General features: G+C 44.1%; 1 protein-coding gene across 1 annotated transcript; it reads right to left on the reverse strand.

The window, feature by feature from the left end:
* Positions 1 to 33734: 33734 nt before the first annotated feature.
* On the reverse strand, positions 33735 to 96045 carry LOC132402433 (uncharacterized). The gene is made up of 8 exons (XM_059985287.1): positions 95934 to 96045; positions 72033 to 72374; positions 59216 to 59563; positions 56691 to 57035; positions 50346 to 50490; positions 40888 to 40931; positions 36849 to 36892; positions 33735 to 34817 (listed from the first exon to the last, which is right to left on the reverse strand). The coding sequence occupies exons 1-8, from the start codon at positions 95980 to 95982 to the stop codon at positions 34701 to 34703; spliced, it is 1434 nt and encodes a 477-aa protein (XP_059841270.1). The 5' UTR covers positions 95983 to 96045; the 3' UTR covers positions 33735 to 34700.
* Positions 96046 to 144179: the final 48134 nt, after the last annotated feature.

Here is a 144179-nt window from a genome sequence, read left to right on the forward strand (position 1 = left end):
GGTAGAAGGGTGGATTTGCAAGTTTGCAGATGATGCAAAGGTTGTTGGTGGTGTAGATAGTGTAGAGGATTGTCGAAGATTGCAGAGAGACATTGATAGGATGCAGAAGTGGGCTGAGAAGTGGCAGATGGAGATGGAGTTCAACCCAGAGAAGTGTGAGGTGGTACACTTTGGAAGGACAAACTCCAAGGCAGAGTACAAAGTAAATGGCAGGATACTTGGTAGTGTGGAGGAGCAGAGGGATCTGGGGGTACATGTCCACAGATCCCTGAAAGTTGCCTCACAGGTAGATGGGGTAGTTAAGAAAGCTTATGGGGTGTTAGCTTTCATAAGTCGAGGGACAGAGTTTAAGAGACGCGATGTAATGATGCAGCTCTATAGAACTCTAGTTAGGCCACACTTGGAGTACTGTGTCCAGTTCTGGTCGCCTCAATTTAGGAAGGACGTGGAAGCATTGGAAAGGGTACAGAGGAGATTTACCAGGATATTGCCTGGTTTAGAGAGTGTGGATTATGATCAGAGATTAAGGGAGCTAGGGCTTTACTCTTTGGAGAGAAGGAGGATGAGAGGAGACATGATAGAGGTGTACAAGATATTAAGAGGAATAGACAGAGTGGACAGCCAGCGCCTCTTCCCCAGGGCACCACTGCTCAGTACAAGAGGACATGGTTTTGCGATAAGGGGAGGGAAGTTCAAGGGGGATATTAAAGGAAGGTTTTTCAATCAGAGAGTGGTTGGTGCGTGGAATGTACTGCCTGAGTCAGTGGTGGAGGCAGGTACACTAGTGAAGTTTAAGAGACTACTAGACAGGTATACAGAGGAGTTTAAGGTGGGTGTTATATGGGAGGCAGGGCCTGACGGTCAGCACAACATTGTGGGCCGAAGCGCCTGTAATGTGCTGTACTATTCTACGAGGCTGCTTAACAAGACGGCATTACAAGAAAGATAGTGGCATGGTTATGAGAATGGCGGGCAGGCAGGAGACAGCAAGTAGGGACTTTGCTGGTTGGCTGCTGGTGACTAGTGGTGTTTCTCAAGGGTCAGTGTTGGAACCGCTATTTTCACATTGTTTGTCAATGACAGATAACAGAATTGATGGCTTTGTGGCAAAGTTTGCAGATGATATGAAGGTAGGTGGAGGGGTAGGTAGTGCTGAGGAAGCAATGCAACTGCAGAAGGACTTAGACAAATTGGAAGAATGGGCAAAAAAGTGGCAGATGGAATACAGTGTTGGAAAATGTATGATAATGCGTTTTGGTAAAAGGAACAATAGTGTGGACTATTATCTGAATGGGGAGAAGGTTCAAACATCAGAGACGCAGAGGGACTTGGGAGTCGTTGTGCAAGACTCCCAGAAGGTTAATTTACAGGTTGAGTCTGTGGTAAAGAAGGCAAATGCAATGTTGGCATTTATTTCAAGGGGAATAGAATATAAAGCAAGGAGATAATGCTGAACCTTTATAAGACACTAGTCAGGCTGCACTTGGAGCATTGTCAACAGTTTTGGGCCCCATATCTCAGAAAGGATGTGTTGTCATTGGGGAGTGTCCAGAGGAGGTTCAGGAATTCCCAATGGCTTAATTCAGTTCTTATGTCTTATGGCCTTTTGGTATTGGAAGGAGGCAGTAAATAAAATCACACAGTTCTGGAAGTAAGTTTTGTTTATAAAAAATGCAATATATACAAAATATTTACATGAGTAAGAACAGTTCAAGGTTCCAACATACTGCTTAGGTTCCAAATCACAGATTATTAAACTAAAACTAAAGGACATTTTCATTTCATTTTAAAATCTTTTTATTAATTATTATTGATGATTGACAAAAAAGATACATTAAGTCAATATGTCATTCTGTGCAATAAGGAATTAAATTAGGAAATAACTGATTAACAAAGCTAAGCAATGTATCAATAATAATAAAGAAGTAAAGTGTTCAGAATATTTTTGAAAGAAAAAGAAGGAAAATAAGAATCCCTACTAACTAAAGAAAACCTCTACTAACTTAAAAAAAAGCAAAAAAAACCCCTGTCGGGAGCAGAACCCTGGAGCTATACATCATACAAGCTTCCATAAAAAAAACATCAATCCACCAACTCAAATCCACTTAAAGAAAAATCGGAAGGAAATCATACTAATTAACTCAAATCAGGTGATAGTAGCCGGCAAATGAATCTTACCTTTTCTCAAAATCAAATCGAGGAAGAAAAGTTCTACTTCTAATCTTCTCCAAACTAAGACATAACATCACTTTGGAAAACCATTGAATCAAAGTAGGAGCAGTGGTATCTTCCCATTTCAACAAAATAGCCCTTCTGGCCAATACTATAATGAATGCAATTACATGTTGGTCTGATGAAGAAATAGCAATAATATATTGAGGGATTATACCGAATAGAACTGTCAATTTATTAGGTTGTAAATTAATTTTTAAAGCTTTAGAAATATTAAAGAAAATAAACTTCCAAAAATGCTTCAATATAGAACACAGCTAAATCATATGTATCAATGTGGCTGTCTTGGTTTTACATCTGTCACACTGACTATCAACATTGGGAAACATTTTAGACAGTCTCTCCTTTGTCAAATAGTAATGATGTACAATTTTAAATTGAATTAAAGAGTGATTGGCACAAATTGAAGAAGAATTTACCAACTTCAAAATCCACAACCAATCTTTTGCTATCAAAGTCATGTTAAGCTCTCTCTCCCAATCTTGCTTAATCTTAAGTGAAGGGTAATTGAGTTGCTGTAACAATAAATTATAAATTTTCCCAATAAAACCCTTCACTAAAGGATTCATTTTAAAAATAATACCTAACAGGTCAGAATCTTGTATATATGGAAAATTGCTTAAGTAGTTTTGTAAGAAGTGTCTGACCTGAAGATATTGCAAGAAATGTGAATTTGAGAGAGACTATTTAGTTACTAATTTCTCCAAAGACATCAGTCGGCCATCTTGGAACAAATCTGTGAATAAACCCCTTTATTCCTCCAAAAAAGAAAAGTAGGAACACTTAATGAAGGTTTAATTAAATAATTTTGATAAATTAAACTAAAAAGTTTAAATTTTTTTAAGATTAAAAAAATTATGAAACTGGAACCAAATTTGTAATGACTGCTTAATCACAGGATATAAATTTAAATTAGTAATTTTGGCCAGTTGTACAGGCAAAGAAGCTCCTAATAATGAGGTTAAATGAAACTGTTTCATAGCATTCAATTCCAAATCAGCCCAAGGTGGTCGTTCATCTCTATCAGCCCAATATAACCAAAAGCACATATAACGTATATTAACAGCCCAATAATACATTCTTAAGTTAGGCAAAACAAGACCTCCATCTTTTTTTCAATTTTTGTAAATGATATTTAGCAATTCTTGGTCTTTCATTATTCCAAACAAAAGATGAAATAATAGAGTCAACCTGATCGTAGAACTTCTTAGTTAAAGAAATAGGGATAATTTGAAATACATATAAAAACATTTGGTAAAATCATCATTTTAACTGCATGATTTTGACCGACTAATGAAAGTGTAAATGGTTTCCATCTACAAAATAATTGCTTCATAAAATCCACTAAAGGAACCAAATTACCTTTATAAAGATCTTTATAATTTTTAGTGATAATAATACCTAAATATTTAAATGAGTCCGTAACTCTAAAAGAAATGTTGTTATATATAGAAGCAGATTCATTTAGTGGAAATAGTTCACTTTTATAAAGGTTTAGTTTATATCCTGAAAACTTTCCAAAATTAATTAATAGTTTCAATAAACTAGGAATGGATTCTTTAGGATTCGAAATATAATGTAAAAGATCATCAGCATAAAGAGAGATCTTATGAACAGTCCCATTTATAGAAATTCCATGTATATCTTTATGAAGTGCAATAGCCAAGGGTTCCAACACCAAATTAAATAACAAAGGAGTTAACGGACATCCTTGTCTTGTATCCTGTAAAAGCCAAAAAAAGGAGATCTGCAATTGTTAGTAAAAACAGTAACAATAGGGCTTTTAAAATGAATGCCTTTTTACAAAAGATTGATTTTCCTCAAACTTCTGCTGAAGATCAACAAACACTTGATGCTCCTATTGCTGAAAGCGAAATTCAGAAAGCTGTTTTTTCAATGCAATCTGAAAAGCTCCTGGACTGGATGGTTATTCTGTAGGATTTTATACAAAAATTGAAAAATTGGTCTCTTCATATCTGCTGGAAATGCTTAAAGATTCTTTTTTGATAGAAGAGTTACCTACATTTTATAAAGCTTCTATTTCTTTAATTCTTAAGAAAGATAAAGATTCTACTGACTGTGCTTCATATTTCATTATTAAATGTTAATATTAAATATCAAAATATTTAATATTAAACTATTTCATTATTAAATGTAGATGCTAAAATTCTCTCAAAAATAATGGCTGGAAAATGTTTTAGTTAAATTATTTCTCAAGATCAAACAGGTTTTGTAAAGGGCTGTTATTCCTTTTCTAATGTTCGGAGATTGTTAAATGTTATATATTCATCCTCCTCTAAGGCTCCCCAATATGTCGTTTCTTTTGATGCTGAAAAGGCATTTGATGGAGTTGAATGGAAATACTTATTTAATGTTTTAGAGAAATTTGTCTTTGGTAATAATTTTAATAAGTGGATTAGAATGATATATAAAAACTAAATTCCTTTTTAGTTAGAATCAGTGAGATCCATTAGAATGACTTTTATTACTCCAATTTTTTTAAACTAATAGATTCTAGAGTGGAGGGTTATGGGCTGAGTGCAGGTAGGTGGGACTAGGTGAGATTAAGAGTTCGGCACGGACTAGGAGGGCCGAGATGGCCTGTTTCCGTGCTGTGATTGTTATATGGTTATATGGTTATAGTGCTATTCCCTATTTGAAGATTTACAGATTGACCTTTCCTTTTTATTTATATCTGGTTAGGAAATTTTTAAGTGTTATGGTTAACTTCAATTTCAGTTCCAGTCAGTATGCCTACAAATTCAAATTCAAAAATTAGATATCTATATAGCTTTACTCCTTTCATGACAATTCTCCAAAATCAGAACATTTAAACAAAGTAAATCTCATTCACTAATTCATCAGATTCTATGCAAAAATAATCAGCTCTTGCAAAAACACAAATTCAGATCCTTCAAATGAAAATAAACACTCATCCAACTATATTAAATCCCCTACATCATTAAACATTTTGTTCCCTGGCTGGTTCTTTGACCTTGGGTGGCTCGTCATCTTGTTTCTTAGATCACTGGATAAATCATCCATGGAAAGTCGATTCACAAACAAATCCTTTGGTATGATTTAACAGAACTAACTCCCAGTTACATGGTAGAGATCTTGGACACGCATCTCTGCCGATATTGCCTTGTTATAGCTGCTGTTTGTTACAGCTGTAGTTTCAATAAATCTTTTATCGCTATTGTCTCTCCCCCAGGCATTTCACCCTGAGGTTTTCAGGTAAGTAGGGTAGAGATACTCACTAGTAATTCCTCTTTTAATAGTTTATATCTTTAGTTTCTAATGGTTTGCTGTGTTTCTCTCACTTGTCCACGCCTGTGTCTGCCGTTCTCACATAGCTTATTTTTCAACAAGTTCTCTTTTTTTAAAAAATAATTGGTAAACCTTGTTTTCATCCCTCCACAGGTAGAGCTTTCTAACATTACATCTTTGTGTTTAATTATCCTGGGTTACTGATTGGTTGAGGAGTCAAGTACATTGTTGGTCTCATCACAAAAGGTTTTAAGTTCAGAAGCAAGGATGTCTTGCAACAACTGTATCTGGCCATTTTTGTTTTCCAACCCACAGATATAATTACTGAAATCCGAGAAGGCAGGGTGAAAAAAATAAACTGCATCTACAGTTTGCAGAACTTTTCTCTGTTATTATCCTGAATTTGAAAGATCCAGTGTTGGTTGATTATGCAAGTCCAAAGGTTTTTTCCAAAGTATTATTTTACATATGCTAAATTCTGTAAGTTATTAAGAACAATAATGGATGTAGACAGGGTGTTGCTTGTGGCTGAATCCAAGACCCGAGGACACAGCCTCAGAACAGAGGGACAACCCATTAGAACTGGGATGTGCAGGAGTTTCTTTAGCCAAGGGTGGTGAATCTGTACAATTCATTGCCACAGATGGCTGTGGAAGCCAAGTCATTGAATATACTTAAACTGGATGTTGATAGATCCTTGATTAGTCAGGCTACGAAAGCTTACGGAGAGAATGCAGGAGAATGGGACTCAGAGGGAAACGAAATCAACCATGATTGAAAGGCAGAGTAGGCTAGATGGGCTGAATGGCCTAATCCTGCTCCTACACTTTATGATCTTATCCAGATTTTTCACCTGTGGTCTGTCATTTCCTGAATACACTTTATAATTTCTACAATTGGCCTTGCTGATCTGTGATGAAAGTTCATCAGCCTGAAAAGCTGCTTCTCTCTCCACACGCTGCTCTGACTTGTTGAGAATTTTCACATTTTGGTTCTTTTCCTTTCTGCCTCTCTAAATACTTTGTCTGAGTTTCTTCACTGTGCCCACATTGCCCCTGACCCATTTTCTTTCTGTAAATTCTTCTGTCATTAGTGTTAGCTCTATTTACACTAATTTTTAAATTTCTTTCACTTCATTTCTATTCTTCCATCCATTGCTTCTGCCTGTCTTAATCAGTAATTTTTGTGCGTTTTTATGAGCCACTTCTTTCAGATTTGTGTTGTGAATGCCCAGGTGCTTCCTATCTTCAGAAAGTTTATCCAATTAAATTGTACAGAATGTCTCAAATCACTTCTGAACCTTGTTCGGCAAAGAGTAAAACTTTGTTTATCATACTGAATAGGAACTCTAGAAGATTATACTTCAGTGTGAACCAAGAAAAGCCCAACATTCCTCAATGTTTAAACTGGAAACTCAGATTCACATGACTCATAAAATCATTCAGCACAGAAACAAGACCTTTGGCTCAACTTGTTCACACAGCAAGCATTTGACCCACAGACCGCTCACCCTCCCCTATCCATGTACTTCTCTAGATGGCTTTTACATGTTGTTAATGTGACACCACACCACTACTTCTGTCAGCACAGTCCAAATACGCAACACCCTTTGTGTGAAGAAGCTGCCCCGATGTCCCATTTCAATCTCTCGACTCTGATCTTTAACCTGTCCTCTTGTTTTTATCACCCCCTTCCTGGGGAATAGACTATGCTTTCACCCTGTCTATGCGCCTCATGATCAAATACCCCTCTATCAGGTCTCTCTCCCCCCAATCTCCTCAATTCCAGGGAATAAAGTCCTAGTGGACACAATCTGTCTTTGTGACACAGACCCCCAGGTCCAGACAACATCCTGGTGGATCGTTTCTGCACTCTTTCTAGTTCAATAACATCCTTCCTTTCACAGGATGAACAAAACTGTACACAGTACCACTGCCCACAACCGGTTAATTAAACTTAAAGGTAGATGAAACCAGTCTCAGACTGGGTGACCCCACTCTGGGAATTTACTCACCCACTGCACAGACGGACAGAGTCAAGGTTGTGATTATTGCTGCAAACATTTCTCCTCGCTTGTTTTTCAAAAACAAAAATTCTGCTCATTCGAATCTGATGGACCCCATTGCTATTTCACAAGTGACTGGTTCCCCTTTGACTTCCCCACATACTTAATTCAACACAAAAGGCACAGGGTGTGAAGAGGAAGTGATGAGGGAAAGTGGGAAGTCCTGTAAAAATTGCTCAAAAAATACCCGCAAACTGCAGAGTATCTGAATATTTTCATCCACATTTACATGTCTGTCACTGAAACTCACTCCTGACGCCCACACACCATTATCAGATTGAAATGTGAGAAACAAGCCAGGTACACTGTTTCCCCTTCCTGTCAGTAGGGCTGCTCGTGGTGAGGCTACAAACACCGGCCCAACACCAGGCAAAACAGACATTCAGCTGTATGACAGTGTGACACTTACTGTACCATTTAAAGTTCAAAGCAAATTTATCATCAAAGTCTATGAATGTCTGGTGCACCTTCCCTCCGCTAGCCTGCAGGTCGCCCTTGGGGAAGGTGTAGCACCTGCTCAGCCCCTGAACAGGGTCGTGTGAAGCCATGGGAGCAGGTGGTGTATGGTTGTTTGAGCAGACAGTGTATATCACAAGTTCTGGTTATGTGACCTCTGGCACCAGGCAGACAATCTCTGAAGAGTATTGATAATGGCTGGGGTCACCCGTCTTGTAAAGACTCTGCCCAGAAGAAGGCAATGGCAAACGACTTCTGTGGAAAACTTTGCCCAGAACAAAAATGGTTAAAAGACCATGATTGTCCATGTCACATGACATGGCACGTAACAATTGGACAGTTGATACATCACCATGAATTGCATTTTCTGCCTTTTTGTAAGTGGAAAGAAATACAATAAAGTCAATAACAGCTGCACATGACAGAGGCATGGAACATAAAGCGGTACAGCACAGGAACAGGCCCTTTGCCCACAATGTTGTGCCAAGTCAGTGAAATTAGTTTCCAAATGAACTGCTAAACTTAGCTCTTTTACCTACACAATGCCCAGAAGCAGCAAAGTTGTATAAGACATCGTGAGGTTTAATTTGGAGTGTTGTGTGGAGTTTTGTTCCCCTACCTACAGGAAAGATGTAAACAAGGTTAAAAGATGGTCTGGTGGACCTGAGTTATAAGGAAAGATTGAATTTTCTAGGGAATAAATGTCCTAACCTATTCAACCTATTCTCATAAGGCATTCTCCCCAATCCAGGCAACATTCTTGTCAATCTCCTCTGCACCCTTTCTATGGCTTCCACATCCTTCCTGTAGTGAGGTGACCAGAACTGAGCACAGTACTCCAAGTGGGGTCTGACCAGGGTCCTATATAACTGCAACATTACCTCTTGGCTTCTAAATTCAATTCCACGATTGATGAAGGCTAATACACCATACACTTTCTTAACCACAGAGTCAACCTGTGCTGCTGCTTTGAGCATCCTATGGACGGACCCCAAAATCCACTCTGCCAAGAGTCTTACCATTAATACTATATTCTGCCATCATACTTGACCTACCAAAATGAACCACTTCACACTTATCTGGGTTGAACTCCATCTGCCACTTCTCAGCCCAGTTTGCATCCTCTCCATGTCCTACTGTAACCTCTGATAGCCCTCCACACTATCCACAACACCTCCAACCTTTGTGTCATCAGTAAGCTTACTAACCCAGCCCTCCACTTCCTCATCCAGGCCATTTATAAAAATCACAAAGAGTAAGAGTCCCAGAACAGATCCCTGAGGCACACCACTGGTCACTGACCTCCATGCAGAATATGACCCATCTACAACCACTCTTTGCCTTCTGTGGGCATGCCAGTTCTGGATCCACAAAGCAATGTCCCCTTGCATCGCATATCTCCTTACTTTCTCAATAAGCCTTGCATGGGGTACCTTATCAAACGCTTTGCTGAAATCCATATACAGTACATCTACTGCTCTTCCTTCATCAACGTGTTTAGTCACATCCTCAAAAAATTCAATCAGGCTCTTAAGGCACGACCTGCCCTTGACAAAGCCACGCTGACTATTCATAATCATATTATACCTCTCCAAATGTTCATAAATCCTGCATCTCAGGATTTTCTGCATCAACTTACCAACCACTGAGGTAAGACTCACTGGTCTATAATTTCCTGGGCTATCTCTACTCCCTTTCTTGAATAAAGGAACAACATCCGCTACCCTCCACTCCTCTGGAACCTCTCGCGATCATTGATGTTGCAAAGATCATCACCAGAGGCTCAGCAATCTCCTTTGTCACCTCCCACAGTAGACTGGGCTAACATCTCATCTGGTCCCAGCGACTTATCCGACTTGGGCTGATCCAATTCTTCCAGTCATCTCCACTCCCCATACTCTTAGATGCCACAGCTAATCAAGAACCTCATCCTTAAATACGCCCGATGTCTTGGCCTCCACAGCTGCTCGTGGCAACAAATTCCACAGATTTACCACCATCTGACTAAAGTAATTTCTCCGCATCTCAAAGTGGACTTTCTTCATCCTGAAGTCGTAGCCTTTTATCCTAGAAGCCCCTACCATGGGAAGTAACTTTGCCATATCTAATCCATTCAGGCCTTTTAACATCTGGAATGTTTCTATGAGATCCCCCCCCTCATTCTCCAGAACACCAGGGAATGCAGCCCAAGAGGTGTCAGATGTTTCTCATACGATCACCCTTTCATTCCTGGAATCATTCTTGTGATTCTTCTCGGAACCCTCTCCAATGTCATTCTATCCTTCTTAAAGTAAGGAAGCCAAAACTGCACACAATACTCCAAATGTGGTCTCACGCGTAAATTATAGAGCCTCAACATCTCATCCCTGCTCTTATATTCTATACCTCTAGAAATGAATGCCAACATTACATTCACTTTCTTCACAACCAACTCAACTTGGAGGTTAACCTTCAGGGTATCTTGCACGAGGACTCCCAAGTCCCTTTGCATCTCTGCATTTTGAATTCTCTCCCCATCTAAATAATTTTCTGCCCATTTATTTCTTCGACCAAAGTGCATGACCATACACTTTCCAACATTGTATTTCATTTGCCGCTATCTAAGTCACCCTGCAGGCTCTCTGTTTCCTCAACACGCCGTTGAGGTTATCCTGACAGGATGCAATGCAGCCTGGATGGAAACCCCGATATCCAAAATGGAAAGTCTACTAAAGGCAGTGGATACAGCCCAGTCCATCATGGAGAAAGCATTCCCTGCCATTGAGCACATCTCCAAGGAGTGCTGCCACCAGAAAGCAGCATTCATCATCATAGACCACCTCCACCCAGCCCATTCTCTCTCCTCACTGACTCCAGAAAGCAGATCCATCGTCACAGACCACCTCCACCCAGCCCATGCTCTCCTCACTGTCTCCAGAAAGCAGATTCATCATCACAGACCACCTCCACCCAGCCCATGCTCTCTCCTCACTGTCTCCAGAAAGCAGATTCATCATCACAGACCACCTCCACCCAGCCCATGCTCTCTCCTCACTGTCTCCAGAAAGCAGATTCATTATCACAGACCACCTCCACCCAGCCCATGCTCTCTCCTCACTCTCCAGAAAGCAGCATTCATCATCACAGACCACCTCCACCCAGCCCATGCTCTCTCCTCACTGTGTCCAGAAAGCAGATTCATCGTCACAGACCACCTCCACCCAGCCCATGCTCTCTCCCCACTGTCTCCAGAAAGCAGATTCATCATCACAGACCACCTCCACCCAGCCCATGCTCTCTCCTCACTGTCTCCAGAAAGCAGATTCATTGTCACAGACCACCTCCACCCAGCCCATGCTCTCTCCCCACTGTCTCCAGAAAGCAGATTCATTGTCACAGACCACCTCCACCCAGCCCATGCTCTCTCCTCACTGTCTCCAGAAAGCAGATTCATCATCACAGACCACCTCCACCCAGCCCATGCTCTCTCCTCACTGTCTCCAGAAAGCAGATACATCATCACAGACCACCTCCACCCAGCCCATGCTCTCTCCTCACTGTCTCCAGAAAGCAGATTCATCGTCACAGACCACCTCCACCCAGCCCATGCTCTCTCCTCACTGTGTCCAGAAAGCAGATTCATCATCACAGACCACCTCCACCCAGCCCATGCTCTCTCCTCACTGTCTCCAGAAAGCAGATTCATCGTCACAGACCACCTCCACCCAGCCCATGCTCTCTCCTCACTGTCTCCAGAAAGCAGCATTCGACATCACAGACCACCTCCACCCAGCCCAAGCTCTCTCCTCACTGTCTCCAGAAAGCAGATTCATCATCACAGACCACCTCCACCCAGCCCATGCTCTCTCCTCACTGTCTCCAGAAAGCAGCATTCATCATCACAGACCACCTCCACCCAGCCCATGCTCTCTCCTCACTGTCTCCAGAAAGCAGCATTCATCATCACAGACCACCTCCACCCAGCCCATGCTCTCTCCTCACTGTCTCCAGAAAGCAGATACATCATCACAGACCACCTCCACCCAGCCCATGCTCTCTCCTCACTGTCTCCAGAAAGCAGATTCATCGTCACAGACCACCTCCACCCAGCCCATGCTCTCTCCTCACTGTGTCCAGAAAGCAGATTCATCATCACAGACCACCTCCACCCAGCCCATGCTCTCTCCTCACTGTCTCCAGAAAGCAGATTCATCGTCACAGACCACCTCCACCCAGCCCATGCTCTCTCCTCACTGTCTCCAGAAAGCAGCATTCGACATCACAGACCACCTCCACCCAGCCCAAGCTCTCTCCTCACTGTCTCCAGAAAGCAGATTCATCATCACAGACCACCTCCACCCAGCCCATGCTCTCTCCTCACTGTCTCCAGAAAGCAGCATTCATCATCACAGACCACCTCCACCCAGCCCATGCTCTCTCCTCACTGTCTCCAGAAAGCAGCATTCATCATCACAGACCACCTCCACCCAGCCCATGCTCTCTCCTCACTGTGTCCAGAAAGCAGCATTCATCATCACAGACCACCTCCACCCAGCCCATGCTCTCTCCTCACTGTGTCCAGAAAGCAGATTCATTGTCACAGACCACTTCCACCCAGCCCATTCTCTCTCCTCACTGACTCCAGAAAGCAGATCCATCATCACAGACCACCTCCACCCAGCCCATGCTCTCTCCTCACTGTCTCCAGAAAGCAGATTCATCATCACAGACCACCTCCACCCAGCCCATGCTCTCTCCTCACTGTCTCCAGAAAGCAGCATTCATCATCACAGACCACCTCCACCCAGCCCATGCTCTCTCCTCACTGTCTCCAGAAAGCAGCATTCATCATCACAGACCACCTCCACCCAGCCCATGCTCTCTCCTCACTGTGTCCAGAAAGCAGATTCATTGTCACAGACCACTTCCACCCAGCCCATTCTCTCTCCTCACTGACTCCAGAAAGCAGATCCATCATCACAGACCACCTCCACCCAGCCCATGCTCTCTCCTCACTGTCTCCAGAAAGCAGATTCATCATCACAGACCACCTCCACCCAGCCCATGCTCTCTCCTCACTGTCTCCAGAAAGCAGATTCATTATCACAGACCACCTCCACCCAGCCCATGCTCTCTCCTCACTGTCTCCAGAAAGCAGATTCATCCTCACAGACCACCTCCACCCAGCCCATGCTCTCTCCTCACTCTCCAGAAAGCAGAATCATCATCACAGACCACCTCCACCCAGCCCATGCTCTCTCCTCACTGTGTCCAGAAAGCAGATTCATTGTCACAGACCACCTCCACCCAGCCCATGCTCTCTCCCCACTGTCTCCAGAAAGCAGATTCATTGTCACAGACCACCTCCACCCAGCCCATGCTCTCTCCTCACTGTCTCCAGAAAGCAGATTCATCATCACAGACCACCTCCACCCAGCCCATGCTCTCTCCTCACTGTCTCCAGAAAGCAGATACATCATCACAGACCACCTCCACCCAGCCCATGCTCTCTCCTCACTGTCTCCAGAAAGCAGATTCATCGTCACAGACCACCTCCACCCAGCCCATGCTCTCTCCTCACTGTGTCCAGAAAGCAGATTCATCATCACAGACCACCTCCACCCAGCCCATGCTCTCTCCTCACTGTCTCCAGAAAGCAGATTCATCGTCACAGACCACCTCCACCCAGCCCATGCTCTCTCCTCACTGTCTCCAGAAAGCAGCATTCGACATCACAGATCACCTCCACCCAGCCCATGCTCTCTCCTCACTGTCTCCAGAAAGCAGATTCATCATCACAGACCACCTCCACCCAGCCCATGCTCTCTCCTCACTGTTGCCAGAATCTATTCATATTGGGAAATCAATATAGAAGCAGAGCAAGTGTAAATCAGCCCCAGATTAAACCACATCTGCTTATTTTGCAGATGCTACTTTTATATGTTGGCTTTGAGACTTTGATGATGTGTATGACAGGTGTACACTTAATGAAATAGCAAGTAACTTCTGCCACCTCCAACGGGATCCCACTACCAAGCACATTTTTCCCTCCCCCCTCTTTCTGCTTTCAGCAGGGATCACTTCCTATGCAGCTCCCTTGTCCACTCGTCCCCCCCATCCCTTCCCACCGATCTCCCTCCTGGCACTTATCCTTGTAAATGGAACAAGTGCTACACCTGCCCTTACACTTCCTCCCTCACCACCATTCAGGGCCCCAGACAGTCCTTCCAGGTGAGGCGACACTTCACCTGTGAGTCGGCTGGTGTGGTATACTGCGTCTGGTGCTCCCGGTGTGGCCTTTTATATATTGGTGAGATCCGACGCAGACTGGGAGTCCGTTTCGCTGAACACCTACGCTCGGTCCACCAGAGAAAGCAGGATTTCCCATTTTAATTCCACGTCCCATTCCCATTCTGATATGTCCTCCATGGCCTCCTCTATTGTCAAAATGAATCCAAACTCAGGTTGGAGGAACAACACCTTATATACTGGCTGGGTAGCCTCCAACCTGATGGCATGAACATTGACTTCTCTAACTTCTGTTAATGCCCTTCCTCCCCTTCTTACCCCATCCCTGACATATTTAGTTGTTTGCCTGTTCTCCATCTCCCTCTGGTGCTTGCCCCGCTTTTTCTTTCTCCCGAGGCCTCCCGTCCCATGATCCTTTCCCTTCTCCAGCTCTGTATCACTTTCGCCAATCACCTTTCCAGCTCTTAGCTTCATCCCACCCCCTCCGGTCTTCTCCTATCATTTCGCATTTCCCCCTCCCCCCATTACTTTCAAATCTCTTACTATCTTTCCTTTCATTTAGTCCTGACGAAGGGTCCCGGCCTGAAACATCGACAGCGCTTCTCCCTGTAGATGCTGCCTGGGCTGCTGTGTTCCACCAGCATTTTGTGTGTGTTGCTTGAATTTCCAGCGTCTGCAGATTTCCTCGTGTTTGCTCATGAAGTAGCAGGTTATTGTTTTCTAACCTCATCCGCACTATGCATGACAAAAATTCAGGAAGTGCCTCCAGCAAGCAATCGTGTCATCAGTCCAGAAACATTTATCAGAAGGTGGAAGTACAATGCAAATATTGCTGAAAGGCTTCCGGTTTTATTCTAAAAAAAGAAGGTACAGGAGTCTTAGGTCCCACACCACCAAGTTCAGGAATGGTTATTACCCCTTAACTATCAGGCATCTGAACTGGTGTGAAAAACCTTACTCACCTCAACACTGAACTGATTCCACAAACCATGGGCTCCCTTTCAAGGAGTCTACAACTCACGGTACATGGTAGAGGAGTGGCTAGCACAACGAGTAACAGTGCAGATGACCCGAGTTCAATTTCCATCCCTATCTGTAAGGAGGTTATAGTTCTCCCCATATCTGAGTGGGTTTCCTTCCATGGTTCAAAGACTTACTAGTTGGTAGGTTAATTGGTCATTGTAAATTGTCCCATGATTAGGCTGGGATTAAATTGGGTACCGCACTGCGTCTCAATCAATATCTAAATGTCATAACAAATGCAGAATCTATTCATATTGGGAAATCAATATAGAAGCAGAGAAAGTGGAAATCAGCCCCAGATCAAACCACATCTGTTTATTTTGCAGATACTATTTTTAAATGTTGGCTTTGAGGTTTTGATGATGTGTGTGATAGGTGTACACTTAATGAAATAGCAGGTTATTTTTTTCTAACCCCAACCGCACTATGAATGAAAAAAATTCAAGAAGTGCCTCCAGTAAGCAATTGTGTCATCAGTCCAGAAATATTTATCAGAAAGTGGAAGTAGAATGCAAATATTGTTGAAAGAGTTCAGGTTTTATTCTAAATGTTATAGCAATTTAACTGAAAAGGAAGTAATGAGTTTATATGTTGGCACACCCATTACTTCAACATTACAAAGATGCTGGTCTCTCCCTCGGCCTGGCTGCTGAACTATTCAGGTGCCTGTCCAGTCAGTCTCCCACCCTCCATCAACTTCAAACAAACTGACCGTCACGACGGGCGCTGGCAATGTTGGAACCCAAGTGTGCAGGAAAGACAGACTCTGATTAGAGACGATAACAACAGTTTATTCATAATAATTCAAAAAGAATATCAGTGGCCGGCCGAGTGACACCATGAGAAGTAACAGTCCCAAAATCAGGACTCTGTGATGAGTGCTAATCGGGCATCTGCTTACAGGAACCCCTGAGCCCATCAGAATGAACTGAGCGAGTTTAAACAGAAAGCATCAGGAGAACACGTTACAGAGAGACCTGTACAAGAGAGACGGGTTACACCTGAACTACAAGGGGACCAATGTACTTGCAGGGAGGTTTGCTAGTGCTATGGGGGGCGGGGGGAGGTTAAATGAGATTTGCAGGGGAATGGGAACCAGAGTGACAGAGCAGATAGTGGAGCGGGGGTGAAAATAAATGATGTTAAAGGTTCATGCAAAGTCACAAATAGAAGGGTTGTGTGTGGTGGTAATAATCTTCTGAGCTGTGCCTATTTCAATGAGAGGAGCATTGTGGGGAAGGCAGACGAGCTGAGGGCGTGGATTGACGTGTGGAATTTAGACATTGTAGCCATTAGTGAAACTTGGGTACAGGAGGGGTAGGACTGGCAGCTCAATGTTCCAGGGTTCCGATGTTTCAGATGTGATACAGGCAGAGAGGATTTATTTACTCTGATTTGCCTCAAGACATCAAGCACCTCCTCCTCTTTAATCTGTATAAATTCATGACCTCCCTACTTGTTTGCCTTGTTTCCATAGACTCCATTCCAGTTTCCTTAGTAAGTACAGACGCAAAAAATCTCATTTAAGATCTCTCCCATTTCTTTTGGTTCCATACATAGCCGACCACTCTGATCTTCAAGAGGACCAATTTTATCCCTTACTATCCTTTTGCTCTTAACTTCCCTGTAGAAGCTCTTAGGATTATCCTTCACCCTGACTGCCAAAGCAACCTCATGTCTTCTTTTAGCCCTCCTGATTTCTGTCTTAAGTATTTTCTTACTCTTTTTACACTTCTCAAGCATCTTATTTCCTCCCTGTTGCCTATACACGTTATACATCTCTCTCTTCTTCTTTATCAGAGTTCCAATATCCCTCGAGAACCAAGATTCCTTATTCTTATTCATTTTGCCTTTAACTCTGACTGGAACATACAAACTCTGCAAGTTTGTTAGTCAGGAAGATTCAGTCGCTAGGAATACATGGTGAGGTAGTTAATGGGATTAGACATTGGCTCAATGGGAGAAGCCAGAGAGTGGTAGTGGAAGATTGCTTCTCTGAGTGGTGGCCTGTGTCTAGTGGTGTGCCACAGGGATCAGTGCTGGGTCCATTGTTATTTGTCATCTAGATCAATGATCTGGATGATAATGTGGTAAATTGGATCAGTAAATTTATTGATGATACAAAGATTGCAGGTGTAGTTTACAGTGAGGAAGGTTTTCAAAGCTTGCAGAGGGATCTGGACCAGCTGGAAAAATGGGCTGAAAAATGGCAGATGGACTTTAATACAGACATGTGTGAGGTATTGCACTTTGGAAGGAAAAACCAAGGTAGAACATACAAGGTAAATGGTAGGGCACTGAGGAGTGCAGTAGAACAGAGGGATCTGGAAGTACAGATACATAATTCCTTAAAAGTGGCATCATAGGTAGATAGGGTAGTAAAGAGAGCTTTTGGTACATTGGTGTTTATAAATCAAAGTATTGAGTGTAAGAGTTGGAATGTTATGGTGAGTTTGTATAAGGCATTGGTAAAGCTGAATTTGGAGTATTGTGTACAGTTTTGGTCACCTAGTTACAGGAAGCATATTAATAAGGTTGAAAGAGTGCAGAGAAGGTTTACAAGGATATTGCTGGGACTTGAGAAACTGAGTTACAGAGAAACGTTATTAGGACGTTATTCCCTGGAGCATAGAAGAATGAGGGGAGATTTGATAAAGGTGTATAAAATTATGATGGGTGTCAATAGAGTGAATGCAAGCAGGCTTTTTCCACTGAGACTAGGGGAGAAAAAAAAACAGAGGACATGGTTTAAGTGTGAAGGGGGAAAAGTTTAAAGGGAACATTTGGAGGGGACTACTTCACACGATGTGTTGGGAGTTTGGAATGAGCTGCCAGATGAATTGGTAAATGAGGGCTCACTTTTCAAACTTAAGAAAAACTTGGACAGGTACCTGGATGAGAGGGGTATGGAGGGATATGGGTCAGGTGCAGGTCAGTGGGACTAGGCAGAAAAATGGTTCAGCACAGTGAAGGACCAGAGGGCCTGTTTCTGTGCTGTAACGTTCTATGTTCTATAGAGTAAGTCGTGGAGAAAATCACAAGGAATTCTAAACAATGACTGTCATTAAACAATAATTAACTATTTCAGGATGTCTAAAAACCTCAGACCCAGTGCTCCAAACAGGCCTGAAGAACTCATTACTGACTTCCCTCCCTATGGCTGGCACCCGATGTCCCAGGGAGACCTGAAAACGCAAGAGTCAGGGATGAATTGAGGGATTTGGGAAACTCGAGACAGAGGCACAGAAAGCTCAGAAAGGAGATCTGGGGAACTTGAGAGGGAACTTAGAACAGTACAGCACAGGAACAACCCTTCGATCTACAATATTGTGCCAAACCAGTTAAGTTGCAAATCAAAAACACCCAAACATCAATCCCTCCTACCTACACAATATCCATATTCCTCCATCTTCCTTACATCTCTGTGCCTATCTAAATCTAAGGGACCAAGAGACCAGGGAACCTCTTTCTTTTTTACGGCACATTACAGGCCCTTCAGCCCACAATGTTGTGCTGACCATGAAACCTACTCCAGAAACTGCCTAAAATTACCCCACCACATAACCCTCCAGTTTTCTAAGCTCTACGTACCTATCTAAGAGGCTCTTGAAGAACCTTATTGTATCTGCTTCCACCGCCACCGCCAGCAGTGCATTCCACGCACCCACCATTCTCTGTGTGACAAACTTACCCCTGACATGCCCTCGGTACCTGTTTCCAAGCACCTTAAAACTTTGCCCCCTCGTGTTAGCCATTTCAACCATGAGGGAAAAGCCTCTGCCTACCCACTGTCACAATGCGGAGGGACAAGGGTGCTGGGGGAGGACCCAGATACATGTTGTAAGATTAACTAAATAGAGTTCATTACTATTTACAAGCAGAAATGTGACGCAAGGATAGAACAGAGAAATCAAGGAGAGTAAAGAGGAAGTGGGAATGGGGGTAATGGATGAGGACTCGGGCCTGGGACTAGGCTGGGACTCAGAGTCTGGGGGCTAGGACTTGGAGCTCGGAACATGGACCTCAGAGCTTGATACTCGATACATGGGACACCGGAGCCAGGACTTGATACGTGGAATGCCAGACACAGAATCAGGACCCCTCCTTGGGTACAGGACATAGGGCCAGGACTCATACACGGAACACAAAACGACAGTCCACTCGAGTAGAGGCAAACGGCCTGCCCACTGAGCAGGATACGAGACCACACAACAATGGAGGGTCCACTCGAGTAGAGGCAAACGGCCTGCCCACTGAGCAGGATACGAGACCACACAACAATGGAGGGTCCACTCGAGTAGAGGCAAACGGCCTGCCCGCTGAGCTGGATACGAGACCACACAACAATGGAGGGTCCACTCGAGTAGAGGCAAACGGCCTGCCCACTGAGCAGGATACGAGACCACACAACAATGGACGGTGCTATAAACTGGGCCCAAGTTTGCTCCAAGCAGCAGGAGCTCTTGACTCACCCTGGCGGGTTAACCTTGCCCGGACCCACTCTGGCAAGGGAAGGCGGCTTGCTGGCACTTGCTTCGGGAGGAGACTTGGCTCGATCCGGCAAGAAACTCAGTTGTCTCCGGCTAGATGAGTTTGGCTCACACTGGCTTTGCTGACTTCGTGAACACCCTAGCGCCAAGCAGCTGAAGCTGGAGACTTATAAACCGCCAGTTCGGTCGAGAGTAAATTGCCTTTAATCACCAAGCCTGAGGAACATGGGAAAACAGGGGATTAAAGGGAAAAAGGAGTCAACGGTCCAGATTGTCACACAAACAAGGTAAATTTAAAGGGAACCCAATCCAGACCGTGACATCCACACAATCGATGCTCCTCTTCATCTTATACATCTCTATAGGGTCAACTCTCATCCTCCATTGCTCCAAGGGAAAAAGGCCAACTTTACTCAACCTATTCTCCTTCAATCCAGGCAACATTCTTGTAAATCTCCTCTGCACCCTCTCTATAGTATCCACATCCTTCCTGTAGTGAGGTGCTTAGAACTGAACACAGTACTGCAAGTGGGGTCTGACCAAGGTCTTTTATAGCTGTAACGTTACCTCATGGCTCTTGAACTCAGTCCCAAGGTTGATGAATGCCGACACACCATGCACCTTCTTAATAACACTGTCAGCCTGCACAGCAGCTTCAAATGCCCTATGGACACAAACCCCAAGATCTCTCAGATCATCCACACTGCTGAGAGTCTTACCATTAATATTATATTCTGTCTTCAAATTTGACCTACCAAAATTAACCACTTCATACTTAAACAACACACACAAAGTGCTGGTGGAACACAGCAGACCAGGCAGCATCTATAAGGAGAATCACTGTCGACGTTTGTCAGGGTCTTGGCCCAAAACATCAACAGTGCTTCTCCTTACAGATGCTGCCTGGCCTGCTGTGCGTTCCACCAGCACTTTGTGTGTGTTGTTTAAATTTCCAGCATCTGTAGATTTCCCTGTGTTTGCACTTCATACTAAAGTCCATCTGCCACTTCTCAACCCGGATCTGCACCCAATTGATGTCTCGCTGTGACCTCTGACAAGCCTCCAGACTATCCATAACACACCCAACATCAGTAAAATACTAACCCATCCTTCGATTTCTTCATCTAGGTCATTTATAAAAATCACAAAGAGGAGGAGTCCCAGATCAGATCCCTGCGGAACACCACTGGTCACTGACCTCCACGTAGAATACAGACCATCTACAACCACCCTTTGCCCTATGTGGGCAAGCCATTTCTGGATCCACAATTCTGGAATCGAAGAGTGAGAGAACTTCACACAGGTCAGGGAGAAGAGTTTATAAAAGATATTATTACGAGTTCATGTTTCAACCATTTTCCAACAGTTTATTTTTCTTTTTATATTGTTTGTTTACTTCCTAAGTAATTTTAGAACAGTTCTTGAGCATGCATGCAAGTGAAAAGGGAGGTGAGAGTTGATACTGGACCTTTAGAAAATGATGTTGGTAAGGTAGTAATGGGTAACAAAAAATAGTAGATGAACTTATTGGGGACCTGCATCTGTCTTCACTGGGAAAGACACTAGCAGTGTGCCAGAGGCCCGCGAGTGTCAGGGAGCAGGAGTCCGTGCCATTGCTATTACAAAGGAAATAGTCCTCGGCAAACTCAATGTTCTTTAGGTGGATAAGTCACCTGGGCCAGATGGACTACATCCCAGAGTCCCGAAAGAGGTTGCTGAAGAGATAACGGATGCATTGGCCATGATCTTTCAAGAATCACTGGATTCTGGCATTACCCCCGAGGGTGGAAGATTGCAAATGTCACCCCACTCTTTAAGAAGTGAGGAAGGCAAAAAATGTAAATTGTAGGCCGGTTAGCCTAACCTCAGTGGTTGGAAACATTTCAGTCTATTACTAAGGATGAGATTTCAAGCTACTTGGAGGCTAATGAGAAAATAAGTCAAAGTTAGCATGGTTTCTGTCAAGGGAAATCTTGCCTGACAAATCCGTTAGAGTTCTTCGGGGAAGTAACAAGCAGGGTGGACAAAGGAGAGGCAGTGGATGTCACTTACTTGGATTTACAGAAGGCATTTGATAAGGTGTCACACAAGAGGCTGCTGAACAAGAAAAAATCCTATGATATTACAGGAAAGATACTGGCATGGATAGTGGAATGGCTGACAGGCAGGAGGCCGGTGACTAGTGGTGTTCCTCGGGGGTCAGTATTGGGACTGCTACTTTTCACATTGTTTGTCAATGATTTGGATAATGGAATTGATGGCTTTGTGGCAAACTTTGTGGATGATACGTAGGCAGGCGGAAGGGTAGGTAGTATGATTGCAAGAGAACTCAAAAAGATTGGAAGAATGGGCAAAAAGATGGCAGTTGGAATACAGTGTTGGGAAATGTATGATAATCCATTTTGGTGAAAGGAATAATAGTGTGGACTGTTATCTAAACAGGGAGAAGGTTCAAACATCAGAGGTGCAGAGAAACTTTGTGCAAGACTCCCAGAAGATTAATTTATGGATTGAGTATATGGTAAGGAAGGCAAATGCAATGTTGACATTCATTTCAAGGGGAATTGAATATAAAAACAGAGGGATATGCCGAGCCTTTATAAGACACTAGTCAGTCCGCACTTAGTATTGTCAACTGTTCCGGGTCTCGTATCTCAGAAAGGATGTATTGCCATTGGAGAGAGTCCAGAGGATGTTCATGAGGATGCCTCTGAGAATGAAGGGGTTAACATAAAAAGAGTGTTTGGCAGCTTTTGGGCCTGTAATCACTGGAATTTAGAAGAACTTGTGGGGGATCTCATTGAAACCTACCGAATGTTAAAAGTACTAGATAGGGTAGATGTTGAGAGGATGTATCCTATGGTGAGGGCACAGCCTCAAAATTGAGGGGCAACCCTTTAGAGCAGAGATAAGGAGGAGTTTTTCTTAGCCAGAGGATAGTGAATCTGTGGAAGGCCCTGCCACAGACTGCAGTAGAAGCCAAGTCAGTGGGTATATTTAAGGTGAAAGTTGATAGTTTCCTGATCAATCAGGGTATCAAATGATATGGAGAGAAGATATGATATGGGGTTGAGTGGGATCCAGGATCAGCCATGATGGAATGGTGGAGCAGACAGATGGGCTGAATGGCCTAATTCTGTTGCTGTGTCTTATGGTCTCTGGTCTTTTGAAGGAAAGCTGCTGCTTGCTGGCCCATAGTTGTTTGGGAGGTATTGTTGGGGCTGTGGAAAGGTTGTGATACCACCCAGATTTTGAGCTGTCTTGATGGAACCTTGATGAAAGTAAAGTCATCCATTAAAGGAGATGGTTTGTAGTCACCGTTTATATGGACAAAGATAGATTCTGCATGCTTGCTACATTGCTTGTCGAACCACTTTGCTGTGAGGTCAAGGCGGGAGAGACAGGAGGCTGGCAGGACTGGCCGATTGTCTCCTTGACATAGATACTGCTGAGGCAGGAGGTCATGCAACTGGGGCATCTGCTCTCGAGAGTGCTAGTTCTGAAGATGTTCACAGGTGAGGGTTTATGTGAAGTCCCTCGGCAGACGTCGCCTACTATAACCCACCCCAGTGAGACCTCTGTGCAAAGGGAGTGTATGGAGGCCGATTACGTTACTTGAGTCCCTTGTGTACCTGTATGATGTCACTTCCCAGCAGGAGCAGGATCTCAGCCTTTCAGTCGAGTGACAGCATCTTACTGGCTAGGGACTTGGGGTGAGGGTGGCGAGTCGCAGCTTCTGGAATGGGGACTTGCTTCCTGTTGTCCGGAAATTCGTCACATTCAATGAGCGTGAGGAGAGCTACGTGAGTCTTTCCACCAACAGAATCAACAATAATGCCTCTTGCTCTTCACCCAACTGTCTGAAACACACCTGCACATGTCTGAAGTGTGTAAGGGGAGGTGCCATTGTTTATGTTAAAGACTTTGAAAAAAAGATGAATTTGCTGAAGTCTTCTAGCTCTGATCATCCAATACAACATACACCCTCATCCTCTTCTCACGATGGTCTTCTGGGCAAACATTGCTGCAGCAGATCTTTGACTTACTGGCAGAGTTTTCCCCACAGACCTCAGTGCACTGGATAATGAGGACTTCCAAGCCAAGTAATTCTCTGGTTTATCATCAATATTGTGATTCCGGCCGTCAGCTAGTCATGACAGGCTAGGAATCTCACAGAATCTGACAGATCATGATTGGGTTGGGGTACGGTCCAGGGAACTGAGCAGCATCACCACCTGTGTTATGCCATAGTACGTAGGAGTATTGTTTCCAGAAATGGAGATGGTGAAATGAAGAATGGATACTCTACATATGGCCTCACTAGAGTTATGTAAAGCTGCAACATAAATTCCTGACATTTGAACTTAATTCCTTGTCTAATAAAGGCAAGAATGGTGGAGAGGATTGGGAAATTAATATCTAAGGTCATCAGGAAATATGGAAGGATAGGCAGGAAGATAAGGGAGATGGGATAGCTCTCTTAATTAAGGATGAGATAGGGCAATAGTGAGAGACGATATAAGATCTAAGGATCAGAATGTTGAATCCGTCTGGGTAGAGATGGGGAATAGTAAAGGGAAAATCACTGGAGGGAGCTGTCACTGAATGATAACATGACATGAGAGTGGCATCGGCAGTAGACAGTGAAATATCTGATGCACGTAAGAGTGGAACAGCAGCAATCTTCAGGAGGACTTCATCGAATGTCCGGAACAAAGTTTAAAAAGGGAAAGCTTCGCAGGAATTCGGTTATAGCTGGCACACCAATCGTGAGTTGGAGAGCTGGGAAGATGCAGACATAAAAGGCAGACACTGCCCAGTGGAGTGGTCACCAAAGGAGCGGTCATCGACGGAGTGGTCGTCGACGGAGTGGTCATCGATGGAGCGGTCATCGACGGAGTGGTCTGTGTCAGGGTGGTCATCGACGGGGTGGTCATCGACGGAGTGGTCATTGACGGAGTGGTCTGTGTCAGGGTGGTCATCGATGGAGTGGTCATCGACGGAGTGGTCATCGACGGAGTGGTCATTGACGGAGTGGTCTGTGTCAGGGTGGTCATCGACGGAGTGGTCTGTGTCAGGGTGGTCATCGACGGAGTGGTCTGTGTCAGGGTGGTGGGGCTTTGGCTCATTCAGGCTTTGGCCAGGTAAGTGGGTAGGTGAACTTTATTTTTTTTCCTTGCATTTTTTTTGAGGAATAGAGAGCATGTCTGTAGGGTTAGAACGTTGCTCTGGGTGTCAGATGTGGGAATCCTGGGAATATTCCAGTCTCCCAGATGCCCACGTCTGTGCCAGGTGCACCGAGATGCAGCTCCTGAGAGACCGCGTTAGGGATCTGGAGCTGTGGCTCGATGAGGGAAAGTGAGCAGGAGATAGGTAGGAGCTACAAGGATAGGAGATACAAGGAGTTAGTCACCCCGTGGCTGCAGGAGTTAGACAAGAGGGTGACTGTCAGGGAAGGGAGGGAAGAGCTCAGATGGTAGAGAGCACCACTGTGGGAACCCCCTCAGTAATCATTATCTCGTTTTGGATCCTGTTGAAGGGGACGAGCTGACAGAGGACGACCACGACGAATGGGTCTCTGACATTCGGCCCCTCGAGTCTGCACCGCCAATCTGAGATCATGGCTGATCATTCACTATCAATACCCAGTCCCTGCCTTGTCCCCATATCCCTTGATTCCCCTATCCATCAGATATCTATCTAGCTCCTTCTTGAAAGCATCCAGAGAATTGGCCTCCACCGTCTTCCGAGGCAGTGCATTCCACACCTCCACAACTCTCTGGGAGAAGAAGTTTTTCCTCAACTCTGTTTTAAATAACTGACCTCTTAATCTCAATCCATGCCCTCTGGTACTGGACTCTCCAACATCTGAAACATATTTCCTGCCTCAATCCTATCAAATCCTTTAATTATCTTAAACATTTCAATCAGATCCCCTCTCAATCTCCTCAATTCCAGCGTGTACAAGCCCAATCTCTCCAATCTCTCTGCGTAAGACAGCCCTGCCATCCCAGGAATCAACCTAGTGAATCTACGCTGCACTTCCTCAATTGCCAGAATGTCCTTCCTTAAACCTGGAGACCAAAACTGTACACAATATTCCAGGTGTGGTCTCACCAGGGCCCTGTACAAATGCAAAAGGACATCCTTGCTTTTGTACTCAATTCCCCTTGTAATAAAGGCCAACATTCCATTTGCCCTCTTCACTGCCTGTTGCACTTGCTCATTCACCTTCATTGACTGATGAACTAGGACTCCTAGGTCTCTTTGCATTTCTCCCTAACTCTACACCGTTCAGACAATACTCTGCCCTCTTGTTCCTGCTTCCAAAGTGGATAACTTCACATTTATTCACATTGAATGACATCTGCCAAGTATCTGCCCACTCACCCAGCCTATCCAAGTCTCCCTGTATTCTCCTAACGTCCCCTTCGCATGTCACACTGCCACCCAGTTTAGTATCATCAGCAAACTTGCTGCTATAGTTTTCAATGCCCTCATCTAAATCGTTGACATAAATCGTAAAGAGCTGTGGTCCCAATACAGAGCCCTGTGGTACCCCACTAGTCACCTCCAGCCAGTCCGAGAAACACCCATTCACTGCTACCCTTTGCTTTCTATCTGCCAACCAGTTTTCTATCCATGTTGAAACCCTGCCCCCAATGCCATGAGCTCTGATTTTACTCACCAATCTCCTATGTGGCACCTTATCGAATGCCTTCTGAAAATCTAGGTACACTACATCCACTGGCTTACCCTCGTCTAACATCCTTGTTACACCTTCAAAAAACTCCAACAGATTAGTCAAGCATGATTTGCCCTTGGTAAACCCATGCTGGCTTGGCCTAATCCTATTACTGCCATTAAGATATGCCACTATTTCGTCCTTAATAATGGACTCAAGCATCTTCCCCACGACTGACATTAGGCTAACAGGGCGATAGTTTTCCGTTTTCTCCTTCCCTCCCTTCCTGAAAAGTGGGATAACATTAGCCACTCTCCAATCATCAGGAACTGATCCTGAATCTAAGGAACATTGGAAAATGATTACCAATGCATCCGCAATTTCCTGAGCCACCTCTTTTAGAACCCTCGGATGCAGACCATCTGGACCCGGGGATTTATTTGTGTAGGATTCACAAATAATTTATTGTGTATGAATGTAGGATTCACTCCTACACGTACAGACTCAGTGGGTGAGCTCTCCATTCTGCCCCCTGGGAGTGTAGCTGTGATTTTGTTACTACTGAGCCAGTAGTACAGGCAGGTCCTGGGCCTCTCTGAAGCAGGCAATCTGACAAGGTAGTTACAATGAATGTTATTCAGAAAAAGAGGCTTAGTTTAAAAATACTGATAGAGATAGTTACCTGCCATATGTTCTTCTGGCCTACAGGGAGCTTCTAGACCCACCACACTCTCAGGATGTCTCCTCTCTGTTGCTCTCTGGCTCAGTAGCAACCCACTCAGGAGCAAGATCCTCTGGTTGCCCCTTGTCCTTAACCCAGGGCCGCATGGTCAAAGTTCAGGGCGGTGGAGTTTTCTAGGGGACCGGAAGGAATCAACTGGTACGACTGTATACACAGGCTTACCAGTGTTCAACTGTGTATTTACACAGTGGGGAATGGAATGCCAGAGATCCTGAATCTTATGGCAGCCTGTGTGTTGCCAATTCCACACTAACACTAACTGTCGTGGGTGCGGCTCTACATCGGTGTGGGCTGACTGGCGCACTGACAACGCAACTCTGCTGCCTTTTCCAGCTGTGGGGCCTCCGTCCAAAGAGCGGAAAATATGGAGAATACCCAGTGCTTTGATGTTCCATGGTGTTATAGGAAAAGGCAACATCAGACACGTACTCCACCCCTTTCTTCTTCTTCTGAGGGGACAGGGTGTGAATGATGTCGTGAGGTGTCTTGTTAAACCCTTTACACCGTTCACATTGCCCATTGTCCTGCGGATGATCTGGAGTTGTTCTCTCCAGACACGAGAGTTTACACAGGGTCTATTCCAGCTCACTTTTGAAACACCTCCCTTGGTCCGACTGTATCTGAGCTGGCTCCCCATGTGGCTGTGTCCAGGGCCTCACCAAGCAGGCGGCTACAGTGGCAGCCGGCTGGTCACATGTTGGCACAGTGACAGGAAACTTGGAGAATGCATCTGTCAAAACCAGCACATTCTCCTGCCCTTCAAGCACTGTGAAGTCCATTGCCACCACGTCCAATGGCCTGGATGCCAATGAACTGCCCATTGCTGTTACTACTTTGGGTTGCAGGGCTTTAGACACAGTGCATCTCTCACAGGACCAGCAGAACTCCTCACCATCACGATTCGTGTCCGACCAGTAACATCTCCCACTAACCCACCACAATGTCCGCTTCACCTCCTGGTGTACATGGTACCCGTGCCTTTGGGTCCTCACTTGTTCCCGTAGGGAGGCTGAAACCATGAGTTGCCTCTGGCTGCACTCTCTTTTGGCCTCTCGTTGACGATACAAAACCCCTTCAGAGTGTATCACCCGATGCCACGGCTTCAGCAGGTCCAGCGTTCACGGCCCCTCCACCAGCCGCTCCTGCTGGCCCAGTGTATCCAGAGATACCGGCCACGTGACCGATGCACTGCCACCTGGCTGGTCGGAGGACACACCACACGCCAATCAACACTTGGTGCACTGCCACCTGGCTGGTCGGAGGACACACCACATGCCAATCAACCCTTGGTGCACTGCCACCTGGCTGGTCGGAGGACACACCACATGCCAATCAACACTTGGTGCACTGCCACCTGGCTGGTCGGAGGACACACCACATGTCAATCAACACTTGGTGCACTGCCACCTGGCTGGTCGGAGGACACACCACACGCCAATCTACACTTGGTGCACTGCCACCTGGCTGGTCGGAGGACACACCACATGCCAATCAACACTTGGTGCACTGCCACCTGGCTGGTCGGAGGACACACCACACGCCAATCAACACGGTGCACTGCCACCTGGCTGGTCGGAGGACACACCACACGCCAATCAACCCTTGCTGCACTGCCACCTGGCGGGTCGGAGGACACACCACACGCCAATCTACACTTGGTGCACTGCCACCTGGCTGGTTGGAGGACACACCACATGCCCATCAACACTTGGTGCACTGCCACCTGGCTGGTCGGAGGACACACCACATGCCAATCAACACTTGGTGCACTGCCACCTGGCTGGTCGGAGGACACACCACATGCCAATCAACATTTGGTCCCTCCCAACTAATCAGTGCACACCTAAATTATTGGTCAGCTGAATTGGATTATCTCGCCCAACCCCATGCTATAACAGGTGAGACTTGTCCCTGGATCAGCCTCTCTTACAGACCATCTCATTGGAGGTAAGTTCATTGACTTATGTTTGGGAAGGTCTATCGCTTGTCCTGGTTAGGGAGCTGCGGCTATCCAAGGTCAAGGGGGATAGCTGTTGTTGTGCTTTTCCCTTGTTCTTTGTATGTGTAACCGTACCCTGTCCCCACAGTCCTTCCTGTGTATTGTAGTTGCTCTTCATTGACTGCTATTCATTAGGTCAGGCAAAGTGAGGAGGGGATGGATAGGAGCTATGCTATGTAGTCACACTGTGGGTGGGGAGACAGAGAAGTGGGTAACAGTCAGAAGAGGGAAGGAAAGGAGTCAGAGGCTAGAGAGCACCACTGTGGTTGTATCCCTTGACAGTAAGTACTCCTGTTTGAGTACTATTTGGGGAGATGGCCTACCCAGGGGAAGCAACAGTGGTCGTGCCTCTGCCACAGAGTCTGGCCCTGTGGCTCAGAAGGGTAGGGAAAGGAAGAGGGTGGCAGCAGTGATAGGGGACTCTATAGTTAGGGGGTCAGACATGCAATTCTGTGAATGCAGAAAAGAAACACAGATAGTAGTTTGACTCCCAGGTGCTAGGGTCTAGGATGTTTCTGATCGTGTACATGATTTCCTGAAGTGGGAGGGAGAACAGCCAGAGGTCGTGGTACATATTGGTCCCAACAACATAGGCAGGAATAGGGAGGGGTCCTGAAAGCAGACTACAGGGTGTTAGGAAGGCAGTTGAGAAGCAGGACCACAAAGGTAGTAATCTCAGGATTATTGCCTGTGTCACGTGATAGTGAGTATAGGAATAGAGTGTGGATAAGGGATTGGAGCAGGGTGCAGGGATTCAGATTTCTGGATCATTGGGACCTCTTTTAGGGCAGGTGTGACCTGTACAAAAAGGACCAATATCCTGGCGGAGAGGTTTGCAAAGGCTACTGGGGAGAGTTTAAACTAGAATTGCTGGGGAGTGGGAACCGAACTGAAGAGACGGATGAAGAAATGGATGGCTCACAAATATTGAAAGCTGGGAGACAGTGTGAGAGGGAGGATAGGCAGGTGATCGAGAAGGGACGTGCTCAGACCGATGGTTTGAAATGTGTTTATTTTAATGCAAGGAGTATTATTAACAAAGTGGATGAGGTTAGAGTGCAGATCAGTACTTGGAGCTTTGATGTTGTGGCCATTTCAGAGACTTGGATGGCTCAGGAGCAGAAATGGTTACTTCGAATGCCAGGCTTTAGATATTTCAGAGGAGGGAGGGAGGCAAAGAAGGTGGGTGTGTGACACTGTTGATCAGAGATAGTGTCACAGCAGCAGAAAAGGAGGAAGACATGGAGGGATTGTCACTGAGTCTCTGTGGGTGGAAGTTAAGACCAGGAAGAGGTCAAGAGCTCTACTGGGTGTTTCTTATAGACCACCCAATAGTAACCGGGACATCGAGGAGCAGATAGTGAGACAGATTCTGGAAAGGTGTCATAATAACAAGGTTGTCATAGTAGGAGATTTTATTTTCCCAAATATTGATTGGCATGTCCCTAGAGAAAGGGGTTTAGATGGGGTGGAGTCTGTTAGGTGTGTTCAGGAAGGTTTCCTGACACAATATGTAGATAAGCCTAGAAGAAGACAGACTGCACTTGATCTGGAATTGGAAAATGAAGCTGGTCTGGTATCAGATCGATCAGTGGGAAAGTGGTTTTGGACAGGATCTATCCTCTGGTGGGGTCGCTAAGACCAGAGGACATGCCTCAGAATAGAGCGGCGTCCTTTTAGAACAGAGGTGAGGAGGAATTTCTCCAGCCAGAGAGAGGTGATTCAGTGGAATTCTTTTCCACAGGCAGCTTTGGAGGCCAAGAAATTGTGTGTATTTAAGGGAGAGGACGATAGATTCTTGATTAGTCAGGGCATGAAGGGATACTGGGTGAAGGCAGGAATTTGAGGATGAGGGAACCCATGGCTCAGCCAATATCCACTGCTGAACTTTGAGTAGGTTGTTACTTGCGCAATCAATGCACTCATTCCCCTCAACACCTCTCTGTGGAGGGACCCATAGGAAACAAACAGATAACCCAATACTTTGTACATGAGATAATGTCTGATGAGTTTCCGATAGTAAATCTGACCTACTGTTGGAATGACCTGTTTTAATTCTTATCAAAACTGAAAAGGATTCTGAACAAATTACAGCTTTACATGCACCAATTTCTCAAGCTACTGTAAGCACAAAATGATGGCAGCCAATCCTGTTGTATATATTCTGATAAATGGTTAGAAGGTCATTCCTTTATCGTTACCTATAATCCAGGCACAAAAACAGCCAAAGCAACATTCCCAGTTAAATTATCTTTTAGTCCATCTGTAAAAATGGTTAACATATCATTATAAGTTTCCTTAATATATTGATGAACCAACAGACGTTCAGGCAAAAACGGAATCCTTCAACTTTATTAAATTGTGTATGTCATGGTGCCGATCATTAATTCTCTATTTTCTCCTCATTTCCTTTGATTGTGCCATGATTCTGACCGTTAATTTCTCATTTGCTCCTAATTCCCTATCGATGACGGCACAACTCGTTTCCATCAAGAATTCCAGCATAAGTACCTCGGCATTACAATCACTAGTTGCCAGATCATTGGTTTTCACTGTGTGGAAATTAACGTTTTCTGGCCACTTAGGATCATGTGTTCTAAGTTTTGCTCCAGTTTCGAGGTTTACCTGTGAAAATCCGCCTCTCCGTGTCAAGCTCTCTCCAGTTTGCTGTTCAACATTGACACCCGCGTAAGCATCCTAACTCGATTTCTTTGTCTGCGTCCTGTGTTTGGGTTCGCTCCATTCCATAGCAACAGCGTAACCTAAAATCAACTAAAGTCATTGTGGAAAAAGCCTTATTGTGAAGCTGCAGGAGGACATAATGTGTAATCCCCACTTTGCTGTCAGTGGATGGCACCAGGGTGAAGCCGCTGATTGGTCACGTCTGCAATGGGCGGGGCTGGCATTTGGGTGTGCGGAGTGGGGCTTCATTTTAAATACCGTCCCGAAGCTTCACACCGATAGTACTGGGTGACTTAGAGGGGGGCAAAATCAATAAGTAGACACAGGTCTGTCAGGGGGCAGGTATGGTAGTCATGGTGTTTCATTGGTCAGAATGGTGCCCTGGGCCCAGTCAGTGATGGTAGGTGAGAGCAAGTGTTTGGCATGGGCTAGAAGGGCCGAGGCGAGGTTCAACCCAGATAAGTGTGAGGTGGTTCATTCTGGTTGGTCAAATATGATGGTAGAATATAGTATTAATGGTAAGACTCTTGGCAGTGTGGATGATCAGAGGGATCTTGGGGTCCGAGTCCATAGGAAACTCAACTCTGCTACACAGGCTGACTCTGTGGTTAAGAAGGCATACTATACATTAGCCTTCATCAATCATGGGATTGAGTTTAAGAGCCGAGGGGGATTTTGCAACTATATAGGATCCTGGTCAGACCCCACTTGAAATATTGTGCTCAATTTTGGTCGCCTCACTACAGGAAGGATGTGGAAACCATAGAGAGGGTACAAAGGAAATTTACAAGGATGTTGCCTGGATTGGGAAGCATGCCTTATGAAAACAGGTTGAGCAAACTTGGCCTTTTTTCCTTGGAGCAACGGAGGGTGAGAGGTGACCTGATAGATGAGTATGAGGTAATGAGAGGCATTGATCGTGTGGAGCCTTTTCCCCAGGGCTGAAATGGTTAGCACCAGAGGGCATAGTTTTAAGGTGCTTGAAGTAGGTATAGAGGAGATGTCAAGGTTAAGTTTTTTATGCAGAGAGTGGTTTGTGTGTGGAATGGGCTGCTGGTGGCGGTGGTGGAGGTGGAAATGATAGGGTCTTTTGAAAGTCTCCTGGATGGATACATGGAGCTTAGAAAAATAGAGGGATAGGGGTAAAGCTCAGGTCGTTCTAAGGTAGGGACATATTTGGCACAGCTTTGTGGAACAAAGAGCCTGTATGTTGCTGTAGGGTTTCTATGTCCTCTGATTATGTTTGATGGCTATCTGGAGAAGATGGATTTCAGGGTTGTATATGGATACATGCTTTGATAATAAGTGAATATCTGAACCTTTGTATTTTTCATTGCTGACCATTCCTTCAGGTAAGAGCTGGCTGTGAAACCTTGTATCGGTATGATCCCTTTACGTTTACTCCTGTATTCAACCCCGGGAGATCTCTGAACCATCAGGATGACTGCAGAAACACAAGAGGTCTAGTCACCACCACCTTTTCACAGACAATTGAACACAGATGAACACAGCACAGGGACAAGCCATGCTGTTCACTGTGATACCAAATTGAACAACTCTCATTCTGCTGAACTGCTTCTCTACCCTTTCCAAACCTCCACCTCCCTCCCGTAACGTGGTCACCAGAAATCCAACTGGCCATCAGCAGGGGAATGGAGGGTCACTGAGCCTGGGCAGAATAACAGTCCATCATGGACTAGATGGGCCAAAGGGCCAGAGTACTCTGTGACTCCCTGGGGTCCTGCGATTGACTGTAAACGGCAGAGTTGCACAACTGAGCATTCCAGTATCAAAATCGCATTGTTTAATTCATAAATACACACAGAATTTTATTTCATTAAGGTAAGACACTTTGACAGTAATATGCATATTTGCAAGCAATTTGTACACAGCTTTTCTTGCCAAAATTAATACGCTGCATTTTTATGGAATATAAATTGGGGGAGTAAACTCGTTATCTAAGAGCAGAATACATGCCTCATATTACAGCTCTAACTGAGCTGATGAAGTCTCACCCACTTTCTTGTAGCATTGACAAGGTTTCACATTAAAGGAAATTGCAATATGTTCTGTCTTCTGTGAATGCAACTTCCCAACTGACCTTACCCCCAAAATATGGGGTTTGTCTGTAATTAATTAACAAAATGTTCTGCAAAATTTGAAAATGATATCCATTTTCCTAGGTTCGTATATGTCGTATATTTCAAATAGCCTTTGATAACCAAGTCCAGCTTCTCATCTTCACCTGTGGCTTAGATACTGAGCTCGGTGAAACCATTTCTACCAATAGGAGAAGGGGAAAGGGCAGTTTACTGCCTCCTTAAAACCAGTTGCTTCAGGAAAATGTCAGCAGTACAGTGTGAAGGAAGACTCTGATCTCAAATCTCTGCTGACTCATGGAGAGGGCATCGGGTGTAACCCTGATGAAAATCCAGAGCTGGGGTCCCTAAGGCCACTACATTGAGCTCAAATCAGGAAGTGAAACTAGGTTAAATGGGAATCTTGGTCAACATGGATTGGAGAGGCCGAATGGCCTGTTTCCTTGCTGTTTGACTGTGAATTTGTGAAGGGGATTAATCTCCTGCAGTTTCAGGGAAAGCCCCTGGGAATGGGAAGAAATGGGTGGGGAGAGATGGACAGACCAGGAAGTTGTAGACCCTGTGGAAAGCAGAAAGGGGTGGGGTGGGGAGGACGTGGTGATTGTAGGATCACGTTGTAGTTGGTGGAAGTAGAGAGGTGTGACATTCCGGAGTCCCGTGTGCTGATCTTTACCAGCAAGAAGCACACACTTATTTAATGACCTGCTGCTGCTGATGAATTATTTTTAGTCACTGGGTGCGTTTGATGACGGCATATTCGGTTGTTTCCTCGGTGACTTGTATTTTTGGAGCTGTCTTCTGCCGTTGGACCTGAATATCAGCGTAAAGTATCACTGATTGCTCGGACTGGAACAGAGAAACACAGACGTTTACAGTACTGAAACAAAACCCCCCCGGTTTATATCTGACCCATCCCACAGGACATTGCTGCATTTGGCTACTAAAGACACGGTCTCTGTTGTAACCTCAGGGATCTTAGACACCAGAGATACTGACGATGCAATTAGTTTGAAGCAACACACAGAAAATGCAGACAAAGTTGAGGATCCCCACCACCATCCCATAATCACTATATCCCACTAGGAGGATCTGTTATTCGTGTATTGTTGATAACATTTGGTTTATGTGCTGTGTGGTGGATGTATTGTGGGTGACAGTGGTCCAGAAGAACAGTGTTTCGTCTGTTTGTATCCAGGTATAGTCAGATGACCATAAACTTGAACTTGAACTGAGTTCTGTTGAACGTTGTGGGCTGGTCAGGTTGGTGCCAAATATGTTGTGACACTTGCAGGCTGCCCCAGCACATCCTTGGGTGTGTTGGTTGTTAATGTATGATTTGATATACATTGATAAATAAATCTGAATGACATTTGCTAAATGTTTCCCTGCAAGGTTATGCCTCAGAATCGTTTGGCTCAGAGCAGTTTACATGTGGAGTTTTTACAAAATTGAAATACAGTACAGAATAGGCCCCTCGACCGTGACACTCAGCAACCCACCTATTTAACTCCAGCCTATCACAGGACAGGGGGAAATCAGAGTAGCCCGAGGAAACCCACACGGTCACAGGCAGAACACTCAGACTCCTGAAGTGGTGGGAATTGAACCCGTGTTTCTTGTACTGTAAGATGTTTTGTTAACCACAGAAAGAGATGGACTCTTGATAAGCAAAGGGAAGAAAAGTTATTGGAGGAGATAGGATCATGGAGTTGCAGTTACAATTGAACCACCGTGACCTTAATAAACAACAGGGCAGGTCTGAGGGTAAATTGTTAAATTGGTTTATCATTGCCAGATGTACTGAGGTCGAGTGAAGAACATACACACTGTTCACACAGATCAAATCATTTCCATAGTGCACTGAGGTCGGACAAAATAAACCAATAACAGAGGGCAGAATAAAGTGTGACGGTCACAGAGAGAGTGCAGTGCAGACAGACAATAGGGTAGAAGGTCATAACGAGGTAAATTGTGAGTCAAGGGTCTTATCCTACAGGGGATCCTTTCAAGATTCAAAATTGTTCAACATCATTTCCATTTCACAAGTGTGAAGCAGAACAAAATAATTGTTACTCTGGATCTGATGCAGCACAAAAGCACAAGGAAATAAAGAACACAACAATAAAAATATACAATAAATATAAACACTTATATTAATAGCTTATATACATAGATTGATCGTATGTCCATAAAGTGACATTTGGCACAGGACTGTCTGTACATAAGGTGACTGACAGGAAATGATAATTAGTGGTGTTTGGGATGTGGAGGGGTGGTTGGTGGGTGGAGGTGTTGATCAGTCTTTCTGCTTGTGTGAAGTATCTATCTTTGGATCTGGTGGTCCTGGTGTGGATGTTACATAGCATGGTCCCTGATGGGTGTGGGACAAACAGTCCATGAGCAGGGTGGGAGGGATCCTTCATGATGTAACTGGCCCTGTTGCAGCACCTCTCTGTACCTGTGTCCTTGATGGAGGGCAGCTGGTGCTGGTGATGTGTTGGACAGTTTGGACTGCCTGTTGTAGATCTTTCCTGTCCACAGCAGTGCAGTTTCTGTACCGTGCAGTGATGCAGTTTGTTAGGATGCCCCCTACTGTACGTCTGTAGAATGACATGAGTATGGATGTGCAAAGTCCAGCTCTCTTCAGCCTCCTCAGAAAGTAGAGGTGAAATAGACGAGTAGAGGAGAGTAGAAATAGTCTTATAACAGTGGGGCAGAAGGGTCTGTTCCTACTGCTGATTCATATTAGTGTCTAAATAAAAGGTTAAAGAGGAAGTAATGGTGTTTATCTAACAGACTTTCAATACTTGATTTATTAGGAAGTAAAAGTGTTCATGGAAAACATTCGTCAGTGTTGTATTGAAGAAGTTTACATACCACAGTAACATTTGTGGCTGCCTGGTTATCCACCTCGGTTTCAGCTGAAATAAAATGAGAGTTTGTTTGAGAACTCACAAGGGAAAATCTTACTTGACAAATCTGTTGAAATTCTTTGAAGAAATAGCAAGTAGGATAGAAAAATATGTGGTAGATGCTGTGTACTTTGATTTTCAGAAGGCCTTTGACATGGTGCCACAAATGAGGGTGCTTAACAAGCTGTGAGCCCAAGGGATTACAGAAAATATTCTTGCATGGATAAAACAATGGCTGATTGGCAGAGGCAAAGAGTGGGAATAAAGGGAGCCTTTTCTGATTGGCTGCTGATAACCCGTGGTGTTCCACAGGGGTCTGTGTTGGGACCGATTTGTTTTCTGTTACATATCAATGATTTGGATGATGGAATTGATGGCTTTCTTGTAACGTTGGCAGGTGAAACAAAGACAGGTGGAAAGGTAGGTCATTTTGAAGAAGTAGAGAGAATACAGTAGGACTTTGACAGATTGGGAAAATGGGCAAAGAAATGGCAGATGGAATAAAGTGCTGGGAGTGTATGGTCACGCACTTTGGTAGAAGGAATTAAAGGGTTGAATATTTTCTAAATGGAGAGAAAATACCAAAATCTGAGCTGTAAAAGGACTTGGGAGTTCTTGTGCAGGATTCCCTAAAGGTTAATTTGCAGGTTGAGTCAGTGGTGAGGAAGGCAAATGCAATGTTAGCATTCATTTCCAGAGGACTGGAATATAAAAGTAAAGCTGCAGAGTTGAAACTTTATAAAACACTTAAGAGTATTGTGAGCAGGTTTGGGCCCGTCATCTTAGAAAGAATGTTCTGAAACTAGAGAAGGTTCAAATGTGGTTCGCAAAAATAATCCAGGATTAAACAGCTTGTTATATGAAGACTGCTTGATGGTTTTGGGCATGTATTCACTGGAATTCAGAAGAGTGAGGGGTAACTTAAGTGAAACCAGTAGAATTGCGAAAGGCCTTGATAGAGCGGATGTAGAGAGGATATTTCCTATGGTAGGAATGTCTAAGACTAGAGGGCACAGCCTCAGAATAACAGAGATGAGGAAGAGTTTCTTCAGCTTGAGAGTTTTGAATCTGTGGAATTCATTGCCACAGGCAGCTGTAGAGGCTAAATCTTTATGTATATTTCAGGCAGAGGATGATAGATTATTGATTGGTCAGGGTGTGAAGGGATACAGGGAGAAGGGAGCAAATTGGGACTGAGAGAAAAAATGAATCAGCCATGATGAAATGGTGGAGCAAACTAAATGGACCAAATGGCCTAATTCTTTTCCGATATCTTAGGGTCTTTTGGTCTTATGGACTCTTATCTTGTTTAGTTTGTGTGCAGCACCTTGCAGGCTAATACTTCAGTGCAAAGCTGCTTTCAGTTGGCTTCTCCATAAGCTTTTCAATTGGGAGTAAAGGATTAATCAAAGAACTAACTGTATGTCCTTTAGTTTGCCATGATCACAGGTGTGAGTTCAACCAAGGTCAAATGGATGAGAATTTGAAAATCTTATTTAACTTTATACAAGACCAAAACATATGAGTTAAGGTAGCCACCTCAGCATTACGTCCATCACAGGTGGGGTTTATATTAGAAAAAATATATGCTAGTTTATCTTTTGACATATGCGCCCTGTGCACTACCTTGAACTGAATCAAGGAGTGACAGGCACAGGTAGATGAATTGTTAACTAAATGATAAATTTTATTCCATTGATCATCTGCAAGTGACTCCCGAACTTCCACATCCCAAGCACGTTTAACCTTATCATTAGACATTGTTCATAAATTCATAAGCTGTTTATATACAATTGCTATCAATCCTTTTTGAAATGTTTCAAACTGAAAAATAACAGCTATCATAATTGGTAAATGAGCAAACGGATAATTCGGTAATAAATCTTGTAGAAAATTCCTAACTTGTAAATATCTAAAAATTGTGCATTAGATATATAATTTTTGGAGAGATGTTTTTAGAATGTTATCCAAAGTCATAGGTTTGGACCTACAACCTAATTCACTTACGGCAATCTTTGGGATCACTCCGAAGGAAGCAGGAAATGTTCCGCTCAACGGATTATAGCTTTTCCAGCTTTATTGGCTAGGAGAGATATTTCGTTGGATCGGGAAGATTCTCATCCACCTAATGTGTTTTTTTGGCTCTCCTCCATTATGTTGTGTTTAAGTTTGGAGAAAATCAGAAGTCAAACGTTTGATACATCTTTTAAATTTCAGCAAACCTGGTGACCTTTCATTCAATATTGTCATAAGATTTAAATTTTCTTTTTTTATTAAAGGTAATCTTTTCTCTTCTTCTCCGTGATGTTTCCGATTTGACCACGAGGTTTTTTTTTTCCTTTTTTATAATTATATCGTCAAATGGACTGCCCAGTCTTCTTTCTTTTTCTTTTTGTTTGTTTTAGGTTAGTTTAGTGGGGTTTTTTTTCTTCTCAACAATAAAAGTTTTGAGTCTTTTTTATGAACTGTTAAGAGGAGTTGTGGTTCCTTTTATATGTTAGCTCAATACTGTACATGATTTTGACAGTCTATATTCCTTTCTTTGTACTTTTATTTAAATATGTATTTGATATAACTTCTCTTCTGTATTCATTATATTTTAAATCAATTAAAAATATTGAAAATGAGAATTTGAAGATCTTCACTCATGGATCCTTTTAGAATGGAGAGAAAGAGATATTTCTTTAGCCAGAGAGTGGTGAATCTGTGGAATTAGTTGCTACAGATGGCTGTGGATGCCGTGTTACATACATTCATAGCAGAGATCGATAGATTCTTGATTATTCATCGTATGCCAAAGAGTGCTGAATGGGTGTAATTTTTTTGCCACATGTTGCTGTGGAGGCCAAGTCAGGACACTGGGGATGAGAGGAAAATTGGATCAGCTATGATGAAGTGGCAGAGCAGACGGGACAGCTGATGGCCAAGTAATCTTGTTGTATGTCCATTGGGAGCCTGAATCACCCCAACCACAAACTGTTCCAGCTGCTACCATCTGGGAAATAGCACTGCAGAGTAAAAGCCAGGACCAACAGGCTCCGGGACAGCTTTTCCTGCCAGGCTATCAGACTGATTAATTCATGCTGATACAACTGTATTTCTATGCTATATTGACTGTCCTGTTGTACCTATTATTTATTACAAATGACTATAAATTACACATTGCACATTGAGATGAAGATGTAGTATAAAGATTTTTACTTCTCATGTATATGAAGGATAGAAAAAATAAAGTCAATTCACTAATCATGCAACTAATCTTGTTTCAGATAATTTTAATCTATATTAATTTTTCACTATCATAGAGGGATGCCCCTTTAGAACAGGGATGAGGAGGTGTTTCTCAAATCAGAGAGTGGTGAATCTGTGAAATTCTTTGCCACAGGCAGCTGTGGAAGCCAAGTCTTTACTACATTTAAGGAAAAGGTTAATAGATCCTTGATTAGTCAGGACATGTCTGCTCCTGTATCTTATGATCTTATGTTGTTAGTCTTGGTAAAATTCTGCTATTAATTTTGCATTAATGTTAACAAACTTTAGAGAATGTGCATGAATTGAGATTTTTTTAAAGTTTGCTCAAGACTGGTGATGTGTCAGTTAGTGTCAGTGCCCTGTAGCAAGCTGTCCTCTGATTTGATGCAGATGCTGAGTGCTTAATTTGGATTGTGTGGATACAGGATTTGATTGGAATTGAGACCCTAATAGAGTAGAGATCTTCGCTCCTTTTCTATCTCTTGGTATGGTCTGACTGTCATTAATTTAGGACAAAGTTCTGATGAATTTCCTTTCATCTGGCTTGTGAATCTTTATCCTTCTCTATCTCAGAGGATGAGGAATGTTTATTTGTCTGCATACATTAAAGAGAAGTGAAAAGGCAGGACTGGAGTTGCTGTTGAGGATGATGAAACAATTGATGACTCCCTTGTCCTGCATTGGGAATCATTGTTGAACATAACTATCATGTGAAGTAATTCCCTGTATGAGCACTGAAATGAACTTTTTACCTGTAACTGTGGCATACACTGTGTTCTGATCTTCAGTAGAGCACCTGGGGAAATGGTGAAGAAGATAATGTTAGTGAATTAGTTATATGATAGATGTTAATGTCTAAAAACAACTTAACAAATTTATGAGAGTTTAAAGTAGTCAGATTATCTTTTCCGGTATAATGAAGTTTTGTGAAGGTAACAGTTGTCTGTTTCATATCGGTTTCAGTACTCCTGATAGAATTGGATTATTCTCATCCTCAATACACGACACAGCAGAGTTGCCAGGATTAAGATAGGAATGGACTAGATGACTTCAATCACACTGGATACTGCAGGTGTTGGAAATCCAAAGTAATACACACAAAATGCTGGAGGAACTCAGAAGGTCAGAAAGCATCCATGGAGAGGAATAAACCATTGACATTTCAGGATGAGACTCTTCATCAGGACTGGAAAGGAAGGAGGAAGATGCCAGAATAAGAAGGTGGAGAGCGGGGAAGGAGGACAAAGCAGAAAGTGGTTTCCACATCCAGTTTCACTTTTGCAGATGAAAGTATCCAGGATCTGCTAATGTACAAATTGGAGCTCACATTCAATTGGACAGAGTCATACTGTACAGAAACAGGTCCTTCAGCCCACCCTGTACATACTGGCCCATCTCTACACTAATTCCATTTACCAGCACCTTGCTGATGAGAGCAATTCAAACACTCATTGAGTTACTTCTCAACAGTAGCGAGGTGGTTCGTACCAGTGATCTCAGTTCAGTTCCTGCCACTGTCCGTAAGGAGTTTGCACGTTCTGCACATAACTTTGTGGGATTCTGCTGGATGCTCCAGTTTCCTCCCACAGTCCAAAGACGTACTGGCTGGTTGGTTAATTGGTCATTGTACGTTGTCCCATGATTAGGCGAGGTTTAAGTTGGGGGATTGCAGGGTGGTTTGGCTCAAAGGGCTGGAAGGACTGACTCCAGGCTCGATCTCAATAAGTAAGTAAAGAGTCTATCTGGGGTGCAACCCATTGATGCAATCATGAAGACATACCAAGCGTTCAACTTCAATAGGAGTTTGAGGAGATTTGATATGTCACCAAATCAGATGGACGGTGGAGCGCATTCTAACTAGCTGCAGAACGGCCTCAGAGAGTCTCCGATACAAAGATTGCAAGAGGCTGCAGGGGGCAGCTGGGGAACAGAACCGTCCCCGTCATCGAGGACTATTAAAGAGGCAGAAACCTCCAGAAGGTTTGTGAAATCCATCATTCAGGACCCTCACCATCCAGACATCCCCCGGCTTGTGAAATCCATCATTCAGGACCCTCACCATCCAGACATCCCCCGGCTTGTGAAATCCATCATTCAGGACCCTCATCATCCAGACATCCCCCTTGTGAAATCCATCATTCAGGACCCTCACCATCCAGACATCCCCTGGCTTGTGAAATCCATCATTCAGGACCCTCACCATCCAGACATCCCCCGGTTTGTGAAATCCATCATTCAGGACCCTCACCATCCAGACATCCCCCGGCTTGTGAAATCCATCATTCAGGACCCTCATCATCCAGACATCCCCCGGCTTGTGAAATCCATCATTCAGGACCCTCACCATCCAGACATCCCCCGGCTTGTGAAATCCATCATTCAGGACCCTCACCATCCAGACATCCCCCGGCTTGTGAAATCCATCATTCAGGACCCTCACCATCCAGACATCCCCCGGCTTGTGAAATCCATCATTCAGGACCCTCACCATCCAGACATCCCCCGGTTTGTGAAATCCATCATTCAGGACCCTCACCATCCAGACATCCCCCTTGTGAAATCCATCATTCAGGACCCTCACCATCCAGACATCCCCCGGCTTGTGAAATCCATCATTCAGGACCCTCACCATCCAGACATCCCCCGGCTTGTGAAATCCATCATTCAGGACCCTCACCATCCAGACATCCCCCAACTTGTGAAATCCATCATTCAGGACCCTCACCATCCAGACATCCCCCGGCTTGTGAAATCCATCATTCAGGACCCTCATCATCCAGACATCCCCCGGCTTGTGAAATCCATCATTCAGGACCCCCACCACCCAGACATCCCCCGGCTTGTGAAATCCATCATTCAGGACCCTCACCATCCAGACATCCCCCGGCTTGTGAAATCCATCATTCAGGACCCTCACCATCCAGACATCTCCCGGCTTGTGAAATCCATCATTCAGGACCCTCACCATCCAGATATCCTCCAGCTTGTGAAATCCATCATTCAGGACCCTCACCATCCAGACATCCTCCAGCTTGTGAAATCCATGATTCAGGACCCTCACCATCCAGACATCCCTCGGCTTGTGAAATCCATCATTCAGGACCCTCACCATCCAGACATCCCCCGGCTTGTGAAATCCATCATTCAGGACCCTCACCATCCAGACATCCCCCCGGCTTGTGAAATCCATCATTCAGGACCCTCACCATCCAGACATCCCCCGGCTTGTGAAATCCATCATTCAGGACCCTCACCATCCAGACATCCCCCGGCTTGTGAAATCCATCATTCAGGACCCTCACCATCCAGACATCCCCCCGGCTTGTGAAATCCATCATTCAGGACCCTCACCATCCAGACATCCCCCAGCTTGTGAAATCCATCATTCAGGACCCTCACCATCCAGACATCTCTCTGCTTCTTCCAACTTCCAGAACGAATCAGTTTTAGGTATAACATCACTGGCATATGTCATGGAATTTGGTGTTTTGTGGCAGCAGTACATTGTAACACATAAAAATAACAAACTATAAGTTTCAGTAAGTGTGTAAATATACATAGAAATGTGTGTATGTGTAAAATTAAATAAATAGTGCAAAAAGAGAAGCTAAAAAGTGGTGAGGTGGTGTTCATGTGTTCACTGTCCATTCAGAAATCTGATGGTGGAGGAGAAGAAGCTGTTCCTGAAACGTTGAGTCTGTCTTCGGGCTCTTGTACCACGGCCTGTAATGAGCTCTTCAGGCCTGTGTGGGGCGCTGGAGAGCACTGGGCTTTGAGGTTTCCCAAGCACCTGAATTAGTTCGTTGTTGTTTAATGAGAATTACCAATTACTTACAGTTGTTTGTTTTTCTCGAGCTACTCACACTTTGTCATACATTCTCCTGTTGCTGTCTGTTTAAGCTTGTTAAGTTTATTTTGATCAGCTCAGGGATTCTGCATTACTTGTATTATTTAAGTGGATGTTCTATTAGTGCTGATTGCTGGGTCCTGGTTTCGAGAATGTTGCTTCTCACTGTGTTGCTCGACCGAGCCACCGATGTTCTTTTGGAATTATTATGAATAAACTCTGGTCACCGTCCCTACATCAGTGTCCGTCTTTCCTCTGCACTTGGGTTCTGATCTTGCCAGTGAACACTGTGACATCTCCTTGACAGTAGCAATGAAAAGTGGGCAAGTCCTGGGTGATGAGGGTCCTTAGTGTCAGTGCCAGTTTTCAGAAAAGTCATTTCTTGAAGGTGTCCTGGATACTGGAGAGGTTGTGCCCATGATGGAGCTGGCTGAGACCATGAGCCTGAAGATCCACACACGATTCAGAAATGGTTTCTAAAGTCTGCCATCAGATTTCTGAATGGCCATACACTCACGGAGAAGTACAGCTCGTAAACAGGCCCTTTGGCCCATCTAGTCCAAGCCAAAAATATTTAAATTGCCTACTCCCACTGAACTGCACTGGGACCATAGCCCTCCATACCCTGACCATCCATGTACCTATCCAAACTTCTCTTAAACATTGAAATTGAGTGTACATGTACCACTTGTTTTCACTGATCATTCCACACTCTCACCACCCTTTCAGTGAAGAAGTTACCCCTCATGTTCCCCTTAAACATCACACCTTTCACACTAAACCCATGGCCTCTGGTTGTAGTCCCACCCAAACTCAGTGGAAAAGGGTAAATGCAAGCTGTCTTTTCGATACCCTTCATAATTTTGAATACCTTTATCAAATCTTTCTCAATCTTCTCTATTCTAAAGAATATATCCTAACCTATTCAATCTTTCCTTATAACTCAGGTTCTCCAGACTTGGCAACATCCTTGTAAATTTCTCTGCATTCCTTCAACCTTGTTTACATCCTTCCTTCCTTCCTGTAAGTAGGTAATTAAAACTGCACACAATACTTCAAATTAAGACTTGCCAACGTCTTAACCTCAATACAACATCCAATCTGCTGTACTCAATACATTGATTTATGAAGGCCAATGTACCAGAAGCTTCTTTGCGATCCTATCCACCTGTGATGTCACTTTCAATAAATACAGGCATCTGTTAGTCTTGCGAGACCATGGATTTGCACCTTGAAAAGTTTCCAGGGTGCAGGCCTAGGCAGGGTTTTATGGGAGACCAGCAGTTGCCCATGCTGCAAGTCTCCCCTCTCCAAGCCACTGATGTTGTCCAAGGGAAGGGCAAGGGCTGATACAGCTTGGCACCGGTGTCGTTGCAGAGCAATGTGTTGTTAAGTGCCTTGCTCAAGGACACAACATGCTGCCTTAGCTGAGTCTTCAACTAGTGACCTTCAGATCACTAGTATTCCCAGGGCCATTATTCCTGCTGTTCTATATCACTTTTCAGTGCCCTATCATTAACTGTGTACGATCTACCCTGGTTGATCCTACCAAAGTGCAAAACCTCGCACATGTCTGCCTTAAATTCCATCTGCCATTTTTCAGCCAATTTTTCCAGCAGACGCAGATCCTTCCTCAGTGTCCATGTGGAAGAATTCAAGACTGTTTGGGGATATGTAGGGGTTAATCAAATCGCTTGTGAATGCTCTTAGAATTTAGCTAAAAGTCTTTGCAAATCTTAGAATTTAGCTAATGTCCTTCCTAAAGTCTAAATAGAAACATTGTGGCACCGCATTTACGTCATGCTCTTATTTGTTGAAAATTAGTCCGTAGTTGCAAGTCACAACCTTTGTCGAAATCTGGTGCTAGGTTCACAGTCAAGCAATGTTACTTTTTAGTGTTTTTAGTCACGTACGCTGTGCCTATATAATGAAGAGGGTTTGCAAGATGAGCAGAACCTCTGAACACTGCTTTTAGGAAAAGAGGCTGTCCATGATATTATGTATAAATAAAGTCCTTTAGTCTGAAACAATTCTCTGAGTCGGTCTGATCTATTCTGTCTGCTGCTCCTGAGATTTCTGCAACAGTCCACTCCACCCCCAATCTTGGTGTCATCTGCAAACTAGTTGATCAAGTTAATCACCCGATCATCCAGATCATTGATGTACATGACAAACAAAGGACTGAGCACCGATCCTTGCGGCATTCAATTCGTCCCAGGTCTTCAGTCAGAGGGGCAGCCATCTACTACTATGTTCTGGCTTCACGCAGGAAGCCGATGGCTAATCCAATTTACTAGCTCATGCTGAATGCCCCAAGGATCTGAACCTTCTTGATCAGCCTCCCATGTGGGACCTTGTCAAATGCCTTCCTAAGGTCCATGTAGACAGCACCCACAGCCTTGCCTTCATCCACCTTCCTGGTAACTTCCTTGAAAATGTCTATAAGATTGGTTAGACATGACCTACCATGCTGCCTATCCTTAGTGAGTCCATGTCTATCCGAATACTTATACATCTAGTCCCTTAGAATACCTTCAATGGATATTGGATAAAATTGGATAGGTATATGGACTGGAAAGGAATGGAGGGTTATGGGCTGAGTGCAGGTCAGTGGGACTAGGTGAGAGTAAGTGTTCGGCATGGACTAGAAGGGCCGAGGTGGGCTGTTTCCGTGCTGTAATTGTTATTTGGTTATTTAAGATCTCTCCCATTTGTTTTGGCTCCACAGATGGAGTACCGTTCTGGTCTTCCAGAGGACCAAGTCTGTCCCTTGCAATCCTTTTGCTCTGAACATATCTGCAGAATTCCTTAGGATTCCCTTTCACTTTGTCTGCTGGAGCAACTTCATGCCTTCTTTTAGCCCTCCTCATCTCCTTAAGTGTTCTCTTGCGCCTCGTACACTTCATAAACACCTCCTGCATTCTTATAACTGCTATGCACCTCCTTTTTTCCCTTTAACCAGGGCAACAATATCTCTTGAAGATGAAGATTCCCTACACTTAAGACCATAAGACCATAAGAGGAAGGAGCAGAAGACTCCCATTTGGCCATCGAGTCTGCTCTGCCATTTTATCATGTGCTGATCCATTCTCCCATTTAGTCCCACTCCCCTGCCTTCTCACCATAACCTTTGATGCCCTGGCTACTCAGATACCTATCAATCTCTGCCTTAAATACACCCAATGACTTGGCCTCTACTACTGCTAGTGGCAACAAACTCACCACAGATTCAGCACCCTCTGGCTAAAAAAGTGTCTTCGCATTTCTGTTCTGAATGAGCACCCGTCAATCCTTAAGTCATGCCCTCTTGTACTAGACTCCTCCACCATGGGAAACAACTTTGCCACATCCACTCTGTCCATGCCTTTTAACATTCAAAATGTTTCTATGAGGTCCCCCCTCAATCTTCTAAACTCCAAGGAGTACAGTCCAAGAGCGGTCAAACGTTCCTCATATGTTAACCCTCTCACTCCAGGAATCATTCTAGTGAATCTTCGCTGAACCCTCTCCAACATTAGCACATCCTTTCTTAAACAAGGAGCCCAAAACTACACACAGTATTCCAAGTGAGGTCTTACCAGTGCCTTATAGAGCCTCAACATCACATCCCTGCTCCTATACTCTATTCTTTAGAAATGAATGCCATCATTGCATTCGCCTTCTTCACCACCGAATCAACCTGGAGTTTAACCTTAAGGGTATCCTGCATTCCCAAGTCCCGTTGCATCTCAGAATGTTGAATTCTCTCCCCATTTAAATAATAGTCAACCCGTTTATTTCTTCTACCAAAGTGCATGACCATACACTTTCCAACATTGTATTTCATTTTCCACTTCTTTGCCCATTTCCCTAATCTATCCAATTCTCTCTGCAGACTCTCTGTTTCCTCAGAACTACCAGCCTCTCCACCTATCTTTGTATCATCAGCAAACTTAGCCACAAAGCCATCTATTCCATAATCCAAATTGTTGATATACAACGTAAAAAGAAGCGGCCCCAACATGGACCCCTGTGGAACACCACTGGTAACCGACAGCCAGAATGGGATCCCTTTATTCCCACTCTCTGTTTCCTGCCAATCAGCCAACGCTCTATCCACGTATGTAACTTTCCCGTAATTCCATGGGCTCTTATCTTGTTTAGCAGCCTCATGTGCGGCACCTTGTCAAAGGCCTTCTGAAAATCCAAATACACAACATCCACTGCATCTCCCTCGTCTAGCCTACTTGTAATTTCCTCAAAAAATTGCAATAGGTTTGTCAGGCAGGATTTTCCTTTTAGGAAACCATGCTGAGTTCTGCCTATCTTGTCATATGCCTCCAGGTACATATTCTGCTTCTCCTTCTTTTCAGATATCACCATACATTCTGTCTTTTTGCAGTTGATAGACAGACCCATTTTTGCACTTTCTTCAACAACTATATCAATTAAGTTTTGTAGTTCTTCCTCCGTACTTGCAATTAATACAGTGTTATCTGCATTTCTGAAATTATTGATGTTACACCGCCAACTTTGATTCCCAAGATATCTCTTATTTTTTGTAATATTGCTTCACTGTACACATTAAACAAATCAGGGGGGAACGCCTCTCTTGATTTTCGTAAACTGACTCACTTCTCCATCTATTCTTACAGCGGCAGTTTGTTTCCAGTACAGATTTCTGATTAGGCGGAGGTCTTTCGAATCTAGATCTAGAGTTTCCTGTAATATTTCAAATAAGTTAATGTGCTTCACTTTATCAAATGCTTTTGTGTAGTCGATAAAACAAACAAACAAGTGTTTTTCCACTTGAATAGCTCATTCTGATGGTATTCTTAACATCAATATCACGTTTCTTGTACCTTTGTCTTTCAAAAAACCACATTGTTCTTTATCTATTTCAGCCTGTATCTTACTTTTGGCACTTGTCATCAAAATTCTTAGAAGTATCTTGGTGATATGACTCAGTAAACTGCTGCTCCTATGTAATTCACATTCTATCGCTCCAGGTTTCTTAGGAAGAGTGATAAATACTGATTTTTTCATCTTTCTGGTATTATTACAGTCTCATCAATGTCACTGAATAAATCAGTAAGTTTTTCAATTCCATAATCTTCAAGGGCGATAATTTGTTCTATTACTAATTCATCAGGACCTGCTGCCTTTCCTTTCTTCATCTTATTTATTGCATTACCAACTTCAGATTTTAAAATACTTGGAACTTGAATGTTCTTAATTTCTGGTTTTTCACCTCAACTGCCTTCAAACAATTCCTGAACGACAGAGTACAGCTGTGCCTTTTAACTGACTACTAAAGCTATCCGTCCTCCTTTAATATCTCCTGCTTTGTCATGTTTAAAACAACAGAACCCTGGAATACTGAGCTGCTAATCCTGTCCCTCCTGCAAACAAGTCTCACTAATGGCTACAGTATCATAATTCTATGTGTTGATCCATGTCCTGAGCTCATCTGCCTTTCCTACAATACTTCTTGCTTTGAAATAGATGCAGTCAGGACACTAGCCACGGAATGCTCAACCATTTGATTCCTGACTTTGATGTCTTAGCAACAACTGTCTCCACAAACCTCTCCATTAACTGTTCTGGCACCCCGGTTCCCTTCCCTCTGCAACTCTAGTTTAAACCCCACTGTGCAGCTTTAGCAAGCCTTCTATCAACACTGTTTTGCAATTCAATGTTTCACACTTTTTATTTTGAATTTACAGTAATTGTATGTATACTCACTGCATGCTGACCAATAGTAACCCCATTGCCTGGCACCTTGTACCACCTCCTGTCTGCCATCAGATTTCTGAATGGTCTATGGACACTGTTTTGTTATTCATTGTTTCACACTTTTTGTTTTGAATTTACAGTAATTTCATGTGTTTGCACTGCATGCCGACCAATATTGACCCTTCCATAGTAATCCCATCGTCTGGCACCTTGTCCATCGCCCTCTTCACCTAAGTGTTCATTGTTAGTGCTGTCACTGCCCGTTTCAGCCTCTCTCTCGGGCAATGTGTCTGGTACTCCCACTCTCTGGTTGAAGGGGCCCTGCATATACCCTCTCTTCCCCCTCACCTTAATTACATGTTCTCAAATTGTATCTACCCCTGATATGGGGATGAGTTTTCTGCAGTCTATACCCTATCTATATCCCTCATAATTTTATGCACCTCAATCACCCCCTTGAGCTCCCCTGCCCTTGGGAGACCAGACTCAGCTTCTCCTGTCTCTCCTCATAACTGAACTGATTCATCCCAGACAACATCCTGGTGGAGATTCTGTGTTCTCTGACTGTTTCATTCAGTTTCAATTCCTTTACCAAACATGTTTGATTCAATATAGTTGAAACAAGATACAAAATAAAATGTTATTTACCCTTCTGGCTTCAATCTCTGTTGAAAACATGCCCATTTTTTCACATAGCATATTACTGTTATTAAGATGCAGAATAAGAGGACGAGTACGAGGATACTGGTGAGAATACTGGCCAAGACTTTCCAAGACCCACCTTCATCGGCTTCTGAAAAATAGCAAAGATTGATGTACAGTTTAACACCGGTAATGTGAATTGTCCTTTGAATGACAGGTTTAATATGTGAACATTGGAGGCTGATAGTTCTCCCTCATTTACAGTCAGTAAGGGAGGAGAGCACCGTGCTGAAGGATGGACTTACTGAGCTGCTATTGTGGGAAGGAAAGAAACATCAAGGTTATTAATAATAATATCTTATTTAGAGAGCAATTTTCATCCAGACAATGTGGACAATGGGATAAAGTACAAACAGGAACATAAATAAATATATAATCATGCAAATAGATGAGAAGCATGGTTAAATAAATGGGTCTTGATCTAATGTTCAGAAGTGTCTGCATCCCTTATCGTTTTGTGAGTTACAGTTTATGAGCATTGCTCAAAAACGCTGATCAGCCAATTATCTTTTGAGGGAGATTGTTTACATTTAACAGGCCGGAGGAAGAAGACCAGAGAGCTCAAACAGGATTATAAAAGAAAAACGTTCTGCGATGTTCTCCGATCTCAGACCATTAAAAGCTTTAAATGCAAGAAAGAGAACTTTGAAATCAATTTTTGAACACCCAGGAAGCAGGTGCTGAGCAGCTAAGTTGGCAGTGATATGTTCTCCCAATCTTGATTTTGTTTAAAAGCCAGCCATGGTGTTCTGAATGAGTTGAAGGTTGAACATTAATAACACTGGCTAGTTTCTACAATGACCTCCATCTGCAACGTTAGTTTATTTCTGTCATTTTAATCAGAGGTGCAGGTTGTGAAACTCCAAGGGCAGTGACACTAATGTTAGTCCACCAATGAAAAGGCCACATTGTGAATACCAAGCATATTCACCTGATGTAAGTGTCCCTGGGAATCACTGCCTTTCCTGGAATGACTGTTTGAGTCCCTGAATCATTGGAAAGGGGCAGGAGTACACAGGAAAGTGAGAAACAAAGTGCAGTGGCAGGTGGGCAGAGATGAGTGGACCAGGGTATCGGGAAGAGTGTGGAGGTAAGTATGCATCCAGTGGTGGAATCTTGTTGGAGATAGTTCTCTCTGGATTCTATGTGATCCAACCTTCCAGAGCAACCTACCATTTGGAACTTTATCAGTAGCTTATTGTAGTCCAGAAGTGCCCTGGCTTTATCATCTTTCTTGGTCACCCCATCAAAAAGCTCACTCAAGACATGATTTTTCATGCACAAAGCTATGCAGCTACTTCTGGTCAACCCCCATTTATTCAGAAATGCACATGTGGTTTCTCTCAGGATCCTCTCTGGTAACTTTCCACTGATACTGGTCTGACTGGTCTATGATCCCGAGGCTTCACTTTGCCACCCTTAAGTCAGAGTTGGAGCTGCCCTGCCGGGGTTTCGTTTGGCAGAAGACAAACTCTGTTGTGGCCAGCTGCAGATATTTTCGTGGCACTCAGGGGATCTGGGCCTCAGGCTGTGGGGTCATTTGCCGCTGGAGGAGAGGCGTCCGAGTCATCACACTCTACCGGAGGCAGTGTAACACAGTTGTGGTGCCAGAAGATTTATAATGGACTGATGGGTCTGGTTGTGTTTTTACTGATATTGTATATGTGCCTGTGTACGTGATGACTGGCCCTCAAAGTCCCAGATTCACCTCATGAGAGCTGGGTGGAACTCAACACCGTGGTGTCACCTCGTGAGCGTCGAGCACTAGTCAACAGGTGATAGCAGTGGGCTGAGAGGTCGGTCTATATATCTACATTTCACAGAAAAAGTACTCACCACAACTTGATGTTTTCCTATTTCATTGTTTCATAACATTGAATCATGAACATTTAATTCGGCTTTTTTTTACACCAATCAACAGAAAAAAAACTCGTGTCAAAGTGAAAAGTGATCTCTGCAAAGGGATGTGATACAGCTATTCGGAGCTCAGTTGCTATTGTTCCCCCAGTATCCAGCCATGCTCCCTTCTCACTACCGCCTTCTCACATCAGGAGCCTCAGGACTCACAGCACCAGGTTCAGGAACAGTTATTACCCCTCAACCAGCAGGTGCTTGAAGCACAGAGGATAACTTCACTCAACTTCGCTTGCCCCATCATTAAACCCATGGACTTGTTTCAAGCACTCTTCATTTCATGTTCTCAATATTTATTGTTTATTCACTTCTTATTTTGTTTCTGGTGTATTTGCACAGGTTGTGTCTTTTGCACATTGGTTGTCTAGCCGTACTATTGAGTACGCTCTTTCATGGATTCTATTGTGTTTCTTGAATTAACTGTGAATGCCTGCAATTTGGTTGAACTTGGTGACTTTGATAATAGATTTAGTTGGATCTTTGAGTATCAGTGTCACTTACAAGGCACAATGCAACCGTATGTTCACATACACACACACCTTGTTGACTGTTGGACGCCGGATACTGAGGACCTTACATGGGAAATGTATGGAGCCCATTAAAATAATATTCAACAACTGACATTCAATATTTCACAATTTCAGGATCAGGATCTTATAACTTAGGTTTAGGACCATAATTCAGATCATAGAGCAACAGATACAAAATGCTGTAGAATCTCAGTGGGTCAGACGTGTTTACAGTGAGAATTAAACAGTCGATATTTCGGGCTGAAACTCTTTATCAGAACTGGAAAGGACAGGACAAGAAGGTGGGGGTGGAGAGATGGACAAGCGAGAAGCTGATAGGTGAAGCTAGGTGGGTGGGGGAGAGGGTGAAGAAAGATGCAAAGACAAGCTCCCAGGAAAGAGTACGTCACTGTGGTCGCGAGTCTGGGAGAATTCATGGTCAAAGAGTCAGAGGACCATAGAGGGAGAGCAGTGAGAGAACTCCCGTCCAAGACAAGATTTAAACTTCTTCAGGGTAGGCATCCCTCGAAGAGACTTCGTAGTGGAGCAGCAAATCATAAACACAAGAGAATCTACAGATGCTGGAAATCCAGAGCAAAACACAAACTAAGTGCTGGAGGATCTCAGTAGGCAGGCAGTTGATGTTTCAGACTGAGACCCTTCATCAGGACTAGAAAGGAAGGGGGAAGAGGCCAGAATAAGGAAGTGGGAGGATGGGAATACACAGGACATCATGGAAACAGACCAGTGAGTCGCAGCATCCATTGTCCACCCCTTCACTCTAAACCTAGCTTAATCCCATTTATCATCTCCATGTTCCCATCAAGTCACCCGAGGTTTGACAACTCACCCACCAGTGATCTGTCAACCAGCATGTTTTTGGACAGTGAGAGGAAGCCATTGTAACCACAGGGAGAGAAAGCAAACACTACACTGACTGCACTGAAGGTCACGGTTCAAGCCAGGACACTGGAACGGTGAGGCCGCCGTTCTACTCTCTGTGACATTGTGTTGGTTTGTGGGTTGTGAGGTGACTGCTGACACTCTGTCACTGATGGGGAGGGGCAAATGCTCAGTTCAGGTTGTGTGTTTCTCCCTCTGTTTACACAGACGTTTGTACACTTTCTCCGCATGGACTGACGGTTCTAATTGTCTCTCTGTCTCCACTTTGACCAGTCAGTCATCTGCCAGTGACTTCCTGGGGGTCAGTGGGGACGCTGCACTTTACCAGGCGGTTTGAGTACATTCTTGATTCACTGTCCTTTGTTCGCCTGTAATCTTTACCCATTACAGAGCTCAGAATGGTTTCTCAGAAACACAGGAGATTCTGCAGATGCTGGAGATCCAGAGTAACACACACAACGTGCTGGAGGAACTCAGCAGGTCAGACTGTATCTATGGAAATGATTATGGTCTTGATGAAGGGTTCCAGGCTGAAACGTCGACTGTTTATTCATTTCCATAAGTGCTGTCTGACCTGCTGAGATCCTCCAGCATTTTGTGTGCGTTTCTCAGAATGGTTTCTGATCCGATTATGGTACTGGGTTGAAGAGAGAGTAAACAGCAGGATGAAAACAAAATGTTGGCCATACTCAGCAGGTCTGTGAGGAGAGACACATTTGATGTAGAAGACAGTTTGTCACAATTGGGAAGGAAGCAATGAAGACTGGTGAAGCTGCCGTGAGGATGAGAGAGAGGGAATTTCGGTGACTGTTATGTGGTCAGATAGTGAGTGGAAGCAGTTTGAGAATGACAACGTAGAGAAGAATGTGTGAGTAGTGAAATAAAGATGAGAAGCCGTGACTGGGAGCTCGGTGTGTAACCCCCTGCACTGTTATAATGTAGATCAGAGCAATCTTCAGTAACAACACCTCATCTTCCCATTGGGCACACTGCAGCGTTTGGGATCCACTGTTGAATTCCACAACTTCCTGCAACCTGATTTCTCAGTCTGTCTCCGTCATTCATCTGTGGTATTGGCTCAGCTTTTTGCTTCACTTTTCCTTTTAGTCTGGCTTTTTTCCCTCTGGGAATGGAGGATGTGGCCAGCCTAATCTGCCAGGCATGTCCTCCTCCTCTGCCTTTCACAGCTGCTACATTCTTTTCAGATCATAAAACACTGGAGCAGAATTAGGCCATTCAGCCCATTGAGTCTACTCTGCCATTCCATCATGGCTGATTTATTATCCCTCTCAGCCCCATTCTGCTGCCTTCTCCCCGTAACCTTTGACACCCTGATTAATTAAGAGCCTATGAACCTCAGTTTTAAAAATACCCAGTGACTTGCCCTTCACAGCCGTCTGTGGCAATGAGATCCACAGATTAACAACCTTCTACAACCAAAGGAGACGGGAGATCACAGCTGGCCAGGCAGCATCCATGGAGGCTGAAGGATCCTGATCCTGTCAGCTCTGTCAATGCAGAGGGCAGATGCTGGTCTTGTGGAAGAGAGGGCTGGGGGTGAATGTGAGACAACGTCTGGTAGGTGACAGCTGGAACCTGATGAGAAGAAAAGGGATGAACAGATGGAACCAGGTGGAGAGAAGGAGAGGTGGAGATGGGAGAAGGGTAGAGAGAGACGAGGAGAGTTGGAAAGGACAGGTGGGGAGAGGGATAGGTAGAGGTCATGACAGATTGACACTGCACACACTGGAATCTGATCAACATCATCACAATGTGTCGTGGCATATGACGTGGGCAATTATCGTCTGTGATCATTATTGTTCTTTGAAAAGTTTTCTACAGAAGTAGTTTTCCATTGCTTTCTTCTGGGCAGTGTCCTTACAAGACGGGTGACCCCAGCCATTATCAGTACTCTGCAGAGACTGTCTGCCTGAAGTCACTGGTCACAGAACCAGGAGTTGTGTTATGCACCAGCTACTCATACGACCTTTCACCACCTGCTCCCGTGGCTTCTGGTGACCCCGATTGGGGTGAGAGGGGGGTGGGGGGCTAGGCAGGTGCAACACATTGACCATCAGAGATGGAGGACCTTCATTCTGCCCCAAATGCCAGTGGTGTCATGGGCAGGAAGTGGGTACTGTGAGTAAGTCCACCTTGTCCAGGGTAGCAGAGGGAAGGAGCACCTTATGCTTCCTTTGGCAGAGACGTATCAACCCCCCGCCACCCAGAATCTGACAAGGAAGGGATCAATGGAGGAATTACGTGTCAACGGAACTTTTATTTTATTTTATTTATTTATTGAGATACAGCGTGGAATAGGCCCTTTGGCCCTTTGACACACACCACCCAGTGATCCCTGATTTAATCCGAGCCTGATCACAGGACAATTTACAGTCACCAATTAATCTGTGTGTCTTTGGACTGTGGGAGGAAACCGGAACACTTGGAGGAAACCCAGGCAAATGTTGGAATAATGTACAAACGTCTTTCAGGAGCAGTGGGAATTGAACCCACACCGCCGGTACTGTAAGGCAATGTACACTACTGTGCCAACCCAAACTCGTCGGGGGAAAGGGGTAGGATACACAGAAGGTTAAGTTTGTGTGAGATCAGCAGGTGTGTGATGGGAAAGGAACTGGGTAAGGGGTCTGGGTGGAGTGAGAGACGGTAGGAGTATGACAAGCAGACAGAAAAGGGGTGGGCTGGGTTATCAGAAATTGGAAAATTCCATGTCCATATCATTGAGCTATAATATCCAGTCAGGATCCCAGAGTGAAAAGCAATATTACACAATACTGTTGTCAGATGTGTTCATGAAAACTAAAAGATTTAATATCTTTAAGACATTTAGAAATAATCACATGATAGTTTAAATTAATGAATTTACAGAATTGTTGTCCTGGCCCATACTTGCTCAATACCTCCAGTACTAGAAATCAGTTTGCATTGTGTGAACTGAACTTACTAATGACAGTGAGTCGGGTTCCGTTCCCACTGATGTCTCCCCACACTCTGCAGTAATAGTCGGCAGAGTCATTGACCTCGACCTTTGTGACCATCAGGATGAAACTGCTGTTGGAGGAGTCCCTGGAGGGCTGGAACCTCTCAGTGAAACCTGGTCTCCCTCGTATGCTCTCTCCTGCCTCGTGTGTTAAGACCCACTCCATGTCCTGCCCAGGTCGTCTCCGATACCAGTGGACATCAGTGTCTCCCGCTCTGGCGTTCTTCATGGCGCACCATAACCGTGCCGATTGCCCCTCAGTGATGTTCTCCTGGCTTGGGGACTGGATGAGGACTGGAGGATTAGCATCTTTAAAGGGAAAACATCAATTGCTTTAAAAATCTTTCTGCGTAACTATGTCTAAGAGAGTAAACAGTTTGAAATACTAAATTTGTAGAATTATAGACAATAGACAATAAATGCGGGAGTAGGCCATTCGGCCCTTCTAGCCAGCACCGCCATTCACTGTGATCATGGCTGATCATACACAATCAGTACCCCGTTCTAATTGTTTTAGCTGCACTGTATGATGCAAATGGAAACACTTTGCTGAGAGTTATTAATTGTACAGAAATGGCTCTTATCATATTTAAAAGCATTAGTGTTGTGTTTATTGTCCTCTGCACAAGTACATATCAGGACAGATGCAATGAAACACTTGCAGTTCAGGCACAGAGCATTGGATATGCAGCAGTCATGAGAAAAGCACCAATTATACACAAATTTTACAAGAACATAGTTGGAACAGAAATAAAACACAGGTGGTTTTAGTACACAGTGATCAAAATGACCATTGTCTTGTTAAACTGTAGTGAGTTGGGTTGTGCTGCTTGGTTCAGGAACTCAATGGCTGAGAGGAAATAGCTGTTCTTGAACATGGTGGTGTGAGTCTTCAGGCTTCTGTACCTCCTGCCCGATGGTAACAGTGAGGAAGTAGATTGGGAACAGCTGACAGAAGGGAAAACAACGTTTGATGGGAGAGGCATTTAAAAGTGAGATGCTGGGACTTGAGGGTCAACATCTTCCTGTTGAAGGAAGACTGGTGGGAATTGATAGAAGCTCAATACTGGCTTCAATTAGCTGTCTGGTCGTATCATTGTGTGGTACGGATGCTGCAAGGCATCGGACCGCAAACCCTACAGATCTGCCAAGGATCACCCGGGTCTTCCTCCTCCCCATTTGTGACATTTACCAGGAGTGTTGTAGACCAAGGGCTGAAACATTGTTGAGGATCTCCACCACCCATCCCTCAATCTCTTTGTCTCTCTACTGTCAGGATGGAGGTACAGGAGGTTCAGGACTGGGACTGTCAGTCTGGGTAACAGCTTCTTCCCTCAGGCTGTGAGACTAATGAATTCCCTGTCAGCACTGAGGTCTCGTCACCAGGACAGTGAACTGATTAATGTTTTCTTGTGCTCGCTACTACTTGTATTGTGAATGATATTTTATTCATGTATTGATGGTAATATTTTGGTTTATGTGCTGTGTGATATCTGTTCTGTGGGTGCACCGTGGTCTGGGGGAACAGTGTTTCATCTGGTTGTATCCATGTACAGTCAGATGACAATAAACCGATATGCATGTCATCAAGTGAGAGGCTACCCAAACAGAATATAAGGTGTTGTTTCACCAACCTAAGTGTGGCCTCATCACGACAGTGGAGGAGGCCATGGATAGACATATCGGAATGGGAATGGGACATGGAATTAAAATGGGTGGCCACTGGGAGATGGCACTTGTTTCGGTGGACAGAGTATAGGTGCTCAGTGAAGCGGTTTCTCAATCTACATTGGGTCTCACAAATATACAGGAAGCCACACCAGGAGCACTGAAATTTAAGGGTGGAACTGAGAAACAAGAAAGGTATGACCATGTTAATGGGGCTTTAGCAAAGACAACCCAACAGCCCTAGGGATTTAGAAGAACAAATTTCCAGACAGATCGCAGACTGTTGCAAGAAATATAATGTTGTTACAGTAAGTGATTTTATCTTTCCATGTATTGATTGGAAATACCACACTGTAAAAGGTCTAGATGGGACAGAGTTTGTCAAATGTGTTCAGGAAAGTTTCCTTCATCTGTATGTCGACGTCCCAATGAGAGAGTGTCTGATACTTGACCTGCTATTAGGGACTGAGACTGAAGTTTGTGTAGGGGAACACTTTGCATCTAATGATCATAATGCCATTAGTTTCAAGGTAATTATGGAAAAGGATAGGTCTGGTCCAAGGGTTGAGATTCAAAATTAGAGAAAGAGAAAAACCTGTTCACCCACAAAATGATTCGCCAAGATTTTCTATATTATTCCAGAGCACTTGTCCTTTCCCACTTTTCCATTTCCCAACTGTTACCAGTTTACACTCCAGGGGAAAACATCCGACTCTCTGTTCTACGGGGGACATTACAGAACCCCCTGTGTCTGACAGTCATCGTGTGAAGGTTGGATACTGAGATGCTGTTATTGTCAGTGTAAACTGACGTTGACTTACCAGTTACATTGAGCTGCGTTCCTCCTCCGTAGATGTAATTCCACACACTGCAGTTGTACACTGCAGTGTCACTAATAGATGTGTTGCTGATGGTCAGAATGTAACTGTTACTCACGCCATTCCTGTGAGACTGAAAACGGTCAGAGATACCCCCGGACCTGCTCACTGAGTCATTCACAAAGTGACTCAACACCCACTCGCTCTTGTTCCCAGGCCGCTGGTGGTACCAGTGTACATCGGTGACATTGACACTGGCGTTATACAAGGCACAGTGGAGCTGGACAGTTACACCCTCTGGCACCTTGCTGACCGGTGGATACTGCACAAGGACGGGATCATCTGCGGGATCTGTGTGTTGGATATGGATATATTAATGTGTATTTACAAGGCAGTATATTTCCCCAGCATTTAACAAATTCTAAAATTTAAATAAATGTTAGCCACAAGAATAATTTGCAGTCTCTTTAATGAAGTCAATGATATCTGGCTGGGTGTGGAAATGTTACTGCCGTACAGTCATGGGTCTGTGATAGACTGGAGAGAGTTTTGAAGATCATTTTGCATATATTGATAATGTTTCCCACTTGATCCCTTTTTTTCCTCCATAATTCAATTTGCTCCATTGTAATTCTAATGCATCTGATGTAGCTTCTCCTCAGATTTCAGAGAGAATTTGATCAGATTATGATCACTTTCCCTGAAGGGTTTGTTTACCTTCAGCTCTCTAATCAATTCTGCTTCATTGCACAACAACCAATCCAGAATATCTGATTCCCCAGTGAGGTCAACCACGAGCTGCTCTAAAAAGCCAACTTGTACGCATTCTACAAATTCCCCTTCTTGGAATCAAGCACCAACCTGATTTTCAATTCTACCTACGTATTGAAGTTCCCAATGACGATTGTAACATTGCCCATTTGGCATGCATTTTCTATCTCTTGTTGTAATTTGTAGAGTACATCCTTACCACTGTTTGGGGGTCTTCCTACAACTCCCATCAGGATCTTTTTACCCTTGCAGTCCCTGAGCTCCACCTACAATGATTTAACACATTCCGACCCAAAGTCACCTCTTTCTAATGATTTGATTTCATTTTGCACAAACAGAGCAAAGCCACCCCATTGCCTTCCTGCCTGTCCATAAGACTGTAATATATATGATCAGAGTTAGGCTATTCAGCCCATTGAGTCTGTTCGCCATTCCATCATAGCTGACCCCGGATCCCACTCAACCCCATACGCTTGCCTTCTCACCATATCCTTTGATGCCCTGACCGATCAAGAAACGATCAACCTCTGCCTTAAGTATACCCACGGACTTGGCATACACCACAATCTGTGCAGAGCATTCCACAGGTTTACTACTCTGGCTAAAAAAATTCCTCCTTGCCTCTGTTCTAAAGAGTCACCCCTTAATTTTGAGGCTGTGCCCTCTAGTTCTGGATTCCCGCACCATAGGAAACATCCTCTACACATCCACCTTATTTAATCCTTTCAACATCTGGTAGGTTTCAATGAGATCCCCCTGCATTCTTCTAAGTTTCAGTGAGTTCAGACCCAAAGCTGCCAAACACTCCTCACATGTTAACCCCCTCATTCCCAGAACATCATCCTCTGGACTCTCTCCAACAACAACACATCCTTTCTGAGATATGGGGCCCAAAAGTGCAGCCTGACTAGTGTCTTAAAAAGGATCAGCATTGTCTCCTTGCTTTTATATTCTATTCCTGTTGAAATAAATGCCAACATTGTATTTGTCTTCTTTATCACAGACTCAACCTGTAAATTAACCTTCTGGGAATCTTGCACAAGGACTCTTAAGTCCCTCTGCACCTCCGATGTTTGAACCTTCTCCTCATTTAGATAATAGTCTGCGCTATTGTTCCTTTTACCAAAACACATTATCGTACATTTCCCAACACTGTATTCCATCTGCCACTGTTTTGTCCATTATTCCAATTTGTCTAAGTCCTGCACCAATTGCATTGCTTCCTCAGGACTACCTACCCCTCCACCTGTCTTCGTATCATCTGCAAACTTTGCCACAAAGCCATCAATTCCATTATCTAAATCACTGACAAACAATGTGAAAAGCAGTGGTCCCAATACTGACCCCTGAGGAACGCCACTGGTCATCCACATCCAACCAGAAAAGAATCATTTTATTCCCACTCTCTGCCTCCTGCCTGTCAGCCATTCTGCTATCCATGTCAGTGTCTTTCCTGTAACGGGCAACAATCCAGTGATTACTTCCATGAATGTCTTGTTTCTCAGCTTTCTACCTGGCTCCCTAAAATCTCTCTGCAGGACCTCCTCATGTGGTCTACCTATGTCATTGTTGCCAATATGTAGCAGGACTTCCAGCTGCTCCCCTTCATCCTTGGAATGCCACGGACCTGATCCGAGACATCCCTGTTCCTAGCTCCAGGGAGGCAATATACCATCTGGGTGTCTCTTTTGCACTCATAGGGCCTTGTGTCTGTTCCTGTGATGAAGGAATCCCCTGTCAACCCTGCAGCTGTCTTCACCTCTCTGCTCTTCTGAGCCACAGCTCCAGACTCAGTGCCAGAGACCCGGTCACTCTGGCTCCACTCTGGTAGGTCATTCCCCTTATTGAGGGGGATGGCCACAGGTGTATCTGCACTGGCTGTGCATTCCCCCTCCTTCTCACAGTCTCCCAGTTACCTGTCTCCTGCAATCTAGTGGTGACTACCTCCATGTAGCCCCCGTCTATTAACGTTCTTTCTGGCAACCTTATAACTCTCAGGAGCCCAGGCTGATTTTTTTACTTCCTAAACCTTCAGAGTAATTCCTTCTTCCTGTTGACCAGATGTTCCACTTCTCTTGTCAACCATGGTTCCTTCACCCTCCCATCCTTTCCCTGACTCAGTGGGACAAAGCTATCCAGAATCCTGTGGAAGTGGTCCTTAAACAACTTCCACATTTCTGTTCAGTGAGTGGTAGAATTATCAATAAGTTTCAATGGGGAGGGAGAGTTGGTTCATTTAAATCCATCATCACTGGCCAGAGTTCTCTTCCCCAGGGCTTTTAGTCAGGCACCTTTGCACAGTGTCATCTGTAATAATAACATTCCAGACTAGACAATCCATAATAACTGTCTGGATATAATAATACAGGATAAACTTCTAAATCCATCACCAGCCAGAGTTCTCTTCTCCAGGGCTTTCAGTAAAACCTTTGCACAGTGTCCAGCTATGAGGATAATAAAGTTACAGATAGGACAATCCCAACCGCAATGACTGTCTGTATATCATATTACAGAATAAACAAGCAAGAACAACTTACTAAATAGATATAGCCCTTCTAATCACACATAACATACAGAAATCAGTAAATGAAAAACACCAGAAATATGATGAATTAACAGAGGAAATTGAAAGACTATGAAACATGAACAGAATGTACATTGTCCCAATAGAAATATCTACAACTGGTATCATCCCAGAGGCACGACACAATAGCATTAAACTATTAGGGCTGCACAACAATACTTACGTAAATCTTCAGAAAGCCACAGTATGGATGTCCAAATTTGTGCCAGGTGCATCGAGCTGCAGCTCCTTAGAGAACAGGTTATGGAACTGGAGCTGCAGCTCGATGACTTTCGGCTTGTTAGGGAGAGTGAGGAGGTGGTAGACAGGAGCTACGGGCAGGTAGTCACCCCGGGGCCACAGGAGACAATAAGTGGCTGACCATCAGGAGAGAGAAGGGATTCAGGTAGTGGAGAGCACCCCTGTGTCTGTCCCCCTTAACAATATGTACTCCATTTTGCGTGCAGCTGGGGGGCTGACCAACAGTGGCCGTGCCTCTGGCACAGATTCTGGCCCTGTGGCTCAGAAGGGTAGGGAATGGAAGAGGAGGGCAGTGCTAATAGGGGACTCTGTAGTTAGGGGGACAGATAGGCGATTCTGTGGATGCAAAAAAAATAACAAGGATGGTAGTTTGCCTCCCAGATGCCGGGGTTTGTGATGTTTCTGAGCACGTCTACAATATTCTGAAATGGGAGGGTGAACAGCCAGAGGCTATGGTACATATTGATACCAACAACATTGGTAGAAAAAGAGTGGAGGTCTGAAAGCAGAATACAGGGAATTAGGAAGGAAGCTGAGAAGCAGGACTTCAAAAGTAGTCATCTTGGGATTGCTGCATAGGCAGACGTGACAGTGAGTATAGGAATAGAATGAGGTGGAGGATAAATGTGTGGCTGAAGGATAGGAGTAGGGGATTCAGATTTCTGGATCATTGGGACCTCTTCTGGGGCAGGTGTGACCTGTACAAAAAGGATGGGTTACACTTGAATCCGAGGGGAACCAATATCCTGGCGGGGAGGTTTGCTATTGGGGAGGGTTTAAACGAGATTTGCAGCGGGATGCGAACCAAAGTGAAGAGGCAGAGGATGGAGAGGTTGGAGCACAAGTAGAGGTAGCTCGTAGGGAATTTCTGAGACCATAAGACCAGCAGACATGGGAGCAGAATTAGGCCATCTGGCCCATCGAGTCTGTTCCACCATTCAATCATGACTGATCTCTTTTTTTGTCTCCTCCTCAACCCCAGTACCTGGCCTTCTCCTTGTAACCTTTGATACCATGTCTAATCAAGAACCTATCAATCTCTTCCTTAAATACACCCAATGACCAGGCCTCCACAGTTGCATGTGGCAACAAATTCCACAAATTCGCCACCGTTTGGTGTAAGAAATTTCTTCGCATCTCTGTTTCGAAAGGGTGCCCCTTCTTCCTGAGGCTGTGCCCTCTTGTCCTAGACTCCCACCATGGGAAGCATCCATTACACATCTACTGTGTCTAGACCTTCAAACATTCAAAATGTTTCAATGAGATCCTCCCTCATCCCTCTGAATTCCAGTGAATACAGACCCAGAGCCATCAAATGATTCTGGTATGATAACCCTTTCATTCCTGGAATCATCCTCTCCAATGCCAGCACATCTTTTCTGAGATGAGGGGCCCAAAACTGTTCACAATACTCAAGGTGAGGCCTCACCACTGCCTTGTAAAACCTCAGCATCACATCCCTGCTCTTGTAATCTAGATCTCTTGAAATGAATGCTAACATGACATTTTCTTTTCTCACCACTGACTCAACCTGCAAGTTAACCTTCAGCGTGTTCTGCACAAGTTCTCCCAATTCCCTCTGCCTCTCAGATTCCTGGATTTTCTCACCATTTAGAAAATAGTCCACACATTTTTTTCTCTTACCGAAATGCACGACCATGAATATTCCAACATTGTAGTTCATTTGCCATTTTTTTTGCCCATTTTCCAAATCTGTCTAAGTTCTTCTGCATCCTACCTCTTTCCTCAACACTACCTGCCCCCCACCAATCTTCATATCATCTGCAAACTTGGCAACAAAGCCATCTATTCCATCATCTATATCATTTATATTCTGCACAAAAAGAAATGGTCCCAACACCGACCCCTGCGGAACACCAGTAGTTACTGGCAGCCAACCAGAAAACAATCCTTTTATTCCCACTCGCTTCCTCCTACCAATCAGCCAATGTTCTTAACATGTTAGTAAGTTTCCAGTGATACCATGAGCTCTTAACTTGGTAAGCAGCCTCATGTGTGGCACCTTGACAAAGACCTTCTGAAAGTCTAAATATGCAACATCCACTGCATCCCCTTTATCTATCCTCCTTGTCATCTCCTCAAAGAATTCCAACAGGTTCATCAGACAGGATTCTCCCCAAAGGAAACCATACTGACTTTGTACTATCATGTCCTGAGTCACCAAGTACTCCATCACCTCATCCTTAACTATTGACTCTAACATCTTCCCAACCACTGAGGTCAGGCTAACTGATCTATAATTTCCTTTCTGTTATCTTCCTCCTTTCTTAAAGAGTGGAGTGACATTTGCAATTTTCCAGTCCTCTGGCACCAATGATTTTTGAAAGATAATTTCTAATGCCACCACAATCTCTAATGCTAACTCTTTCAGAACCCTAGGGTGCAGTTCAGCTGGTTCAGGTGACTTCTGTACTTTTAGGTCTTTCAGGTTTTTGAGCACCTTCTCACTTGTAATAGTAACTGCACCCACTTCTCTTCTTTCACACACTACAAGAAGGATAGGCAGACATTAGAGCAAAGATGCACTCAGACTGATGGTTTGAGATGTGTCTGTTTAATGCAAGGAGTACCGTAAACAAGGTGGATGAACAGAGTGTGGATCAATGCGTGGATCTGTGACATTGTGGCCATTACAGAGACTTGGATGTCTCAGGAGCAGGATTGGCTGCTGAGTGTGCCAGACTTTAGATGTTTCAAAAAGAACAGAGATGGAGGCAAAAGATGTGGGGGCATGGCATTGCTCATTAGGGAGAGTGCCATGACAACAGAAAAGGAGGAAGTCATGGAGGGATGGTCTACGGAGTCAGAAACAGGAAAGGGGCAATAACTGTACTGGGTGTTTTTATAGACCCCGATTGTAACAGGTATATGGAGGAACAGATAGGGAGGCAGATGGGAGATTTTAACTTTCCTAATATTGGTTGGCATCTCCTTAGCTTAATGGGTTAAGATGAGGTGGTGTTTGTTAGATGTGTTTAGAAAGGTTTTCCTGATGCAATATGTAGATAAGCCTACATGAGGAGAGGCTGTACTTGATCTGGTATTGGGAAATTAACCTGGTGAGCTGTCAGATCTCTTGGTGGGAGAGCATTTTGGAGGTTGTGACCACAACTCTATCTCCTTCACCAAAGTGCCAGAGAGGGGCAGGAGCAAATGAATTGGGAAAATATTTAATTGGGGTACAGGAAAATATGATGTTATTAGGCCGGAACTTGGGAGCATAAATTGGGAGCAGATGTTCTCAGGGAAAGGCACAGCAGAAATGTGGCAAATCTTCAGGAAACATTTGCATGGAATTCTGCATAGGTATGTTCCATTGAAGCAGTGATAGGATGGTAGAGTTAAAGAACCATGGTGTACAAAGTATGTAGAAATTCCAGTTAAGAAGAAAAGAAAAACTTATGAAAGGTTCATGAAACAAGGTATGGTTAGAACTCTTGAAAATTACAATGTTGCTAGGAAGGAACTTAAGAATGGAACTAGGAGAGCCAGAAGGGACTTTGAGAAGGCCTTGGTGAGCAGGATTAAGGAAAACACTAAGGCATTCTACAAGTATGTGAAGAGTAAGAGGACGAGCCCTGTGAGAATTGGACCAATCAGGAGTGAGAGTGGAAACGTGTACATGGAGTCGGAGGAGGTAGCGGAGGTACTTAATGAATACTTTGCTTCAGTATTCACCAGGGAAAAAGGCCTTGGCAATTGTGGAGATGACTTACAGCGGACTGAAATGCTTGAGTGTGTAGACATTAAGGAAGAGAATGTGCTTGAACTTTGGAAAAGCATTGTTAGATTATTCACTGGGACTGGATGAGATCTACCCCAGGCTACTGTGGGAGGTGAGGGTAGAGACTGCTGAGCCTCTTGTGATGATCTTTGTATCATCAATAGGGATGGGAGAAGTACCGGAGGATTGGAGGGTTGCAAATGTTGTTCCCTTGTTCAAGAAAGAGAGTAGAGATAACCCAGGAAATTATAGACCAGTGATTCTGAATTCAGTGGTGGGCAAGTTATTGGAGAAGATCCTGAGAGGCAGGTTTTATGAGCATTTGGAGAAACATAATCTGATTAGGGATAGTCAGCATGGCTTGGTCAGGGGCAGGTCGTGCCTTACGAGTCTGATTAAATTCTTTGAGGAATCTAAAGAATTTGAGGAGCAGATTGGGAGGCAGATTTTGGAAAGGTGCAAAAATAACAAGGTTGTTATCATGGGTAACTTTAACTTCCCTGATATTGATTGGCACTTGATTAGTTCCAAGGGTTTAAATGGGGCAGAGTTTGTTAAGTGTGTCCAGGATGGATTCCTGTCACAGTATGTTGACAGGCTGACTAGAGGGAATGCCATACTAGATCTAGTATTAGGTAACGAACCAGGTCAGGTCACAGATCTGTCAGTGGGTGAGCATCTGGGGGACAGTGATCACCGCTCCCTGACCTTTAGCATTATCATGGAAAAGGATAGAATCAGAGAGGATAGGAAAATTTTTAATTGGAGAAGGGCAAATTATGAGGCTATAAGGCTAGAACTTGCGGGTGTGAATTGGGATGATGTTTTTGCAGGGAAATGCACTATGGACATGTGGTCAATGTTTAAGGATCTCTTGCAGGATGTTAGGGATAAATTTGTCCTGGTGAGGAAGATAAAGAATGGTAGGATGAAGGAACTATGGGTGACAAGTGAAGTGGAAAATCTAGTCAGGTGGAGGAAGGCAGCATACACGAGGTTTAGGAAACAAGGATCAGATGGGTCTATTGAGGAATATAGGGTAGCAAGAAAGGAGCTTAAGAAGGGGCTGAGAAGAGCAAGAAGGGGGCATGAGAAGGCCTTGGTGAGTAGGGCAAAGGAAAACCACAAGACATTCTTCAATTATGTGAAGAACAAAAGGATGACAGGAGTGAAGGTCAGACCGATTAGAGATAAAAGTGGGGAGCTGTGCCTGGAGGCTGTGGAAGTGAGTGAGGTCCTCAATGAATACTTCTCTTCAGTATTCACCACTGAGAGGGAACTTGATGATGGTGAGGACAATATGAGTGAGGTTGATGTTCTGGAGCATGTTGATGTTAAGGGAGAGGAGGTGTTGGAGTTGTTAAAATACATTAGGACGGATAAGTCCTCAAGGCCAGATGAAATATTCCCCAGGCTGCTCCACGAGGCAAGGGAAGAGATTGCTGAACCTCTGGCTAGGAACTTTATGTCCTCGTTGTCTGCGGGAATGGTACCGGAGGATTGGAGGGAGGCAAATGTTGTCCCCTTGCTCAAAAAAGGTAGTACGGATAGTCCAGGTAATTATAGACCAGTGAGCCTTACATCTGTGGTGAGAAAGTTGTTGTAAAAGATTGATAGAGATAGGATCTATGGGCATTTAGAGAATCATGGTCTGATCAGGGACAGTCAGCATGGCTTTGTGAAGGGCTGCTCGTGCCTAACAAGCCTGATAGAGTTCTTTGAGGAGGTGACCAGGCATATAGATGAGGGTAGTGCAGTGGATGTGATCTACATGGATTTTAGTAAGGCATTTAACAAGGTTCCACATGGTAGGCTTATTCAGAAAGTCAGAAGGCATGGGATCCAGGGAAGTTTGGCCAGGTGGATTCAGAATTGGCTTGCCTGCAGAAGGCAGAGAGTCATGGTGGAGGGAGTACATTCAGATTGGAGGGTTGTGACTAGTGGTGTCCCACAAGGATCTGTTCTGGGACCTCTACTTTTAGTGATTTTTATTAACGACCTGGATGTGGGGGTAGAAGGGTGGGTTGGTTAGTTTGCAGACGAAACAATGGTTGGTGGTGTTGTGGATAGTGTAGAGGATTGTCAAAGATTGCAGAGAGACATTGATAGGATGCAGAAGTGGGCTGAGAAGTGGCAGATGGAGTTCAACCTGGAGAAGTGTGAGGTGGTACACTTGGAAGGACAAACTCCAAGGCAGAGTACAAAGTAAATGGCAGGATACTTGGTAGTGTGGAGGAGCAGAGGGATCTGGGGGTACATGTCCACAGATCCCTGAAAGTTGCCTCACAGGCAGATAGGGTAGTTAAAAAAGCTTATGGGGTGTTAGATTTCATAAGTCGAGGGATAGAGTTTAAGAGACGCGATGTAATGATGCAGCTCTATAGAACTCTAGTTAGGCCACACTTGGAGTACTGTGTCCATTTCTGGTCATCTCAGTATAGGAAGAATGTGGAAGCATTGGAAAGGTACAGAGGAGATTTACCAGGATGCTGCCTGGTTTAGACAGTATGGATTATGATCAGGGATTAAGGGAGCTAGGGCTTTACTCTTTGGAGAGAAGGAGGATGAGAGGAGACACGATAGAGGTGTACAAGATATTAAGAGGAATAGACAGAGTGGACAGCCAGCGCCTCTTCCCCAGGGCACCACTGCTCAGTACATGAGGACATGGCTTTAAGGTAAGGGGAGGGAAGTTCAAGGGGGATATTAGAGGAAGGTTTTTCAATCAGAGAGTGGTTGGTGCGTGGAATGCATGCCTGAGTCAGTGGTGGAGGAAGGTACTCTAGTGAAGTTTAAGATACTACTAGACAGGTATATGGAGGCATTTAAGGTGGGGGGTTATATGGGAGGCAGGGTTTGAGGGTCAGCACAACTTTGTGGGCCAAAGGGCCTGTAATGTGCTGTACTATTCTATGTTCTATTTTCTAAACCACATTGATGAAGGTGGAGAAAGTGATGAAGTGGATGTAGCATATATGGATTTCAGTAAGGCATTTGATAAGGTTCCACGTTCAAGGCTCCTTCAGAAAGTAAGGATCGAAGAAGACCTTGCTTTGTGCATCCAGATTTGGCTTGCCCACAGAACACAAATGCTGGTTGTAGATGGTTTGTATTCTACATAGAGGTCAGTCACCAGAGGTGTCCGTAGGGACCTGTGCTGGGATTCCTCCTCTTAGTGATATTTATAAATGACCTGGATGAAGAAATGGAAGGGTAGGTTAGTAAGTTTGCTGATGACACAGAAGTTGGGGGTGTTGTGGATATTTGGAGAGTTGTCAGGGGGGCAGCAATAGGACGCAGAATTGGGCTGAGGTGTGGCAGATGGACTTTGACCCAGATTAGTGTGAAGTTATTCATTTCAGTAAGTCCAATTTGAAGACAGAATATAATATAAATGGTAAGTGTGGAAGATCTGAGAGATCTTGTGGCCCATGTCCATAGAATACTCAATGCTGCTTTGCAGATTACATTATTGTTAAGAAGAGATATGGTGTGTTAGCATTCATCAACCATGGGATTGAGTTCAAGAGCTGTGAGGTAATGTTACAGCTATATAAGACCCTGGTCAGACCCCACTTGGAGTATTGTGTTCAGTTCTGGTCACCTCACTACAGGAAGGATGTGGATACTATAAAGAGAGTGCAGAGGAGATTTACAAGGATTGGAGGGTGTACCTTATGAGAGTAGGCTGAGTGAACCTAGCCTTTTCTCCTTGGAGTGATGGAGGTGACCTGATTGAGGTGTATAAAATAATGAAGGACACTGATCATGTGGATAGTCAGAGGCTTTATCCCAGGGCTGAAATGGCTAACACAAAGGGGCACAGTTTAAAGGTGCTTAGAAATAGGTACCGAGGGGACGTCAGGGGTAAGTTTTTCACACGGATAGTGGTGAGTGTTTGGATACTATAGGGTATGTTAAGGGCCTTTTTGATATGTACATGGAGCTTAGGAAAATAGAGGGCAATGCACCAGGGAAATTTTAAGCAATCTCTGGAGTAGTATACATGGTTGGCACAATATAGTGGGCCGAAGGGCTTGTACTGAGCTGTAAATTTCAATGTTCTATTAAACAGCACTAGAATAGTCCGATAGTTCCTTGCAATTGAGAAATTACCAAGCAAGACTATGCCTGTACCTCAGGTTTTACCAGTTTGAGCTGAGAAAAATAATAATTTTTATATTCCAAATGAGAAGAACTTTTTGAAGGAAAGCAGGACAAACCGTGGCTGACAAGTGAAGTCAGAGCCAAAGTAAAAGCAAAAGAGGGGGCATGCAAGGAATCCAGAACTAGTGGGAAGATAGAGGATAGGGGAGCTTTTAAATAAGTTGGTGACTAATAATCAAAAAAGATACTAAAAGCTTTTTTTAATTATATAAAGGGTAAAAGAGAGTCGAGGGAATATGTAGGACCAATAGAAAATTACGCTGGAGATATTGTAATGAGGGATGCAGAGATGGCAGAGGAACTGAATGTGTATTTTTCATTAGTCTTCACAGTGGAAGACATCTGCCAGACATTCAAGAGTGTCAGGGAAGTGAAGTTTGTGCAGTGAAAATTAAGACTGAGGAGGTGCTCAGGAAGCTTAATGGTCTGAGGGTGGATAAATCTCCTGGAACTGATTGAATGCACCCTCGGGTTCTAAAGGAAGTAGCTGGAGAGATTGCGGAGGCATTAATGATGATCTTTCAAGAATCAATAGACTGGAAAATTGCAAATGTTACTCCGCTATTTAAGAAGGGAGGGAGGCAGCAGAAAGGAAACTATAGGCCTGTTCACCTGACATCAGTGGTTGGGAAGTTGGTGGAATCAATTGTTAGGGACAAAATTATGGAATACCCGCAGGCACATGACAAGATAGGCCAAAGCCAGCATGGTTTCCTGAAAGGAAAATGCTGCCTGACAAACCTGCTGCAATTTTTTGAGGAAATTACAAGCAGGGAAGACAAAGGAGAAGTAGTAGACGTGGTGTATTTGGATTTTCAGAGGCCTTGAACAAGGTATCACACATGAGGCTGCTGAGCAAGATAAGAACCCAGGGAATTACAGGGAAGTTGCTAGCGTGGGTGGAACATTGGCTGATTGGAAGAAAACAGAGAGTGGGAATAAAGGGATCCTATTCTGGCTGGCTGCCAGTTACCAGTGGAGTTCCAAGGGGTCGGTGTTGGGACCGCTGCTTTTTATGACGTATGTCAATAATTTGGACTACGCTATTAATGGATTTGTGGCGAAATTTGCCGATGATACAAAGATAGCTGGAGGAGTTAGTACTGTTGAAGAAACAGAGAGCCTGCAAAGAGACTTAGATAGTTTAGGGGAATGGGTAAAGAAGTGGCAAATGAAATACAATGATGGAAAGTGTATGGTCATGCACTTTGGTGGAAGAAATAACAGGCAGACTATTATTTAAATAGGCAGAGAATGGTGGAATAACTCCCAATGCAGGGACACACTGCTGAATAAATAGAACTTGTACTCACTGGTTACGATGAGCTGAGTGCCTTTCCCATTGATGTATCCCCAGATTCTGCAGTAATAGACAGCAGAGTCACTGTGCACCACGTCTGTGACTGTCAGGGTGAAGGTGCTGTTGGACGTGTCTCTGTAGGACTGGAACCTCTCAGTGAAACCCCGTCCCCACTCTGGGCTGCCTCCTGACCTGTGTGTTAGAACCAGCTTGTCCTGCCCAGGTAGTTTCCGATACCAGTGGAGGTCAGTCTTTTCCGGCCTGGCGTTGATCATGGTACACCATAACCACGCCGTGTGACCCTCAGTGACACGCTGTATGCTCGGGGACTGGATAAGGACAGGAACATCTGCACCTGTAAGGGAGAATATCGTCAGTTCAACCCCAGCTTGAAGCAGTCATCTTTTGTTACATGACCTCTTGTGAAAGTACAAACACTTTATTGCTTCTGATATTAATATAATGTTCCAGCTGTTTCCGAGTTTACAGAGTTCAGGCGAGACCAGTGCTTCAAGTAATCACCACCCACTTCGAATTGAACATGGAACAGTACAGAACTGGACAGGACATCTGGTCTTGATGTTGTGCTGAACTTGATGCTCATTTATGTTAAATATCCTCCTCCGATGTATCATTCATACCCCTGCATTCCCTTTGTATTCACGTGTTTATCTAAAATCCTTTTAAAGTCAAACAAACTCCCAGCTCCACTACTACCCAGTAACCTATTCCAGGCAGATAAGGCAGATTCTGGTTCACTGGGCTGTCGGTTAATCAGGGAGCCGCTTATTTGGGACATCGGATAAATAACAAAAACAAGTGGAGAAAGTAGACAGGATTCACTTTGTTTATTTGGGACACTAAGTCATTTAATTGGGACAGGAGGTTGTTGCTGAACAGTTTCTAACGAGAGTCAGTAGTGTGCACTTGTAAGACGGTTTCACAACACTGCTTTGTTTTTAAATAGCATCAAAGCACGTGCTTTTGTTCAAAAAGCGGTGATTTTGTCACTGATAGTTAACGTAAAATAATCAGTAAGACAATTCAGAACTGTTTTGCTCACTGCATATGTACGTATGAACACGTCCTTCACATCACCTTTAATCTGTCCCCTGCTCTAAACTTAAAACCATGTCTGGTGTTTGAGATTTCTACCGCAAGGGAGGACACCCCGAGATTGACCGAGCTTTCCTTGTATTTCATTCCCTCTAATCCAGGCAGCATCCCAGTGAACCTGGTCTCAGTCTTTCCACAGTCTCCACATTCTCACTACAACAGGAACTGTATGCAATACCCGAAGTGGATCTGAGTCAAATTTCATATATCTGCAACATGACTTGGAGTCATGGAGCACTACAGCACAGAAACTGGCCCTTCAGCCCTTCTAGTCTGTGCAAGCCTGATTTTCTGCCTAGCTATCCAAACTTCTCTTAAATGTTGCAACTGAATGTAATCCATCACTTTCACTGGGAACCATTCCATATTCTCAGTAGCAGTTTCTCTTCAGTTCCCCTTTAAATATTTCACCTTTCACCCTTAACCCATGACCTCTATTTCTAGTCTCACCTCACCTCAGTGGAATAAACATGTTTACATTTACTCTGTCTAATAATTTTGTACACCTCTGTCAAATCTATGTTCCAGGGAATAACATCCTAACCTATTCCACCTTTCCCTATTCCTCAGGTCTTCAAGTCCTGGTTCAAAGTTTCCCTTTATTTTCAAAGTACTGTATACATGTACACTACAACTCTGATATTCGTCTTTGCAACATCTGTGTAAATTTTGTCTGCACTCTTTCAAACTGAAGGTAGGTGAGCAGAACTGCACACATACTTGCTCAAAGGATGCAGTGTTGAGGTTGTACAGGGCATTGGCCAGACTGCTGTTGGAATATGGTTTCAGCCCAAAACGTCGACTCTACATTTCTCCGCAGATGCTGCCTGGCCTGTTGAGTTCCTCCAGCATTTTGCGTGTGTTGCTTGGAATATGCTGAGCAGTTTTGGGCCCTTATTTACAAAAGGATGTGCTGGCACTGGAGAGGAGATTCATGAGAATGATCCCAGGAATGAAAGGGTTAACGTTTGTGGCTCTGGGCCTGTGCTCACGGGGATTTAGAAGAATGAAGGGGACTCTCATTCTAACCTATCAAACACTGAAAGGCTTAAAGAGGGTGGACATGGAAATGATGTCTCCTATCGTGGGGGAGTCAAGAAGATTGGAGGGTGGCTGGTGTTGTTTCATTGATCAAGAAAGCTGGTGAGGTAGGCCAGGGAACTAAAGGCCGGTGAGCCTGAATTCTGTAATAGGGAAGTTACTGGAGAGAATTCTGAGGGTCAACACACAATGCTGGAGGAACTCAGCAGGTCAGGGAACATCTACAGAGAGGAATAAACAGTCAACGGTTCAGGACGGGACCCTTCAGCAAGACTGGGAAAAAAGGAGAAAGCCAGATTAGGAAGGTGGAAGGGGAAGGAAGACAAACTGCAGGTGATACGTGAGACCAGGTGAGAGGGAAGTTAGGGTGATGTGAGAACTGGGGAGGTGATGGGAGGAAGAGGTAGAGAGCTGAGGAAGAAGGACTCTGATAGGAGAGGAGAGTAAGGCACGCCATCACTTGGATAGTCAAGGCCAGATCAGCAAGTGGATAGGCTATGAGCAGACTTGATGGGTTGAATGGCCTAATTCTGCTTCAATGTCTTATGGTCAATTCATCAGTCAAGGAGAGGGGATGAAGGATGGCAACTGAACCCTTGTTTTTTAAGCACCGGGTCGAATCGGAAAGGGCAGGTACAAGCCGAATCGAGCCATCATGGTCCAGACACCAGAGCATACCAAAGCAAATGACCAGATGGATACCAAGGGATTATAGATCTGTTGCAGATTTGGGCTGAAGAGTGGGAAAGAGTGATCAATATGGACAAGGGTGAGGTGGTACACTTTGGGAGGTGAAATATCTGTGACAGTATACAGTAACTGGAGCATTAGTGTACAGAGAGACCTTGCGGTACAAGTCCATTGGTAATTGAAAGCGGCAATGCAGTCCTGAAGAAGGGTCTCGGACTGAAACATTGACTCTCCATAGATGCTGCCTGACCTGCCGAGTCCCTCCAGCATTGTCTATGTGTGTTGCCCTGGATTTCCATTATCTGCAGAATCTCTTGTGTTTATGATTGCAAGTAAAGAATGCATGAGGCTTGTTTGCCTCATTGTCAGGGTGCAGATCATGGAGTCATGCAGCAGCTGGGTAAAGTTCTGCTTTGGGAACATTTCCTGTTCAGTTCTGGTTGCCCCATTACAGGAAGGATGTGGAGGCTTTGGAGAGGAGGCAGAAGAGGTTCGCCACGATGTGGCCTGGATTGCAGAACTTTAGTTATATGGGAGTTCAGACTGACTTCGTTTGTTTAGTCAGGATAATCGGTGACTGAGCTGTGACTATACAATTCTGTTGAGAGAGACACAAGGAATTCTACAGATGCTCCAAAAGCAGAGCAATATGCACAAACCTTTGCTGTCCTGATTAATCAAGAACCCATCAACCTTCACTTTAAAAATATTCAATGACTCGGCCTCCATAGTAGTGAAAATGAATTCCACAAATTCACTACCCTCTGTCTAAACTCCTCATCTCTGTTCTAAATGGGCACCCCCCTACTCTGAGGCTGTGCCCTCTGGTCCAAGACTTGCAAGAGCAGCGCAGTGAAGCGGGCAAATGGAATGCTGGCCTTTATTACAATGGGAATTGAGTACATGAGCAAGGAAATCCTCTTGCATTTGTACAGAGCCCTGGTGAGACCACACCTGGAGTATTGTGTACAGTTTTGGTCTCCAGGGTTAAGGAAGGACATCCTGGCTGTAGAGGAAGTTCTGCGTAGATTCACGAGGTTAATTCCTGGGATGTCTGGACTGTCTTACGCAGACAGGTTAGAGAGACTGGGCTTGTACATGCTGGAATTAAGGAGATTGAGAGGGGATCTGATTGCAACGTATAAGATTATTAAGGAATTGGACAAGATAGAGGCAGGAAATATGTTCCAGATGCTGGGAGAGTCCAGTACCAGAGGGTATGGTTTGAGAATAAGGGGTAGGTAATTTAGGACAGAGTTAAGGAAAAACTTCTTCTCCCAGAGAGTTGTGGGGGTGTGGAATGCACTGCCTCGGAAGGCAGTGGAAGCCAATTCTCTGGATGCTTTCAAGAAGGAGCTGCATAGGTATCTTATGGATAGGGGAATCAAGGGATATGGGGACAAGGTAGGAACCGGGTATTGATAGTAGATGATCAGCCATGATCTCAGAATGGCGGTGCAGGCTCAAAGGGCTGAATGGTCTACTTCTGCACCTATTGTCTATTGCCCACTATAGGAAACATCCTCTCCACATCCACAATATCTGGGTCTTTCAATAGCTGATAGTTTTCAATGAGATCATCCTTCATTCTTCTAAATTCCAGTAAGTACAGGCCCAGGGCCATCAAATGCTCCTTGTACATTAATCTTTTCATTGCTGGAATCATTCTTGTAAACATCCTCTGGATTCTCTTCAATTACAGCAGATCTTTTCTTAGATAATGGGCCAACATCTCCTCATTGTTTTAATCATGCCTGTAGTCCAGTCGATGTCCGGTTTTATTCAGATGGTATCTGTTGTTCCTCTGGGTGCTTTTGTCTTTCAGCACCTGAGTCCGTGCAATGGTTGTCCCTCACTTTGCATTCGTCTATTCACAGACACGGACATCACTGGCAATACCAGTATTTAGCACAATACTCCAAGAGGGGTCTGATCAGTGTCCTATATAGCTGCAACATTACCTCTCGGCTCCTAAATTCAATTCCACGATTGATGAAGGCCAATACACCATACGCCTTCTTAACCACAGATTCAATGGAGTCTAAGATGGAAAATTCTACTGGTGAACCCTTTTATTTTTTCCCTTTGTTCTCTTTCTTCTTTAATAACTGGTTAAGCTAACCTTCATAGATACACCTATTTGTATAATTGCATGCAGTGTACAATCTCTTATTCATTGCTGATGGATAGGGCAGTATTTGCACAGTATTCACTCAGATCAGAGTTCGAGCCATTGAAACATCCCAACTTTCTGGTTTGGGGGGACCCACCGATCTCAGACGTACCAAGTTCCAGAAAGGTTCGCTGATTTCAGTGGCTGTTAGCAAGGGGCTAACGAGTTGTGTTTCCAGAGATGCTGGGTAAAAAAGTGTTTCAGAGAGAAAAAGAAAACTGTGAATTACAGTAAGTATATATTTTTTTAAATAGTTAAATAAAATAAGTAGTGCAAAAATATGAAATTAAAAAAGAAAGTGATGAGGTATTGTTCATGGGTTCAATATCCATTCAGAAATCAGATGGCAGAGGGGAAGAAGCTGTTGTTGAATCATTGAGTGTGTGCCTTCAGGCTTCTGTACCTCCTTCCTGATGGTAACAATGAGAAGAGAGCATGTCCTGGGTGATGGGGGTCCTTGATGATGGATGCCACCTTTCTGAGGCATCACTTCTTGAAGATGTCCTGAATACTATGGTGGCTCAAGCCCTTGATGGATCTAGAGTTTACAACTGGATGCAGATTTCTTCGATCCTGTGCAGTAGCCACCCCCATACTAGGCAGTGATGCAACCAGTTAGAATGCTCTCCATAGTGCATCAGTAGAAATTTGCAAGTGTTTTTGGTGAGAAATCAAATCTCCTCAATCTCCTTTTCATTTGGAAACCCATGGCCTGACTAGGGAGAGCCTGCAAGGCTTTGTGCATGCCAGTCCGTGCTTTACCAACTTTATTGTTTTTTGACCAGGTGACAAGAGAGATTGATGAGGGTAGGGCAGTGGATGTTATCTACATGGATTTTAGTAAGGCATTTGACAAAATCCCTCACGGCAGGCTATCCTGAAGATTAAGCTGCATGGGATGAATTAGCTGTTTGGATTCAGAACTGGCTTGTGCATAGAAGAGTTGGACATAGGTAGTGGTTGAAGGGACATATCTGAGCTGGAGGTCTGTAATCAGTGGTGTTCCACATGAATCTGTGCTGAGACCTCTGCTCTTTCTGATGTATAGAAATAACCTGGATGAAAACGTAACACATGCAGAATGCTAGAGGAACTCAGCAGCCCAGGCAGCATCTTAGAAAGGAGTAAACAGTCAATGTTTTGTGCCGAGACCCTTCAGCAGGACTGGAAAAAGAGATGAGAAGTCAGGCTTGCTGAGCTCTTCCAGCATTTTGTGTGTGTTGCTCAGATTTCCAGCATCTGCAGATTTTCTCTTGTTTGTGAAAATATAGATGAGTGGGTTAGTGAATTTGTGGATAATACCAAGACTGGAGAGGTAATGGATAGTGTAGAAGAATGGCAAAGAATACAACATGATATAGACCAGTTGCAAATATGGGCTGAGAATTGGCAAATGGATTGGGCTCAGGTGAATGTGAGGTGCTGCACCTTGGTAGGCCAAATGCAACGAGACAGTACGCTATCACGGGCAAGACTCCTAACAGTGTTGCTGAGCAGACAAATCTTGGGATCAAATTTCACAGTTTCTTGAATGCAGCTGCACAGTCGATAGGGCGGTTAAGAAGGCTTATGGAATGCTTGCTTTTATCAGTCGAGGCTTAGCGTTCAAAAGGCAGCAGGTTATGTTGCAACTTTTTAAAACTCTGGTTAGGCCCCACCTGGAGAACTGTGTACAGTTCTGGTCATCCCATGATAAGAAGGATGTTGAGGCTTTGGAGAGGAAGCAGAAGATGTTCATCAGGATGCTGCCTGCTTTAGAGGGCACGTGACTGGATAAACTTGGGTTGTTGTCCATGGAGCTTCGGAGGCTGAGGGGAGATCTGATAGAGATTTACAAGGCATGAATAGGATGTACAGACAATAGCTAGTTTCCAGGGTAGAAATATGAACGACTTTATCTCTTACATCCTTCACATTCATGAAGAGTAAAAATCTTTACATTACTAATACCAGAGGGCATGCATTGAAGGTGGGGGGAGGGTAGGTTCAAGGGGGATGTGAGGGGTAAGTTTTTTACTCAGAGTGATGGATGCCTGCAATGCACTGCCTTGTATGGTGGTAGAGGTAAATTCAGAGGCTCTAATGCAACGTTTTGGATAGGCACATGGATGTAAGGTAGATGGAGGGATATGAACATGGTGTAGGTATTGTGGGGGGATGCTTTGTTGCCAGGAATGTTGTCTGATTTAGCTTTGTCGCTGGTTACAGCATAGAGGTTCAAGTTTATTGTCATCTGACCATATGTATTCAATCCATAAGATATCAGAGTGGAATTCGGCCATTCGGCCCATTGAGTCTGCTCTGTCATTTCATCATGGTTGATCCATTTTCCTTCTGAGCCCCAGTCACCTGCTTTCCCCCAATATTCCTTTATGCCCAAGAATCTATCAACTTCTGCCTTAAATGTACCAAAATACTTGGCCTCTACAGCTGCCTGTGGCAACAAATTCCACAGATTCACCTCTCTGTGCCTAAAGCAATTCCTCCTCATCGCCGTTCTAAAAGGATCTCTTTATTATGAGGCTGTGTCCGCTGGTTTTAGTCTCCCCACCATAGGATGCACCCCAGCGTCAACAGAACTGAGTCTGGATGCAGGGTTTCAACCTGAAGTGTAGACAATTTCCCCACGCGTGCTGCTTGATCACTGTGTTCCTCCAGAAAATGGTTTTGTCACTGCAGATTACCAGCACCTGCAGTCTGTCCTTCCTTAATGAAACCTATCGACTATTGAAAGGCCTAGATAGGGTGGATCAGGAGGTGAGTGGGGGGGGTGGGAACGAGGAGGATGTCTCCTATAGTAGGGAAGTCTCGGGCCAAAGGGCAGATCCTCAGAATAGATGGATGTCCTTTTGGAACAGCTGAAGAGCTAATTCTTTAGCTAGTGGGTGGTGAATCTGTTGAATTCATTGCCACAGACAGCTGTCGATGTTGAGAAGTTATTGATTATTCAGGATGTCAAAGATTACAGCAAGGCAGGAAATTGGATTTGAGATGGATAATAATCAGCCATGATGGAATGACGAAGTAGACTCAATGGGCTGAATGGCCTCATTCTGCTCCTATGTTTTATGGTCTCATGGAGCTCCTCCAGCAGATTGTTTGTCGATAAAAATACAGGCATTTGCTGATCCAATGACAGTCGGGTCAGCAGTTCCCGATAAATCCATAAAATACTTGCTAACTGTTGAGAGATTTAGGCAGCTCCAATTTATCAGCTCACATTTACTAATGAGTAACAGGAAAAGATTTCATCCAAGTAATGTTAGAGTTCTAGAAGATTATAAGGCTACCAGGAAGGAGCTTAAGAAGGAAATTTGGAGAGCCAGAAGGGGCCATGAGAATGCCTTGGCAGGCAGGATTAAGGAAAACCCCAAAGCATTCTACAGGTATGTGAAGAGCAAAAGGGTAAGACGTGAAAGAATAGGACCTATCAAGTGTGACAGTTGGAAAGTGTGTATGGAACCAGAGGAAATAGCAGAGGTACTTAATGAATACTTTACTTCAGTATTCACTATGGAAAAGGATCTTGGTGACTGCAGTAATGACTTGCAGCAGACTGAAAAGCTTGAGCATATAGATATATTAAGAAAGAGGATGTGCTGGAGCTTTTGGAAAGAATCAAGTTGGATAAGTTGCCGGGACCAGATGAGATGTACCCCAGGCTACTGTGGGAGGCGAGGGAGGAGATTGCTAAGCCGCTGGAGATGATCTTTGCATCATCAATGGGGATGGGAGAGGTTCCAGAGGATTGGAGGGTTACAGATGTTGTTCTCTTATTCAAGAAAGGGAGTAGAGATAACCCAGGAAATTATAGACCAGTGAGTCTTACTTCAGTGATTGGTAAATTGATGGAGAAGATCCTGAGAGGCAGGATTCATGAACATTTGGAGAGATATAATATGATTAGGAATAGTCAGCATGGCTTTGTCAAGGGCAGGTCATACTTTACGAGCCTGTTTGAATTTTTTGAGGATGTGACTAAACAGTTTGATGAAGGAAGAGCAGTAGATGTAGTGTATATAGCTTTCTGCAAGGCATTTGATAAGGTACCCCATACAAGGCTTATTGAGAAAGTAAGGAGGCATGGGATCCAAGGGGACATTGCTTTGTGGATCCAGAACTAGCTTGCCCACAGAAGGCAAAGAGTGGTTGCAGACAGGTCATATTCTGCATGGAGGTCAGTCACCAGTGGAGTGCCTCAGGGATCTGTTCTGGGACCCTTACTCTTTGTGATTTTTATAAATGACCTGGATGAGGAATTGGAGGGATGGGTTAGTAAGTTTGTTGATGACACAAAGGTTGGAGGTGTTGAGGGCCATCAGTAGTTACAGCGGAACATTGATAGGATGGAAAACTTGGTTGAGAAGTGGAATATGGAGTTCAACCCAGATAAGTGTGAAGTGGTTCATTTTGGTAGATCAAGTATGATGGCAGAATATGGTATTAATGGTAAGACTCTTAGCAGTGTGGAGGATCAGAGAGATCTTGGGGTCTGAGTCCATAAGACACTCAAAGCAGCTGCGCAGGTTGACTCTGTGATTAAGAAGGCATACGATGCATTGGCCTTCATCAACTATTGGATTGAGTTTAAGCAATGAGAGGTAATGTTACAGCTGTATAGGACCATGGTCAGACCTCACTTGGAGTACTGTGCTCAATTCTGGTTGCCTCACTACAGGAAGGATGTGGAAACCACAGAAAGGATGCAGAGGAGATTTACAAGGATGTTGCCTGGATTGGGGAGCATGCCTTATGCAAACAGGTTGAGTGAGCGACAGAGGATGAGAGGTGACCTGATAAAGGTGTATAAGAAGATGAGAGGCATTGATTGTGTGGATAGTCAGAGGCTTTTTCCCAGGGCTGAAATGGTTGCCACAAGAGGGCATAGGTTTAAGGTGCTGGGGAGTAGGTACAGAGGAGATGTCAGGGGTAAGTTTTTTTATGCGGAGAATGACGAGTGTGTGGAATGGGCTGCCAGCAATGGTGGTGGAGGCGGATACGATAGGGTCTTTTACGAGACTTTTTGATAGGTACATGGAGCTTAGAAAATTAGAGGGCTATTGGTAAGCCTAGTAATTTGTAAGGTTGGGACATGTTCGGCACAACTTTGTGGGCCAAAGGGACTGTCTTGTGTTTTAGGTTTTCTATGTTTCTGTGTTTACATTCATCCTTATCCACCTCTTCCCATTGAAAGGAGACTCCTTGGGTGTAAATGGGTTTGTAAAAGTAACACTATTTGTTCTCGGCAGAACAAGGCAGGTCTCATTACACCTGTCAACAAGCCTCTCTCAGACCTGTTACTCATACTCCCCCATTACTGACGGTTTATTCAAACCATCACGAACAGCATTTTAAACCAGTTTGAAAACGAGACAGAGAGGACTTGTCATCAGGGACGACCATGGATCCTGTGTCGTAGTTGTCTAGTTACACATGTCAGGGCAGTGCAGTATGGAGAGAAAGCTGTTGCCATGCAGCAAAATCCCCCTTTTCACACAGCTGATGGAGCTGAAGGGACGGCACAGACAGATACAGTTTGGCACCATCAGCATTGCAAGAGTTTCCAGTCAGCATTGAACATTTCACACTGCCACCCAGCTTTGTGTTATCGGCAAATTTGCTAATGTTACTCTTTGTTTCCTGTCAGCCAGCTAATTTTCAATCCACGTCAGTACTCTGCCCCCAATACCATGTGCCCTAATTTTGCCCACTAATCTCCTATGTGGGACTTTATCAAAAGCTTTCTGGAAGTCCAGGTACACTACATCCACTGGCTCTCCCTTGTCCATTTTCATGGTTACATCCTCAAAAAACTCCAGAAGATTAGTCAAGCATGATTTTCCCTTCATAAATCCATGCTGACTCGGACTGATCCTTCTGCTGCTATCCAAATGTGTCGTAATTTCATTTTTTATAATTGACTCCAGCATCTTCCCCACCACTGATGCCAGGCTAACCGGTCTATAATTCCCTGTTTTCTCTCTCCCTCCTTTCTTGAAAGGTAGGACAACATTAGCCACCTTCCAGTCAGCAGGAACTGTTCCTGAATCTGTAGAACATAGAGAATAGAGAATGGAAAGACAGAGAAATGTTGCTGTTCAATAAATACTCTGCAAATTAGCTAGGAAATAATATGAAGGAAAGGTGGTGGACTTGCTCACATGTACTTCAGCAAGGTGTTTGACGAAGTCCTGCATGGAAGGCTGGTCCAGATGTTTCAGTGTCTTGGCACTCAACGTTGGCTTTGTGGAAGAGGCCGAGAGTGGTAGTAGATGTTTGTCTCTCTGACTGGAGGCTTGTGACTGGTGATGCACCACAGGGATAAGGTCATCTATTGTTGTATATCATTTATGTCGGTGACTTGGATGATAACGTGACAAATTGAATTGCACAAAGACTGGGAGGTGTATTAGACAACAAAGAAGGCTATCAAATTTGCAATGGGATGTGGACCAGCTGGAAAGATGGGCTGAAAAATGGCAGATGAATTTAATGCAGACAAGTTCTGAGTTGGATGATCAGCCATGATCATACTGAATGGCGGTGCAGGCTCAAAGGGCTGAATGGCCTACTCCTGCAACTATTTTCAGTTTCTATGTTTCTAAGTACATGATGTTGTGCTTTGAGAGGACAGACCAGGGTAGGGCTTACACAGTGAACAGTAGAGCACAGAGGGGTGTGGTGGAACAGAGGAATCTGGAGAAAAGGTGCATAATTCCTTGAAAGTAGCGTCATAGATGGAGAGGGTTGTGAAGTGCTTTTGGCACATTGGCCTCTAAATCAGAGTGTAAGGTTCTATAGATGGGATGTTATGTTGAAATTATCTACGACATCATTGAGGCTGAATGTGGAGTATTGGGCGCAGTGCCAACCTAATCTGGTAAGCTTCCGATAGGAAAGATAGCAACAAGACTGAAAGGCCACAGGGAAAATTTACAAGGATATCGCTGTGACTTGAGGACCTGAAGTATAGGAAAGATGGAACAGTTTTTCACATAGAATGAGGGCAGATTGTATGGAGGTATATAAAATCTATGAGGGCTATAGGAGGGTGAATGCATACAGGCCTTTTCACCTCAGTTTGGGTGAAACAGGAACTAGAGGTCGTAGGTTCAGATTGAAAGGTGAAATATTTAAAGGGATCATGAGGGGGACGTTCTTCACCCGGAGGGTGGTGACTGTGTAGAACGAGCTGTCAGTGGAAGTGGTGGCTGTGGGTGCAATTGTACCATCCGTAAAATTTGAATATGTCCGTGGATGACAGGGTTATGGAGGGATATGGTCCAGGTGCAGGTAAGTGGGACTAGGTAGAAGATCAGGTTGGGGTGGACTAGTTGGGCAGAACAGCCTGTTTGTCTGCTGTAGTATTCTGTAGTTCTATGCTTGTACGTTTAAATTGGATCTTTTGAATTTTTTCTTCAATAAATTCTCTCTTTCCTAGTTTTGGCCACTTGATTCATTATTGTAATTTGCAATGCCAATGTCCCCCTCTTACTCAGTAGTATCTGCAAAGTAGCATAAGCATCATCAGGTTTTCTGTGTGAACCATGAACTCCGTTTCTCTCCGCTCTGTTGCTCTCCGACCTGCCGAATGCTTTAGGTTTTCTTTCAGGTTTGCAGCAGCTGCAGTATTTTACTTTTATATGCAACTCCTCGTTCCTGCATCTGGTCACCAATATGCATGTGAGAAGTTGACACCCCTGAGGTTTACCTCCTGACACACATTGCCAATATCAAGCCCTCTCTCCCTCTTGTTTCTTTACCCACCTTTCAAAGTTACCTCAGAGTTTGTGTGCTGACATCTGTGGAACCTGGTGAAATCTTTCCTGCAGGTTCCTGACAATGTCAGCAAAGATTTCATCAACTTTACTGTCGATTTCAATCCTGCTCGTATGTTCACTTTGTCTATTACTAACACATAAATCTCTCTCTCAATTCCCCTGTACACATTTCAAGGAGAGGGTCAGCAGTTCTACAAGAAGCCCAGAGACTCCCACAGCTAACCTGACCACTCTTCATCCCATTCTGATTCCTCTGGGGACACCATTCCCTTCTCCCAGTATCTCTGTCTCTGTCACATCTGCCCCGAAGATGCCATCTTCCATATCAGTGCTTCTTTATTTTCCAGTCCCTCGAAGGTGGTTTTCCACTATGACCGCTAACAAGGCTCTTAACTGTATCCGTTCCAAGTCCCACACTTCTCTTGTCATCCCCTCTCCTTCCACCCAGAACAAGGACAGGGTTTCCCTGGTCCCCAGCTTCCATCTACAATTGTGGGCCGAAGGGCCTGTACTGTGCTGTAGTGTTCTATGTTCTATGGTCACTTTGCTGAAGAGAGCTTTCTGACAGGAGTTTTGGGAAAGGATGTTGTTTTGGAAGATCGATATGTAGAATGAAGAAACAGAGGGAGGATGTGAACATTGAAAATTCCTGGGTATGTTCATGGGGATCGTCTCCAGGCCTCGAATCAACAGAGATACAGTCAGGGAGAGCAACTAACAGGAAACTACAGTATGTGAAGGGGTACTACAATGATAATGGGTGACTTTAATCTGCATATAGACTGTTCAAAACACATTGGTGGAGAATGATTGTGTATCAGCTGGCTTTGTAGTCCAGTCCATTGAACAGCTGGAGAAGGAAAATTCTGATTTTAAACCTCTGTTGCCTTGCAGGCTACCCACCCATGCGAAAGTCTTCGGGAGTAAACCCCAAGGACAAAATCTGGAACAGGGGTCCCTAAGGCACTTTGATGTTGTTTACAACTTCACTCTGGTACCCTCTGCGACAACACTGGTACCAAGCTGTATCGATGCTTGCCCTTCCCTTGGACTACATCCAGTGACGTGGAGAGGGCAAATCCACTGCGTGGGCATCAGCCGGTTCTTCAAATCTTCCCGGCCAGGCTTTTTCCCTGGAGAGGACACGATCCACCAGAGGTGCAAACCCATAATCTCCTGGGATCGACGGCTGCCTACATTGAACAGTTAATTCCAAAGTGCTTAACCTGTTTTGGATTATGTGCAATGAAAAGCAGTTGGGAAACAATTTTGCACTGGGGTGTCCTTCACAGAACTTGATAAAATTCTTCATTAAGATTGAAAATAAAGTCCTTCAATCAATAACACAGGCTTTAAATTTAGCCAAAGAGACTGTGAAGGCCTGAGGCATGAGTTAACTCTGACAGATTGGAAAATATGACAATGGATAGAATACCCGGACATACAGTTCGACATCCCTTCCTGGACTAAAACAGGTAAGGGAAGTGATCGAAGAAAGGAAGTTAGGAATAGAGAAATCACATAGATTGTCAGAACTGTGGCAGAACTGAGGATGGAGAGCAACTCAAAATTCACTGAAAAAGAGAAGGAAAACAGAGAATAGAACAGGTGAGAAACATGAATGAGGATTGTAAAAGCTTTCGGAGGTGTGGAACACAGATGAGGACTTTGTTGCTCTCTGAGGCAGACACACAGCTTGCCCCAGAAATGCTGTGACTCATTATTATTAGCAGAAAGAACAGTTCTGGATAGATTACTCAGCTTGAAGCCTGACACAAAGTAACTGCAGATGCTGTGGTCAAATCAACACGTACAAACCAGCTGGATGAACTCAGCAGGTCGGGCAGCATCCGTCGACTGCTCGTTTCAACGGATGCTGCCTGACCTGCTGAGTTCATCCAGCTGGTTTGAAACCTGACAAATCCCCGGGCCCTGATAATCTGCATTCAAAATACCAAATTTGTTACTCAGTTTGCCCAGTTTCATTTGTAACTCTTTCTATCAAACTTCGGCTAATTGTGGCAGCCATTTAATTGGGCCAAGGTGTTCTGGTCCCAATGTGTCCCAGTGAGACAGGATCCACTGTGTCTATTCCCCAGTTACTGAAAGCAAGCACACAGGTGCAGTGACCTGTAACAACAGTCTTATTTCGTGTGGCTGATCACCGTAGACTTTATGAGAAAATCAAATTACATAGTACTACACTGGGTATCAGAAGTTCTAAATATTACTAAGGATGAGGTTTTGGGGTTTTTGAAGAATAATGATAAAATAACTCAGCATGGTTTCTGTCATGGGAAATCTTGCCTATCAAACCTGATAAGAGTTCATCAAGAAATAACATGCAGGATGGACAAAGGAGAGGCAATGGATTTTGATTTTCAGAAAGCGTTTGATAAAATACCACACATGGTATTTTGCAGGGAAATGTACTATGGACATGTGGTCAATGTTTTAGGATCTCTTGCAGGATGTTAGGGATAAATTTGTCCCGGTGAGGAAGATAAAGAATGGTAGGGTGAAGGAACCATGGGTGACAAGTGAAGTGGAAAATCTAGTCAGGTGGAAGAAGGCAGCATACATGAGGTTTAGGAAGCAAGGATCAGATGGGTCTATTGAGGAATATAGGGCAGCAAGAATGGAGCTTAAGAAGGAGTTGAGAAGAGCAAGAAGGGGGCATGAGAAGGCCTTGGCGAGTAGGGTAAAGGAAAACCCCAAGGCATTCTTCAATTATGTGAAGAATAAAAGGATGACAGGAGTGAAGGTAGGACCGATTAGAGATAAAAATGGGAAGATGTGCCTGGAGGCTGTGGAAGTGAGCGAGGTCCTCAATGAATACTTCTCTTCGGTATTCACCAATGAGAGGGAACTTGATGACGGTGAGGACAATATGAGTGAGGTTGATGTTCTGGAGCATGTTGATATTAAGGGAGAGGAGGTTTTGGAGTTGTTAAAATACGGCCCTGGATAGGTCCCCGGGGCCTGACGGAATATTCCCCAGCCTGCTCCACGAGGCGAGGGAAGAGATTGCTGAGCCTCTGGCTAGGATCTTTATGCCCTCGTTGTCCACAGGAACGGTACCAGAGGATTGGAGGGAGGCGAATGTTGTCCCCTTGTTCAAAAAAGGTAGTAGGGATAGTCCAGGAAATTATAGACCAGTGAGCCTTACATCTGTGGTGGGAAAGCTGTTGGAAAAGATTCTTAGAGATAGGATCTATGGGCAATTAGAGAATCATGGTCTGATCAGGGACAGTCAGCATGGCTTTGTGAAGGGCAGATCGTGTCTAACAAGCCTGATAGAGTTCTTTGAGGAGGTGACCAGGCATATAGATGAGGGTAGTGCAGTGGATGTGATCTACATGGATTTTAGTAAGGCATTTGACAAGTTTCCACACAGTACGCTTATTCAGAAAGTCAGAAGGTATGGGATCCAGGGAAGTTTGGCCAGGTGGATTCAGAATTGGTTTGTCTGCAGAAGGCAGAGAATCATGGTGGAGGGAGTACATTCAGATTGGAGGGTTGTGACTAGTGGTGTCCCACAAGGATCTGTTCTGGGACCTCTACTTTTGTGATTTTTATTAATGACCTGGATGTGGGGGTAGAAGGGTGGATTTGCAAGTTTGCAGATGATGCAAAGGTTGTTGGTGGTGTAGATAGTGTAGAGGATTGTCGAAGATTGCAGAGAGACATTGATAGGATGCAGAAGTGGGCTGAGAAGTGGCAGATGGAGATGGAGTTCAACCCAGAGAAGTGTGAGGTGGTACACTTTGGAAGGACAAACTCCAAGGCAGAGTACAAAGTAAATGGCAGGATACTTGGTAGTGTGGAGGAGCAGAGGGATCTGGGGGTACATGTCCACAGATCCCTGAAAGTTGCCTCACAGGTAGATGGGGTAGTTAAGAAAGCTTATGGGGTGTTAGCTTTCATAAGTCGAGGGACAGAGTTTAAGAGACGCGATGTAATGATGCAGCTCTATAGAACTCTAGTTAGGCCACACTTGGAGTACTGTGTCCAGTTCTGGTCGCCTCAATTTAGGAAGGACGTGGAAGCATTGGAAAGGGTACAGAGGAGATTTACCAGGATATTGCCTGGTTTAGAGAGTGTGGATTATGATCAGAGATTAAGGGAGCTAGGGCTTTACTCTTTGGAGAGAAGGAGGATGAGAGGAGACATGATAGAGGTGTACAAGATATTAAGAGGAATAGACAGAGTGGACAGCCAGCGCCTCTTCCCCAGGGCACCACTGCTCAGTACAAGAGGACATGGTTTTGCGATAAGGGGAGGGAAGTTCAAGGGGGATATTAAAGGAAGGTTTTTCAATCAGAGAGTGGTTGGTGCGTGGAATGTACTGCCTGAGTCAGTGGTGGAGGCAGGTACACTAGTGAAGTTTAAGAGACTACTAGACAGGTATACAGAGGAGTTTAAGGTGGGTGTTATATGGGAGGCAGGGCCTGACGGTCAGCACAACATTGTGGGCCGAAGCGCCTGTAATGTGCTGTACTATTCTACGAGGCTGCTTAACAAGACGGCATTACAAGAAAGATAGTGGCATGGTTATGAGAATGGCGGGCAGGCAGGAGACAGCAAGTAGGGACTTTGCTGGTTGGCTGCTGGTGACTAGTGGTGTTTCTCAAGGGTCAGTGTTGGAACCGCTATTTTCACATTGTTTGTCAATGACAGATAACAGAATTGATGGCTTTGTGGCAAAGTTTGCAGATGATATGAAGGTAGGTGGAGGGGTAGGTAGTGCTGAGGAAGCAATGCAACTGCAGAAGGACTTAGACAAATTGGAAGAATGGGCAAAAAAGTGGCAGATGGAATACAGTGTTGGAAAATGTATGATAATGCGTTTTGGTAAAAGGAACAATAGTGTGGACTATTATCTGAATGGGGAGAAGGTTCAAACATCAGAGACGCAGAGGGACTTGGGAGTCGTTGTGCAAGACTCCCAGAAGGTTAATTTACAGGTTGAGTCTGTGGTAAAGAAGGCAAATGCAATGTTGGCATTTATTTCAAGGGGAATAGAATATAAAGCAAGGAGATAATGCTGAACCTTTATAAGACACTAGTCAGGCTGCACTTGGAGCATTGTCAACAGTTTTGGGCCCCATATCTCAGAAAGGATGTGTTGTCATTGGGGAGTGTCCAGAGGAGGTTCAGGAATTCCCAATGGCTTAATTCAGTTCTTATGTCTTATGGCCTTTTGGTATTGGAAGGAGGCAGTAAATAAAATCACACAGTTCTGGAAGTAAGTTTTGTTTATAAAAAATGCAATATATACAAAATATTTACATGAGTAAGAACAGTTCAAGGTTCCAACATACTGCTTAGGTTCCAAATCACAGATTATTAAACTAAAACTAAAGGACATTTTCATTTCATTTTAAAATCTTTTTATTAATTATTATTGATGATTGACAAAAAAGATACATTAAGTCAATATGTCATTCTGTGCAATAAGGAATTAAATTAGGAAATAACTGATTAACAAAGCTAAGCAATGTATCAATAATAATAAAGAAGTAAAGTGTTCAGAATATTTTTGAAAGAAAAAGAAGGAAAATAAGAATCCCTACTAACTAAAGAAAACCTCTACTAACTTAAAAAAAAGCAAAAAAAACCCCTGTCGGGAGCAGAACCCTGGAGCTATACATCATACAAGCTTCCATAAAAAAAACATCAATCCACCAACTCAAATCCACTTAAAGAAAAATCGGAAGGAAATCATACTAATTAACTCAAATCAGGTGATAGTAGCCGGCAAATGAATCTTACCTTTTCTCAAAATCAAATCGAGGAAGAAAAGTTCTACTTCTAATCTTCTCCAAACTAAGACATAACATCACTTTGGAAAACCATTGAATCAAAGTAGGAGCAGTGGTATCTTCCCATTTCAACAAAATAGCCCTTCTGGCCAATACTATAATGAATGCAATTACATGTTGGTCTGATGAAGAAATAGCAATAATATATTGAGGGATTATACCGAATAGAACTGTCAATTTATTAGGTTGTAAATTAATTTTTAAAGCTTTAGAAATATTAAAGAAAATAAACTTCCAAAAATGCTTCAATATAGAACACAGCTAAATCATATGTATCAATGTGGCTGTCTTGGTTTTACATCTGTCACACTGACTATCAACATTGGGAAACATTTTAGACAGTCTCTCCTTTGTCAAATAGTAATGATGTACAATTTTAAATTGAATTAAAGAGTGATTGGCACAAATTGAAGAAGAATTTACCAACTTCAAAATCCACAACCAATCTTTTGCTATCAAAGTCATGTTAAGCTCTCTCTCCCAATCTTGCTTAATCTTAAGTGAAGGGTAATTGAGTTGCTGTAACAATAAATTATAAATTTTCCCAATAAAACCCTTCACTAAAGGATTCATTTTAAAAATAATACCTAACAGGTCAGAATCTTGTATATATGGAAAATTGCTTAAGTAGTTTTGTAAGAAGTGTCTGACCTGAAGATATTGCAAGAAATGTGAATTTGAGAGAGACTATTTAGTTACTAATTTCTCCAAAGACATCAGTCGGCCATCTTGGAACAAATCTGTGAATAAACCCCTTTATTCCTCCAAAAAAGAAAAGTAGGAACACTTAATGAAGGTTTAATTAAATAATTTTGATAAATTAAACTAAAAAGTTTAAATTTTTTTAAGATTAAAAAAATTATGAAACTGGAACCAAATTTGTAATGACTGCTTAATCACAGGATATAAATTTAAATTAGTAATTTTGGCCAGTTGTACAGGCAAAGAAGCTCCTAATAATGAGGTTAAATGAAACTGTTTCATAGCATTCAATTCCAAATCAGCCCAAGGTGGTCGTTCATCTCTATCAGCCCAATATAACCAAAAGCACATATAACGTATATTAACAGCCCAATAATACATTCTTAAGTTAGGCAAAACAAGACCTCCATCTTTTTTTCAATTTTTGTAAATGATATTTAGCAATTCTTGGTCTTTCATTATTCCAAACAAAAGATGAAATAATAGAGTCAACCTGATCGTAGAACTTCTTAGTTAAAGAAATAGGGATAATTTGAAATACATATAAAAACATTTGGTAAAATCATCATTTTAACTGCATGATTTTGACCGACTAATGAAAGTGTAAATGGTTTCCATCTACAAAATAATTGCTTCATAAAATCCACTAAAGGAACCAAATTACCTTTATAAAGATCTTTATAATTTTTAGTGATAATAATACCTAAATATTTAAATGAGTCCGTAACTCTAAAAGAAATGTTGTTATATATAGAAGCAGATTCATTTAGTGGAAATAGTTCACTTTTATAAAGGTTTAGTTTATATCCTGAAAACTTTCCAAAATTAATTAATAGTTTCAATAAACTAGGAATGGATTCTTTAGGATTCGAAATATAATGTAAAAGATCATCAGCATAAAGAGAGATCTTATGAACAGTCCCATTTATAGAAATTCCATGTATATCTTTATGAAGTGCAATAGCCAAGGGTTCCAACACCAAATTAAATAACAAAGGAGTTAACGGACATCCTTGTCTTGTATCCTGTAAAAGCCAAAAAAAGGAGATCTGCAATTGTTAGTAAAAACAGTAACAATAGGGCTTTTAAAATGAATGCCTTTTTACAAAAGATTGATTTTCCTCAAACTTCTGCTGAAGATCAACAAACACTTGATGCTCCTATTGCTGAAAGCGAAATTCAGAAAGCTGTTTTTTCAATGCAATCTGAAAAGCTCCTGGACTGGATGGTTATTCTGTAGGATTTTATACAAAAATTGAAAAATTGGTCTCTTCATATCTGCTGGAAATGCTTAAAGATTCTTTTTTGATAGAAGAGTTACCTACATTTTATAAAGCTTCTATTTCTTTAATTCTTAAGAAAGATAAAGATTCTACTGACTGTGCTTCATATTTCATTATTAAATGTTAATATTAAATATCAAAATATTTAATATTAAACTATTTCATTATTAAATGTAGATGCTAAAATTCTCTCAAAAATAATGGCTGGAAAATGTTTTAGTTAAATTATTTCTCAAGATCAAACAGGTTTTGTAAAGGGCTGTTATTCCTTTTCTAATGTTCGGAGATTGTTAAATGTTATATATTCATCCTCCTCTAAGGCTCCCCAATATGTCGTTTCTTTTGATGCTGAAAAGGCATTTGATGGAGTTGAATGGAAATACTTATTTAATGTTTTAGAGAAATTTGTCTTTGGTAATAATTTTAATAAGTGGATTAGAATGATATATAAAAACTAAATTCCTTTTTAGTTAGAATCAGTGAGATCCATTAGAATGACTTTTATTACTCCAATTTTTTTAAACTAATAGATTCTAGAGTGGAGGGTTATGGGCTGAGTGCAGGTAGGTGGGACTAGGTGAGATTAAGAGTTCGGCACGGACTAGGAGGGCCGAGATGGCCTGTTTCCGTGCTGTGATTGTTATATGGTTATATGGTTATAGTGCTATTCCCTATTTGAAGATTTACAGATTGACCTTTCCTTTTTATTTATATCTGGTTAGGAAATTTTTAAGTGTTATGGTTAACTTCAATTTCAGTTCCAGTCAGTATGCCTACAAATTCAAATTCAAAAATTAGATATCTATATAGCTTTACTCCTTTCATGACAATTCTCCAAAATCAGAACATTTAAACAAAGTAAATCTCATTCACTAATTCATCAGATTCTATGCAAAAATAATCAGCTCTTGCAAAAACACAAATTCAGATCCTTCAAATGAAAATAAACACTCATCCAACTATATTAAATCCCCTACATCATTAAACATTTTGTTCCCTGGCTGGTTCTTTGACCTTGGGTGGCTCGTCATCTTGTTTCTTAGATCACTGGATAAATCATCCATGGAAAGTCGATTCACAAACAAATCCTTTGGTATGATTTAACAGAACTAACTCCCAGTTACATGGTAGAGATCTTGGACACGCATCTCTGCCGATATTGCCTTGTTATAGCTGCTGTTTGTTACAGCTGTAGTTTCAATAAATCTTTTATCGCTATTGTCTCTCCCCCAGGCATTTCACCCTGAGGTTTTCAGGTAAGTAGGGTAGAGATACTCACTAGTAATTCCTCTTTTAATAGTTTATATCTTTAGTTTCTAATGGTTTGCTGTGTTTCTCTCACTTGTCCACGCCTGTGTCTGCCGTTCTCACATAGCTTATTTTTCAACAAGTTCTCTTTTTTTAAAAAATAATTGGTAAACCTTGTTTTCATCCCTCCACAGGTAGAGCTTTCTAACATTACATCTTTGTGTTTAATTATCCTGGGTTACTGATTGGTTGAGGAGTCAAGTACATTGTTGGTCTCATCACAAAAGGTTTTAAGTTCAGAAGCAAGGATGTCTTGCAACAACTGTATCTGGCCATTTTTGTTTTCCAACCCACAGATATAATTACTGAAATCCGAGAAGGCAGGGTGAAAAAAATAAACTGCATCTACAGTTTGCAGAACTTTTCTCTGTTATTATCCTGAATTTGAAAGATCCAGTGTTGGTTGATTATGCAAGTCCAAAGGTTTTTTCCAAAGTATTATTTTACATATGCTAAATTCTGTAAGTTATTAAGAACAATAATGGATGTAGACAGGGTGTTGCTTGTGGCTGAATCCAAGACCCGAGGACACAGCCTCAGAACAGAGGGACAACCCATTAGAACTGGGATGTGCAGGAGTTTCTTTAGCCAAGGGTGGTGAATCTGTACAATTCATTGCCACAGATGGCTGTGGAAGCCAAGTCATTGAATATACTTAAACTGGATGTTGATAGATCCTTGATTAGTCAGGCTATGAAAGCTTACGGAGAGAATGCAGGAGAATGGGACTCAGAGGGAAACGAAATCAACCATGATTGAAAGGCAGAGTAGGCTAGATGGGCTGAATGGCCTAATCCTGCTCCTACACTTTATGATCTTATCCAGATTTTTCACCTGTGGTCTGTCATTTCCTGAATACACTTTATAATTTCTACAATTGGCCTTGCTGATCTGTGATGAAAGTTCATCAGCCTGAAAAGCTGCTTCTCTCTCCACACGCTGCTCTGACTTGTTGAGAATTTTCACATTTTGGTTCTTTTCCTTTCTGCCTCTCTAAATACTTTGTCTGAGTTTCTTCACTGTGCCCACATTGCCCCTGACCCATTTTCTTTCTGTAAATTCTTCTGTCATTAGTGTTAGCTCTATTTACACTAATTTTTAAATTTCTTTCACTTCATTTCTATTCTTCCATCCATTGCTTCTGCCTGTCTTAATCAGTAATTTTTGTGCGTTTTTATGAGCCACTTCTTTCAGATTTGTGTTGTGAATGCCCAGGTGCTTCCTATCTTCAGAAAGTTTATCCAATTAAATTGTACAGAATGTCTCAAATCACTTCTGAACCTTGTTCGGCAAAGAGTAAAACTTTGTTTATCATACTGAATAGGAACTCTAGAAGATTATACTTCAGTGTGAACCAAGAAAAGCCCAACATTCCTCAATGTTTAAACTGGAAACTCAGATTCACATGACTCATAAAATCATTCAGCACAGAAACAAGACCTTTGGCTCAACTTGTTCACACAGCAAGCATTTGACCCACAGACCGCTCACCCTCCCCTATCCATGTACTTCTCTAGATGGCTTTTACATGTTGTTAATGTGACACCACACCACTACTTCTGTCAGCACAGTCCAAATACGCAACACCCTTTGTGTGAAGAAGCTGCCCCGATGTCCCATTTCAATCTCTCGACTCTGATCTTTAACCTGTCCTCTTGTTTTTATCACCCCCTTCCTGGGGAATAGACTATGCTTTCACCCTGTCTATGCGCCTCATGATCAAATACCCCTCTATCAGGTCTCTCTCCCCCCAATCTCCTCAATTCCAGGGAATAAAGTCCTAGTGGACACAATCTGTCTTTGTGACACAGACCCCCAGGTCCAGACAACATCCTGGTGGATCGTTTCTGCACTCTTTCTAGTTCAATAACATCCTTCCTTTCACAGGATGAACAAAACTGTACACAGTACCACTGCCCACAACCGGTTAATTAAACTTAAAGGTAGATGAAACCAGTCTCAGACTGGGTGACCCCACTCTGGGAATTTACTCACCCACTGCACAGACGGACAGAGTCAAGGTTGTGATTATTGCTGCAAACATTTCTCCTCGCTTGTTTTTCAAAAACAAAAATTCTGCTCATTCGAATCTGATGGACCCCATTGCTATTTCACAAGTGACTGGTTCCCCTTTGACTTCCCCACATACTTAATTCAACACAAAAGGCACAGGGTGTGAAGAGGAAGTGATGAGGGAAAGTGGGAAGTCCTGTAAAAATTGCTCAAAAAATACCCGCAAACTGCAGAGTATCTGAATATTTTCATCCACATTTACATGTCTGTCACTGAAACTCACTCCTGACGCCCACACACCATTATCAGATTGAAATGTGAGAAACAAGCCAGGTACACTGTTTCCCCTTCCTGTCAGTAGGGCTGCTCGTGGTGAGGCTACAAACACCGGCCCAACACCAGGCAAAACAGACATTCAGCTGTATGACAGTGTGACACTTACTGTACCATTTAAAGTTCAAAGCAAATTTATCATCAAAGTCTATGAATGTCTGGTGCACCTTCCCTCCGCTAGCCTGCAGGTCGCCCTTGGGGAAGGTGTAGCACCTGCTCAGCCCCTGAACAGGGTCGTGTGAAGCCATGGGAGCAGGTGGTGTATGGTTGTTTGAGCAGACAGTGTATATCACAAGTTCTGGTTATGTGACCTCTGGCACCAGGCAGACAATCTCTGAAGAGTATTGATAATGGCTGGGGTCACCCGTCTTGTAAAGACTCTGCCCAGAAGAAGGCAATGGCAAACGACTTCTGTGGAAAACTTTGCCCAGAACAAAAATGGTTAAAAGACCATGATTGTCCATGTCACATGACATGGCACGTAACAATTGGACAGTTGATACATCACCATGAATTGCATTTTCTGCCTTTTTGTAAGTGGAAAGAAATACAATAAAGTCAATAACAGCTGCACATGACAGAGGCATGGAACATAAAGCGGTACAGCACAGGAACAGGCCCTTTGCCCACAATGTTGTGCCAAGTCAGTGAAATTAGTTTCCAAATGAACTGCTAAACTTAGCTCTTTTACCTACACAATGCCCAGAAGCAGCAAAGTTGTATAAGACATCGTGAGGTTTAATTTGGAGTGTTGTGTGGAGTTTTGTTCCCCTACCTACAGGAAAGATGTAAACAAGGTTAAAAGATGGTCTGGTGGACCTGAGTTATAAGGAAAGATTGAATTTTCTAGGGAATAAATGTCCTAACCTATTCAACCTATTCTCATAAGGCATTCTCCCCAATCCAGGCAACATTCTTGTCAATCTCCTCTGCACCCTTTCTATGGCTTCCACATCCTTCCTGTAGTGAGGTGACCAGAACTGAGCACAGTACTCCAAGTGGGGTCTGACCAGGGTCCTATATAGCTGCAACATTACCTCTTGGCTTCTAAATTCAATTCCACGATTGATGAAGGCTAATACACCATACACTTTCTTAACCACAGAGTCAACCTGTGCTGCTGCTTTGAGCATCCTATGGACGGACCCCAAAATGCACACAGCCAAGTGTCTTACCATTAATACTATATTCTGCCATCATATTTGACCTACTAAAATGAACCACTTCACACTTATCTGGGTTGAACTCCATCTGCCACTTCTCAGCCCAATTTGCATCCTCTCCATGTCCTACTGTAACCTCTGATAGCCCTCCACACTATCCACAACACCTCCAACCTTTGTGTCATCAGTAAGCTTACTAACCCAGCCCTCCACTTCCTCATCCAGGCCATTTATAAAAATCACAAAGAGTAAGAGTCCCAGAGCAGATCCCTGCGGCACACCACTGGTCACTGACCTCCATGCAGAATATGACCCATCTACAACCACTCTTTGCCTTCTGTGGGCATGCCAGTTCTGGATCCACAAAGCAATGTCCCCTTGCATCGCATATCTCCTTACTTTCTCAATAAGCCTTGCATGGGGTACCTTATCAAACGCTTTGCTGAAATCCATATACAGTACATCTACTGCTCTTCCTTCATCAACGTGTTTAGTCACATCCTCAAAAAATTCAATCAGGCTCTTAAGGCACGACCTGCCCTTGACAAAGCCACGCTGACTATTCATAATCATATTATACCTCTCCAAATGTTCATAAATCCTGCATCTCAGGATTTTCTGCATCAACTTACCAACCACTGAGGTAAGACTCACTGGTCTATAATTTCCTGGGCTATCTCTACTCCCTTTCTTGAATAAAGGAACAACATCCGCTACCCTCCACTCCTCTGGAACCTCTCGCGATCATTGATGTTGCAAAGATCATCAACAGAGGCTCAGCAATCTCCTTTGTCACCTCCCACAGTAGACTGGGCTAACATCTCATCTGGTCCCAGCGACTTATCCGACTTGGGCTGATCCAATTCTTCCAGTCATCTCCACTCCCCATACCCTTAGATGCCACAGCTAATCAAGAACCTCATCCTTAAATACGCCCGATGTCTTGGCCTCCACAGCTGCTCGTGGCAACAAATTCCACAGATTTACCACCATCTGACTAAAGTAATTTCTCCGCATCTCAAAGTGGACTTTCTTCATCCTGAAGTCGTAGCCTTTTATCCTAGAAGCCCCTACCATGGGAAGTAACTTTGCCATATCTAATCCATTCAGGCCTTTTAACATCTGGAATGTTTCTATGAGATCCCCCCCCTCATTCTCCAGAACACCAGGGAATGCAGCCCAAGAGGTGTCAGATGTTTCTCATACGATCACCCTTTCATTCCTGGAATCATTCTTGTGATTCTTCTCGGAACCCTCTCCAATGTCATTCTATCCTTCTTAAAGTAAGGAAGCCAAAACTGCACACAATACTCCAAATGTGGTCTCACGCGTAAATTATAGAGCCTCAACATCTCATCCCTGCTCTTATATTCTATACCTCTAGAAATGAATGCCAACATTACATTCACTTTCTTCACAACCAACTCAACTTGGAGGTTAACCTTCAGGGTATCTTGCACGAGGACTCCCAAGTCCCATCGCATCTCGGCATTTTGAATTATCTCCCCATCTAAATAATTGTCTGCCTATGTATTTCTTCAACCAAAGTGCATGACCATACACTTTCCAACATTGTATTTCATTTGCCGCTATCTAAGTCACCCTGCAGGCTCTCTGTTTCCTCAACACGCCGTTGAGGTTATCCTGACAGGATGCAATGCAGCCTGGATGGAAACCCCGATATCCAAAATGGAAAGTCTACTAAAGGCAGTGGATACAGCCCAGTCCATCATGGAGAAAGCATTCCCTGCCATTGAGCACATCTCCAAGGAGTGCTGCCACCAGAAAGCAGCATTCATCATCACAGACCACCTCCACCCAGCCCATGCTCTCTCCTCACTGTCTCCAGAAAGCAGATTCATCATCACAGACCACCTCCACCCAGCCCTTGCTCTCTCCTCACTGTCTCCAGAAAGCAGATTCATCATCACAGACCACCTCCACCCAGCCCATGCTCTCTCCTCACTGTCTCCAGAAAGCAGCATTCATCATCACAGACCACCTCCACCCAGCCCATGCTCTCTCCTCACTGTCTCCAGAAAGCAGCATTCATCATCACAGACCACCTCCACCCAGCCCTTGCTCTCTCCTCACTGTCTCCAGAAAGCAGATTCATCATCACAGACCACCTCCACCCAGCCCATGCTCTCTCCTCACTGTCTCCAGAAAGCAGATTCATCATCACAGACCACCTCCACCCAGCCCTTGCTCTCTCCTCACTGTCTCCAGAAAGCAGATTCATCATCACAGACCACCTCCACCCAGCCCATGCTCTCTCCTCACTGTCTCCAGAAAGCAGCATTCATCATCACAGACCACCTCCACCCAGCCCATGCTCTCTCCTCACTGTCTCCAGAAAGCAGCATTCATCATCACAGACCACCTCCACCCAGCCCTTGCTCTCTCCTCACTGTCTCCAGAAAGCAGATTCATCATCACAGACCACCTCCACCCAGCCCATGCTCTCTCCTCACTGTCTCCAGAAAGCAGATTCATCATCACAGACCACCTCCACCCAGCCCATGCTCTCTCCTCACTGTCTCCAGAAAGCAGATTCATTATCACAGACCACCTCCACCCAGTCCATGCTCTCTCCTCACTGTCTCCAGAAAGCAGATTCATCATCACAGACCACCTCCACCCAGTCCATGCTCTCTCCTCACTGTGTCCAGAAAGCAGCATTCATCATCACAGACCACCTCCACCCAGCCCATGCTCTCTCCTCACTGTGTCCAGAAAGCAGATTCATCATCACAGACCACCTCCACCCAGCCCATGCTCTCTCCTCACTGTGTCCAGAAAGCAGCATTCATCATCACAGACCACCTCCACCCAGCCCTTGCTCTCTCCTCACTGTCTCCAGAAAGCAGATTCATCATCACAGACCACCTCCACCCAGCCCATGCTCTCTCCTCACTGTCTCCAGAAAGCAGCATTCATCATCACAGACCACCTCCACCCAGCCCATGCTCTCTCCTCACTGTCTCCAGAAAGCAGATTCATTATCACAGACCACCTCCACCCAGCCCATGCTCTCTCCTCACTGTCTCCAGAAAGCAGATTCATCCTCACAGACCACCTCCACCCAGCCCATGCTCTCTCCTCACTCTCCAGAAAGCAGAATCATCATTACAGACCACCTCCACCCAGCCCATGCTCTCTCCTCACTGTCTCCAGAAAGCAGCATTCGACATCACAGACCACCTCCACCCAGCCCATGCTCTCTCCCCACTGTCTCCAGAAAGCAGATTCATCATCACAGACCACCTCCACCCAGCCCATGCTCTCTCCTCACTGTGTCCAGAAAGCAGATTCATTGTCACAGACCACCTCCACCCAGCCCATGCTCTCTCCCCACTCTCCAGAAAGCAGATTCATTGTCACAGACCACCTCCACCCAGCCCATGCTCTCTCCTCACTGTCTCCAGAAAGCAGATTCATCATCACAGACCACCTCCACCCAGCCCATGCTCTCTCCTCACTGTCTCCAGAAAGCAGATACATCATCACAGACCACCTCCACCCAGCCCATGCTCTCTCCTCACTGTCTCCAGAAAGCAGATTCATCGTCACAGACCACCTCCACCCAGCCCATGCTCTCTCCTCACTGTGTCCAGAAAGCAGATTCATCATCACAGACCACCTCCACCCAGCCCATGCTCTCTCCTCACTGTCTCCAGAAAGCAGATTCATCGTCACAGACCACCTCCACCCAGCCCATGCTCTCTCCTCACTGTCTCCAGAAAGCAGCATTCGACATCACAGACCACCTCCACCCAGCCCAAGCTCTCTCCTCACTGTCTCCAGAAAGCAGATTCATCATCACAGACCACCTCCACCCAGCCCATGCTCTCTCCTCACTGTCTCCAGAAAGCAGATTCATCATCACAGACCACCTCCACCCAGCCCATGCTCTCTCTTCACTCTCCAGAAAGCAGATTCATCGTCACAGACCACCTCCACCCAGCCCATGCTCTCTCCTCACTGTCTCCAGAAAGCAGATTCATCATCACAGACCACCTCCACCCAGCCCATGCTCTCTCCTCACTGTCGCCAGAATCTATTCATATTGGGAAATCAATATAGAAGCAGAGCAAGTGTAAATCAGCCCCAGATTAAACCACATCTGCTTATTTTGCAGATGCTACTTTTATATGTTGGCTTTGAGACTTTGATGATGTGTATGACAGGTGTACACTTAATGAAATAGCAAGTAACTTCTGCCACCTCCAACGGGATCCCACTACCAAGCACATTTTTCCCTCCCCCCTCTTTCTGCTTTCAGCAGGGATCACTTCCTATGCAGCTCCCTTGTCCACTCGTCCCCCCCATCCCTTCCCACCGATCTCCCTCCTGGCACTTATCCTTGTAAACGGAACAAGTGCTACAGCTGCCCTTACACTTCCTCCCTCACCACCATTCAGGGCCCCAGACAGTCCTTCCAGGTGAGGCGACACTTCACCTGTGAGTCGGCTGGTGTGGTATACTGCGTCCGGTGCTCCCGGTGTGGCCTTTTATATATTGGTGAGATCCGACGCAGACTGGGAGTCCGTTTCGCTGAACACCTACGCTCGGTCCACCAGAGAAAGCAGGATTTCCCATTTTAATTCCACGTCCCATTCCCATTCTGATATGTCCTCCATGGCCTCCTCTATTGTCAAAATGAATCCAAACTCAGGTTGGAGGAACAACACCTTATATACTGGCTGGGTAGCCTCCAACCTGATGGCATGAACATTGACTTCTCTAACTTCTGTTAATGCCCTTCCTCCCCTTCTTACCCCATCCCTGACATATTTAGTTGTTTGCCTGTTCTCCATCTCCCTCTGGTGCTTGCCCCGCTTTTTCTTTCTCCTGAGGCCTCCCGTCCCATGATCCTTTCCCTTCTCCAGCTCGGTATCACTTTCACCAATCACCTTTCCAGCTCTTAGCTTCATCCCACCCCCTCCGGTCTTCTCCTATCATTTCGCATTTCCCCCTCCCCCCATTACTTTCAAATCTCTTACTATCTTTCCTTTCATTTAGTCCTGACGAAGGGTCCCGGCCTGAAACATCGACAGCGCTTCTCCCTGTAGATGCTGCCTGGCCTGCTGTGTTCCACCAGCATTTTGTGTGTGTTGCTTGAATTTCCAGCGTCTGCAGATTTCCTCGTGTTTGCTCATGAAGTAGCAGGTTATTGTTTTCTAACCTCATCCGCACTATGCATGACAAAAATTCAGGAAGTGCCTCCAGCAAGCAATCGTGTCATCAGTCCAGAAACATTTATCAGAAGGTGGAAGTACAATGCAAATATTGCTGAAAGGCTTCCGGTTTTATTCTAAAAAAAGAAGGTACAGGAGTCTTAGGTCCCACACCACCAAGTTCAGGAATGGTTATTACCCCTTAACTATCAGGCATCTGAACTGGTGTGAAAAACCTTACTCACCTCAACACTGAACTGATTCCACAAACCATGGGCTCCCTTTCAAGGAGTCTACAACTCACGGTACATGGTAGAGGAGTGGCTAGCACAACGAGTAACAGTGCAGATGACCCGAGTTCAATTCCCATCCCTATCTGTAAGGAGGTTATAGTTCTCCCCATATCTGAGTGGGTTTCCTTCCATGGTTCAATGACTTACTAGTTGGTAGGTTAATTGGTCATTGTAAATTGTCCCATGATTAGGCTGGGATTAAATTGGGTACCGCACTGCGTCTCAATCAATATCTAAATGTCATAACAAATGCAGAATCTATTCATATTGGGAAATCAATATAGAAGCAGAGAAAGTGGAAATCAGCCCCAAGTCAAACCACATCTGCTTACTTTGCAGATACTATTTTTAAATGTTGGCTTTGAGGTTTTGATGATGTGTGTGATAGGTGTACACTTAATGAAATAGCAGGTTATTTTTTTCTAACCCCAACTGCACTATGAATGAAAAAAATTCAAGAAGTGCCTCCAGTAAGCAATTGTGTCATCAGTCCAGAAATATTTATCAGAAAGTGGAAGTAGAATGCAAATATTGTTGAAAGAGTTCAGGTTTTATTCTAAATGTTATAGCAATTTAACTGAAAAGGAAGTAATGAGTTTATATGTTGGCACACCCATTACTTCAACATACAAAGATGCTGGTCTCTCCCTCGGCCCGGCTGCTGAACTATTCAGGTGCCTGTCCAGTCAGTCTCCCACCCTCCATCAACTTCAAACAAACTGACCGTCACGACGGGCGCTGGCAATGTTGGAACCCAAGTGTGCAGGAAAGACAGACTCTGATTAGAGACGATAACAACAGTTTATTCATAATAATTCAAAAAGAATATCAGTGGCCGGCCGAGTGACACCATGAGAAGTAACAGTCCCAAAATCAGGACTCTGTGATGAGTGCTAATCAGGCATCTGCTTACAGGAACCCCTGAGCCCATCAGAATGAACTGAGTGAGTTTAAACAGAAAGCATCAGGAGAACACGTTACAGAGAGACCTGTACAAGAGAGACGGGTTACACCTGAACTACAAGGGGACCAATGTACTTGCAGGGAGGTTTGCTAGTGCTATGGGGGGCGGGGGGAGGTTAAATGAGATTTGCAGGGGAATGGGAACCAGAGTGACAGAGCAGATAGTGGAGCGGGGGTGAAAATAAATGATGTTAAAGGTTCATGCAAAGTCACAAATAGAAGGGTTGTGTGTGGTGGTAATAATCTTCTGAGCTGTGCCTATTTCAATGAGAGGAGCATTGTGGGGAAGGCAGACGAGCTGAGGGCGTGGATTGACGTGTGGAATTTAGACATTGTAGCCATTAGTGAAACTTGGGTACAGGAGGGGTAGGACTGGCAGCTCAATGTTCCAGGGTTCCGATGTTTCAGATGTGATACAGGCAGAGAGGATTTATTTACTCTGATTTGCCTCAAGACATCAAGCACCTCCTCCTCTTTAATCTGTATAAATTCATGACCTCCCTACTTGTTTGCCTTGTTTCCATAGACTCCATTCCAGTTTCCTTAGTAAGTACAGACGCAAAAAAACTCATTTAAGATCTCTCCCATTTCTTTTGGTTCCATACATAGCCGACCACTCTGATCTTCAAGAGGACCAATTTTATCCCTTACTATCCTTTTGCTCTTAACTTCCCTGTAGAAGCTCTTAGGATTATCCTTCACCCTGACTGTCAAAGCAACCTCATGTCTTCTTTTAGCCCTCCTGATTTCTGTCTTAAGTATTTTCTTACTCTTTTTATACTCCTCAAGCATCTTATTTCCTCCCTGTTGCCTATACATGTTATACATCTCTCTCTTCTTTATCAGAGTTCCAATATCCCTCGAGAACCAAGATTCCTTATTCTTATTCATTTTGCCTTTAACTCTGACTGGAACATACAAACTCTGCAAGTTTGTTAGTCAGGAAGATTCAGTCGCTAGGAATACATGGTGAGGTAGTTAATGGGATTAGACATTGGCTCAATGGGAGAAGCCAGAGAGTGGTAGTGGAAGATTGCTTCTCTGAGTGGAGGCCTGTGTCTAGTGGTGTGCCACAGGGATCAGTGCTGGGTCCATTGTTATTTGTCATCTAGATCAATGATCTGGATGATAATGTGGTAAATTGGATCAGTAAATTTATTGATGATACAAAGATTGCAGGTGTAGTTTACAGTGAGGAAGGTTTTCAAAGCTTGCAGAGGGATCTGGACCAGCTGGAAAAATGGGCTGAAAAATGGCAGATGGACTTTAATACAGACATGTGTGAGGTATTGCACTTTGGAAGGAAAAACCAAGGTAGAACATACAAGGTAAATGGTAGGGCACTGAGGAGTGCAGTAGAACAGAGGGATCTGGAAGTACAGATACATAATTCCTTAAAAGTGGCATCATAGGTAGATAGGGTAGTAAAGAGAGCTTTTGGTACATTGGTGTTTATAAATCAAAGTATTGAGTGTAAGAGTTGGAATGTTATGGTGAGTTTGTATAAGGCATTGGTAAAGCTGAATTTGGAGTATTGTGTACAGTTTTGGTCACCTAGTTACAGGAAGCATATTAATAAGGTTGAAAGAGTGCAGAGAAGGTTTACAAGGATATTGCTGGGACTTGAGAAACTGAGTTACAGAGAAACGTTATTAGGACGTTATTCCCTGGAGCATAGAAGAATGAGGGGAGATTTGATAAAGGTGTATAAAATTATGATGGGTGTCAATAGAGTGAATGCAAGCAGGCTTTTTCCACTGAGACTAGGGGAGAAAAAAAAACAGAGGACATGGTTTAAGTGTGAAGGGGGAAAAGTTTAAAGGGAACATTTGGAGGGGACTACTTCACACGATGTGTTGGGAGTTTGGAATGAGCTGCCAGATGAATTGGTAAATGAGGGCTCACTTTTCAAACTTAAGAAAAACTTGGACAGGTACCTGGATGAGAGGGGTATGGAGGGATATGGGTCAGGTGCAGGTCAGTGGGACTAGGCAGAAAAATGGTTCAGCACAGTGAAGGACCAGAGGGCCTGTTTCTGTGCTGTAACGTTCTATGTTCTATAGAGTAAGTCGTGGAGAAAATCACAAGGAATTCTAAACAATGACTGTCATTAAACAATAATTAACTATTTCAGGATGTCTAAAAACCTCAGAGACCCAGTGCTCCAAACAGGCCTGAAGAACTCATTACTGACTTCCCTCCCTATGGCTGGCACCCGATGTCCCAGGGAGACCTGAAAACGCAAGAGTCAGGGATGAATTGAGGGATTTGGGAAACTCGAGACAGAGGCACAGAAAGCTCAGAAAGGAGATCTGGGGAACTTGAGAGGGAACATAGAACAGTACAGCACAGGAACAACCCTTCGATCTACAATATTGTGCCAAACCAGTTAAGTTGCAAATCAAAAACACCCAAACATCAATCCCTCCTACCTACACAATATCCATATTCCTCCATCTTCCTTACATCTCTGTGCCTATCTAAATCTAAGGGACCAAGAGACCAGGGAACCTCTTTCTTTTTTACGGCACATTACAGGCCCTTCAGCCCACAATGTTGTGCTGACCATGAAACCTACTCCAGAAACTGCCTAAAATTACCCCACCACATAACCCTCCAGTTTTCTAAGCTCTACGTACCTATCTAAGAGGCTCTTGAAGAACCTTATTGTATCTGCTTCCACCGCCACCGCCAGCAGTGCATTCCACGCACCCACCATTCTCTGTGTGACAAACTTACCCCTGACATGCCCTCGGTACCTGTTTCCAAGCACCTTAAAACTTTGCCCCCTCGTGTTAGCCATTTCAACCATGAGGGAAAAGCCTCTGCCTACCCACTGTCACAATGCGGAGGGACAAGGGTGCTGGGGGAGGACCCAGATACATGTTGTAAGATTAACTAAATAGAGTTCATTACTATTTACAAGCAGAAATGTGACGCAAGGATAGAACAGAGAAATCAAGGAGAGTAAAGAGGAAGTGGGAATGGGGGTAATGGACGAGGACTCGGGCCTGGGACTAGGCTGGGACTCAGAGTCTGGGGGCTAGGACTTGGAGCTCGGAACATGGACCTCAGAGCTTGATACTCGATACGTGGGACACCGGAGCCAGGACTTGATACGTGGAACACCAGACACAGAGTCAGGACCCCTCCTTGGGTACAGGACATAGGGCCAGGACTCATACACGGAACACAAAACGACAGTCCACTCGAGTAGAGGCAAACGGCCTGCCCACTGAGCTGGATACGAGACCACACAACAATGGAGGGTCCACTCGAGTAGAGGCAAACGGCCTGCCCACTGAGCTGGATACGAGACCACACAACAATGGAGGGTCCACTCGAGTAGAGGCAAACGGCCTGCCCGCTGAGCTGGATACGAGACCACACAACAATGGAGGGTCCACTCGAGTAGAGGCAAACGGCCTGCCCACTGAGCTGGATACGAGACCACACAACAATGGAGGGTCCACTCGAGTAGAGGCAAACGGCCTGCCCACTGAGCTGGATACGAGACCACACAACAATGGAGGGTCCACTCGAGTAGAGGCAAACGGCCTGCCCACTGAGCAGGATACGAGACCACACAACAATGGACGGTACTATAAACTGGGCCCAAGTTTGCTCCAAGCAGCGGGAGCTCTTGACTCACCCTGGCGGGTTAACCTTGCCCGGACCCACTCTGGCAAGGGAAGGCGGCTTGCTGGCACTTGCTTCGGGAGGAGACTTGGCTCGATCCGGCAAGAAACTCAGTTGTCTCCGGCTAGATGAGTTTGGCTCACACTGGCTTTGGTGACTTCGTGAACGCCCTAGCGCCAAGCAGCTGAAGCTGGAGACTTATAAACTGCCAGTTCGGTCGAGAGTAAATTGCCTTTAATCACCAAGCCTGAGGAACATGGGAAAACAGGGGATTAAAGGGAAAAAGGAGTCAACGGTCCAGATTGTCACACAAACAAGGTAAATTTAAAGGGAACCCAATCCAGACCATGACATCCACACAATCGATGCTCCTCTTCATCTTATACATCTCTATAGGGTCAACTCTCATCCTCCATTGCTCCAAGGGAAAAAGGCCAACTTCAATCAACCTATTCTCCTTCAATCCAGGCAACATTCTTGTAAATCTCCTCTGCACCCTCTCTATAGTATCCACATCCTTCCTGTAGTGAGGTGCTTAGAACTGAACACAGTACTGCAAGTGGGGTCTGACCAAGGTCTTTTATAGCTGTAACGTTACCTCATGGCTCTTGAACTCAGTCCCAAGGTTGATGAATGCCGACACACCATACACCTTCTTAATAACACTGTCAGCCTGCACAGCAGCTTCAAATGCCCTATGGACACAAACCCCAAGATCTCTCAGATCATCCACACTGCCGAGAGTCTTACCATTAATATTATATTCTGTCTTCAAATTTGACCTACCAAAATTAACCACTTCATACTTAAACAACACACACAAAGTGCTGGTGGAACACAGCAGACCAGGCAGCATCTATAAGGAGAATCACTGTCGACGTTTGTCAGGGTCTTGGCCCAAAACATCAACAGTGCTTCTCCTTACAAATGCTGCCTGGCCTGCTGTGCGTTCCACCAGCACTTTGTGTGTGTTGTTTGAATTTCCAGCATCTGTAGATTTCCCTGTGTTTGCACTTCATACTAAAGTCCATCTGCCACTTCTCAACCCGGATCTGCACCCAATTGATGTCTCGCTGTGACCTCTGACAAGCCTCCAGACTATCCATAACACACCCAACATCAGTAAAATACTAACCCATCCTTCGATTTCTTCATCTAGGTCATTTATAAAAATCACAAAGAGGAGGAGTCCCAGATCAGATCCCTGCGGAACACCACTGGTCACTGACCTCCACGTAGAATACAGACCATCTACAACCACCCTTTGCCCTATGTGGGCAAGCCATTTCTGGATCCACAATTCTGGAATCGAAGAGTGAGAGAACTTCACACAGGTCAGGGAGAAGAGTTTATAAAAGATATTATTACGAGTTCATGTTTCAACCATTTTCCAACAGTTTATTTTTCTTTTTATATTGTTTGTTTACTTCCTAAGTAATTTTAGAACAGTTCTTGAGCATGCATGCAAGTGAAAAGGGAGGTGAGAGTTGATACTGGACCTTTAGAAAATGATGTTGATAAGGTAGTAATGGGTAACAAAAAATAGTAGATGAACTTATTGGGGACCTGCATCTGTCTTCACTGGGAAAGACACTAGCAGTGTGCCAGAGGCCCGCGAGTGTCAGGGAGCAGGAGTCCGTGCCATTGCTATTACAAAGGAAATAGTCCTAGGCAAACTCAATGTTCTTTAGGTGGATAAGTCACCTGGGCCAGATGGACTACATCCCAGAGTCCCGAAAGAGGTTGCTGAAGAGATAACGGATGCATTGGCCATGATCTTTCAAGAATCACTGGATCCTGGCATTACCCCCGAGGGTGGAAGATTGCAAATGTCACCCCACTCTTTAAGAAGTGAGGAAGGCAAAAAATGTAAATTGTAGGCCAGTTAGCCTAACCTCAGTGGTTGGAAACGTTTCAGTCTATTACTAAGAATGAGATTTCAAGCTACTTGGAGGCTAATGAGAAAATAAGTCAAAGTTAGCATGGTTTCTGTCAAGGGAAATCTTGCCTGACAAATCCGTTAGAGTTCTTCGGGGAAGTAACAAGCAGGGTGGACAAAGGAGAGGCAGTGGATGTCACTTACTTGGATTTACAGAAGGCATTTGATAAGGTGTCACACAAGAGGCTGCTGAACAAGAAAAAATCCTATGATATTACAGGAAAGATACTGGCATGGATAGTGGAATGGCTGACAGACAGGAGGCCGGTGACTAGTGGTGTTCCTCGGGGGTCAGTATTGGGACTGCTACTTTTCACATTGTTTGTCAATGATTTGGATAATGGAATTGATGGCTTTGTGGCAAACTTTGTGGATGATACGTAGGCAGGTGGAAGGGTAGGTAGTATGATTGCAAGAGAACTCAAAAAGATTGGAAGAATGAGCAAAAAGATGGCAGTTGGAATACAGTGTTGGGAAATGTATGATAATGCATTTTGGTGAAAGGAATAATAGTGTGGACTGTTATCTAAACAGGGAGAAGGTTCAAACATCAGAGGTGCAGAGAAACTTTGTGCAAGACTCCCAGAAGATTAATTTATGGATTGAGTATATGGTAAGGAAGGCAAATGCAATGTTGACATTCATTTCAAGGGGAATTGAATATAAAAACAAAGGGATATGCTGAGCCTTTATAAGACACTAGTCAGTCCGCACTTAGTATTGTCAACTGTTCCGGGTCTCATATCTCAGAAAGGATGTATTGCCATTGGAGAGAGTCCAGAGGATGTTCATGAGGATGCCTCTGAGAATGAAGGGGTTAACATAAAAAGAGTGTTTGGCAGCTTTTGGGCCTGTAATCACTGGAATTTAGAAGAACTTGTGGGGGATCTCATTGAAACCTACCGAATGTTAAAAGTACTAGATAGGGTAGATGTTGAGAGGATGTATCCTATGGTGAGGGCACAGCCTCAAAATTGAGGAGCAACCCTTTAGAGCAGAGATAAGGAGGAGTTTTTCTTAGCCAGAGGATAGTGAATCTGTGGAAGGCCCTGCCACAGACTGCAGTAGAAGCCAAGTCAGTGGGTATATTTAAGGTGAAAGTTGATAGTTTCCTGATCAATCAGGGTATCAAATGATATGGAGAGAAGATATGATATGGGGTTGAGTGGGATCCAGGATCAGCCATGATGGAATGGTGGAGCAGACAGATGGGCTGAATGGCCTAATTCTGTTGCTGTGTCTTATGGTCTCTGGTCTTTTGAAGGAAAGCTGCTGCTTGCTGGCCCATAGTTGTTTGGGAGGTATTGTTGGGGCTGTGGAAAGGTTGTGATACCACCCAGATTTTGAGCTGTCTTGATGGAACCTTGATGAAAGTAAAGTCATCCATTAAAGGAGATGGTTTGTAGTCACCGTTTATATGGACAAAGATAGATTCTGCATGCTTGCTACATTGCTTGTCGAACCACTTTGCTGTGAGGTCAAGGTGGGAGAGACAGGAGGCTGGCAGGACTGGCCGATTGTCTCCTTGACATAGATACTGCTGAGGCAGGAGGTCATGCAACTGGGGCATCTGCTCTCGAGAGTGCTAGTTCTGAAGATGTTCACAGGTGAGGGTTTATGTGAAGTCCCTCGGCAGACGTCGCCTACTATAACCCACCCCAGTGAGACCTCTGTGCAAAGGGAGTGTATGGAGGCCGATTACGTTACTTGAGTCCCTTGTGTACCTGTATGATGTCACTTCCCAGCAGGAGCAGGATCTCAGCCTTTCAGTCGAGTGACAGCATCTTACTGGCTAGGGACTTGGGGTGAGGGTGGCGAGTCGCAGCTTCTGGAATGGGGACTTGCTTCCTGTTGTCCGGAAATTCGTCACATTCAATGAGCGTGAGGAGAGCTACGTGAGTCTTTCCACCAACAGAATCAACAATAATGCCTCTTGCTCTTCACCCAACTGTCTGAAACACACCTGCACATGTCTGAAGTGTGTAAGGGGAGGTGCCATTGTTTATGTTAAAGACTTTGAAAAAAAGATGAATTTGCTGAAGTCTTCTAGCTCTGATCATCCAATACAACATACACCCTCATCCTCTTCTCACGATGGCCTTCTGGGCAAACATTGATGCGGCAGATCTTTGACTTACTGGCAGAGTTTTCCCCACAGACCTCTGGATAATGAGGACTTCCAAGCCAAGTAATTCTCTGGTTTATCATCAATATTGTGAGTCCGGCCGTCAGCTGGTCATGACAGGCTAGGAATCTCACAGAATCTGACAGATCATGATTGGGTTGGGGTACGGTTCAGGGAACTGAGCAGCATCACCACCTGTGTTATGCCATAGTACGTAGGAGTATTGTTTCCAGAAATGGAGATGGTGAAATGAAGAATGGATACTCTACATATGGCCTCACTAGAGTTATGTAAAGCTGCAACATAAATTCCTGACATTTGAACTTAATTCCTTGTCTAATAAAGGCAAGAATGGTGGAGAGGATTGGGAAATTAATATCTAAGGTCATCAGGAAATATGGAAGGATAGGCAGGAAGATAAGGGAGATGGGATAGCTCTCTTAATTAAGGATGAGATAGGGCAATAGTGAGAGACGATATAAGATCTAAGGATCAGAATGTTGAATCCGTCTGGGTAGAGATGGGGAATAGTAAAGGGAAAATCACTGGAGGGAGCTGTCACTGAATGATAACATGACATGAGAGTGGCATCGGCAGTAGACAGTGAAATATCTGATGCACGTAAGAGTGGAACAGCAGCAATCTTCAGGAGGACTTCATCGAATGTCCGGAACAAAGTTTAAAAAGGGAAAGCTTCGCAGGAATTCGGTTATAGCTGGCACACCAATCGTGAGTTGGAGAGCTGGGAAGATGCAGACATAAAAGGCAGGCACTGCCCAGTGGAGTGGTCACCAAAGGAGTGGTCATCGACGGAGGGGTCATCGACGGAGTGGTCATCGACGGAGTGGTCATCGACGGAGTGGTCGTCGACGGAGTGGTCATCGATGGAGTGGTCATCGACGGAGTGGTCATCGACGGAGTGGTCATCGACGGAGTGGTCATCGACAGAGTGGTCATCGACGGAGTGGTCATCGACGGAGTGGTCATCGACGGAGTGGTCATCGATGGAGTGGTCATCGACAGAGTGGTCTGTGTCAGAGTGGTCATCGACGGAGTGGTCATCGACGGAGTGGTCATCGATGGAGTGGTCATCGACGGAGTGGTCATCGACAGAGTGGTCATCGACAGAGTGGTCATCGATGGAGTGGTCATCGACGGAGTGGTCTGTGTCAGAGTGGTCATCGACGGAGTGGTCATCGACAGAGTGGTCATTGACGGAGTGGTCATCGACAGAGTGGTCTGTGTCAGAGTGGTCATCGACGGAGGGGTCATCGACAGTGGTCATCGACGGAGTGGTCATCGACAGAGTGGTCATCGATAGAGTGGTCATAGACGGAGTGGTCTTTGTCAGGGTGGTCATCGACGGAGGGGTCATCGACGGAGTGGTCATCGACGGAGGGGTCATCGACAGAGTGGTCATCGACAGAGTGGTCATCGACGGAGGGGTCATCGACGGAGTGGTCATCGATGGAGTGGTCATCGACGGAGTGGTCATCGACGGAGTGGTCAGTGTCAGGGTGGTCATCGACGGAGTGGTCTGTGTCAGGGTGGTGGGGCTTTGGCTCATTCAGGCTTTGGCCAGGTAAGTGGGTAGGTGAACTTTATTTTTTTTCCTTGCATTTTTTTTGAGGAATAGAGAGCATGTCTGTAGGGTTAGAACGTTGCTCTGGGTGTCAGATGAGGGAATCCCTGGAATATTCCAGTCTCCCAGATGGCCACGTCTGTGCCAGGTGCACTGAGATGCAGCTCCTGAGAGACCGTGTTAGGGATCTGGAGCTGTGGCTCGATGACCTGCAGCTTATGAGGGAAAGTGAGCAGGAGATAGGTAGGAGCTACAAGATAGGAGCTACAAGGAGTTAGTCACCCTGTGGCTGCAGGAGTTAGACAAGAGGGTGACTGTCAGGGAAGGGAGGGAAGAGCTCAGATGGTAGAGAGTACCCCTGTGGGAACCACCTCAGTAATCATTATCTCGTTTTGGATCCTGTTGAAGGGGATGAGCTGACAGAGGACGACCACGACAAATGGATCTCTGACACTGAGCCTGGTTCCGTGGTGTAGAAGGGAAAGAGGAAGATGAGGAATGCCGGGATGCGGATTACAAATTACAGCAGGAGACAGAAAAGGCGTGTCAGAAGGGCAATGTCATGATAATCGTTGGGGACTTTAACATGAAAGTGGATTGGGAAAACCAGGAGAGAGAATTTGTAGAATGTCTAAGGGATGGCTTTTTCGAACAGAGTTTAAAAGGAGAACAGTTTTATCGAGCGGGAGCCTGAGGAGCAGGAGTTGGAGGAGAGGGAGTCAGAGGAGGAGGGCTTTGGCTCAACGGGGCTTTGGTGGTGACGGTCGAGCTGAGGTTTGTTACTTGTGTGGAATAAAAACAGGAAGTATCTGTGTGAGGCTGGTGTTCTGTAACGGGTGTCAGTTGTGGGATGTCTGGGAGACCTCCCAGTCTTCGAAATGGCCACATCTGCACCAGTGTGTCAAGCTACAGCTCCTTAGGGACTGGGTTGGGGAAGTGGAGATGCAGCTCGATGACCTTCATCTGGTCAGGGAGAGTGAGGAGGTGATAGAGAGGAACTATAGGCAAGTAGTCACACCAGGGCCTTGGGAGACAGATAATGGGCAAGAGTCAGATAGCAGAGAGTACCCCTGTAACTGTCCTCCTTAACATTAAGTACTCCCGTTTGAGTTTCGTTGGGGGGAAACGGCCTACATGGGGGAAGCAACAGTGGCCGTGCCTCTGGCACAGGGCATGGCCTTGTGGCTCAGAAGGGTAGGAAAAGGAAGAAGGCAGAAGTAATAGGGGACTCTGTAGTTAGGGGGTCAGACAGGCGATTCTGTGGACACAGGAAAGAAACACAGATGGTAGTTTGCCTCCCAGGTGCCAGGGTCCAGGATGTTTCTGATCACGGCCACGATATCCTGAAGTGGGAAGGAGAACAGCCAGAGGTCGTGGTACATGTTGGCACCAATGACATATGTAGGAAAAGGGAGGAGGTCCTGAAAAGAGACGGGTTACACCTGAACTACAAGGGCACCAATATATCTGCAGGGAGGTTTGCTCATGTTATTGGGGAGGGTTTAAACTAGATTTGCAGGGGGATGGGAACCAGAGTGCCAGAGTAAATAGTGGAACAGGGGTAAAAATAAATGATGTTAGTAGTTCATGAAAAGTCACAAATAGTAAGGTTGTGTGTGGTGGTAACAATCTTCTGAGGTGTGTATACTTCAATGTGAGGAGTATTGTGAGAAGGCAGATGAGCTGAGGGCCTGGATTGACATGTGGAATTATGACATCATAGCCATGACTGAAACTTGTCTACAGGAGGGGCAGGACTGGCAGCTCAATGTTCCAGGGTTCCGATGTTTCAGACGTGACGGAGGCAGAGGGATGAAGGGTGGCTTTGCTAGTCAGGGAAAATGTTACAGCAGTGCTTCAGCAGGACAGATTAGAGGGCTTGTCTACTGAGGCCATATGGGTGGAGCTGAGAAACAGGAAAGGTATGACCACATTAATAGGGTTGTATTATAGACCACCCATTAGTTAGCGAGAATTGGAGGAGCAAATCTGCAGAGAGATAACAGACAACTGCAGGAGACAGAAAGTTGTGATTGTAGGGGATTTTAATTCTTCACACATTGATTGGGACTCCCATACTGTTAAAGGTCTAGATGGGTTAGAGTTTGTGAAATGTGTTCAGGAAAATTTTCTAAATCGATATATAGATGTACCAACTAGGGTGGATGCAATATTAGATCTTGTGGTGAACTACATATACCTGTCTGGACACGCCCTTCTGCTGACTGCTCCTGTGGCTCCTCCCATAGACCCCTGAATAAAGGCGGTTGGAGGCACTGCTCCCCCCTCAGTCTCCAGGATGTTGTGTGGTGGTCTCTTGCTACTAATCGTGGTCTCTTGCAGCTAATAAAAGCCGATCGTTCGCCTCCCGTCTCCGAGAGTTATTGATGGTGCATCCGATCTCCTCTTAGGAAATGAGTTAGGGCAGGTGACGGAAGTGTGTGTAGGGGAACACTTTGGTTCCAGTGATCATAATGTCATTAGTTTCAACTTGATCATGGATAAAGATAGATCTGGTCCTTGTAAACTGGAAAAAGGCTAAATCTGAAGAAAGGAGAAAGGATTTAAAAAGTGAGATCCATTCTGGCCAGATTGTACTGTCAGGACGCTGGAGCAGGGACCCAGTCACAGAACCAGTACTGAGCACACAGTGATGTTAATTGAGTGCCATTTGAGTGCAAGCAAAGTCTGCGTCAAAGTCCAGGCAGAGATCAAAACAGCCAAAAAATCAAAAAGCAGGATCAGGAAACAGGCAGAGTCGATATTCAGACAGACAGAGTAACATAGAAACAGAGAAAACCTACAGCACAATACAGGCCCTTTATCTCACAGAGTACTGAACATGTCCCTACCTTAGAAATTACTAGGCTTACCTATAGCCCTTTATTTTTCTAAGCTCCATGTACCTCTCTAAAATTCTCTTAAAATACCCTATCATATCCGTCCCCACCACTGTTGCCGGCAGCCCATTCCATGCACTCACCACTCTCTGCATAAAAAAACTTACCCGACATCTCCTCTGTAGCTACTCCCCGGCACCTTAAACCCATGTCCTGGTGGCAACCATTTCAGCCCTGGGAAAAAGCCTCTGACTATCCACACAATCAATGCTTTTCATCATCTTGTACACCTCTGTCAGGTCACCTCTCATCCAAGGAGAAAAGGCCAAGTTCACTCAACCTGTTTTCATAAGACATGCTCTCCAATCCAGGCAAAATCCTTGTAAATCTCCTCTGCACCCTTTCTATGGTTTCCATATCCTTACTGTAGTGAGGCAACCAGAACTGAGCACAGTTCTCCAAGTGGGGTCTGACCAGGGTCCTATTTAGCTGCAACATTACCTCTCAGCTCCTAAATTCAATTCCACGATTGATGAAGGCCGATATGCTCTATGCCTTCTTAACCACAGAGTCAACCTGTGCAGCTGCTTTGACTGTCCTATGGACATGGACCCCAAGATCCCTCTGATCCTCCACACTGCCAAGAGTGTTACCATTAATATCATATTCTGTCATCATATTTGATCTACCAAAATGAACCACTTCACACTTATCTGGGTTGAATTCCATCTGCCACTTCTCAGCCCAGTTTTGCATCCTATCAAAGTCCCGCTGTAACCTCTGACAGCACTCCACACTATCCACAACACCCCAACCTTTGTGTCATCAGCAAACTTACTAACCCATCCCTCCACTTCCTCATCCAGGTCATTTAAAAAAATCACGGAAAGTAAGGGTCCCAGAACAGATCCCTGAAGCACACCACCAGTCACGGACCTCCATGCAGAGTATGGCCTGTCTGCAACCACTCTTTGCCTTCTGTGGGCAAGCCAGATCTGGATCCACAAAGCAATATCCCCTTGGATCCCATGCCTCCTTACTTTCTCAATAAGCCTGGCATGGGGTATGTTATCAAATACCTTGCTGAAATCCATATACACTACATCTACTGCTCTTCCTTCATCAATCTGTTTAGTCACATCCTCAAAAAATTCAGTCAGGCTCTTAAGACACGACCTGCCATTGACAAAGCTATGATGACTATTCCTAATCACATTATGCCTCTCCAAATGTTCATGAATCCTGCCTCTCAGGATCTTCTCCATCAACTTACCAGCCACTGAAGTAAGACTCACTGGTCTATAATTTCATGGGCTCTCCCTACTCTATTTCTTAAATAAGGGAACAACATCCGCAACCCTCCAATCCTCTGGAACCTCTCCGTCCCCATTGATGATGCAAAGATCATCACCAGAGGCTCAGCAATCTCCTCCCTCGCCTCCCACAGTAGCCTGGGGTACATCCCATCCGGTCCTGGCAACTTATCCAACTTGATGCTTTACAAAAGCTCCAGCACATCCTCTTTCTTAATATCTACATGCTCAAGCTTTTTAGTCTGTTGCAAGTCATCACTACAATCAACAAGATCCTTTTCCATAGTGAATATTGAAGTATTCATTAAGTACCTCTGGTATTTCTGTCAGTTCCATACACATTTTCCCACTGTCACACTTGATAGGTCCTATTATTCCACACCTTATTCTCTTGCTCTTCATATGCTTGTAGAAAGCCTTGAAGTTTTCCTTAATCCTGCCTGCCAAGGCCTTCTCATGGCCTGTTCTGGTTCTCCTAATTTCCTTCTTAAGCCTCTTCCTAGTAGCCTTATAATCTTCTAGATCTCTAACATTACCTAGCTCTCTGAAATTTTTGTAAGCTTTTCTTTTCTTCTTGACAACATTTATTACAGCCTTTGTACACCACAGTTCCTGTGCCCTCCCATAACACTCTTGTCTCATTGGAATGTACCTATACAGAACTCCACACAAATATCCCCTGAACATTTGCCACATTTCTTCCATACTTTTCCCTGAGAACATCTGTTTCCAATTTGTGTGCAGTTTTGGTCACCTAGTTACAGGGAGGATATTAATAAGGTTGAAAGAGTGCAGAGAAAGTTTACAAGGATGTTACTGGGACTTGAGAAACTGAGTTACAGAGAAAGGTTAAATAGGTTAGGACTTTATTCCCTGGAGCGTAGGAGAATGGGGGGTGATTTGATAGAGATGTATAAAGTTATGATGGGTATAGATAGAGTGAATGCAAGCAGGCTTTTTCCACTGAGGCTAGGGGAGAAAAAAAACCAGAGGTCATGGGTTAAGGGTGAAGGGGGAAAAGTTTAAAGGGAACATTAGGGAGGGCTTCTTCATGCAGAGAGTGGTGGGAGTGGGCTCACTTTTGACATTTAAGAAAAACTTGGACAGGTATATGGATGAGAGGGGTTTGGAGGGATATGGCCCAGGCGCAGGTCAGTGGGACTAGGCAGAAAAATGGTTCAGCACAGCCAAGAAGGGCCAAAAGGCCTGTTTCTGTGCAGGAATGTTCTATGGATAGTGAGGAAGTAGCGGCGAGATTGTCATGGGGATCATAATTCCCATGTTCCTCTTTCAATGGATCAGCAGCTGGAAGTGGATGAATAAGTCTTACAACAGAGAAAAGGGTAATTTTTGTGGAGAGAGCTAGTCCAGGAGTCTGTGGAAGAGAGAGGAATCTACTTGGACAGTGTGAGATCCACCTGACAGGGTGAGCGTGCTGTGGATTGAAGATACATTTATTATCAAAGTATGTATGCAGTGCACAACTCTGAGATTCACTTTCACCAGACAGACACAAAACAAACTATGGCAGCCTTTCAAAGAAACACTTGAACCCGCCACATATAAAAAACACAACACACACAAATAGTAACAAGAACATCAAACTCCAAATCCCCCGTGCAAAAAACAATCATGCGATCAGTAACAAGAAAGAGTGGGCAAAATCACAAAATATAAAACATTAAAGTGGAAGAGTCAAATCCGTTAAGTGGCGTTCTCCTCCGGACGGGGTGAGTGTGCTGTGGACAGTAACAGTCTGGTCCATGACAAGGAGTATGGTGATGTCCTGACATCAGTGTAAATGGCCCTTGGCAGCTTTCCATTCAGCTGAGCTTCTGGGTTTTGGTTTGAGGGGAACTACAGGCTGTAGACTGCAAGAAATTTCCATGAGGAAGTAGGAGAGTGGTTGGTAAAAGTGTACTGGCATTGTGTACTGGGGGAAGTTGGTGAGACAGTAAATGCAGAGATGTCGTCAAGCAAGAGGGAAGCAAGTGAGAACATGGTGACTCCACATGTTGGTTTGCGGTAAAATTGGGAAATAGAAAGAAAGGCAAGAGTACTTTGCAGATATGCAGTAAGGGACATGGTGATAACCTCCTGTGTGAGTTATGAACTCACAGTAATGCACAGTGTTACAGAATTGGCCTTTTGGCCATCTTGTTCATTCTGACCACGTTACCAATCTGCACCAATCACATTTACAAGAATTGGGCCCCTATCACTCAGCATCTTTCCGATGCAAGCACCTGTCCAAATGCCCCTAATTGTACATGCCTCTAGGAATCTCCAGTGGCAACTCATTCAAGTTCAAGTTTATTGTCATTGGAATGTACATGTATACAACCAAATGAAACAATGTTCCTCTGGACCATGGTTCACCAACAATTATATAACACAGCACATAAACCGAGTATTATCATCAACACATGAATAAAATATCATTCAGAATGCATGTAGAGCACAGCACGGGTAAACAATAAACAGCTCACTGTCCTGGTGACGAGATCTCAGTGGTGACAGGGTATCCATTAGTCTCACAGCCTGAGGGAAGAAGCTGTTACTGATCTGACAGTCCTCATCCTGATGCTCCTGTCCCTCCTTCCTGATGGTAGTGGGTCAAAGAGATTGTGGGATGGGTGGTGGGAATCATCAACAATGTTTCAAGCTCTTCGTCTGCAACGCTCCCGGTAATCTGATTTCGAGATACCTTCCCACGAAGCCATGTTGAGAGCAGACCTGTGTGGTCCTTACTGAACAAAGGAGATAGTTGCTATGGAGACAGTGCAGTGAAGTTTCACAGAACTGGTTCCCCGATGGTGGCTCTGTGAGGATAGGAGGAGGTGAATATTCTGATTAAAATGATTCACTTTATTTGTCACATGTAAATTGAAACATACAGTGAAATTCATTGTTTGCATCAAACCAAATCAGCGAGGATTGTGCTGAGCAAGTGTCCCCATGTATCCATGACCAACATATCACAGCCACAGCTCACTAACCCTAACTGTATGTCTTCGGTATGTGGGAGGAAAGCCACGTGGTCACGGGGAGAACGTACAAACTCCTCACAGACAGTGGTGGGAACTGAACCCCAATCTTACAGCCGGCACTGTAAAGCATTGAGCTGACCACTACTCGACCGTGCTGCCCGGTGGTCGAGGTTGACCATGGATGTTGCATCTGAACTGTCTACATTGTTGCTGTTGTGCCAGCGATACACAAGCCAGGTCAGTACGATATGGAGAGCGAGCTGCTGCCTGTGAAGCTTCTCCCGCTCTCCACTCATTATGTACACGTTGTATAGAATGCCTTGGGATTTCCTATAATCCTCCTTGTCAAAGACTTTTCATGGCCCTTCCTGCTCTCCTTCTTGAATTCTTCTCCAGACTCTTCATAATTCTCAGGGTCTCTGTTTGACGTTAGCTCATTACCCGTGATGTACTGGGATGAATCCATTACCTTTTGTAGGATTTTCCTTTCAAAGGCATTGGTGTTTCCATACTAGACCGTGATGCAGCCAGTCATGCACTCTCTACCACTCATCGATATGAGTTTTGCTGCGTTTTTGATGTCATGTTGAATCTTTGCAGACTCCTAAAGAAGTAGAGGTACTGCTGCTTTCTTTTCAATTGCATTTACGTGCTGGGTCCAGGAAAAGGCCTCAGAAATTACAAAACCGAGGAATTTAAAGTGCCAGCCCTCTTCACGTCTGATCTGATGAGGATTGGCTCATGGTTCTCTGGCTTCCATCTCCTGAAGTCCATAATCAGTTCTTTTGTCTTGCTGGCATTGTGTGAGTGGCTATTGTTATGTCACCTCTCAGCCAAATTTTCCATCTCCCTCCTGTATGCTGATACATCACCACCTTTGATATGGTCTGAAACGGTCGTGTCATCAGCAAACTTAATGCCATAAGAGTATAAGACATAGGAGCAGAATTAAGCCCTTTGAGTCTGCTCTGTCATTTCATCAAGGCTGATCCCAGATCACATTCAACACCACACACCTGCCCTGTCACCAAATCCCCTGATGCCCCAAACAATCAGGAACCTATCAACTACGGCATTAACTATAGCCAAGGACTTGGACACCTTCACAGCCTGGCAGAGCATTCACAGAATCACCACTCATTGGCTGAAAACAATCTCTTCTTATTTCTGCTCTAAAAAGGTCATCCTTCAATCTTGAGGCTCTTCCCTCCAGTTCTGGATATCCACACCACAGGAAACAAGTTCCATTGATCCAGATAGGAATCCCTTCCTTCTGCTCCAATTCTTCAGCCATACATTTATCTACAACCTCATTTTATTCCTATCCTATACTTGAATATGGTATTGGATCTGTGCTTAGCCACACAGTTATAATTGTAAGGTGCATAGAGCAGGGGCTAAGCACACAGCCTTGTGGTGCACCTATGTTGATGGAGACCATGGAGGAGATGTTTTTGCTAATCTAAGCTGACTCAGATCTGCAAGTAGTGAAATCCAGGATCAGTTGCACAAGGAGGTAATGAGGCCAAGGTCTGGGAGTTTATTGATTAGCTTTAAGGAGGTGTTGGTATTAAATGTTGAGCTGTAATCGATAAAGAGCATCCTGATGTATGCATCTTTGTCCAGATGTTCCAGTGCTGTGTGAAGAGCCAGTGAGATGGCATCTGCTCTGGAGGGGTTCCTCCAGTAGGCAAATTGGAGAGGATTCAAGACATCTCTCAGGCAGGAGCTGATATGTTTCAACATGAGTCTCTCAAATCGCTATGGATGTAAATGCAATTGGGCGATAGTCATTGAGGCCTGTCAGCACACTGTTCTTGGGGACCCGTTGGAATGAAGCCTGTTTGAATCAGTGAGATACCACACACTGCCGAGGTGAGAGGGCAAAGATATCAGTGCCCACACCAGCCAGTTTGTCAGGCAAGTCCTTAGTACGTGGCCAAGTACCCCGTCTGTTCCGGATGCCTTCCTTGGATTGACTCGCCTGAAGGCCTCCTGCACATCAGCTTCAGATACTCAGACTAAAGGATCATCAGGAGATGTCGGGGTTCCTCCATGTTCTGGTGGTCAAAGTGAACGGAGAAGGCATTGAGCTCATCTGGAAGTCCCCCATGATTTAATTTTGTAGGAGGTTACAGCATTCAAACCTTGCCACAGCTGTCGAGCATCCGTTGTTGATTCTAGTTTGATCCAGATACATGCGAGATGGCCTTCTGGAGATCACACCTGAACCATTTGTAGCTTTCTTGCCCTCCAGACTTGAATGGCTCTGACCTGGCACTCATCAAATTTAAAATATTGTGTTTCATCCAGGGCTACTTACTCTGAACTGTTCAGTGGGGGCACACCCATCTACAACTGTTTTAATAAAGTCCGTTATTACCCTGGTGTAGTCATTCAGATCCACAGATGAGGGCCTGAACATAGGTGAAGCTCTCCCAACCATTAAGAATATCTACATGAAAGCATGCTCCATCATCAGAGATCCTCACCACCCAGGCCATGCTCTTTTCTCACTGCTGCCATCGGGTAGAAGGTATAAGAGCCTCAGGCCTCACACAAGAATAGTAATTACCTCTCAAACATTAAGGTCTTGAACAGAAGGGGATAACTACACTCGCTGAGATGTTCCCAAAACCACTGATGTCACTTTAAGGACACTTTATCTTGTTACTTCATGTTCTTGTTATTTATTGCTATTTATTTATATTTGCATTTGCATTTTGTAGTCTTCTGTACTCTACCTGATCTTTCATTAATCCTGTTATAGATACTATTCTATAGATTTGCTAAGTAAGCCCACAGGGATAGAATCTCAGGGTAGACAAAGTGTCATAGAAAAGTATAGCACAGAAAGAGGCCCTTGGACCCATCTTGACTCTGTTAACCCCTTCATTCCTGGAATCATCCTGGTGATCAGCCTCTGAACTACCTCCAATGACAACACATTCTTTCTGAGATATGGGTCCCCCGAACTCTTGACAATACTCCAAATGTGTCCGGACTAGTGTCTTATAAAGCTTCAGCATTATCTCCTTGCTTTTATATTCTATTCCCCTTGAAATAAATGCCAACATTGCATTTGCCTTCTTTACCACAGACTCAACGTGTGAATTAACCTGCTGGGAGACTTGCATGAGGAATCCAAAGTCCCTCTGCACCTCTGATGTTTGAAACTTCTCCCCATGTAGATAATATTCTGTACTATTGTTCCTTTAACAAAATGCATTATCATACTTTTCCCAGCACTGTATTCCATCTGACACATCTTGCCCATTCTTCCAGTTTGTCTAAGTCCTGATGCAATCACATTGCTTCCTCAGCACTACCTACCCCTCCACCTATCCTCGTATCAGCTGCACACTTAACACAAAGCGATCAATTCCATTATATAAATCATTGACAAAAAATGTGAGAAGTAGCGATCCTGAGGAACACCACTATTTACTGGCAGTCAACCAGAAATGGCCTCTTTTATCGCAATTGCTGTCACCTGCCTGTCAGCCATTTCTCTAGCCATGCCAGTATCTTTTCTGTAATGCCATGGGATTTTATCTTGCTAAACAGCCTCATGTGTAGCACCTTATCAAAAGTCTTGTAAGATCCAAGTAAATGACATCCACTACCTGTCCTTTGTCCACCCTCCTTGTTACTTCCTCAAAGGTCTCGAACCGAGTTGACAGGGAAGATTTTCCTTTACAAAAACCATGTTGACTTTGGGTTATTTTATCATTAGTCTCCATGTACCTCATAACCTCACCCTTAATAACAGACTCCAGCACTTTCCCAGCCACTGAGGTGAGGCTAACTGGTCTATAATTTCCTTTCTTTTGCCTTCCATCCTTCTTAAAGTGTGGAGTGACATTTGCAATCTTCCAGCTCTCCAGGACCGTGGCAGAACCAAGTGATTTTTTAAAGATCATGACCAATGCATCTGTTATCTCTTCAGCAACCACTCTCAGGACTCTGGGATGTGTTCCAACTTGCCCAGCTGACTTATCCAGCTTAAGACCTTTCAGTTTGGCTAGTACTTATTCCTTTGTAATAGCAATGGCACTCACTCCTGCTCCCTGACACTCACGGACCTCTGGCACACTTTTGGTCTTTTCTACAGTGAAAACAGATTCAAAGTACATGTTCGGCACATCATTGTGGGCCAAAGGGCCTGTATTGTGCTGTAGGTTTTCAAAGTTTCTCTCTTTCTAAAGTACCCATTAAGTTCATCTGCCATTTCTTAGTCCCCCATTGCTACCTCACCAGCTTCATTTTCCATTGGTCCAATATCAACTCTCATCTCCCTTTCACTCGTTATATAAATGAAAAAGCTTAGTTCCTGCTTTATATTATTGGCTAGCTTTCCCTCATGTTTCATCTTTTCCCTTCTTATGGCTTTCTTAGTTGCCTTTTGTTGGATTTTAAAAACTTGCCATTCACATTCCCACTCACCTTTTCTATATTATCTGCCTTTTCCTTGGCTTTTATGCAGTTCTCAACTTCTCTTCTCAGCCACGGTTGCTCAAATCTGCCGCTTGAAAACATTTTCTTCTGTGGGACATATCTATCCTGCGCCTAGTGAAACATTCCCAGAAATGTCAGCCGCCTTTGCTGCACCATCATCTCCATCAGTATCCCCCTGGGCAACTCCTCTCTCATGCCTCTGCAATTCCCCTTATTCCACTGTGATACCTCTGACTTGTGCTTTTCCCTCTCAAGCTGCAGTATGAATGGAATCATATTATGATCACTGCCTCCTAAGGGTTTCTTCACTTTAAACTCCCTAATGAAGTCTGGATTGTTACACAATGACCAATCTAAGATAGATTTTCCCCAAGTAGGGCCGAGCACAAGCTGCTCTAAAAAGGCATCTTGTATATTGAAGTTACCATTTTAATGGCTCCATCTTGTTGTATACCCCTAGGGTTCATTTTTTTTGTGGACTGTCACTTTAAAACATCGAGAGAATGAGTCTGACTTTTGGTCACTGTTGGATTTCAGCTAACTGCAGAGTTGCTTGGTTACTATGGTGCAGAGAGGTGGAATTATTTGATGGACGATTGAATTTTGTGGTGTTGCTGCAGCTTGTTTACTTTTTACAAGGACACAGAGACGCACACAGCCACACACATGCTCAGAGTCAAGATGGATTCGGTCAATGGAAGACACCAGGGAGTCGGTCGCTGGTTTAAACTTTCAGTAGCCCAAAAGGGGTGAGTTGAGATCGATCCAGACTATTGATGATTGACTCTCACAAGTGCTGCACACTGGAAGAAGTTAGCAGAGAAGAGGGGAGAGGAAGGTTTGAAACAGAAGAAACATAGTGACAAAGAATCACTGTTTGGACTCTGTCTCCAAGTAGCCCATAAGGGAGAGTTTGATTCCATTCGAATACGGAAGTGTAATTGTAACGTAGTTAATCCACAGGAGTGGGTTCTCTGGTGCGGTTGAAACCGTTGTGAATACCATGTGAGTGTTTACCCTTTGTCTGGGTGTGGCAGTTCACTGAAGAAAGGCACCCCTGTGGCAAATCACTGTTGGAGTTATTTCGTATGTCTGGAACTGGATAAGTGGCTATCACGTTGTGTGTGATTGGGGTAACCGTGTGGAATCTACCGGTGTGTCAACCCTTGCCTAGGTGGTGGTTCCCTTGAAGATGGTCCCCTTTGTGATGAGCTACTGTTGGTGATAATCCCTACGTGGATTCTGTTTGAGTATCTTGTGGCCACCACTTTGAGATGTCCCGTAGCTGAATTCGGGTGTGGTACCACTTGTGTTGAAAGGATATTCATTGAAGATCACTGTCGGTGATACTTGGTGTGTGGAGTGGAACAACTTCGGAGATAAGACCTACTGATACTGTTATTTTGTTTTGCTGTCATGGAATCTGTGGAATATGGACATAATTACCTTCTCACAACATTCGCCTTTGGATTACAAATATCTTGCATTAATTAACCTGTGCAACTTTCTTACATCCCATCACAAGACTGTAACTGGTACCACCTGAGCTTGAATAAGTTTGGGAACTTTATTTATACACCTATGTACACCTGACACCTAACTCTTGGTTTACCTGGTTTGAGTTACTTTATGACGTAGTTACTTATAAAATAATGTTTTGTTAACAGCAAAATCAGACTCCAGGTGTGTTCTGTTGCTGCCAATACTTCTACAGGGTTGCGTGTATGTAACAGTCTGTCTAAGTAGACAATGGATGCGCCCGGTTTCGGACTCAGTTGGGTTTGGAACAGCGTCGGCTGTGGCTGAACAAGCCGATTCTGGAGCGGCAGTCCTTGGCACAGCTGCTACACAGTAAGGCTGATGGCCGCAACATTCCTTCTCTCTTCTGTCCGAGCAGTCGAGTTCATTTTTCCTCTGCATTGGCGATGCCCGTACGTACAGCCTGTCGCCAGGTGCAGCAATTTGCAGCTGTCTCTTCCAAAGTGGTATCAGCAGACTTCAGGTCACGTTTATAAACGTCCCTGTAAAGCGGCAGTGGGCGCCCTATGGGCCGGGATCCTGCGCCGAGTTCTCCGTGTAGGATGTCCTCGGGGATGCGACCATCCTGCATGCGGTGGACGTGGCCAAGCCAGCGCAGTCGTCACTGTATGAGAAGGACACACATGCTGGCCTGCTCTGGGATTCCTTATTCCCATTACAATTGTGATATTACACTGGTAGTTAGGGTTGGTCCTGAGTGCTGCCTTGACAGGGCATCTGTGGCTGCAGTCTGATGGCCAGGACGGTAAATTGTCTGTGAGTTAAATCAGGCGAGGATCTACGGTGAAGGATGAGCGGACAATGGAGTCACATAGTCAGCGATCCTTATCAACAACAGGGGCTTAGTTATGGTGGTGCTAAACGGTGACTCCTTTGCTTGTGTCTTCAGAAACAGCTCTATTTCCATCTTTAATATCTCTATTTTTCCCTTTCAAGGTTCTGTTGAAGACCCTGACCTGGAGTTACATGCTGACTTCGGATCGTTGTGAGAGTGGGACCCAATCTCGGGATTTTATGACTGGCTGTCATTTGACGTGCCAAGGACACACCCTAAGCTCTTAGCTCACCTTCAGAGTTCTGACATCTTGTGGCTCTGGAGACGGGTGGATTGAAGGTCAGTCCCAGCAGGAGATCGGTGTGTGTGGGATTCAGAAGTTCTCTGGCTGTGTGTCCAGAGACCCGAGTTCTTTGGGCACAGAGCTCAGAAAAAGCGATGCAATGGACTTATAAGATCATAAACCAGTGAGCTGTTTGTTATGTTGTCCTTCTGGCTGTGAAATGGGGACACTTTTTCTCCTTTATCAGGGAGAGAGAGAGCCCTGAGCAGATCCAATGGAGTCTGAGGAATTGAGAGAAGAAAATCATATTTTTACAAGTGACAGGGTGGGTGGAAGCAAAGTCAAGATATCTGTGAGAGTCAGTAGGTTTGTAAAAGATATCAGTAGGTTGGTCAGTTTCCAGAGACAGAGACAGAGAAATGAAGAACGGGTACTCCACATACATCCTCACTAGAATTATATAAAGCTGCAACATTAATTCCTGACCCTGGCTTTCAGTTCCTTGACTAATAATGGTAAGCATGTCATATGTCTTCCATTCCAAGTCTATATCTTCCTGAAATTAGGGACACAGGTTGTGGCAAAGACAGTATTTTCCAGCATTATCCTGGTTTCCTTCTTGAATAAAGGAACTACATTAGCAACTTGCCAGTCATCCAGGGCCTCACCTGTGGCTGCAGAGAACAGAAAGATATTGGTTGAGATCCCAACAATTGCATCTCTTTCTTCCCTCAAAAACATGTGGTATATCCCATCAGGTCTTTGGGACATATGGCTCTTTAAGAGACATCAGCATGTCAGAAAATTCCACACTGATCTCAGTTTCCACTATGTCTTTTTCCTTGAATAATATTCATGTAACTTACTCATTTAAGACTTCACCACCATCCTCTGACTCCATGAATGTGTTCCCTCTAACCTTGAGTGGTCCTATCTGTTCTTTAGTTGATGTTTGTATTGAGTGTGTTGGGATTCTCTTTAAACCTGCTTTCCATGACTCTTTAAGGCCCCTCCTGGCTCTCCTAATTTCTTTCTTCAATTCTTTTCACAGTTCTTTCAGGCTCTGTTTGATTTTTTGTTTCCTAAACCCTATGTATGCTTTCTTTTTCTCAACTGAATTCACAGCATTCAGAACCATAATTCCATCCAGGCTCAACAGGAAGCTCAGAGACCTCAGCCTTGACCCTGCTTTGTGCAGATGGGTCCTGGACTTCCTGTCAGATTGCCGGCAGGTGGTAAGAGTGGATTCCCTCACCTCCACCCCTCTGACTCTCACCACAAGAGCCCTCAGGGCTGTGTACTAAATCCCCTCCTTTACTCTCCCTGTATACCCATGACTGAGTCACCACATACAGCTCTAATCTGCTAATTAAATTTGCTACAACACTATATTGATTGGCCTGATCTTGAACAATAACGAGGTGGCCTACAGGGAAGAAGTCATCTTTCTGGCACAGTGGTGTCAAGAAAACAACCTCTCCCTCAATATCGCAAAAACCAAGGAGCTGGTTGTGGATTACAGGGGGAATGGAGATGGGCTAACCCCTATTGACATCAATGGATCTGGGGTTGAGAGGGTAAAGAACTTTAAGTTTCTCAACATCCACATCACCGAGAACCTCACGTGGTCTGTACACACCAGCTGTGTGGTGAAGGAGGCACAACAGTGCCTCTTTCATCTCAGACTGTTGAGGATGTTTGGTACGGGTCCCCAAATCCTAAGAACTTTTTACAGTGGTACAATTGAGAGCATCCTGACTGGCTGCATCTCTGCCTGGTATGGGAACTGTACCTCCCTTAATCACAGGATTCTGCAGAGAGTGCCCAGTGCATCTGGAGTTGTGAACTTCCCATGATTCAGGACATTTATAAAGTCAGGTGTGAAAAAAGAACCTGAAAGATCATTGTGGATTGAGTCACCCCAACCACAATCTATTCCAGCTGCTACCATCAGGGAAGTGGTACCACAGCATAAAAGCCAGGACCAACAAGCTCTGGGACAACGTCTTCCACCAGGCCATCAGACTTATGAATTCACGCTGATTTGAGTGTAAGTTTCTATGTTATATCGACTGTTCTATTTATTTTAAATTATGTTTGTACTATGATTGCACATTGTGCAGTTAGATGGAGACATAACATAAAGATTTTTACTCCTCATGTATGTGACAGATGTAATTGATAAAGTCAATTCAATTCAATTCAAAATTCACCACCTCTCTCATCATGCAAGGATTCATGACCTTGCCAACCTTGTTCTTCCTGTACTCGTTGCAATTGGACTTTAAACCCTTCACATGTCAGATATCTACTCACCCAAAACAGCTGTTCCTGCTTAATACCATCATAATTTGCCCTTCTCCAGTCCAATACCCTCCCACAAGTTCCAGCTTATCTTTATCTGTGGCCATCATAAACCAGAAGGAGCTGTGATCGGCAGTCCCTGAGAGCGGATTTGCAGGAAATGGTGGGGAAGCAGGTGGTGTCCCACTGAAAGCCAGTTATATGGCCAAACTCAATACCAAATACCATGGCCCCTCCTCGATCATTTACCATCAAAACCGCCCAAAGTTCCAGCCAAGGTGCAGTAATCTCACCTGCTCCAGTGATGCTTTCAATTTCACTAATGTCCTCTCCTTCCTACCTATACTTCACAACTTAAAAATCCTGTTTCCTTACTATGACTTTCAAATATTCTACATCTCTTTCTTCTGACTACCTTGTTCCTTCAGAGGGGTGAAGTCAGGAGTTGATGTGAGGTGTCATTTTACCCTGTTTGTTTCACAATTAGCCTCTCTGTCCTCTGAGACTCAGTGCTCCAATGATTTAAGCAGTTGTTTCACTCTCCCAGTCTCTTCCCCTCTTGCTACATTAGCTGTGTCACTATACTATTGTAAGGTAGATTGCATGTCCAGGTCATGATGCCTCTTGTTAGTCTCATGTGTGTTCTCAAAGTCAAAGTGGAGTTTATTGTCACATCTGCAAGTCCATGTGTGTGCGGGTGAAATGAAAACTTAATTATAATCAGAATGATAACATTGCACAATGTAATTTGAGGCAATTGGCAGTGTTTTTCTTGGGGGGAGGGCACAGTTGAAGTCTTTCTTTGAATGGTTTCCATGGTTTTCTTTGCTTCATGGCTACTTGAGGAAGATGAACTTCAGAATTGTACACTGCGAGCATACTTTCAGAGTAAAATGAGCTTCTAAACCTTTGATCATATCACCAACATTAAGAAAAACATAAACTATGCAACTTTTACAAGAAAGAATCCAATTAGAAATAAACACAAAACAATGTTTATATTTGTACAAAGCAATTGAAGTGATGATTGTGTTGATAAACTGTTGTGGTTAATGGTTCAACAACTGAATGGTTAAGAGGAAGTAACTACTTATAAACATGGTGATGTGAGACTTTAACCTTCTGTACTTCTGCCTAATACATCTTCATCAACATCGAATACATCATGACATCCCATCTCCTGTACTCAGTACTTTGAGTTCTGACAGTCAGTGCCAAAAGCTTTCTTTACAACATAATATACCTGTGCTGCAACATCTCATGAATTTGGACCTGTACCAAGATCCCTTTGTTCTCCTGCACTCCACAGAACACTACTGTTCACTGTGCAAGACCTACCCTGGGTGGTCCTACCAAAGTGCTTCACCTCACTCTTGTTTGCATTAAATTCCACCTGCCATTTTACCAGCTTGTCCAGCTCTAATAGTTTTCCTCACTGTCCACTCCAACTCCACAGATCTGGTTATCTAATTAATCATGTTATCATTCAGATCATTGATATAGATGACAAACAACACAAGATCCAACACTTAACCCTGCAGCACACCACAGGTCACAGTCCCCCAGTCAGAGAAGCAACCATCTACTACCACTCTTTGTCTTCCACCACTGAGCCAATGTCTGATCCCATTTACTACCTCATCTTGAATGCCAGGCATCTGAACGTGTTTGATAAACCTCCCATGCAGAAGGTTGTCAAATGGCTGCTAGTAAACATCCACTGCCTTACCTTGATCAACTCTCCTGGTGACTAACTGAAAATACTCTCTAAAATTGGTTAGACATGACCTAGCACACACAAAGCCATGCTGAGTATCCCTAATTAATCTCTGTCTATCCAAACACTCATATATCTGATCCCTTAGAGAAACTAATTTTGCAGGGGACTGGGAACTGGATCACCAAGTCAGTAAGGGAAGGATTGGGATGCAAGGTTGATGTCAGGGAAAGTACTGAAAGAGAAAATTAAAATAACAGGTCTGATGGGTTGGTTAGTTTAAAGTGTGTATATTTTAGTGCGTGGAGTATTATGGATTTAGAGGTAGGGATGATGAACTTAGAGCATGGATTGGTACATAGAACTGTGATGTTGTGGTCATTACTGATATTTGTTTGAAAGAGGGGCAGAATTGAATACTTAATGTACTAGATTTTCGAAGTTCTAGAAATGATTGAGGAGGAGGTGAAAGAGTGAGGAATAAGGGAGCTGCAATACTAATCAGAGAACAGACTTGTGAGCTTCGAACTGGTGAGTCCATTTGGCTAGAACTCAGGACCAGGAAAGGTGCAATCACACTGATGGGATTGTACTGTAGACCCCCAATGTGACCTGGATATTGAGGAACTGAAATGTAATCCAATTAAAAAATGTGTACAAATAATATGATTGTTGTCAAGGGGATTTCAACTTTCCTAATATAAACTGAGACCTTCTTAATGCTAGCGATTTAGGTGGGGCAGAATTTGTTAACTACATCAGGAAAGTTTCACAAATCAAGATGTGGATGGTCCAACCAGAGGAGGGGCCGTTCTGGACCTGGAGTTGGGTTATGAGCCTGACCATGTGACTGACCTTTCAATGGGTGAGAAGTTAGTGACCGTTGTGTTCTTTATATTTATACGTACCGTGGGTAACTAATAAAGAATCATATTCTGGATGAAATAGAACTTTTATTTACAGCAACAACCAAACCACGTTTTTACAGTGCCATGTCCTTGATCATTCTATCATTTCCGCTCATGCTCAGAACACTCTCCAACCACGTTCTGACATATCATATCACCATACCTTCCTTTCCTTAAAAAGCAAAACGATTAGCAACATTGACCAAAGCAAATGCATAATTTAACATGTCTCTATCCATCTCTCTGGGGGTTTATGAACACGAGTAGACCTTCTAAGTGATTCACACAGCTCTTGTGTTTCATTGTTATTTTCATGTTTTATCTGGTCCGCATCAGTTAACTGAAACTCTGAAATGGCTCTTTCCTGAGGACTTTGTGATTTCTTCTTAGCACTGCTCCTTCCTCTGTTTGGACCATGTATGATGTGGGTTGTACTTCCTCAAGTACTGTAGCTTTCTGTGTCCATGTGTTCATTTTGTCTTGGATCCTCACTTCATCTCCTTGGTGCAGTTCAAGTAATGGACAAGAACATCGGTCAAAGTATGTTTTCTGCTTTTCTCTGTGTTCATCTTTCCATCTTTTCACTTGTTCACCTCCCTCTGTTCTCAGAAGGCTCTCATCTATTGGCAGACTGGATCTCAAATGGCGTCCCATCAAGAGCTCAGCAGGCGAGAATCCACATTCAAGTGGAGTACTGTGATAGGCTAACAAAGCTTTATAAAAATCACCTCCACTATTTTTTGCTTTGTGCATCAGGTTCTTGATAATTCCTACTGACTTCTCAACTAATCTATTAGACTGAGGGAAAATAGATGAGATGTTGTATGAACAAAGCCCCATTCACGAGCAAAACGTCTCATTCATTCACCATTTAATTGCGGACCATTGTCTGTGAAAACTTCATCAGATACACCATGTCTGGAAAAAACTGATCTCATGCACGTAATCACATTATAACCATATAACCATATAACAATCACAGCACGGAAACAGGCCATCTCGGCCCTCCTAGTCCATGCCGAACTCTTAATTTCACCTAGTCCCACCTACCCGCACTCAGCCCATAACCCTCCACTCCTTTCCTGTCCATATATCTATCCAATTTTACCTTAAATGACACAACTGAACTGGCCTCTACTACTTCTACAGGAAGCTCATTCCACACAGCTATCACTCTCTGAGTAAAGAAATACCCCCTCGTGTTTCCCTTAAATTTCTGCCCCCTAACTCTCAAATCATGTCCTCTTGTTTGAATCTCCCCTACTCTCAATGGAAACAGCCTATTCACGTCAACTCTATCTATCCCTCTCAAAATTTTAAATACCTCGATCAAATCCCCCCTCAACCTTCTAAGCTCCAATGAATAGAGACCTAACTTGTTCAACCTTTCTCTGTAACTTAAGTGCTGAAACCCAGGTAACATCCTAGTAAATCATCTCTGCACTCTCTAATTTATTGATATCTTTCCTATAATTTGGTGACCAGAACTGTACACAATATTCCAAATTTGGCCTTACCAATGCCTTGTACAATTTTAACATTACATCCCAACTTCTGTACTCAATGCTTTGATTTATAAAGGCCAGCGTTCCAAAAGCCTTCTTCACCACCCTATCTACATGAGACTCCACCTTCAGGGAACTATGCACTATTATTCCTAGATCTCTCTGTTCCACTGCATTCCTCAATGCCCTACCATTTACCCTGTATGTTCTATTTGGATTATTTCTGCCAAAATGTAGAACCTCACACTTCTCAGCATTAAACTCCATCTGCCAACGTTCAGCCTATTCTTCTAACTGGCATAAATCTCCCTGCAAGCTTTGAAAACCCACCTCATTATCCACAACACCTCCTACCTCAGTATCATCGGCATACTTACTAATCCAATTTACCACCCCATCATCCAGATCATTTATATATATTACAAACAACATTGGGCCCAAAACAGATCCCTGAGGCACCCCGCTAGTCACCGGCCTCCATCCCGATAAACAATTATCCACCACTACTCTCTGGCATCTCCCATCTAGCCACTGTTGAATCCATTTTATTACTCCAGCATTAATACCTAACGACTGAACCTTCTTAACTAACCTTCCATGTGGAACTTTGTCAAAGGCTTTGCTGAAGTCCATACAGACGACATCCACTGCCTTACCCACATCAACATTCCTTGTAATTTCTTCAAAAAATTCAATAAGGTTTGTCAAACATGACCTTCCACGCACAAATCCATGCTGGCTACTCCTAATCAGATCCTGTCTATCCAGATAATTATTAATACTATCTCTAAGAATACTTTCCATTAATTTACCCACCACTGATGTCAAACTGACAGGTCTATAATTGCTAGGCTTACTTCTAGAACCCTTTTTAAACAATGGAACCACATGAGCAATACGCCAATCCACCGGTACAATCCCCGTTACTAATGACATCTTACAGATCTCCGTCAGAGCTCCTGCTATCTCTATACAAACTTCCCTCAAGGTCCTGGGAAATATCCCTGTCAGGACCCGGAGATTTATCCACTTTTAAATTTCTTAAAAGCGCCAGTACTTCCACCTCTTTAATTGTCATAGGTTCCATAACTTCCTTACTTGTTTCCCACACCTTACACAATTCAATATCCTTCTCCTTAGTGAATACCGAAGAGAAGAAATTGTTCAAAATCTCTCCCATCTCCCTCGGCTCCACACATAGCTGACCACTCTGATTCTCTAAGGGGCCAATTTTATCCCTCACTATCCTCTTGCTTTTAATATAACTGTAGAAACCTTTTGGATTTACTTTCACCTTATTTGCCAAACCAACCTCATATCTTCTTTTAGCTTTTCTAATCTCTTTCTTAAGATTCCTTTTACATTCTTTATATTCCTTGAGCAATTCCTTTACTCCATGCTGCCTATATCTATTGTAGACATCCCTGTTTTTCCGAACCAAATTTCTAATATCCCTTGAAAGCCATGGTGCTTTCAAACCTTTAACCTTTCCTTTCAACCTAACAGGAACATAAACATTCTGTACCCTCATAATTTCACCCTTAAATGACCTCCATTTCTCTATTACATCCTTCCCATAAAACAACTTGACCCAATCCACTCTCTCTAAGTCCCTTCGCATCTCCTCAAAGTTAGCCTTTCTCCAATCAAAAATCTCAACTCGAGGACCTGTCCTGTCCTTCTCCATAATTATATTGAAACTAATGCTATTGTGATCACTGGACCCGAAGTGCTCCCCAACACATACATCTGTCAGCTGACCTATCGCATTCTCTAACAGGAGATCCAACACTGCCCCATCTCTAGTCGGTATTGTTGCAAAAAACTATCCTGCACACATTTCACAAACTCTAAACCATCCAGCCCTTTTACAGAATGAGCTTCCCAGTCTACGTGTGGAAAATTAAAATCTCCCACAATCACCACCTTGTGTTTGCTACAAATATCTGCTATCTCCTTACACATTTGCTCTTCCAACTCACGCTCCCCATTCTCTGCTGTTGTTCTGCTCAGACCACACACTTCAGGATCCAATGAGTAGTAATCTGTTATTAATAGATAATCTTTGTTGTCAGATACAAAAAGATCAACGCCTACCGTCTGATAGGGCCTCTGAGGACTAGGATATGGATGCAGTGGCTCCTTAGGGTTGCTCGGTTGGTATTTAAGACATAGTTGACAAGAAGACACCAATTCTACGATTTCTTTATTCATCCTAGGCCAAAACATCATTTCCCACACCCTTCCCTTACATTTTTCAATACCTAGGTGGCTTTCATGAATTTTCCCATGCAGTTTTTTCGGAGACTTTTAGGAATCACAATTCTGCTACCTTTGTACAATATCCCACCCACAACAGACAGTTCTGATCTGTGGTTCCAATATTCTTGTACTTCTGAGGTGTGTGGGTGGAGTATTTGCTCACAGGGTGTGTGTGAAGCATCTAGTGCAATAGTGTAGTGGTACTTGCAGTTAGTGCATGCTGCATGCTGCATAGTGCTCCCTGCTTGCTACTCTCTGCTTACAGCTATTGCCACTGGCTAGCCTTCTCAACAGAGGGTGAACAGAGGAGCCGAGTGTGTAATCCTCCTCCTGCCAGTACAGAGCCTCTCCACCACCAGGATTCCTGCAGTGCCTCCTCAGGGCCACACGTGGAAACTGGGTATCTTACTGGGTAAACTACAGGAGATCTCAAAGCAGCAGTAGGCCCCAGAGACGTGGCATGCAGGCTCACCACTGTGTGGATACACCCTGGCGCCCGTCAACTACTGTCCCAGCTATGGGTAAGTAGCCCCAGTGCCTTGTGGTAAGTGTGCTGAGACAAGGCTAAGGGAGCACACCCTGACAGAAAAGCAATGTGCTGGTAGCGTGTAGTAGGCCGGCCTGAACAGCCCAAGGACCCGGCAGCCTCCTGCAGCCAGGATGTGGGACTGGTTGTCCGGGGTTCACCCTTGCCACCGGGATTTACCCCATCATGGTGAAGATTGCACTACTGGGGATGGCTCACCCCCTGTGGCACTTTAATATCCTCCTTGGGCAAGTCTCCACCTCTGACAACCGCAGAAGTATTGAGGCCATGATCACCCAGCGTCAGCTGCAGTGGCTGGGGTATGTGACAAGGATGCCCCAATGTCGGCTACCCTGCAGAGTGTTATACAGCCAGCTACATCACGATCGACGCTCAGCTGGAGGGCCGAGGAAGCGCGATAAGGATCAGATGAAGAATGCTTTGAGGAAGTTCAAGATCAGACCTGAGGACCTGGAGGATGTTGCTGCTGACCGTAACACTTGCGACAGCTGTGTAGGGATGGGGTTCATATTCTGGAGATGGAAAGAACAACCAGGAGACAGCAGAAGAGAGCCAGGAGAAATGCAGCCATGGTTGCCATCACTACCACTACCATATGTAACCCCCTGGGTCACCTCAGGCTCGCTCAGCTCATTCTCGTCTAGGGGGAGCAGCCTTCGGCCCCGCCAAACTGGGTAATCAGCTGGTGTGGATGCTGTGTGATGTCCCCGCCTCACCCAAAAACAGACAGTACACCATATGCAATTAAATGAGTACAATTTACAAAGGTTACTATAACTGTGATTAATAACGATACAGTATATATGAAGAAAAATAATAAAGAAAAGGCGCCAAACTTATCAAAGTCCAAACCACTTCGTGCACAACCGTTGGAGCTCAATTACTGAAGTCTTCTGGCCACCATTCAATCCCCTCCGAACTCCTCGACTCACATTAGGACCATCCGAAGTGGTCAACCAAGCACATCTAGCTTCATCTCCTCTCCTCGGAGTACCTCCTTGGCCTTGGACCCCCGCTTGGGGTCCGTTCCTCGCCCAGCTTACAGCATCGCGTCCTCTCTCTCTCAACCCCTCGCGCCGATCTGCCCAAAAGCCCGCCAACAATAGTTTACAGGCTCAGAAGAAAGAATAAAATTAATCCCAATTGGTTTACAAAGGAATACAATTCTCGTTATCAGTAAATTTTAACCCAAACAAGCTTCCAGCACTCTCTCGCAACAAAGAAGCATTCCTGCTTTTAACAGAACAACGAAGCCATTTTGATTACAGACACAGTAACAAAGAAAAAAGGAGAAACCCCCTTTACACACATATACATGCTCCACTTGCAATAGAGCTTGTGGGTCCTGGATAGGACTGTATAGTCATCAAATATCTCACCGTTAAAGGAGTGGATGTCGTCATCGGATTCCGATGGAAAACCAAAGAAGAAGACTTCTGAGGTACGGTCCTGCTTATATTCTGGCCATCACCACTTGTATCACCTGACTGAGAATTTTGTCCTTGTCTGTCTCAAGACGCAGCAGTTCCAACTTTTTGGGAGCAACAGGAACAGTCTCTATGATCATATCAACAAATGCCCGAACATCAACAGCATCCCTGTGACTGTCTTTTGTTGTTGGATCCACAGCTCTGGAAAGTGTGTCAGCCATGTACATGAATTTTCCAGGTGTGTATGACACATTCAATGCATATCTTTGCAATTTGATCATCATTCACTGAATTCGCAAAGGACAGTTGCATGAAGGTTTGTTGAACAATGCAATCAGAGGCTTATGATCAGTTTCAACATCAATAGATTGCCCTGACACAAACTGATGAAATCTCTCACAAGGAAACATAACACAATTCTTTTTCAATTTGGGCATACCTTGTTTCTGGATTGGATAATGCACGAGATGCATATGCCACTGGTAGCCATTCCCGATCATGTTTTTGGAGTAATACTGCCCCTAAGCCTGCTTGAGATGCATCACATGAGATTTTGATGGGTCTCTCAGCATTATAGAATTTCAAAACAGGTTCTTTATTTAAACACTTGCTTGAGATTTTGCTATGCCTTCTCCTGTTCGTGATTCCCGCTCCATTCGTTTTTCTTTTCTGTTAGCTGCCTCAATGGAGCAAGCTGTTCTGGAAGGTTGGGTATGAATTTTCCCATGTAGTTGACCATTCCCATGAACCTTTGAACATTTATCTTACATTGTGGTCTTGGCATGTTCTCAAGAGCAGAAACCTTCAATGGATAAGGATGTACACCCTCATTGCAGATGATATCACCCACAAAGGTAAGTTCAGTCACTCCTAGCTGACATTTGTCTTTATTCAACTTCAGGTTTGCCTTGTATGTTGCCTCAAAGACTTGTCTGAGTCTCATGTCGTGCTCTTGTTTAGATGATCCCCAAACAATAATATCGTCCATGGAAGTATCCATGCCCTCAATGTGCCTATATAGCATGTGAATGGTTTTATGGTTCACTTCAGGACCTGATGCAATTCCAAACAGAAGAGTAAGAAAACAGTATCTGACAAAAGGAGTGTTAAAGGTACACAACTTTGAACTCAGTTCATCTAGCTTAAGTTGTCAGAATCCAGAGGATGCATCTAATTTACTAAAGAACTTTGCATTAGCCAACTTGGACATAATTTCTTCATGAGTAGGCAATTTGAAATGTTGTCTTTTAATGGCTTGATTCAAGTCTCTTGGATCTAAGCAAATCCTCAGTTTTCCATTTTTCTTATCAACAATGTCAAGTGAATTGACTCATTCAATTGGTTCATCAATTTTTTTTATGTCTCCTAGCCATTCCATTCTGTCAAGCTCTGCTTTCAGTTGATGATGTAATGCAAAAGTTATTTTTCTACATGGATGTACTACAGGTGGCACTGTGTTGTCAATTTTAAATGTGTGCTCTTCTGAAAGACAACCAAGCCCTTTAAACAAGTCTTCATAATCTTTCATCAAGTCACCGTATTCTGTCTCTGTGTCACTGTCCAGGGCTAAGTCTCTTTTCACCAAATTCAGTCTTTCACAGGCAGATAAACCCTGTATTGACTGTACATTCCTTGGCACCACCATAAATGAGGGCGTGTGCACAATATTTTTGTGTGATACTTTCACCACACATTTTCCTTTAATTGGAATGTCTGAACCTGAATAACCAGTCACTTTCATATTCATCGTATGTAACTTTGGTCTTGGCTTTAATGCATTGAACTCAGATTCTGCAAGATCATTTACTTGTGCTCCAGTATCCAGTTTAAACAGAATATTGTTTTGGTTCACTTGCAATGGAATAGTCCAGTCATTCTTACTTTGATTGTTTTTACAAAGCACATAGATATAAAACTCCTCACATTCATTTTCAAGCACTGCATTTACTTGTTTTATTTTCTTTCTACTTCTGGAACAGTGTGAAAAATGATTACTCTTACCGCAGGCGTTGCACGTTTTCCCATTCACTGGACACTGTTTTGGCTGATGCTGCTGCCCACAGCGATCACATAGCTTTTCTCTGTCATATGATGTCTTGCTCTTTGTTGGTTTTGTTGTAATTTTATTAGGAAACAGGAACAACCCTGAAAACTACACTGTGGAACGAGCTGCCTGAGCAAGTGGTGGACGCCATTTCGATTTCAATGTTTAAGAGGAGTTTGATTGGTACATGGATAGGTGAGATGGACGGCTATGGTCCGGGTGTAGGTTGATGGGGCAAGGTAGTTTAAATGGTTCAGCATGGACTAAATGGGCCGAAGGGCCAGTTTCTGTGCTGTAGCTTTCTGTGACTCTCTGTGACTCTGTGACCTGTCCAGGAGTCTCCTAAAAGACCCTAGACCTTCCATATATCCTGAAGTCGTGCCCTCTTATCCGATAATCCTCTACCATGGGAAATAACTTTCCCATATCTAATTATTTCAGGCCTTTAACATTCGGAATGTTTCTATGAGATCCCCCCTCATTCTCCTGAACTCCAGGGAATACAGCCCAAGAGTTGCCAGAAGTTCCTCATACGATAACCCTTTCATTTCTGGAATCATTCTCCCGAATCTTCTCTGAACACTCTCCAATGTCAGTATATCCTTTCTAAAATAAGGAGCCAAAAACTGCATACAATACTCCAATTGTGCTCTCATGAGTGCCTTATAGAGCCTCAACATCACATCCCTGCTCTTATACTCTATACCTCTAGAAATGAATGCCAACATTGCATTCGCTTTCTTCACCACAGACCCAACCTGGAGGATAACCTTTAGGGTATCCTGCACAAGGACTCCCAAGTCTGCAACTGCATCTGGAATTCCCTCTCCATCTAATTAATATTCTGCCTGTTTATTTCTCCCATCAAAGTGAATGACCATTTACTTACCAACATTGTATTTCATTTACCACTTTTTTGCCCATTCCCTTAAACTATCTAAGTCTCTCTGCAGGCTGTCTGTTTACTCAATACTACCGGCTTCTCCAGATTTCTTTGTATAATCGGCAAATTTAGCCAGAAATCCTTGAATCCCATCGTCCAAATCATTGATGTACATCGTAAAAAGCAGAACTGACTCCTGTGGAACCCCACTGGTAACCAGCAGCCAGCCAGAATAGGATCCCTTTATTCCCACACTCTCCTTTCTGCCGATCAGCCAATGCTCTACCCACACTAGTAACTTCCCTGTAATTCCATGGGCTCTTATCTTGCTAAGCAGGCTCCTGTGTGGCACCTTGTCAAAGGCCTTCTGAAAATCCAAGTACACCACATCTACTGCATCTCCTTTGCCTACCCTGCTTGTAATTTCCTCAAAAAATTGCAGTAGTTTTGTCAGGCAGGATTTTCCTTTCAGGAAACCATGCTGGCTTTGGCCTATCTTGTCATGTGTCTCTGGGTACTCCATAATCTCATCCCTAAATATCGATTCCAACAACTTTCCAACCACTGATGTCAGGCTAACAGGTCTATAGTTTCAGCAACACACACAAAATGCTGGTGGAACGCAGCAGACCAGGCAGCATCTGTAGGAAGAAGTACAGTCAACATTTCAGGTCGAGACCCTTCGTCAGGGTCTTGACGAAGATTCTCCACCCAAAACATTGACTGTGCTTCTTCCTATCGATGCTCGTAAACTCAAAATACTCTGCTGATGCTGGGGTCAAAACAACAGGCACAACACGCTGGAAGAACTCAGCAGGTCAGGCAGCGTCCATGGAAACGTTGACTGTTCATTCTTACGGATGCCGCCAGACCTGCTGAGTTCCTCCAGCGTGTTGTGCCTGTTGCTTCTCCCTATAGATGCTGCCTGGCCTGCTGAGTTCCTCCAGCGTGTTGTGCCTGTTGCTTCTCCCTACGGATGCCGCCAGACCTGCTGAGTTCCTCCAGCGTGTTGTGCCTGTTGCTTCTCCCTATAGATGCTGCCTGGCCTGCTGCACCCCACCAGCATTTTGTGTGTGTTGCTTGAATTTCCAGCATCTACAGATTTGCTCGTGTTTGAGATCTATAGTTTCCTTTCTGCTGCCTCCCACCTTTCTTAAATAACGGAGTAACATTTGCAATTTTCCAGTCATCTGGTACAATGTCAGTATCTATCAGTTCTTGAAAGATCATCGTTAATGCCTCCACAATCTCTCCAGCTACTTCCTTCAGAACTCGGGGGTGCGTTCCATCAGGTCCAGGAGATTTATCCACCCTCAGACCATTAAGCTTCCTGAGCACCTTCTCAGTCATAACTTTCACTGCACAAACCTCACTTCCCTGACACTCTTGAATGTCCGGTATACTGCAGATATCTTCCACTGTGAAGACTGATGCAAAATATGCATTCAGTTCCTCTGCCAGCATCATTTTGTATTTATCCTATATCTACACTCAACTCTCTTTTACCCTTTATATACTTAAAAAAGCTCTTAGTATCTTCTTTGATATGAGTCACCAGCTTCCTTTCATAATTCATCTTTTCCTTCCTAATGAACCTTTTAGTTTCCTTCTGCAGGCTGTTAAAAGCTTCCCAATCCTTTATCTTCTCTCTAGCTTTAGCTTTCTTGTATGCCTCTCTTCTGTTTTTACCTTGACTTTGATTTCACTTGTAAGACATGGTAGTGTCCTTCTTCCATTCAAAAATCTCTTCTTATTTGGAATATATCGGTCTGCACTTCCCTCTCTGTCAGGCTGACAGAACCTGCTGTCTGTCCCCCTCACTATGGAATCCCCAATGACTACCACATTCCTCATCTTCTTTCTCCCTTCTGCACCAAGGAACTGGGGTCAGTGTCAGAGACCCGAATGTAGTTGTCATCCCGTTTCAGGACACACACTCAACAGCATCTAAAACGAGATAACGATTACTGAAGGGGATCGCCACACAGGTGTTCTCTATTATCTGAGCTCTTCCCTTTTCTTCCGTGACAGTCACTCTTCAACTTCAGACAGAACCATTCAACTTCAGTCACACCTCAGCCTCAGGCAGAACCACTTTCACCGTGCCCTCTCTATTCGAGCCTGCCTCCCTCACTTCCTGCAAAGCAAGTGTTAAGCTCTGCTCAGTTCTTTCCTCTGTGGCAAAAGCAGTTGGGTAAAAAAAGCAATCTTTACAGGAAATAAGTCACTGTGTATAAGAGTGTGAAAGGGGAGTCAGAGGAACTACCCTCTGTGTTTCCTCTTTGTGTGCCGAAAATTACTGCCGCAAGAACCAAGTCCAGAGAGCTGAGAACATAGTTACAATAACCTTCTGTACACCCTGAAAACAGGGGAAACCGACTCTGCTGAGATGAGAAACAAAAGCCTTCCTGCAGTGACCATTTTCCTGTGTGTTTCAGTGGGTAAGTAACAGTGTGTATCTGTGGGTAAGTTACAGTGTGTTTCTGTGGGTGTGTACTGTTTGTTTCTGTGGGTACATACTTGTGTGTTTCTGTGGGTGTGTACTGTTTGTTTCTGTGGGTGCATACTTGTGTGTTTCTGTGGGTGTGTACTGTTTGTTTCTGTGGGAATGTATCTGTGTGTTTCTGTAGGTACGTACCTGTGTGTTACTGTGGGTATGTGCCTGTGTGTTTCTGTGTGTGTGTGTACCTGTGTGTTTCTGTGGGAATGTATCTGAGTGTTTCTGTGGGAATGTATCTGAGTGTTTCTGTGTGTGTGTATACCTGTGTGTTTCTGTGGGAATGTATCTGTGTGTTTCTGTGGGTAAGTTACAGTGTGTTTCTGTGGGTGTGTACCTGTGTGTTTCTGTGGGAATGTATCTGTGTGTTTCTCTGTGTGTGTATACCTGTGTGTTTCTGTAGGTACGTACTTGTGTGTTACTGTGGGTATGTGCCTGTGTGTTTCTGTGTGTGTGTGTACCTGTGGGTATGTACCTGTGTGTTACTGTGGGTGTGTACCTGTGTGTTTCTGTGGGAATGTATCTGTGTGTTTCTGTGGGTAAGTTACAGTGTGTTTCTGTGGATGTGTACCTGTGTGTTTCTGTGGGTGTGTACCTGTGTGTTTCTGTGGGAATGTATCTGTGTGTACCTGTGTGTTACTGTGGGTGGGTATCTGTGTGTTTCTGTGTGTGTGTGTAGCTGTGTGTTTCTGTGGGTACGTACCTGTGTTTCTGTG

The sequence above is a fragment of the Hypanus sabinus genome, chromosome 12 (assembly GCF_030144855.1).
Source record: "Hypanus sabinus isolate sHypSab1 chromosome 12, sHypSab1.hap1, whole genome shotgun sequence".
Taxonomy (NCBI): Eukaryota; Metazoa; Chordata; class Chondrichthyes; order Myliobatiformes; family Dasyatidae; genus Hypanus; species Hypanus sabinus.

Excerpts from the sequence above, each read along its gene's own strand:
- LOC132402433 (XM_059985287.1), bottom strand. The coding sequence starts at position 95,982 with ATGTTTGCAGCAATAATCACAACCTTGACTCTGTCCGTCTGTGCAGTG. Across the intron at positions 57,036-59,215 it reads AACGCAGCTCAATGTAACTG|ATGCTAATCCTCCAGTCCTC; the intron begins GTAAGTCAACGT and ends TTCCCTTTAAAG. Across the intron at positions 34,818-36,848 it reads CAGCCACAAATGTTACTGTG|TCCGAGCAATCAGTGATACT; the intron begins GTATGTAAACTT and ends TCTCTGTTCCAG.